This window comes from Meles meles, chromosome 7 (assembly GCF_922984935.1).
Source record: "Meles meles chromosome 7, mMelMel3.1 paternal haplotype, whole genome shotgun sequence".
Taxonomy (NCBI): Eukaryota; Metazoa; Chordata; class Mammalia; order Carnivora; family Mustelidae; genus Meles; species Meles meles.
The window spans coordinates 91,521,904-91,662,227 of NC_060072.1; the positions used below are offsets into that span (position 1 = coordinate 91,521,904).

At 47.6% G+C, this 140,324-nt stretch overlaps 4 protein-coding genes across 8 annotated transcripts; 2 read left to right on the forward strand and 2 right to left on the reverse strand.

Moving 5' to 3' along the window:
* Positions 1-2,130: 2,130 nt before the first annotated feature.
* On the reverse strand, positions 2,131-10,522 carry LOC123947478 (gametocyte-specific factor 1-like). Of its 3 annotated transcripts, XM_046013722.1 has the most exons (8): positions 10,456-10,522; positions 6,704-6,799; positions 5,300-5,411; positions 4,931-5,051; positions 4,665-4,766; positions 3,646-3,712; positions 2,989-3,059; positions 2,131-2,240 (listed from the first exon to the last, which is right to left on the reverse strand). In XM_046013722.1, exons 3-8 carry the CDS (start codon positions 5,390-5,392, stop codon positions 2,227-2,229), a joined length of 468 nt encoding a protein of 155 aa, XP_045869678.1. In that variant the 5' UTR covers positions 5,393-5,411; positions 6,704-6,799; positions 10,456-10,522; the 3' UTR covers positions 2,131-2,226. The 3 variants fall into 3 exon arrangements, with proteins under 3 accessions (XP_045869678.1, XP_045869680.1, XP_045869679.1); XM_046013724.1 differs by lacking the exon at positions 6,704-6,799 and having other exon boundaries at positions 10,456-10,508; XM_046013723.1 differs by lacking the exons at positions 6,704-6,799; positions 10,456-10,522 and adding an exon at positions 6,835-6,903.
* A 135-nt stretch (positions 10,523-10,657) lies between these two features.
* Positions 10,658-51,421, forward strand: NCKAP1L (NCK associated protein 1 like). 2 transcript variants are annotated; one of them, XM_046012966.1, is made up of 31 exons: positions 10,658-10,807; positions 11,877-11,987; positions 12,931-13,023; positions 19,574-19,630; positions 20,094-20,236; positions 21,214-21,304; positions 21,395-21,532; positions 22,336-22,384; positions 22,483-22,639; positions 25,516-25,572; positions 25,841-25,937; positions 26,523-26,632; positions 26,785-26,917; positions 27,308-27,389; positions 27,571-27,629; positions 28,093-28,238; positions 29,350-29,482; positions 29,769-29,888; positions 32,273-32,418; positions 32,748-32,879; positions 33,983-34,201; positions 36,147-36,277; positions 39,349-39,446; positions 39,568-39,661; positions 39,817-39,899; positions 40,200-40,280; positions 43,045-43,138; positions 43,997-44,113; positions 44,497-44,606; positions 46,561-46,650; positions 50,134-51,421. In XM_046012966.1, the coding sequence occupies exons 1-31, from the start codon at positions 10,706-10,708 to the stop codon at positions 50,263-50,265; spliced, it is 3,405 nt and encodes a 1,134-aa protein (XP_045868922.1). In that variant the 5' UTR covers positions 10,658-10,705; the 3' UTR covers positions 50,266-51,421. The 2 variants fall into 2 exon arrangements, with proteins under 2 accessions (XP_045868922.1, XP_045868923.1); XM_046012967.1 differs by lacking the exon at positions 19,574-19,630.
* A 5,891-nt stretch (positions 51,422-57,312) lies between these two features.
* Positions 57,313-84,630, forward strand: PDE1B (phosphodiesterase 1B). Of its 2 annotated transcripts, XM_046012041.1 has the most exons (16): positions 57,313-57,675; positions 57,765-57,887; positions 74,206-74,319; positions 75,208-75,390; positions 75,593-75,659; positions 75,995-76,111; positions 78,361-78,501; positions 78,904-79,004; positions 79,112-79,237; positions 79,372-79,473; positions 80,515-80,635; positions 80,950-81,031; positions 81,357-81,465; positions 81,940-82,070; positions 82,618-82,737; positions 83,253-84,630. In XM_046012041.1, the coding sequence occupies exons 2-15, from the start codon at positions 57,778-57,780 to the stop codon at positions 82,719-82,721; spliced, it is 1,608 nt and encodes a 535-aa protein (XP_045867997.1). In that variant the 5' UTR covers positions 57,313-57,675; positions 57,765-57,777; the 3' UTR covers positions 82,722-82,737; positions 83,253-84,630. The 2 variants fall into 2 exon arrangements, with proteins under 2 accessions (XP_045867997.1, XP_045867998.1); XM_046012042.1 differs by lacking the exons at positions 57,313-57,675; positions 57,765-57,887 and adding an exon at positions 69,485-69,621.
* Positions 84,631-85,631: 1,001 nt separating this feature from the next.
* Positions 85,632-93,848, reverse strand: PPP1R1A (protein phosphatase 1 regulatory inhibitor subunit 1A). Its single transcript, XM_046012043.1, has 7 exons — positions 93,579-93,848; positions 89,547-89,607; positions 88,493-88,530; positions 88,057-88,120; positions 87,309-87,464; positions 86,304-86,410; positions 85,632-85,763 (listed from the first exon to the last, which is right to left on the reverse strand). Exons 1-7 carry the CDS (start codon positions 93,660-93,662, stop codon positions 85,758-85,760), a joined length of 516 nt encoding a protein of 171 aa, XP_045867999.1. The 5' UTR covers positions 93,663-93,848; the 3' UTR covers positions 85,632-85,757.
* Positions 93,849-140,324: the final 46,476 nt, after the last annotated feature.

Genomic DNA, 140,324 nt, shown 5'->3' on the forward strand with positions numbered 1-140,324 from the left:
TAAAAAGATTTTATTTATTTATTTGAGAGGAGAGGGAAAGAGAGCATGAGAGGGGAGAGGTCAGAGGGAGAAGCCGACTCCCTGTCCAGCAGGGAGCCTGATGCGGGACTCCATCCTGGGACTCCAGGATCATGACCTAAGCCGAAAGCAGTTGTTTAACCAACTGAGCCACCCAGGCACCCACAGAGGTTCTTTTTACCCCATGTCTATGTAGATTCTTCACATTCAGCAGCTTTGATTTTTTTTTTTTTTTTTTTGGTAGGCACAGGACTATAACATAGTCAAGATCATGCTTCTCCTAAAACATCTTATAGTTTATTAATAGTAAATCACAATGAAGGGATGTTAAATGGAGACATAAACTACCTGTTATAGGAGTATGGGAGGAATAGTTAAGACTTTGGGGAATCTAGGCAGGCTTTGAGGCAGTAACTTTGAAACTTCGTTTTTGTTTTTTTTTAAGTATTTTCTGCAAGGTTTTTTTTTTTTTTTTTTAAGCTTTGACCAAATGTTATGTCAAAGGCCAAAAAAAAAAGTGGTATTTTAGTTACTATTGTGCCTTCTTCTAAGGGGCTCAGAACTTTTTTTTTTTCTTGATCTCACCTCCCTGAGACCAGGACCTGAGTCGAAACAAAGAGTTGGATGTTTAACCAACTACGTTCCCCAGGGACCCCTTAAAACTTCTTAAAATGAGTTATGAATAGATCTGGTACTCATATTTTGAATGACAACTGCCTAATTAGTGATGTTTTATCCCTTAAGACTAGGATGGTCAACCTGGTTTTTAGTTTTTCTCAGGATAATTATTATCCCCCCTTTCATGCTCAAGAGTATCCTGGTTTGAAGGAAAAATTATGTATTCACCCCAATTAAGACTCTTTTAGGGGAAGATTCCATATCCTGAAAATATGAGTATGGAGGACATCTTTATCTTTTTGGGCCATTTTTACTTGGACACCTTTTAATTTTCATATCGTTTGGTATTAATATACCAAAGTTAATTTAAAAAATTCAAAATATATGTAAGGCCTTAGGAGATAAAAATCTTTTTTATATTATGTAAATATAAGGGAACAAGTCAGTAGCCCTCTTTTGTAGAAGTATACTAGAATGTGTTAGATACTAAAAGTATCTAGTTTTTCTCCCTTCTGTTTTCTGCTTTAATTGAAGGGGGGAAAAATCATTTGAAAAGGATCTGGAAAATACTTAGGGATAAGACTTCTAAGGGCAGAAAATATCCATTTGGTTGTAACTTCTACTTTTAATTATAAGTCTAAATATACCTGAACCAATCAGCAAACTAGCAAAAAACCAAGGTCATTAAAATTAGCTAGCTGAAAAATAATTACAGCTAAAGTGGAACAAATTTTTGCCTGTTGTTAAGTTGGGTTTTGGTTCAGTTTAAATACCACATATGTGAATATCTACTACATGCATAGCATCGGGCTAGTGGTATATGGTATAGCAAATATGACGTAGCATGTGATTCCAGCTTCTCTTGGGAAGGTTTGTGAAATCCCTAGAAAGGGATTTTAGTGGTTGAAGGGTAAGGGATGACGTTTTTAAATGAACAGAGTGAAAAAAAAAATAAGGTGTATTTAAGATGGGAATAAACTGACAGCTGCAGAATTAAGAAGGGAGATTTGGAGACAGGCTCCAAACTCAGCTTGTCATAAAAACTATAGCTTTTGTTCTGTTTTTTTTTTTTTTTTTTTAAAGTAGGCTCCCTATCCAACGTGGGGCTGGAACTCACGACCCTGAAATCAAGAGTCACATGTTCTATTGACCAATCCAGCCAGGTGCCCCCCAAAACTGTATCTTTTAAGCATGGAAGATTTGTATAAAACTGATTGAAGAAGGTTGATCTGATGGTCACATAGTACATGACTTGGAGTAGGAGAAAAATAACTGGAGGATAAAGAACCTGATTAAGGAATAGCATAGCTTACATGATAGCTGTATTTCTTTACTAATAAGGGAAATAGGCAAATAATCCCTCTAGGCTTTTGGTTAACAAATGAGGATATGAAAACAAGGAAGAATAAAAAAAATTCCAATGAAGCTTGTCATAGGAAAAATATTCTTTATTTAAATAAATAAAAACATTTTAAGATGCCAACAATGACTGGAGTTGTTACCTAAAACATGACAGTTAAGATTTCCCCCAATTTTAAAAAAAGACAATAAATTTTCTGTCTGCTGGCTCTTTAATCCACAGCTTCTCCATCAGTTTTTCTGACCTATGGGTAGAAAAAGAACATTAAGGTAATGTCATTTTGTAAGTGTTTTATTGGAAGCCCTAAGCTTGATGAGCATTAGTTGCATTTCAAATAGAGTTCTAGATAGCTTTTTCTCCACAGTCTGACTTAAAGCCTCTGGGACTTTCCCTGCTTTCTATTATGGGGAAGAAGGACTTAGAATAGAAAATAGACTTATCTTTTTTTTATTTATTTTTAAAGATTTTATTTATTTGAGAGAGAAAGAGCATGAGAGGGGAGAAGGTGAGAGGGAGAAGTAGATTCCCCATGGAGCTGGGAGCCCAATGGGGAACTCGATCCTGGGACGCTGGGATCGTGACCTGAGCCAAAGGCAGTTGCTCAATTGACTGAGCCACCCCAGCAGCCATTAAATAGGTTTATTTTTTTATTTTTTATTTTTAAAAAATTTTTAAGAATTTTATTTTATTTATTTGACAGAGAGAGAGAGAGATCACAAGTAGGCAGAGAGGCAGGCAGAGAGAGAGGAGGAAGCAGGCTCCCCGTCAAGCAGAGAGTCCAATGTGGGGCTCAATCCCAGGACCCTGGGATCACGACCAGAGACGAAGGCAGAGGCTTAACCCACTGAGCCACCCAGGAGCCCCAGGTTTATTTTTTTAAAGAATAGAAGTTTATCTAAGAATTTTTGAAGATTTAGAATACATTAGTGGTATTAGTTAAAGCTATGTTAATATTGTAGAACTAGGATATTCATTTTAAAAAGTTACTATACCTTTTCTCCAGGACTTATAGTTGTTAGGATGTTTGCCATCCATAGACTGTTTTTTTATGTCTCTTGAGTCACTGTAGGAGATGACCAAAAAAGAAAAGTTAGTTGGAGACCAGAACTAGAGATTTAGTCTAGATAACCATTCTATTTAGGAGATTTAAATTACTTTATCAAAAATGGTTGACATTATTAAAGGTCAGAGTAAGAATTATTGATTTTGTGCAAGCTTTTGTTTTATATAGTTCCTGTCCTCCTATGTATGTGGTGGGAAACTCCACTGATGGCTTCTCTAACTCTTAGATGTACCCTTCAGTCTTGTTAGGTTATTTCATGTAGAGTGTAGTAATTATTTTCCCTTCAAAGTTTTAGGAATTGGTTTTTTTATTCCTTGAAACTCTTACATAGAATTGAGAATCTTGTGTAATCAAGTCCTTAATGGATTCAAGTCCAAAGAGAGTCTTATGGAGGGAATGGAAGTACTCAGATCCCATGAATGCAGATCTTTCAAAATTCAAGACTGAAGTTTAGGCATTTGCCACAGCTATGGCCTAGTGGCCATTTCACGTTAAGAGTCAGACTTAAAAAAAAAAAAAAAAAGAGTCAGACTTAAAGGTATTTTGCTCTCTATTCCAATAACTTCTAGAAGATGATTTATCTTACCTTTCACAGACCAGCGTTTTTGGAGCAAATGTCTTAAGAACAAATGAAGGAGAATGATGTGTGTTATCTAGAAAGAAAGAGAGATGATGGAGACGTGATACCAGTACTAAGCATTTTTATATTGCTGCAGAGAAAGCCATCGGCGGTAGAGATTTGGATCTCCCATCCATAGTTGTTGCTGGGAATTGGCTGCTTTGCTAGGACTGCATTCTTACCAACTTGACTGAGTATGGTCATATGACTGGTTTTGGCCAATGGACTGTGACTGGAAGTATTTTCTTCTGGGCCAAGATGCTTAAGGGGGACCTGGACCTCTGCTCTCTTTTTGTGGCAGTTTGGGAAGCCAAGTGTGGAAGGTGACAGTCACAGGATGAAAAAAGCCTGTGTTCTCAAGGCACAATCCCCATGGAATTCTTGCACTGGGCTTATATACAAGGAAACATCTGTTGTGTTAAACCATGATATCAACACAATTTAAACTTTGTTAAAGGAACTTGTATTACTCTAATACACATATACATCTTTATTTAATATTAATCTATCTTGTGAGGTAGGTATTATTCCTTTTATAGGTGAGGAAGAGGTGTTTAAGAAGTAACTTTCCTTAAGGACTGAGCATATAGTCAAACCTTGATCTGACAGAAGAACTATTGAATTCTCTGTTTGTTATAACATGCTACATTTTAGAGAAAAGATATCACTTGAGATAGGATAAATCCAAACCTTTCAGACTACAAGTTTCAATTTATACCAATAATTTTTTCTGTGGCAAATGGCCAGATAGTAGTAAGATAAGATTCTTTAAACTGTTATAAGTGATCTCAGGTTTAATTAGACTCCCTTTTTGCTGGGTTGCCTCTTCAGAGACAGGAAATTCTCAGATTTATTTGATTGTTCTGAAGGATTTTGTGGGAGGAGTATTAAGACTTAATTTACTCAGGACTACAGTACTTAGCTACAAAGAACTTAGGATCCAAGCCTTCATTTAAAACTGGGTTCACTGGTTCACTCGTGCTCACCTATGTTCCAGACATCAGGGTCAAGAATCTGATTGGCAGCATTAGAAAGTTTTTCATTTGGTTCCAAACTTGGAGAAATAACCTTTGGAAGATTAAATGGCTCTGAAATAAAGCAGACCAGAAGTTATAGAAACAGAGTAGAAACTTCCTTTTGTTTTTCCGTCCTCTCATTTGGCTAAGACTTCTGTATGTATGAAATATGGGGGGCAGGGGGCAATAGCACTTGATGTAACTTATCTGCCCCTCAAATTAAAAACAAAACTTACCATCATCTACAGCAGTTCTATTGACACAGTTAGCCTCATGTTCCTTGAGCCTTTTGATTGGGACCACATGGCAAGCATTATATTTGCAGTTAGCCATCTTTTTAGCTATCTTTGGATTTTTCTAAAAGAAAAAAAGCTCTTGTTAAATGCCTATTATACAATGCCTGTATTCCACCCTCCATATCCTTCTGGGAATGCTTAAGACAAAAAATTTCCAACATTAAGAACTGCTAAGTGCTACGTATAGTCAGAAGCTTATTCTTGAAAACAAATGAACAAACAAACAAAAACTTTAAATTTTATATTCTGAGCTTATTTTCTCCCTCCACTGACTTAACTTTTTTTTTTTTTTTAATCAGGAAAACTTACCTTTCTACATGATGCCAGGTGGTACTGTAACCTGCTGGCTGGCATCCTGTGGTTTGGGTCATAAGGACATATTTCTAAGTCTTCTGGCTCCATGAGGCCTAAATAGTAAGAACTATGGGTTGGAAAAGAAAATATTGACATTTAAGATCAGGTAATTTTGACATAGGCCTACTTTCTGTTCTCAGAAGAAGAGTGAGAGATGTGGGTATCTTGCTATGAAAGTTTGGGATGACTAAAGCAATAGCCTCATCAATTAGATAATAGGAGAACTTCACTGCTTACATGCCTTGGAAAACCAAAAATTAATGTTTGCACAAATATTTTACTCTTCTAGGTTGTTTTGAATAGAATCCTTTGCCCTCAAAGAGAATATTATACAGGCAGGGCTCCTTGGAAAGCTCAGAGTACTGGGGTATGATGAAGTTTAACACCATCAGCTTGAGTGTTGAGAAAGCAAGCCTGGGGCAGCTGGTTCTTTTACTCTTCAGCGCTGCTCCCTCACATCTCTTTGCCAAATCTATCTAAATTAAGCTCTTTGTTAGGCAAGGATGCTACTTGTCAGATCGGCGTAGCCACTTTGGGGGAACAGGGGTTGGAAGAATGAACAGTACCATGTTCAAGTTCAGGCTACTTTATAATTATCTGAGAATGCCAGTCTGAAATCTCTAAAGTTGTAGGTATTAACATATGAAGACTCTTAGAAGAAAACTAAGAATATACCATCTCGAATCTGCCACATTTTACTGCCAATAGGAGGCCTACTTTCCCTTATGGCTAGCTGTCTTTAGCTATCCTAGCAGACATTCACTTCAAGGACTCCCAAGTTTCCAGGCAACAGCTACAGCTGAGATTTCTGCAAAGCAGGGACAGACTAGTCTGATGGGGGTGGGGAATCAAGGCAGACGAGCAGAAGCAGTAAGGATAGAAAAGTGCCTGGAAGAGCCCATTTCATTTCTGCTTTGTATCATGCCTAGGGCATAGACAAAGGGCACAGAGATAGACTGTTAAATGTCAGATTTTCCTGAGGGCATTTAGATGATTAAGTCTAGGGATTTAGACTCAGTACCTTTCAGAAACACAAGCCAGGGTGGCTCTTTAAAGCTTACGCTGCATATTAATGATAATATTAGAGCCATGAACACTTATTGTAAAGTAAATTGGCTTTCTGGGAAATAAAGGTTGCAGTATAATCCAATATTGTGTAGTTATCTTTAGATTCTTAAAGATAGTGGAAGAAGAGCTTTAATACTGATACCTAACTATCGATAGCTGAATATCCCATGTTGGGAGGCCAAGATTATAATGGAGGCCAATTTGGTTTAATACATGTTGGACTTACAAGAGGATTCCAGCCTCGATGCTACCTTGACTGTTAAACCGAGTCTAAACGCTCTTGAGTCCTACCTTATTCTTGAAGCAGCGACTCTCAAGAATCTGAAGGGAAGTGTCTGAATCTGAAGAGGCAAACAGTCTTTCTGGAGGTCAAAACAAGGCAAACAACTGAAGTTTGGGGAGAGGGAAAGCAGAGTGAGTACCTTTGTCAAGTGATGTGAATCAACTTTCTGTTCGAGCTACTCAACTCTTCTCCCACCATATGGTTGATGGTTTCTCAGAGGTTTGGAAGTTTTTGATGTCATAGTTAAGTCTTGAAGAAGTGGTTTTCAATCTTGGTTGTGCAAGAGAATCAGAGTAGTTTTAAAGTGACAGAGCTGCCAGAACTCTTGGACCAGAATCTTCACAAATGGGGTCTGGCTAACTGTGGCTTTAAAAGAGTTCCACAGGGGATTCTGATTTGTAGCCAGGGTTACTAGGCTGTGCTCTGGGGTAATTAAGCTGTCCTCAGGAGGGTTCTTCCAGTTTCCAGGCGGAACTACTGCATGGCCTTTCCAGTGAAATTTCTCTCAGGACTACCAGTTGGAATGATTGGTCCCATCTTTAAACCTGGCCTTTTTCTTTATGGGGTGCCAAGTAGAATTTCACAGAAAGTACGTAACCTCACTATATCTTAAAAAACCTGAAGTTTGGGGCGCCTGGGTGGCTTAGTGGGTTTAAAGCCTCTGTCTTCAGCTCAGGTCATGATCCCAGGGTCTTGGGATCGAGCCCTGCATCAGGCTCCCTGCGGAGCAGAGCCTCTCTCCTCTCTCTCTGCCTGCCTCTCTGCCTGCTTCTCTGCCTAGTTGTGATTTCTCTCTGTCAGATAAATAAAATATTAAAAAAAACAAACAAACCTGAAGTTTCACTTTCTTTCTGGCCTTCTTAATCCAGTGTACCAGGTCTTGAGCCAAATGTTTACAAACACCACCATATCATATAACCACTTCTACATGTCTATGAGAGATGACAACTGTTTTACAGATCAGGAAACCAACTCAGTGGTGATAGATATCCTAAAGTTACAAAGCTAGTGCATGTTTGGTTGACATTATTAATATTATTTGAGGTAATACATGTAAAGCCCTTAAAGTACCTGGTAAAGTAAAGAATGAGGTCATCACTTCACATGTAGTAACTTCTTTAATACACACAATATCTACATGCGATATGAATGATTCTTTATATCCTCTCCACTTGGCAGGCAGGGAGACTGGATCAGAGCTGCTGAGTGGTAGAGTTGGGATGTGGACTCAAGCTTTCTGGCTCCAGACCTGGGGTCTTTGCCTCTAAGTCATAAGGCTTAGGCCACAGGACTCAACAATATTCAAGCCCAAAATTCTGTCTGATGCCAAAATGTAGGCTTTTCTCATATACCAAGTACAAGGAAATGAGTGATTTCCAGGCTCCAGCAATCTTAGAGTTAGCTGAAGTGGCAGGGTAATATGAAAAGGCATATAAAGGTGGGACCTAATTTAATTTAGATGTGAAATACACAGTAGAGACCAAGTTGGAGTTCAGCAAGGGCTCAACTTAGGACTCTTTGAGTCAGATTCAGAAGATTGACTAGGATTTGGGTCAGCAAGAGGGAAAACATACATACATAAGAGTGAAAGGTAGAAATGAACATGGCACATGCACAGTAGACTACCAGGTTGGTCCCTGCTAGGTTGGGGAGTATATAGGAGGGAACAGGAGAAAACTAGATCAACTTTCTAGGGAGAGTCTTCAACAAAATTTTCAAGAGGATAAGGCATGCAAGTAAAAAAGATCCAGTAGAATTATACTAACCTGTAAGAAGGCTGTTGCTGTCCTAGGGCTCAGCTTCCTATGCTTTGGTACCCCACAGCTGCTCTTAATCTCCCCCATCAAGGTGAAAGACCAATAGAAATCCCACAAATGACTCTAGTAGAACCTGGGTTTCTTTGATAACAGCAGGTGATTCAAATCTTCCGGGGGGTCAGTAGTACCTTATGCCAGGTCTCTAGCCTTCTAGGGACTCTAACCAGTTAATAAACTGAAAGGCAGATTCTGTTTTCCAAAAATGTAAAGTTTCCATTAGAGATGTTTGAAATTTCATGTGTTAAGCACTGCTGTCTTTTTGCTTCTTTAAAAAATATATTTTTGGGGCACCTGGGTGGCTCAGTGTATTAAGCCTCTGCCTTCAGCATAGGTCATGATCCCAGGGTCCTGGGATCGAGCCCCACATCAGGCTCTCCGCTCAGCAGGGAGCCTGCTTCCCCATCTCTCTCTCTCTGCCTGCCTCTCTGCCTACTTGTGATCTCTGTCAAATAAATAAAATCTTCAAAAAAAAATATAAGAAGTATATTTTCTTGGGAACAAACATATTAAGTTTATGTATTTAAGTTTATTTAGGTTTCTGTATATAATAACACTAATCAACTCCCCCCAACCCTCCACCCCAGGATTTATTGGGACAATGTAAGAGCCCGGGATATGGCAAATGAGAATGACTGAAAAGCGGAAAAAGGTATTGGAAAGGAGGAAGACATGATGATAACTCAATGTAGAATTTATCTGAAGACCTTCTGCTTTTTGCCTTGAAAGAAACTTGAAAGTGAGTCTATTTTCTTGAGTTAGGAAGTTAAGGCCCGATTGGAATGGCAAGAATATTTTAGTGTTAAAATTCATTCAGTCTCCTAACATTTAAAATCTGCTATTAATTTCCCCTTGTTAATCTCAGTTAATTTGGTTCTTCATGGGGCCTATTTCCCAAGTTAGTCTTAATAATTCAACAAATAAATCAGCATATTTACTGAGTGGTTACTGGGTCCAGGAGGTAAGTGTTTCTCAGCATGTATCCGATAGAACATTTGTCTCAAAACTTTCCAGGGTACTTACAAATGCAGATTTCTAGGCCCCACTGCAAACCTCCCAATTCTGAATCTCAGAGGATAGGGATTGATCTCAGTTTCTTAAGCACCTTTAAGAAGATCAGGCACCCATTTGTCATATGGGTGCCTCGGTGGTTCAGTCAGTTAAGTGTCTGCCTTCGGCTCAGGCTCAAGTAATGATGTCAGGGTCCTGGGATTGAGCCCTGCATCGGGCTTCCTGTTCAGCGGGCAGTCTGCTTCTCCCTCTCCCTCTGCGCCCCCCACCCCGACTTGTGCTCTCTCTCAAATAAAAAAAAATAAATCTAAAAAAAAAAAAAAGAACTATTGTATTAGAGCAGTGGTTCTCAAACTTGAGAATGCGTTGGAATTACCTGGCAGGCTTGTTGAAACAGAGTGCTGGACCCTACCCTAGAGTTTTGGAGTCCGTTGGTCTGGGGTGGGTCCTGAGAATGTCCATGTCTAACAAGTTTCAAGGTGATGCTGATATGACTACACTTTAAGAATCACTATACTAGAGTATTGTGAAAGATATGAAGAAGTATTAGGTACAATTCCTATCATTAAGGAGCTTATGATGTAGTAGGGGGAGATAAGATATATACTTAAGAATATAGTGAAGAATATGGTGTTCTGTATAATAATTGACACTAGATGGGGCAATGAAGAAAAGTTAGGGTTTAATCTGGGCCTTAAAAGATGGTTAGGCCTAAGGTTCAGCTGAGAATAACAGGCAATTTCAATGGGGATATATAAAAGAGGAAGTAGTATAAAGATGTATGGGCGTGGGGTGGTCGAGAGTTTTTTTGTCCAGTGTTGAGCTTTTTATAGGACACTAGTGAAGGGTTAAGGCCAAAAAGGTTTGTACCAGGCTGTGGAAGAGCCTTCAAAGCCTGTCCCTTTCCCCTGCCTCCCCCCGCTTCATAGTCTTACCAAAACTGCTGCACCGCTAGAAAGAGGAAATGTCTGCTGCTGAGTGTGCAAGAGGAAGCACAAGAAGATTCTGAAGGTCTGTGAGCCATAATGACTGCTTTTACCCATGAGCCAATTGTAGAGGCAACAGGAAGACCAGCGCACCAACCAGGCTGTGTTCCTCCGCCCAGGGGGTGTCACCACCCAAGCTGAAAGTGTTTGGGGAGATTCGACATTGCTGTCCGGATACTCCTCTCTCTCGGAGGCCATCATGTCTTTGACCTCTGCCTACCAGCATAAATTAGCTGAGAAGCTCACTATCCTGAATGATCGAGGTCAGGGGGTTCTCATCCGCATGTATAACATCAAGAAGGTAAGCATGCACAACTGGACTAGTGCTATTTATTCCAGCAATAGTAGGGCAGGGGACCCTAAGGCCGGCAGTTCCAGGGGTTAGAGACCCTCTTCTTTCCCCACGGGTTTAACTGGCCTTCAGTCACTCGGATTATGTAGGCCAGCCAGTGCTACGAAGCAGAAGGGGAGGCTTTTTCTAGGTATAATTCTTGCCCTAGTGAGAGGGTCTGCTTTCTGTTGGGTATATGGGGATCAGAAATAATTTTGTTCTGAGTCACTTAATAAAGGTTTGGGGTCTAGAAGTCTGGGTCTCATTGTTTATTGCTGATCCCCCATACTCTGAAGACATCCAAAGTTGGGTCTACGGCAAAAACTTTTCCATGGAATTTCCTACAAGGAAAAAATAGATACAATATTTCAATAAAATATGGGTCGGTGCCTTCGGAGGTACACAGTATCTGAGAGTTCATGCTGTAGTTGTGTGTGTGTGGGTGTGTGTGTGTGTGTGTGCGCGCGCGCTTAGGATAGGAATTCTGGAATTGAGAGATGCTGGGGACAGGATCAAGCTAGGGGGAAGGAGCTGGCCTAGGGAAGTAAAGAGATAAAGATGGGCAAGAATGGGCAGTTTCTGGAAGAGAAAATAGAGAGAAGGAACTTTTGTGCATTTTGTAATAAAAATCACCAGGAACTTGGTTTCTGTGACCAATGTCCCCCACAAATGCCATTTGGGATGAGATACTTACATATGGACATTGTGACACACTCACCCTTGAAGTCTAACTCCCAAGCAGCTGCTTTTCTCACTCCTTCCGGCTTCAGCTGAGAGGCGGGGAGAGAGCTTCCTCTTAGCACTGGGGCCGAGCAGACACTGAACTCCTCTTGGTAAGACAAGATACCCAGGTTGTTTAGCTCTACTGATAGTTGGCTTCATGCCCTGACACTTGTTTCTCATCTACTGTTATGCTTTTGTAATGAATTCCCAGATTCTCTTTCTGTAAGAGAGACTGTGTGAAAATGAATGCATCAGGAAGAAGTATGTTTGAAGGGGTGGGAGAAAGGTAAAAATATGGTGTGTTTTATTGGTACAGACTTGTTCAGACCCCAAATCCAAGCCACCTTTCTTACTGGAAAAGTCCATGGAATCTTCTCTCAAGTACATCAACAAGAAATTTCCCAACATAGATGTCCGAAATAGCACGGTGAGAACATGGTTCCCCCTGCCCCTTTCTCTGAAATAACTCTACACTTGGATGGCTTAAACTTGCCTCTTTTGACTGTCTTTCTTAGAAGCTGGCAAGGGATGGAGTAGCCTTCTTTCAGTTTTCTTGGGCTCAGTTACAGAGCTTCAGGTTCTTGTAGTCTTGAGAATTCTGAGATAAGTTGGGATTCTTGCAGGGTAAGCTAGAGCAAAGAATTTCCTCTTTCTCCATTGCAAGATTCATGAGAACACTTTGTTCTTATAGAAGAAGACAGTTTGATCAACCCAGCAGGGTGCATATATTTTCTGCTGTTCCTGTTTCCAACTCAGAGTTTGTTTGCTAATTATCTTAGAGTTATGCATTTCTTGATCTTCTCCTTACTTACTTCTTACATCTCCCTTATTAAAAGCTCTAGATTTCTTACCATTGTACCTGTAGCATCCTCTCACTCTGCCTCTTTTGACTTTAATATAAATGGTAAGCCTCTTTGACTGAAAGGGACCTTGAAATTTCCTCTCATTTTGCACTCTGTATCTCGTCAGGATCACATGCTTCATTCTTTCTAGAGAATCTGCCCTGTTCAAAACCTTCAGAGCATCGGATATTTTCCAACTTTGTCTGTCAGTGTATTTCAAGCCTCTTCAAGATGTTTTCTGTAGGGGCGCCTGGGTGGCTCAGTTGATTGAGCGTCTGCCTTTCGCTCAGGTCTTGATCCTGGATCCTGGGATTGAGCCCCGAATCAGGCTCCCTGCTCAGCAGGGAGTCTGCTTCTCCCTCTCCTTCTGCCATTTCCCCTGCTTGTGCTTTCTCTCTTTCTGTTGAACAAATAAATAAAATCTTTTTAAAAAAGTGTTTTAGGTATAACTCCTATTCTTCTTGGGTTACTTTGGTCAATTGTCTTTTTATTTTGTGTTTTAAAATTTTTGTTTTGTGTTTCTCTCAGCAACATTTAGGACCAGTACATCGGGAAAAAGCTGAGATAATTAGATTCCTTACCAACTACTACCAGTCATTTGTGGATGTCATGGAATTTCGGGTGAGCTCTACCACTCCAGGTCCCCAGTGTAGGCATTATCCTTCAGAGGTTACTCCTTCTTTAGTAGATGTTCATTTTTTTTTAATTAAGATTTTATTTACTTATTTGACAGAGAGTGATCACAAGTAGGCAGAGAGGCAGGCAGAGAGAGAGGAAGGGAAGCAGGCTCCCTGCTGAGCAGAGAGCCCGATGTGGGGCTCGATCCGAGGACCCTGAGATCATGACCTGAGCTGAAAGCAGAGGCTCAACCTACTGAGCCACCCAGGCGCCCCTAGATGTTCATTTTTTAGAAAAGATTTTATTTCTTTATGTATTTATAACACATGAGTAAGGCGAGGGGCAGAGGGAGAGAGAGAGAGGGACTCTTTAAGCAGGAGCCCAATGTAGGGCTCCATCTCATGACCCTGAGGTCATGACTTGAGCTGAAACCAAGAGTCGGGCACTGAACCAACTGAGACACCCAGATGCCCCTAGTAGATGTTCATTTGTGTTGCAAGTTATACAATTGTGTCTGATATAATTATACTTCATTTAAAAGGATATGCAGGCTTATATACGTAGTTTCAGATATTATGACAATTCTCTTCCTAAATACTTCCTAAATACCTAAATTCTCTTCCTAAATACTTCCTAAATACTTTAGCAGATATCTAAGAACAAGAATATTTTCTTACATAACCCTAATGCAATTCGTGCACTCAGGAAATGTAACATTGTTACAATATTATTAGTTTTAATGTATAGCCCATATTCACATTCTGCTAGTTGTCTCATGGATAGTACATTGAATTTAGCTGTCATGTCTCTGTAGTCTTTTGAATAGTTCCCAACATTTTTTTTTTTGTCTTTCATGACACTGACCTTTTTGAAGAGTCCACACTAGTTATTTTTCAGAACATCCCTCAATTGGGATTTATCTGATTTGTTAATTGTTTGGTTGTAATATTTGGTAGCAATACTATATACATGATATTTTCTTTGAGTTTTAAATAATGAGCAGTACTATTTTTGTAAATGTAAACAAACTGTAAGAATTATTTGGTATGATGTTTTCAAAGGGCAAATTGAAAATGTATTTCAAAAGTCTTAAAAACATACTTTTATTTATTTGACAGATTACAAGTCGGCAGAGAGAGAGAGGGAAGCAGCTTCCCTGAGATCATGACCCGAGCCAAAGGCAGAGGCTTAATCCACAGAGCCACCTAGGTGCCCCAAAACATACTTTTGATGTACCAATTTTACTTCTAGAAATTCTTTTTTTTCTAGAAATTATTCTTAGAGAAACAATCAAAAGTGCAAAGATATGTAAAAGAGTGTACTCTTAAAAAAAAAAGAATGTATTCTGCTACATTACAATAGGTACAAGTTGAGGGGTACCTGGGTAGCATTGTCGATTGGGCTTCTGACTCTTGATTTTGGCTCAGGTCTTGATCTCATGGGCCCTGGGATTGAGCATGGCTTTGGTTCAGTAGGGAGTTGGCTTGGGAATTCTCTCCCTCTGCCCCTCCCCCCACTTGTACATGTGCATCCATGCATACGCACACACACATTATCTCTCTCTCTCTCACTAATAAATAAATCTTAAAAAAATAATGACAAGTTAATAACTGATGTATCCAGTATATAGAGTATATGCCTACAAATGAATATACAGCTGTGTAAGATGATAATATATATTTATGTCAATTGGCATAGAAAAATGTTCTTTGTATATTTGTTTTTTATTCTTCATATGTTCTTTAATGTAAAAGCAAATTATAATACAGTAAGACATAAGATGTCCCTAATATGTATATTTACCTGGATAAACATGCATATAAAGAAAATTTGAACTTCTAATGGGTGGAATTTTGAATGGTTTTAAACATTAATTAAAATCATGCCTGTTTGTATTTTCTAATTTTTCTGCAATGAGCAGGTATTATTTCTGCATTTAATAAATGACACAAATTTTAGCCATTTGAGCAATCCAAGTTTGTGATGGTATCATAGTATTTCTTCAATGATGCAAGAGTATGGAACCCTGCTTTGGATGCCCTGTATCTACCTGAGGGGCTAATCCAAGCCACTCAATACATAATGAAAAGAGAAGTGGGGCCACAGAAAACTGTAAAACCTGAAGGAAGGTCAGTTCAGAAGTTATTTCTTTATTTCTTTATTTATTTGAAAGAGAGAGAGAGAGAGAGATCACAAGTAGGCAGAGAGAGAAGGGGAAGCAGACTCCCCGCTGAGCAGAGAGCCTGATGTGGGGCTCGATCCCAGACCCTGAGACCATGACCTGAGCCAAAGGCAGAGGCTTAACCCACTGAGCCACCCATGTACCCCAGGTCAGAGGTTATTAATCTTGGAATTGAGAGTAGTGGTTAGGAAGAAGGTAGGCACTGGTGGGGGTGGTTGAAAGAAGGCTGGATTCTTATGAAGAAGTCTCTCATTAGGAAAAGCTGGAGTCCAGAGGGGATTTTAGGACACTGCTGGCTGTTGAATTGGTAAAGTTCTGAGCCCAAAGTGTATGGTATGGTTCATTTAGGGCAAGAGGGTTAATAGAGACACTGAGGTGTCGTACATTGTAAAGTAGATAGGCTCTGAGTTACCAGACAGACCCGGTTTTGAATTTTAGCTTTAATACTTACTAGGGGGAGCCTGGGTGGCTCAGTAGGTTAAACCTTTGCCTTCAGCTCAAGTCATGATCCTGGGGTCCTGGGATCAAACTCTGTGTTGGGCTCCCTGCTGAGGGAGCCTGCTTCTCCCTCTCCCTCTGTGTGCTGCTCCCCCTGCTTGTTCTCTCTTTTTCTCTGTCAAGTAAATAAGTAAAATCTTAAAAAAAAAAAAAGTAACAAAACAAAACACTTACCAGATATATGACTTTAGACAAGAAACTCTTTGAATCTCAGTTTCTTTGTAAAATGGGAAAATAAGATTTACTATGTGAGGTATTTGTGAGAATTAAATGAGATACTGCATGGAAAACATCTAGCTCAGTATTGAGCATATAGTAAGGTTAGAGGCCAACAAATATTAATTCCATTAACATTAACTTGTGGGAATTGAGCTGCAGGAAATTGCAGAAAGGCCCTCCTAGTAATTGAGGCCACATAGTGCTAGACAGGTTCAGAAGTCATGTAGTATAGAGGGGAGATCATGGGCTCCATGTTCTAATTCTGATACTATCCCTTACTAGTTTGTGATCATGCGCAAGTATCTGAACAGCTCTTAGCTTTGGTTTCTCCATGTGTTCATTTAGATAAGGCCTTTTGGGGAAGATAATATGGAAATATTTTTTCCCCATTTTAGAAAGTTTGACAAATGAATATACCTGTGTAGCAACCACCACAATGGCATATAGAAAATTTCCATCAGGCACCTGGGTGGCTTAGGCCATTAAGCAACTGCTTTTGGCTCAGGTCATGATCTCAGGGTCCTGAGATCGAGTCCTGCATCAGGCTCCTTGCTCAGTGGGGAGCCTGCTTCTCCCTCTGCCTCCCTCTCTCTGTGTCTCATGAATAAATAGATAAAATCTTAAAAAAATTTTTTTTTCATCATCCCAAATGTTTCCTGAGCCTTTTTTACCCAGTCAGTCCCTCCCTTCCCAACCCCTGGCCCCAGGCAACCATTAATGTGCTTTCTAGATTAGAATTTTCTTCTCTTTTCTAGAGGTTCACATAATTAGAATTTATATAGTTTGTATTCCTTTATGTCTGGCTTCTTTCATTCAGTATAATGTTTTTGAGATTTATCTATGCTGTTTCATGCAACTACAATTCATTTCCTATTTTTGTTGAATACTATTCCATTGTTTGGATACAATTTATTCATTTACCTGATGGACATTTGGGTTTTGTCCATTGTACATATATTTGGCTATTATTCACAAGATGCTATATACATTTGAGTACAAATCATTTTGGGAACGTATTTTTCATTTCACTTGGGTAAATAATTTAGAAGTTGAATTGCTAAATCAAATGGTATGCATGCATTTAATTTTATAGGAAACTGCCAAACTTTTTTTCCAAAGTCATTGTTCCATTTTCTCCTCTTGTCAGCAATATACTAATGCTCCAGTTGTTCCCCATTTTCATCAGCACTTACTATTATCAGACTTAAATTTTAGCCATTCTCATGGATATATGATGGTATCTTGTTGTTTTAATTTGCATTTCCCTGATGACTAATCTTGTTGAACATCTTTTCAATTGCTTATTGGCTATTTGTGTATTTGTCATGGTAAAGTATCTGTTCAAGTCTTTGACAATGTATTTTTAAAATAAAAATATATATACTCTTAGATCTAGGAGTTCGACCTTTGTAGAAATGAAAGTACCAATATTGCAAGAATAGGGAACAAGGAATAGGCCAGGTATTGGGAACAAAGCAAATGTCCATCAGTGAGAAAGGCTGAATTAATTGGCCATGCCATGGGGTATTATGTGGCCATTAAAAAGAAGTGTGTTAGTGTTCTACCAGATGGCTTGGAGGACTGTCACCAGGTAAGGTTGAACGAGAAAAGCAAAATGGCAAGAAGAGTACAGTATTATCTCAATTTCGTAACACAAATGATCAAAAAACCTGTCTCTCTCACTCTATTTCTCCGTCCCTCTCCCGGCCGTCTGAATAGGATTATATAAATAGGGAGAAAATTAAGAAAGGCCATACTGGATTGTTAAACTTGCTTAGCTGGGGGTGGGTACTAATGTCAGGGGGAGGGAGTAAAACTGCATATTTATTTAGGTAAAATTATGTATGGAGAGAAAAAGAATCGCTATCACACTGGAATGAGGATTAAATGAAGTATATATAAATTACCTAGTAAGTACTTAGCACATGGTAGGTGGTCTGTAAATAGAAATACGTAGAGAGTTGGGCAGTAGTTCCATTTGTTAATGATTAATTTCTGAGAACAGGAGATGGAATCCAAGAAAAACTGGCTCTCATTTCTGGTATCTTAGGAAGAGCCTATCAGAGGATGGGGGGAAATGGGAACCCTCTTACCTGGCTGGTGGGAATGAAGCTGGTGCAGCCACTCTGGAAAGTAGTATGGAGGTTCCTCAAAAAGTAAAAAATAGAGCTACCCTATGACCCAATTGCACTACTATATATTTACCCTAAAGATACAAATGTAGTGATCTGAAGGGGCACCTGCACCCCAATGTTTATAGCAGCAATGTCCAAAATACCAAAATAGCCAAACTATGGAAAGAACCCAGATGTCCATTGACAGGTGAATGGATAAAGAAGGTATGATATATATATATATATATATATGTGTGTGTGTGTATATAATATATTATATATATACCATATATAATATATATATTCCATTTATAATATATATATTCTAGTATACATATATTCCATTTATATACATATAAATGGAATATTTTGCAGCCACCAAAAAAATGGAATCTTGCCACTTGCAACAATGTGGATGGAACTAGAGGGTATTATGCTAAGTGAAATAAGTCAATCAGAGAAAGACAATTATCATATGATCTCTCTGATATGTGGAATTTGAGAAACAAGGCAGAGGATTATAGCGGAAGAGAAGAAAAAATGAAACAAGACGAAACCAGAGAGGGAGACAAACCATAAGAGACTTATAATTTCAGGAAACAGACTGAGGGTTGCTGGAGGGAAGAGGGGTGGGAGGGACGGGATGGCTAGATGATGGACACTGGGGAGGGTATGTGTTGTGGAGAGCACTGTGTATTGTGTAAGACTGATGAGTCACAGGCCTGTACCCTTAAACAAATAATACATTATATATTAGTTAAAAAAAATACAACTTAAAGCACCCCCCCAAAAGATGTGGGTTATATATACACTGGAATATTACTCAACCATCAAAAATGAAATCTTGCCATTTGCAGCAATATGGATGGAACTACAGGGTATTATGTTAAGCAAAATAAGTCCATCAGAGAAAGACAGTTATCAAAGATTTCACTCATTTGTGGAATTTAAGAAACAAAACAGAGGAGCATAGAGGAAGGGAGGGAAAAATAAAACAAGATGAAATCAGAGAGGGAGACAAACCATATGTGAGTCTTAACCATAGGAAACAAACTGAGGGTTGCTGGAGAGGAGGAAGGTGGGAGGATAGGGAACCGGGTGATGAACTTTAAGGAGGGCTTGTGATGTAATGAGCACTGGGTGTTATATACAACTGATGAATCACTGATCTCTACCTCTGAAACTAAGAATACATTATATGTTAATTAATTGAATTTAAATAAAAGAGTCTATCAGATGATCTTCATTTTGTAATCCTCTTTTGTGGAGGAAGGGGACATTGGGATGAAAAAGTAAAAGTCTCCATAATCTAGTGATGAACTGTGCCTGTGGAAACATGAGCATTTGGTAGGGTAAGTTTGATAGGCATCCACTGCTAGCTTTCTGAGAAGGAGCTCCTTCTATTCAGCAATGCTTCCTTATGTTATTTGGTGGCTGTTTAGGACCTATATAAGGGAAGAAATTTTCCCTTAAAATTCTAGTATTACATGTCATCTTCTCTTTATTCTTTATTCATTTTCATCTCCAATTCTACCCCCAGGATCATGTATATGAACTTCTCAACACCATTGATGCCTGCCAGTGCCATTTTGATATTGTAAGATTCTTGTAATTCTCTCCTACCCTCAGAACCATAGAAAAGGTCTTGGTTGGGACAGTGTAGGTTGGGAAGGGACTGGAGGAATGGCTATTCCTTCAGGATTATAATATGATATACTGTATTATTCATACTAGGATTGTAATTCTTTTATATCAAGTGTTAAAGCTAAAGCATATTTGTATGTATTAAGTAAATCAGCCATATGATTTAATATAAAAATGACAAAAATGTTCTTCTTGCCCTTCTTCTAACCTCCAGATGCTACCATATCTCCTGGCCTTTTTGTATCTTGAGCTCACTTTTAATCCTTTACTATTGTTCTGATTTTCTCCTTCTCATCCTGCCAGTCCTCCTTCTAAAGAAACCCTCTCAGAATCTCTTTGGCACTATCTGGAATGGTTGGTGAATTAGGGGTTAATTGGCATTGCTGTTCTTGGGTTCCTATGTATTTTCCTTGTAGAATCTCAACTTTGACTTCACTCGGAGTTACCTGGACTTGATTGTGACTTACACCTCAGTTATTTTACTTCTGTCACGGATCGAAGACCGCCGAGTCCTCATTGGCATGTACAACTGTGCCCACGAGATGCTGCATGGGCACAGGTGAGTGAATGGGATACAGGAGATGAAGAATCTTGTACATGGTGGTATGAGGTACAAGGATGCAAAGGAAATAGAAGCCAGGTTTTTTCATTTGAGAACCTGTAATCTACATGATGACCCAGGCAAAAAAAACAAAAAAAACAAAAACAACACTTAAAATACTTTTAATGGCATACTTCAACAAGTGCACTGCCCGTTTACATATAGTTAACTCTTGAATATCTGTTAGTGGATTATCCGATTTGCATTGTCTCTGATCAGGTTTTAATCCTGGTCTGGCTTCCACCATGCTTTTCAGGTTATTGCAAAAGGAAATGAAAGTTGTTTTTTGTTGTTTTGGTTTTTTTTTTGTTTTTAGTATTGGTAGGAATAATATCAGCAAGGTAAGGCCATTAGAGGTAAGTAATATATGATAATACATTTGAAGCCAAGTATAAATGGATTTTGGATTATCTGAAATTCTGTGCCCCTCCATTAGTGCAAATAAAAGTATTTAAGGGCTGAAAAAATGAAAACCAGAGGGATCAGAGGAGGCTGTGACACACTGTTCTATGTATGATGTGTATTCCCATGTGTCTACATGAATACCTAGGCCCATGCCTTACCCATTAGCCTGAATGAATATATATCTTTTTGGGTTGTATACAAATTTGGGTCTAGGCATATCACTTGAATTACAACTAATCAACATGAATTTATAGAGTAACGCCTATCCTGTGTTCAACACCATTTTGGGTGCTTACAAGGAAGAAACTTTCATGGACCTGTCCCAAATTATATAGTTCTCTTGAATAGCTTAATGCACCTGGGCCCGGAATGGGTTATCTATATATGTAATTCACAGTTCAGTATATATATCTTTGGTGGTAGAGGGAAATGTTAGCTCAGGTGTGCATCTTTATCCTACATGCAAACACGAGAGTTTACTTCATGGTTAAAGGAGACCTGTAACTCTTCTTTCCTATGCTTTCTTCCAGTGACCCCAGTTTTGCCCGTCTGGGGCAGATGGTCTTAGAGTATGACCAACCTCTGAAGAAGCTGACAGAGGAGTTTGGGCCTCACACAAAGGCAAGTTTCCTAAGAGAGTGGGGACTTCCTCTGGTGGAAGTATATCGTCCTCATCATTGACACTACGGATTCATTGGTTTCTCCCCACAGGCTGTGAGTGAAGCCCTCCTCTCTTTGCATTTCCTTTTTGTCCGGAGGAACCAGGGGGCTGAGCAATGGCGCAGTGCCCAGCTTCTGAGTCTTATCAGCACCCCCCCAGCCATGATCAACCCAGCTAATTCAGACACGGTAGGTTCCCTTCTCCTCTTGTCAGGGATAGCATTCTTTTTGCCAAGGCCATCTCTGTAGAAGGTGCTTCTTTCAGGAAATATCACCTCTAAGAGTGCTTTAAATCTCTTCTAGGATGTGCATCTAGGTTGATCACCTCTTGTAGCTAAAAATCATGGTTGGGTTGGAGCTTTTGTTTGGATGGGGATTAGTGTGTGCTTGCCCATAGAAAGAATTTAATACCTAATCATAGACTGAATGGGTAGATGAAAGTGAGTCATTAGACACTATTCAGCCTAGCAGGAACTTGAACATAGGCATCAATTAACACATAGTTTTGTTCAATTACTATGGGCCCAACAGCCGTGCTTAAAGAACTTAGTGTCTTGTAAGGGAACATATGCCATATAGTCATAAAAAGACAAGGGATGGTACAAGATGAATGAGAAATATCAAATGAGTGATTTCTACTTGAAGTGGTAAAAGAATCCATAAGAGGGAGAAATCAGGTGAATGTTTTGAGTATTGCTTTTATGAACTGTTGAAGAGAAGTTATGTTGAACCTTTTATTTGTCCTGACTTCCAGCCCAACCTTCTCTTCTTTTTCTCAACTGTATTTGTTTTTCCTTCCGGTTGCCTCACTTCCATTATTGGGAGGTTCCCCAGCTACTGGCTTATCAAAGTACCCTGATCCAGTCTGGTAAAATAAAAGTTGGTTTTGGTACTTAAATTCTAGTTTGACTGCCCTTATCTTGACAGCCTCAGTCTTTAGGGGAAGACCAAGTTCAATAATGGCTTGACCATCTCTGCCTCTCTTCTCACAGATGGCCTGTGAGTACCTGTCTGTGGAAGTGATGGAGCGCTGGATTATCAGTAAGTTTTATGGGATGAGTTGGGAATCAATGTAGCAGCATGTTACATGGATAGAAAATTCTAAAAGTCTTCCTCTGGACTGTTTTACCCACCTGCAGTTGGGTTTCTTCTTTGTAATGGCTGCCTCAACTCCAACAGCCAGTGCCAAAAGCTGTGGAAGCTGTGTCTGCAGGGCTCCCTGTACATCACCCTCATCCGGGAGGACGTGCTCCAGGTGCACAAGGTCACCGAGGACTTGTTTAGCAGCTGGAAAGGGTGAGATGTGGGAATCAACTAATCTTATTTTAAGATTTTTTAGGGATCTTGAGAAGAGGGAAGACAGAAGTTAAGGGAAGAAAGCATTCTCAGGAGGAAGGATCAGTTATTTATGTTACATAACATTGACAGGTCAGAAAAAAAAAAGAGGGCTGAAAAATGTTCATTGGATTTGGCTATAAAGTTGGTCTTAGTGTCCCTCCTGTGGACTTCAGTTGAGTACTGAAAGTTGGGTTGTGGTGGGTTTAGAAGCAAATGGGAGATAACAAATTTAGCAAGTAACTCTTTGAAGAAGTTTGTGTAAGGAAGAATAGAGAACTATAAAGAGAGAGAGGTGTTGGATTGAGGAAGGGGTCAAATACCTTTATTGTTTTTTTACAGTTGTAAACTAAAATTCAAACGTGTACAAAATACAAAGTGGAAGTTGTCTATAGTCTCATCTCCCAGAATAGTTTGGCATATGTCCTCCAGATGCTTCTGTGCATATATAAACATGTAAAAAGCTGTGCATGTGTTTTCAACCTTATAGAAGCAATATTTAAAGAGCAGAGGATCCTTGGGTCGCCTGGGTGGCTCAGTGGATTAAGCCGCTGCCTTCGGCTCAGGTCATGATCTCAGGGTCCTGGGATCGAGCCCCGCATCGGGTTCTCTGCTCCGCAGGGAGCCTGCTTCCTCCTCTCTCTCTGCCTGCCTCTCTGCCTACTTGTGATCTCTCTCTCTGTCAAATAAATAAATAAAATCTTTAAAAAAAAAAAAAAGAGCAGAGGATCCACGCTCTATGTTACATTCTGCAGTTTGATTTTTTTCATTTACTCTATTTTGGATATCTCTGTTTATCAGTCTGTAGACAATTATCTTATTCTTTTTAACAGTTGCATAGTATTCTGTTATGAGGTTGAAGCATAATTTATTTACCTAATCCCCTATGATGCACATTTGAACTGTTTCCACTTTTCTTTCTTTTTTTTTTTTTTTTAAAGATTTTATTTATTCATTTGACAGACAGAGATCACAAGGAGGCAGAGAAGCAGGCAGAGAGAGAGGAAGGGAAGCAGGCTCCCCGCTGAGCAGAGAGCCCGATGCGGGGCTCGATCCCAGGACCCTGGGACCATGACCTGAGCTGAAGGCAGAGGATTTAACCCACTGAGCCACCCAGGCGCCCCTCTTTCTTTGTTTTTTAATTGAGACATAGTTGAGACTGTTTCCTTTTTTAAAAATATCATTACAAAAAATGCTGTAATCAACATTCTTAGACATGTATCTTTGTGAACATTTCTATTAGGTAGATTCTCAGAAGTGGAATTGCTAGGGTAAAGGGTATGCATATTTCAAATTTTATTTTATTTTTTAAAAAAGATTCCATCTATTTGAGAGAGAGAGAGAGCGTGTATAAGCAGGGGGAGGGGCAGAGGGACAAGCAGACTCCCCGCTGAGCAGGGAGTCTGGTGTGGGGCTCAATCCCAGAACCTCAACATCATGACCTGAGCTGAAGTCAGACGCTTAACTGACTGAGCCACCCAGTCATATTTCAAATTCTAATAGCTCCTACCAAATTGCCTTCCAAACAGTTGTATTATTTTCTACAGTCTGTGAGAATACTTATTCCTCATACACTCAACAGCTGGGTATTATCATTAAATAAACCATTGTCAGCGTTAAGAGAGAGTAAATCTAGGATTAATATTTAGAAGTTGCAGGAGTGGATTTGGGTCTATATTTGTATCCGTATCTACATACCTATAAAACTTTTTTTTTTTTAAGATTTATTTGACAGAGAGAGAGAGATCACAAGTAGGCAGAGAGGCAGGTAGAAAGAGAAGGGGAAACAGGCTCCCCGCTGAGCAGAGAGCCTGATGCGGGGCTCGATCCCAGGACTCTGAGATCATGACCTGAGCTGAAGGCAGAGGCTTAATCCACTGAGCCACCCAGGTGGCCCCATACCTATAAAACTTTCTAATGATTATTGCTTTTAAGGAATGGAAGACATGTGTGAAGAACAACAACTAACATGTTAAGATTTATAGCATAGGGAGTTGTTTGGCATAAATGATCCAATTTGATGTTCATGTTACTTATACTCAGGTATAAGTATTACATTTTATTTAGTAGATGAGACAGTAGAGCTCAATCTCAAATGTCACTCAGTTAATACGGAATTAGGAAATAACTCCAGATTTTTTGACTCTTAATCCTGTCGCTTTCCATCATACCATGTAGAGGTTGAAATAATTATCCCCCAGGAATGCCGTGGAGTTGAATCCTGATTTAATTAAGATACTTTCCAACCCTACATTTCTTTGATTCTGTGCCACGTTCAATAAGGGAGCGGTTTGGAAGACGGGAAAAGACAGGTTATGAAGTTTGACTAATGCAGTGGCAACAGTGATTAAAGTGACAAAGAGATCACTGATAAGGGAAAATTCTAAGAGGAGATGGGTAGGACCCAACGGAGAGCTGGAATAACTTCTCTTACTTACAGGCAGGGGCCTCTGTCATATTTATGCTGGGCCTCTTTTATTTCCCTTAAACCTGGAAGAGGACTTTGGCCTGACAATAAGGCAGGAGCACAGGACGAGAAGTCCAGTCCCAGCTTTGCCACTAAAACCCTGTGTAACTCCTGGCAAGTCATTTCTTTTTCCTAGAGATTATTTTTTTCATCTGCAAAACAGTGAAGAGAACAGGATAATCTCTAAGCTCTGTGAGTCTCTTATCAAGGGGCCGGGGGGACAGCTGGGTTTGCATAGATCCTGACAGTGAGGGCTGCCCATGCTTGCCGTACATAGGCTGTGGTTTGGAATCTCTCAGGACTGGGAAAGTGGGACAAGGCCTCTCATCAATGGTGTGGCCCATGCTGCTGTGTTTGTGTCAATCCTCAGGTATGGCAAGAGAGTGGCAGACATCAAGGAAAGCAAGGAACATGTAATTGCGAACAGGTAAAGGTGGTGAATGGGCCCTCCAAGAGGGGATGGAATAGGTATCTCTCCGGACCTTTGTTCTCACTTAAGCCACCACTGGGTTCTGTACAACTTTATTGGCTTCAACCCAAGAACATGCTGCTGCCCCATGGATTCTTATGTTTTCTTACCAAGTCTAACTGTAGCACTGAACGTTCTTCCTACCTGACCCCCCTTCCTAAATGCCTTAGGAGGATTTTTAGGATGAGAGAGGCATTAGTCTCTAGCTTCCTCTTTCTTTTCGTAGTGGCCAGTTCCACTGTCAACGACGCCAGTTTCTGCGGATGGCCGTGAAGGAGCTGGAGAGTGTGTTAACCGATGAGCCAGGACTGCTAGGTCCCAAGGCAAGAAAGAGAAATGTTTACTGGGGAATAATGGCCAATGATAAAAGTCTGTGTGTGTGGGGGGGGGGGGGGGTGGGTGGCGGTGTGGAGTGACTTGGCATTCAGGAGTTTTTGTATTTCTGAGGCTTTCGTGATCTGTTTGTATATGTATATGCAGATTCCTTTGAATCTTCTGGGAGTCCCCTCCCCCCCCCCCCCCGAAAGTTCTTAGATCTCTTTTATGGGCGCCATCAGGGGGTAGTATATCATAGCTATTTGTGTACTTGTCTTATCCTCTATTTGAATGTGAACTAATTGAAGACAGAGCTTGCTGCTTTTTTTTTTTCAAACCACATAAATGCCTAGTAAATATTTCTAAGATTTAATAGGGATGAAAAAGAATCGGCTATGAGCTAATGTCAACATATGACCATATCTGATTCTGTTTCCTATGGTTTTTTTGCGGGTCTCTGTGTTTATTATTGGACACTATTGCTGGGGTTGGCTACACAATGGTATCCATCCACGTATTGTCGTGATAGTTCTTTGTGCTTTGAAATCTGTTTTCCAGGTTGAAAATTCTCATAGTCCCTGTCCTCTCCTTAGGCCCTTTATGTTTTCATGGCCCTGTCCTTCATCCGTGATGAGGTAACCTGGCTGGTTCGCCACACAGAAAACGTCACCAAGACAAAGACCCCTGAGGACTATGCTGACTCGTTAGTACTCAACATTGTTAAGAATCTTGACCTTAGATGGCCCGGGGAAGGGGACAGGGAGACATCAAATGCCCTGGGAGGTCTCAGTGTCTGCATTGCCTTTGTCTCTGTTGATATTTCTAGTCTCCCTGTTCTCACCCTCGACTTTGTAGGAGCATTGCAGAACTGCTTTTCCTGTTGGAGGAGATCAGGGCTCTGGTCCGAAGACACATCAAAGTGATACAGCAATACCACCTTCAGTACCTGGCTAGATTTGATGCTCTTGTGCTCAGCGACATCATTCAAGTAAGTTCAGTTGCCTCTACTTTGGAAAGGTCAGGGCGAAGCCCATTCATTTCCCCTTGGGGGCCACCCTGGCTGAGTCTCATGCTCTGTAGATTGTGTGTCAAAAAGCCCGATTTTCTTCTCTACATTTGGTAAAAGAGGAAAAAAAAACAACCCACAAATAATCTCCACAGTCTTTTTTTCCCCCCTCCTACATGAAGCTACATAGAAATAGGAGAGAAAAATAAAGAGAAATTGGGTTTAGCAAGACAGGGAAGCTTCTTGCCTAGCTCTTTCTCTGTGGTGCTTAGCAGCTCTTGTATCTTCATGCACGGAGTGAGACTTCTGGTCCTTGATTCTATCCTGGTGGAAATTCTACCTGCTTGATGGTAACTCCAACTTCTCTTTTAGAACCTGTCTGTGTGTCCTGAGGAAGAGTCCATTATAATGTCCTCATTCGTCAGTACTCTCTCCTCCCTGAATCTCAAACAAGGTAACTGGAGGGTCGTGGAGGAGGAGAGGTCTATATAAGAGCAAACATCTTTTGTTCTAGAAATATTGATCCCAAGCCAGGGAATAGGACAAGATGACTTTGAAAAGGACCTACCATTCTGTGGAGTTGGATATAGGGTGCTGTTTTCTTATTTTCTTTTGAACTTCTGTTTTTCTTGCAGTTGAGAGTGGAGAGAAATTTGAATTCTCTGGTTTGAGGCTGGACTGGTTCCGTTTACAGGTAGGTCTATTCCTGTTAATGATTCTCCATTCTGAGAGTTCTCCCTCCCCAACAATCCCTTCTATTTTGTTTCCTAATCTCTCCTGTATAGAGTGATTCAACATTGAAAACTGCTGGTTGAAGGGCACCTTGGCTCAGTTGGTTAAGCATCTGCCTTTGGCTTGGGTCATGATCTTAGGGTCCCAAGATCAAGCCCTACATCAGGCTCTCGGCTCAGTGGGGAGCCTGCTTTTCCCTCTGCCTCTGCCTGCCACTACCCCTGTTTATGCTTTCCTTCACTCTCTCTCCCTCCATTTCAAATAAATAAATAAATAAAATCTTAAAAAAAAAAAAGAAAAAAAGAAAAGAAAGAAAGAAAACTGCTGATTGGCAGGACAAACCCTAGCCAAACTATAGTTCCAAGTTAGACAGTTCTTTTCATTGATCTTGTTCTTTCCCATTCTTTTCCTAACACCAACCATAGGCATATACCAGTGTGGCTAAGGCTCCCTTGCACCTGCATGAGAACGCTGACTTAGCCAAGGTGATGAACCTCATTGTCTTTCACTCCCGAATGCTGGACTCAGTAGAGAACATACTAGTGGAAACTTCTGACTTGTCTACTTTCTGGTATGTCCTTCTTCCAAGCTCTTTATCATTTGACCTGATCTCTTCCCTGGCCTCTGTGGAGAACAGCAATTCCTTCCTATAGATGGGAAAACCTTTTATCTTTGGGGCCTCCTTACAGACAGATGCTCCAACTCACTCATTCCAGCTTCTACTAAGTGATAGGAATTTGAAGATGGCTTCTTTTTGTTTTGGCTTTCCTTAGGATAATTACTTGGGATAATTCATCAGTGTGGCTTTTCCCACATTATTATCTTTGGAAACTTCTTCAGCTTCTTTTTATTCCTGGGACATTGTGATTTAAAAGAGACATGGAAAATGTGGAATTTCAGTAGAGAGAGCTGAAAATAATTGAGAGAGCTGGAGAATAGGGCCTTTGGATGATGAAACTTAGTTTGTCTTCCTAGGTATCATTCAGCATTTATCAAGTGCCCACTGTTGTACATAACTGTATCCTTTGGCAGATCAAACAAGCAGCACAATATGTTGACTCTGCTTTCTGCATTCAGTGTAGGTGGTGAGATACAACACTCACATGTGAAAAGGACATCAACATATTAATTGCAAACATAAGAAAGTATATATGAATGCATGATGTTGAGAGGATATAGGATTGAGGAAAGATTAGTATCACGGAATTAACCTGAGAAAGTTTTCTGAAGCCTGAGTGGGCAATTTTTGGGAGGGATGTGGATTAATATTACTGAGGGATTTCTAAATTAGGAAGAATGGCCCAAATTGTATAGAGGTTCTGAGGGAAGAATAGCAAATTTTTGTATAGGGGAGCGAAGATTCACTCTAAACTGCCACGGGGTCCAGAATAAAGGTCTAAACCTGTTAGGTTTCTTGGTTTCCTGTCTATGTTAAGAGTAGGGAAATGTAGGGCACCTGGCTGGCTCAGTCGGTAGAGCATATGACCCTTGTTCTCCGGTTCATGAGTTCAAGTCCTATGTTGGGCATAGACCTTACTTAGAAAAAACAAAAAAGAGTATGGAAATGAAGGAGGGAGGGGTAAAGATCAGTAAATATTTGCTGAAAGAATGAATATTCTTTCCACCTGGAAAGGATCAGCACCTAAACCCTGGTTCTAAGTCTCCTTCCCCTTTCTCTGCAGCTTCCATCTCCGCACCTTTGAGAAGATGTTTGCCATGACCCTGGAGGAGCCTACCATGTTGCGTTATGCCATTGCTTTCCCCCTGATTTGTGCTCATTTTGTCCACTGCACTCATGAGATGTGCCCAGAGGAGGTGGGTTCCCTGGACTCCAAGCTCTACCATCCCTCTAATCACATCTCATCCTTATTCCCCAAAACATAATTCCAAACGCTGGTTTTGGTCATAAGAAGGGTACATAGGTATGTGACATGTGTCTGCAAATATCTCAGCTTGATGTAGAATGTGTCCTATCTCTGGGTCTGAGTTTCTTCTTCTGTAGAAGGAGTGGTGGCTCAGGCCAGGGGATCAGAGCAGATTATGAGGAAGAAGTGGCTGTTTTGGTGATGACAATTTCTTCCTTGCTTCCCTTTTCCCAAAGTACCCCCACCTGAAGAACCATGGCCTTCATCACTGCAACTCCTTCCTGGAAGAGCTGGCCAAGCAGACCAGCAACTGTGTCCTGGAGATCTGTGCTGAACAACGAAACCTGAGCGAGCAGGTAGCCTCAGAGTTCTGTCTCTATTTCAGTTTCCCTCTGTTTCCCTTGTCTTCCTCTCAAACACCAAGTTCTCTAGCCCTGTCTCCCAAGTAGGGCTAGGGCTTTTGTGTACTTGAGTTTATGGCAGGTTTCTTTTCTTGGTATAACCCTTCAGTCTTTACTCCTTTACTCCCTCAGGACTAGATAGAGGTGTCTAAAAATACTCTTATTTGAACAGCTGCACACCAGCAAAATCTGTGCTCTCATTTGAAGACTTCTGGGACATGAGTTAACGTTCTGACTTCATTCCCCTCCTCTCTCTGCCTGTGTACACATAGTTAGGACAGTGGCCCCTGACATCACATCTTGTCTCCCCTTTCTGTCCATCTGTACCCTAATCTGGGGCCCTGTGAACATTTCCAGACCCCTCCTCTGTGTTTATCCTCAGGACTACTTTCTGGTCCTTATCTGCTTGTTTTCCCCTCTCTCCCTTCCCTTGACTGACTCATAGCACCTGGTCATGATGAACTCAATCTAAATCTCAGAAAATTTGAAAACGAGGAGCTTCTTCTGCTATTGCCCAGGAGTCTTCTAGGTTTCCTAGACTACCCACCCTTCCTGGGTTTGAGTCAGGCTTTGTAGCAACTTTTGGAGAAGGATGAGCCAGGATATGTGTGTGTGTGTGTGTGTGTGTGTATATACATATGGGCAGTTAATGTATGTGTGTGTGCACGCACATGCATGCGTGTTGTGTATACATATGGGCAGTTAATATTATTACTTACATAACCTTTCCATCTTCTCATATGTAAAATGTGCATAAAAATAGTTCCTTCATAGAGATATCCTAGAGATGAAATGAAGTCGAGCATGTTAAGTATTTAGTACACAGCTCTCAGTAGATGTTAGCTTCTATTATGTGGTACTTACTGGGCTCTAAGCTCTGTGCTGGGTTTTAGGATGGGCCCAGAAGGGAGTGACACAATTCCTGCCCTTGAAGGGGAATGGCCTGATTTAAGGGAAAAAGGAATACAAATACATATTAGAAAGAAATTTAAATAAGGAATGCAAAGAAGATAGGCAAATAAGTACGATTATGAGTATATTCATCACTCAATTTGAATACCTACTACATGCAAGGGACACACTTAAAGAGATTTGCTCAGTGCTCCATCAAGGATGACGAAAACATGATATGAATAATTGTTTCCTCACACACCAGAACTTTTGCAACCAAGTGAATGTTGCTCCCTCCATAACTATCATTTCGAATAAGTAATTGGTGATGTTGCCATTACTAATGGGGTTATGTCTTTTACTACGTTCAGAAATGACCACAGATATTTTGGCACCATTTCAGGGTTGACATATCTTTAGTGTCACATCTTTTAGTGTGACTGTGAAGTAACAAAACCAGTTTTCTCATGGCTCTTATGCTGTTCTGAGAGTAATTCTGAGTGGGGAGTTTCCAGACATGTTCTGTACATGTTCAGCAGCATTGGGTTAAATGGAGAGAGTTCTAAGATGATTACCTTGAAGAGGATACTGGAATATATAATTCTATCTTACGTTTTCTGTGCAGCTGACTGGGTATCTTGGTTAAGAGAAGCGATACAGAATTGTTGTTTAAACTACCTAGCAAGAGGGGTGCCTGGGTGGTTCAGTAGGTTAAGCCTCTGCCTTTGGCTCAGGTCATGATCTCAGGGTCCTGGGATCGAGCCCTGCATTGGGCTCTCTGCTCAGCAGGGAGCCTGTTTCCCTCTCTCTCTCTGCCTGCCTCTCTGCCTACCTGTGGTCTCTCTCTCTGTCAAATAAATAAATAAAATCTTAAAAAAAAAAAAACCAAAAACTACCTAGCAAGAAATATGCTATCTTGTTTAAAAAAAAAAAAACAAAAAAAACAAGGAAAAAGAGTTCTGGTCATGTTGTGAGCTCTGGGTCTCTAGAGAACTGTGGTAGAATGGGTAGCTGACTCCATGGGACAGAATATATGGAAATGTAGATGGTCATTCCATACAAGCAAAAAACAACTCTCTCCTCAGGTTGGAAGATCCGAGAAAGTGCAGTTGAATGGAGCTCTTAGATCCTACCCTTTTACTTGAATTTTTCCATAAGGAAGGACTCTCTCTCAGGATGTGGGTGGGGACTTGATGATCTGATCCATAAAAGACACTGCCATTTTGAGCCTTTGAGCCCAACCATGAGGGATATTTAGGAAAAACTGAAAGAAGTGAAGTGTGTGCGGTTCAAATGGGCCCCCCTTGGAGGAAGAGATGCTGGAAGCAAAGAAAGAGAAAGGCAGAAAAATGAAAAAAGAGAGATCAGTGGAGGGCCTGTTAGATGGGCTTCTTGACAGTTCTAGGAAGGAATCTCATTTCTCTACTCACTTGTGCCTGTTCCTACAGCTTCTACCTAAGCACTGTGCTACTACCATCAGCAAGGCCAAGAATAAGAAAACACTGAAGCAGAAGCAGACCCCCAGGAAAGGAGAGTCTGAGAGGGACAAGCCAGGAGCTGAGAGTCACCGGAAGAATCGCTGCATTGTCACCAAGTGAGGACCTGGGCCCTTGAGGGCCAAGGTGGTGCTCCTCAAAGAAGGGAGAACAAGGAAGAGGGAAGGTGGTACAGCAAGAGAACGTGGAGGTGGTGGTGAGGAACAACAGAGAGAGGGGAAAGCACTTACATGTGAATTTTCTCCTTTGCCTTTGAGGGCAGCATCGGTGTGTACTGGTCTAGAAGTCCTAGAAGATGGAAGGGTCTGAGGGTCACAGATCCTTCCCAGATATGAGCAGGTAGTGCCAGACCCTGGCACTCATCAGGACTGTTTTGACGGGCCTTTGATTGGTAATCAAGGCTCATTTTACTTTCTCAATTTCCCAGCATGGACAAGCTACACTTAAACTTGACAGAATTGGCACTGACAATGAATCATGTACACAGCTTCTCTGTGTTTGAACATACCATCTTCCCTTCTGAGTATCTCAGCAGCCATCTGGAGGCCAGACTCAACAGGTACCACTCTTTCCTTGTTTTCTACACTGGCCTAGTAAGATCATTCTGAAAGCTGGATTCTGTTCCATTCATCTCAGTGGTCATTCTTACGTGGCTGATCTGGCATAGGCCTCAAGTATCTTTATTAAAATCCAACTAACAAAAAGCGTCTGAGACTTTCTACAGGCGGTTTTGGGGGACAACCAGAACTGGTCACCACTGACTTAGTAGAGTGAGTGGGGGTTTTGCAGTCAGCAGACCTGTGTTGACATCCTGGCCCTCGGGTAAGACACTGGAGCAAGGATTCTGACTTGTTTGAGCCTTAGTTTCCAACCTTGTAAATAAGGATAATGATATTTATCTTATAATGAGAATTACCTTGTAATTGAGCATTGGTATAGAATTAAAGGTAATACATAATGAGTATAAATTTCCTGACATATATAGATTTTGATAAAATAGATTCCCTTCCTTCCACTGTGCCTCCCTTTTCACTGTCCCCTGAGGTAGGAGGAACATTTCTGATACTGGAATTGAGCACTACAGTTAGCAATTAGGGAAATGAGGGGAAGAACTATTTTGAATAATCCCCTAGTCGTCTATGTTTTGTTTTGAAATATGTAGTATATTCCCTCAAGTTGCTAGGGAAGGCCTGCTTGAGAAAGTGATATTTGAGTAAACTCCTGAAGGAACTGAGGAAGCCAAGTGTGTGACTGTCTGGGAAAAGAGCATAGATAGATAGAGGAACTAGCCAGTGCAAAGGCTCTGAGGTGGGAGCCTGTCTGGAATGTTCCAGGGACACAGGGAAGGCCAGTAGGCCTGGAGCAGAAGCAGCTAGGGGCAGATGGGTCGTGTGTGAGGTTAAAGAGGTTGGGAGAGTGGCACACTGTGTGGGTGTTTCTGTGTCATCGGAAGCACTTTGACTTTTATTCTGAGTGAGATGGGAGATCTGGGCAGGGTTTGAGCAGAGCAGGAATGATAAAAGTGCCTATCTTATTGGGTTGCTATGCGATTTAAAGGAGATCCTGTTTGTAGTTAAATCACAGCACCGTGCCTGGAAGCAGTAGAAATGTGCTGTTACCGTGTTTGATATTGTGACTGTGATTATGATTTTTGTCACCCAGAGCCATCGTGTGGCTGGCGGGCTACAACGCCACGACCCAGGAGATCGCAAGGCCTTCTGAGCTGCTGGCAGGAGTCAAAGCATATATCAGTTTCATACAGTCACTGGCCCAGTTTGTGGGTGTTGATGTTTCCAGAGTCATCCGCAATGCCCTCCTCCAGCAGACACAGCCACTGGATTCGTGTGGGGAACAGACGATCACCACTCTCTACACGAATTGGTGAGTGTTGCTTATCCTCTTCCACCTCCTTACCTCTTTGTTAGCACTTTTTTCATTACGTGGTCAGAACTCAGCCCAGGCATTTTAGCTCCCAGGGTCACAGACCCCCAGACATAGGCTTCTTTCTGCTTGAGGACTAGAACAATAAGCAGGAGGGCAAACCCAGATCCCCTTCTGTCCACAGGGGACCTTCCGTGTAACATCCGTTCATCTATTCTGCAGAAATTTGAACTTTTTCCTCCCCCACTCTTTTTTTAAGATTTATTTATTTATTTCAGACAGACAGAGAGAGAGAGTGAGAGAGCATGGGCACTAACACTTTGGTGCAAGTGGGGTAAGGGCAGAGGGAGAGGGGGAGAGTCCCAAGCAGCCTCCCCACTGAACATGTGGCCCAATCCAGTGTTGGATCCCATGACCTGAGATCATGACCCTGAGATCAAGACCTGAGCTGAAATCAACAGCTGGACGCTTAACTGATGGAGCCACCCAGGCACCTTTGACCTTTTTCCTCTTAAGCTCCAGTTCCTAATCTTCCTTTTCTGGATTCTCACTGTTTTAATTTCAAATGCTCTCTTCCTCTTTCTGAAGTTCTTTTATTTCTCTTTTTGTTCAGCTTCTCTCCCTGAAGACTATCTAACACCGTATCTCCAGAATACTATTGCCTCACCTCTGACATGACCATGTCAAGTCTAGCAGATTGCTTTTATTTTTTATTTATTTATTTATTTTTTTAAAAGAATTTATTTATTTATTTGACAGAGAGAGATCACAAGTAGGCAGAGAGGCAGGTAGAGAGAGAGAGGAGGAAGTAGGCTCCCTGCGGAGCAGAGAGCCCAATATGGGGCTCGATCCCAGAACCCTGAGACCATGACCTGAGCTGAAGGCAGAGGCTTAACCCACTGAGCCACCCAGGTGCCCCTAGCAGATTGCTTTTAATAGGAAGGGGGCCTCCTCTCCAAAATGAGAGGAGGTAGGAATTAGCAATATTTCCTTTGAGGTTTTAAGGATGGAAAGGAGCTGGAGTCCTACCTCCCCAAGCCACTGGGTGGCACTCTCATTCCAATATCAGCTCAGCAGGAGCCCCGGGGCTAATAACCCCCTGAGCTGGGGAAAGATTGGCAGGTGGCCATCTCCTACTTCCACCTGATCACTGCCCCACTAAAACCTTATTTATAATGTAAAATCTCCATGTTTCAAAAATTTGACAACAAATTCAAATTAAAAGAAAAAATAAACTTACCTTTGATGGCTGGGTTTGGCCCACCCATGGTTAGCTTGTGACTTCTGTAGGACCTGAGCCCAGAGCCAGTGGTTGGGTCAGTGGCGCTGGTTGGCCATGCCCTCCTTTGCTGACAGTGGCTGGAGGCCTTTCCATTTTAAGCCCAGTACCCTGGGATCATGACCCCGAGCCCCTGGAGGGTTTTCCAGCTTGCCTGGAGGTCAGGGAGAAATAACTGGAGACTGGATGTCCAGTGTTCATGAGGCTTCTGTCTGACTTAGGATCCGCTTCCAGAATCCTAGGTTCTCGGTCCAATGTTCTCACTGGGGAGGTTGAGACTAAGTATGTTTCAAAGGACCCCAATTAGTAGGAATTTTTTTCTTGTCAGTTTGGGCTTGTCTTACCTGACAGAGAAAGGCCAAGGGTGAGGGGCCAGAACAGTTGGAAAGAGAGCAGGGGCTGAGGAAGGGAGTGCCCACTGTTATATTTGACAGCGCAGTGAAATACCCTGTAGATTGGAGGAGAAGCGGAATTACATTACTGCCAGTTGTTTTTGAGCCAATAGCTTAGGGTGATAATTAGAGTGTTTTACTGTCTTCTTTGAGTCTCTTCTTCCCACCCCAGCCTTTGGCAGAGTTTCTCTTCCTGAGCCCAGTGGCAGTGGTAGGAAGCGATGGAGAAAGGATTGAATGCTAATCTTGTGTGTTTTCTTGGCCAATCCTGTAGGTACCTAGAAAGTCTGCTTCGACAGGCGAGTAGTGGGACCATCATCCTCTCCCCAGCCATGCAGGCCTTCATCAGCCTTCCCAGAGAGGGGGAGCAGAACTTCAGCGCAGAGGAGTTCTCTGACATCTCTGGTGAGTCCAGGACCTGGTCTCCTTGTCAAGGAGCTGAGCCTTTCCCCTCAGTACAGGACCTCAGCCTACAGAACTCATCTAAATTCTCCTACCTTCCCAGAGGCTCATTCTGTATGCTCCTCGGCATCTCTGTGAGATTACATGTTAGGGACAATAAAGGGAATTCTAAGTGAGACCCAGAATTGAGGAGTGGCCTGGGGGTGGCAGGTGGAGAGGGAAAATGAGGGGAGGTGTAGGAGCTAGACAAGGGCACGCAAGTCACTGAAAGGGTTTATTTTTAGAAGGGTGGTGAATATTTTCCATTTCTACACAGAATAAAGAGTGGGGCATATAATGAGGTGTAAAGGATGAATATAAGGTGGACATTCTGATATTTGGAATTATTAAATAGAGGTCTTATGTCATGGCATCTTCTATCTTAGGGTAAAATTTTAGGGCCTTACTTAGCCAGAGCTTGGATTGCTAATGTGTAACAATGATGATAAAATAATAGATGACATTCATTATGGGCTAAGTTCTGAACGGTTCCCATGTATTAGTTCCTTTAATCCTCACGATGGCTTTGAGATAGTTACTCTCATTACCATCATTTTACAGATGAGGACATGGAGACCCAGAGAGCTGAAGGAGCTTGCTTAAAGTCACCCATTCATAAATGGTAGAACTGGGATTTCAACTCAAGGCAGTCAAGTTCTAGAACCTGGGTGCTTAGTTATATGCAGTGCTGCCTTCCAATGTGTAGAAGTACTTTGGTGTCTCAAGGTCAGTGGGAAAGGATTGTGGAGTGAATGAGTTCTCTTTTTTAAAGAGGGCTGGCAACCATACAGATCCTTTTCAATGGATTTGTTTTACCGACTGATTGATGAACTATTGTACTGCTTCCACCTTCCTCTCACCTCCATATAAATCATGGATCCTGCATGGTGTCTGGGGATGTTTCCATGACCCTGCCTTCTCCATTCTTCCCTTCCTTGGTTGGGGGGAAGTGTTATGGAAGAGTACACAGCTCTGTTGTCCAGCTCCGTCCCCTTCTTACCCTCATTCGGACTCCATCAGTAAGCAGACCCTACTCTTTGCCCGTTGGAGGTTTCAGATGTCCCCTCTCATCAACTCCACCCACAAACTGTAGGCAGCATCTAAAATCAGCTTTAGGTCTTGCTGACAACTGATGAGGTAAGGCTGGTTCCCCCTTCTACCACCCCCACCCCAATTTCCCCGAGTTACCATGGTGATGGGGCAATGCTACTATAAAAATAGATAGATGGAAAGAGAAGGATGCCCCAGGGTTGCGAGCCTGGAGTTAAGAAGACTAGAGTAAGGAACATTGGTGGATCTGAGCTGGGGGATCGGTGTGTCTTCTCTCTCGAGCAGGCAGTTCTGCTCCTCTTCCTCTCTGTCAGCCATTTTAGCTTTAGCAAGTTGACCAGGTGGGAAGTCTTTTTTCTAGTTCTCAACTCAGTTCTTCCTACTATAAATAGGAGAGGCCTATGCGTAGTATTTCGTCCAGATAGGGCTCTCACCAGTTCCACTTCCTCTGTCCTTGGTAGAGCCCAAGATCAACTGGTCCTGACTTCAAGGACTAGAGGGTGAGCCTTGATGTCTTCCCCCGCTGACCTCTTATTAACTATATTAAACTCACTTTTCTGCTACTGGTCTCTTATGGTTTTCTTTCCTGGGATGGCCCATGGCCAAAGATCATCCCTGAGCTCCTTCCTGTTTGGATTTGTCTCTAGTGTTTCTTTCTTTCTTTCTTTTTTTTTTTAAGATTTTATTTATTTATTTGACAGAGATCACAAGTAGGCAGAGGGGCAGACAGAGAGAGGGGGAAGCAGGCTCTCTACTGAGCAGAAAGCCCAATGCAGGGCTCGATCCCAGGACCCTGAGATCATGACCTCAGCCAAAGGCAGAGGCTTAACCCATTGAGCCACCCAGGCGCCCCTCTAGTGTTTCTAACGGGATTTCCCCAGGTAGGTTTCATTTAATTCACAAATGGCCAGAGACCGGGTGGGTAGGGACAGATAACGCATCTGGGCAGACTAGAGGAGGAGGGATTCAGAGGAAAAAACAACTGGGATTCTGGGGATGTGTGTTGATTACAAAAAAGAAAAGGTAGCTCAAGGAGAGGAAAATTTGGACAGTGAGGGAAGCAGAGGTGGGGAACATAGAAGACCCCAGACCTTAGATAAGAAACCAGTTGTGATATCTACAGTAAGGGACAGTAGGACGTCATGGTAGGTTTCAGGTACCAGCCCTCAGCCTGGGTAAGTGACCTTGGACAAGTACTCAATTAACTCTCCCATGTCTGTTAAACCAGAATGGTGTGCCATATACCTCAGAGGGCTGTCCATAATTATCATAATGATAATCCTTTAATCATAAATATCTATAAGTTTCTTTTTTTTTAAGTTTTTATTTATTTATTTGGCAGAGAGAGAGATCACAAGTAGGCAGAGAGGCAGAGAGAGAGGAGGAAGCAGGCTCCCCGCTGAGCAGAGAGCCCAATGTGGGACTCGATCCTAGGACCCTGAGATCATGACCTGAGCCAACGGCAGCAGCTTAACCCACTGAGCCACCCAGGCACCCTATCTATAAGTTTCTAAGGTTTTTATAATGGTATCTTATTTACTCTCATATCAACTCTGTGAAATATTCAGGGCAAATACTAACTTCTTCATTTTACAGAGAAGTAAACTGAGGCTCAGATTGGGTCGGTGACTTGTTTAAGGTCTTACAACTCATAAAGTTAGTACAGCTAGCCCAGCAAGAGCAACCCAGGTACCACAGGAAGGGACTTGGAAAAGTGTAGATTCCTGGAAGAATGTAAAGTAAATATCACTTGTGGTAAATCTTTGTGTGAGTACTAGAGGGGAGAAGCTGATTCGTCTCCCAGGCAGACCAGACCTGTCACCAGAATAATTTCGCAGGACTTCAGGCCACTTTTGCTCCCCAACTTCCCACTTCCTTTCCTGGATGAAAGTCATTGTCAATGTTCAGAGTACTCTCTACTTGTGGTGTCAACACCCCAGTGTCCCCTGAAGCCCTCTTCCCAGACCTCTGTAACTCTCTTGCAGAGATGCGGGCCTTGGCTGAACTCCTGGGCCCCTATGGCATGAAGTTCCTGAGTGAAAACCTGATGTGGCATGTGACCTCTCAGATTGTGGAACTGAAGGTACTGTGGAAGCCAGGCCTGGGGCAAGGGATAGGAGTAGGAGGTGGAGGTGGGGGGTGGGTGGGAAGAGATACCAAGGTTTCATCTTTTCCTGCTTAATGTCTCTTTGTCCTGGCTGCAGAAGCTGGTGGTGGAAAACATGGATGTACTTGTTCAGATCAGATCCAACTTCAGCAAGGCCGATTTGATGGCTTCTCTGCTGCCGCAGCTGACAGGTGAGCACCTCCCTGATGGGAGATGGAACTGTGGAATGGCACTGCAGATGACAGGGGTCTGGGGAGGAGATCTGGGGGCTGGGCTGGGTCCGCACAAGCAAAGCTATCACTGTTCTCCTAAGTTCTACGTTTCCAACGCTCTCCATTCTCCTCAGGGGCTGATAACGTTCTGAAGCGCATGACCATCATTGGAGTTATCCTCACTTTTAGGGCCATGGCCCAAGAGGGACTTCGGGAGGTGAGCTGGGGAGAAGGGGCCGCCCCAGAATCACAGACGCCTCTGAGGGAGGGGTTGGTATGACAAGTCGTGGAAACGTATGGTGAGCATTGAGGAGAAAGGAGGAACTTAATTTGGTAGAGGTCCCAAAAGATCTCTGGGGATAGATGAGTGGAGAAACCTAAGGACAGACTGAGAGGGACAGTGTGGGAGGCTGGCGGGGTCCTTACCTAAGTCTCGGCCCTTTTTTTGTTTGTTTCCATCTATCTCTGAAGGTATGGGCCCTGTTCTGGGGACTCATTTATCTTCTCTCTCTTCCAGGTGTTCTCCTCACACTGCCCATTTCTTATGGGTCCCATCGAGTGCCTGAAGGAGTTTGTCACTCCAGACACAGACATCAAGGTATGGGACAGTGGTAGGTAGGATCTACTTAGGAGATTTTGTTGTTGAAAGGGATGTAGCCAGGGCTTTTGTAAGGGCGTGGGGGGGGTGCTCTGAGGAATACTGTAGGGAGACAAGGCAGCATTTGAATACAAAAGCACTGGGAGAGATTTTGTGGAGTGAGGAGCACTGGTCAGACAATATTCTTGGAGAGAGAGGGCAGAGCTGGGGACACATGAGGGGTTGATGAGATGTGGAAGCCTGGCTGACTTGTGGGAGGTGGGGAAACGTTGCTGGAGAAAGCAAGATCTAGGATAATATCTATAGGTTTCTCCCTAAAGTGTGCAAATTAGATACTGACCCCCTCTTCAGTCAGGAGCTTAGGTACTTCTTTGTAAAAAGATTTATTGCTTCCATCCCCACCCACCCTGCTTGTTCTGAGAGTTGCCTTTTTTCCTGGCCCTTCCTTTCTCTTTTCTCTAAAACCTTTTGGTTCCTCTATATCAGGGTCACCTGGCTCAGGCCCTCATTTACTACAGAGATTTAAGAAGGAAGGGCTTCTGCAGGCAGGAGAACTATTTTTCTGCGCCTTCCACACGTCTGCTGCATCTTTCTGTCTTTTGAATCACCTCAAACAAACAAGTCTGTTAGGTAGGATATATAGCCAAAGGCTGGGAACAAGGGCGTTCAAAGGCATAGAACAGGTCACTTCTCTTACAACTGATTGCTTTAACAGAGAGAGGCCTATGATTAAGAGGAAACTGGTTAGCAGAAAGAATTAAAATTAGATATTGAGGGGCGCCTGGGTGGCTCAGTGGGTTAGGCCACTGCCTTCGGCTCAGGTCATGATCTCAGGGTCCTGGGATCGAGTCCCGCATCGGGCTCTCTGCTCAGCAGCGAGCCTGCTTCCCTTCCTCTCTCTCTGCCTGCCTCTCTGCCTACTTGTGATCTCCGTCTGTCAAATAAATAAATAAAATCTTTAAAAAAAAAAATAAAAAAAAATAAAATTAGATATTGAGAGGGGTGCCTGGGTGGCTCAGTCGGTTAAGTGGCTGCCTTTGGCTCAGGTCATGATCCCAGGGTCCTGGGATTGAGCCCCACATTGGGCTCCCTGATTAGTGGAGGGCTTGCTTTTCCCTCTCCCTCTGCCTTCTGCTCTGCCTGCTTGTGCTCTCTCTCAATCTCTCTGTCAAATAAAGAAATAAAATCTTTTAAAAAAATTAGGTATTGAGGAAAAACTTCCTTACCTTGAGATCAAAAAATCTGTGAAATCTCCCCCTCTCTGTGCCCTATGTTAAGGGTGAAGCAGTCATGGGAGCCGTGTAGGTTTGGATGGGTGCCCCTTCTGACCGTTCTTTCATGGTGAACCTGGCTTTCTGGCGGCTATTGATGCTGGGGACGAATGATCTAGACTGTCAAGAGCTTGTCTACCCGTATCTCCTGGGCAGCACTGAGTTTTAGGCTCTGCCTGCTAGTGAAAATAAGCAGGTTGGAGAAGAGAAGGGGGGGGATGGTGGCCTGTCCATCAGAGATTCTGTTATGCCTGAGAGGAATGTGAAGATTAGGGAAAGAAAACAATACCCCCTTCAGTCATCCCTTTCTTTCTCAGAACATTACACAGTTGTGGATCAGATCCCTGATCTCTCCAGTCACGGTTACCATGAGCACGGTCATTTAGCTAAAGGGAATTTAAAATAAAGGGCAGTACGGAACGTGGCAAAGCTTTGCCTTCTATGTGTAGATGGAGGAAAGGAATAGGTTTATTGGTCTATTAGTGACTCTGAGTGTGTAGTTTTATACAAGTGGTCTAGTTTAATCTCTACAACAACTCTGTGAGGGATTATCATCCCAGTTTTACAGATGAGAAAATTGTGGCTCAAAGAGGTGAAGTAATGTTTAGCCAAGCTCACACATTTATGAAGTGGTCTTCCTGGGATTTGAAGCCAGAGCTTCTCACTCCAAGGCCTTTTTCTCCCCTCAGAGGCCATGAGGTTTTTTTTGTTTTTTTCTTAAAAGATTGTATTTATTTATTTGACAAATACAGATCACAAGGAGACAGAGAGGCAGGCAGAGAGAGAGAGGGAAGCAGGCTCCTTGCTGAGCAGAAAGCCCAATGTGGGGCTCGATCCCAGGACCCTGGGATCATGACCTGAGCCGAAGGCAGAGGCTTTAACCCACTGAGCCACCCAGGTGCCCCGGCCATGAGGTTTTAAAGGATTGTTTTCTAGGTGGTGAGACGAGCTATAGGTCTCTGCTCCTGTCTGAAAAACTAACTGCTCACACCAGGCCACTGTATGAGTCACGCTAAGCCAATGGTGCCACTAAAGGAGGGAGAGATGGGTTTGGGCTGAGGTGTTCGAGGAGGGCTTCACAGACCCTATGAGATTTGAGTTAAGCCTCAAAGGACGGGTGTCACCTAGCTATAAGTAGAGGACAGGAAGGGACACTGTGGAAGAGGGACGCACATGAACCAAAGTCTGGAAGTCAGGAAGTGAGGTGTAGTTTGAAGACGGTGCATTGGTGACCCGGGCCAGGTGGACTGTAGGAAGCACCCAAGGGAAAAAGAGCAAGTCAATGGGTGCTATGGGGTATCTCAATGCTGAACAAAAGCGTTTGTGCCTTTCCCCTGTAGGTTAGGGAAAGCCATGAAAGGAATACCTAGGTAAGATGATAGCACACCAGAAGTCTAGCATCTGTGATCTAGGAATCCCCAGCTCCCTCTAGCTTCTGTCAAACACTTCTCTCCTGGGAATCCTGTCCAGAATGTTGTTTTCTTCTCTACTAGGTGACCCTGAGTGTCTTTGAGCTGGCTTCTGCTGCAGGAGTGGGCTGTGACATTGACCCAGCCCTGGTGGCTGCCATTGCCAATCTAAAAGCCGGTAAGATTGGGGGAACTGGGCAAGGGAGGGCTTGGGCTGTATTTTCAGGTGGGCAAATGTCAATGTCAAAGAAGCCTTTATTTGGGATTGTGAATTCTGAGCACATAAGCTGGGAGCTAAAGAAAGACTGAAAATGTAGTCCGTAACCCCCAGAAAATACTTAGAGAGGCAATTTAGACCCCTAGCCAGGTTCCAACCAATGGACCTGTCAGTCGGCTAAAAAATATTAAATGAGGGTCTCTTTGATGCTTGGCAAGGCCTCAGAGGAACTTATAATCTAGTAGGGGAAATCAGGTTAATGAAAATGAAACCATGAGGAAGCCATCCGCAGTCACATAAGATTTCAGGCTGAGCTGTGTGATATGCGTCTAGGTTCCCCAGAGTGATCTGGTACCCTCCCTTCCCACAGAATCACCCTGACCCTACTCACTTCTTCCCCTGGTCTCCCATTGTCTCTGACATTTCATATTTCTTACGCGCACTCAGAATGGGATGAAACCAAGGGGCTGGCATTAAGCCCTTTCAAAACTTCTCTCTTGGTTTCGTGAGCCTCTTTCCTCTCCTTTCTGCCTTTCCCTCCACCCCATCCGGCAGCCAACAGTGAACTCTGACTGTCCGCAGAGCCCTTCGCTAAGAGCTCTGCTCCAGTCACCAGAGGAGGCCTCTAGGATTGGGCCCCTCATGATAAGTGGGGGGCTAATCCTGTTCCCTTCAGCAATAATGACTTGCCTGGAGTGCTTTTGAAAGTGTTTCATAGATATTTCCTTATGTGACCCCCACAGTTCTGTAAGCAGGGTCTCTGTAGAAGATAACTCCTGTTTGCTGACCTTCTCTCTTTTCTTTTTTCCATCTTACCAGATACTTCATCCCCTGAGGAAGAATATAAGGTGGCCTGCCTGCTCTTGATCTTTCTTGCGGTTTCCCTCCCACTCCTGGCCACTGACCCCTCTTCCTTCTACAGTATTGAGACGGATGGTAAGTAAGGACTACTCTGAGTAGTTTGAGCGACGAGTGCTATTTAGGTCAGTCTCCTAGGGTAGGGAGATGAAATGGAGACATTTACCTGGAGAATCCAGGCTTCTGACTCGGGTATAAAAAGTTCTGTTTCAAGACATACTTGAGAATGAACTATCTGTAAAATTCAATTCCAGTGGAAATTTTTAGGAATATCCTTCTCCTAATATCCTAACCATATCCTCATATTTCTTAGGTATATCATTCCCCACACTCCTCCTAGTGCTTTTGGTGTCAAACAGGGGTGGCCTAGCCTGGAAAACAGAGAGATGACCAGCTAGGCTCAGCCTGGGGCAGCTCACTGTATTCCCTTTTGTTTCTCTCTCCTTTCAATCATAACGTAGGTTACAACAACAATATTCACTGCTTGACCAAAGCCATCATCCAGGTGTCTGCTGCCCTCTTCACACTCTACAACAAGAACATTGAAACTCACCTCAAGGAGTTTCTGGTGGTGAGTGGCCCTAGGCTATAAGGCATGGGAGGTTCTAAAGTCTTTGGGGATGAAATAGAAGATTGCAAAGTCCAGCGGGAACTGGTGGGACTTCAGTCCCTAGACAGCCCTTGTTGAGAGGCTTTTGGAGTCTAACCTTCCACCTAATTCATTGAGTGAGCGAGTGGCCACTAGGTGAAAGGCAGGAGTTTCTTCTAAATTCCCTGAGAGCTTGTGTTTTAGCCTCTGCCGGACTACTTGGAAAGGGCATTGGACTGAGCCAGCGAATCTGAGTTTTAGTTCTGGATCTGCCGCTAAGATGCGTGTGACCTCTGAAGAACCAAACTTTTGGGATCTCATTTTGCCCATTTATTAAACAGGAAGTTTAAACTGAATCTATGATTCATTACCTTGGGGTGCCTTAGACTATACCAGGGAGCTTGTTGAAATACAGATTCCTGATCCTTATGCCAGATGTACTGAATTAGAATATCCCAGGGTAAGGAGTCCAGGCCTCTATTTAAAAAAAAAAATTAATTAATTGGTTTTTAAATAAAAATAGATAATTGTTTACTTTTATTAATAAATTCATGACCCGAGCTGAGATGAAGAGCCAAGGTGGCTTAACCGACTGAGCCACCCAGGTGCCCCAGGCCTCTGTTTTACATAAAGTCTCCCAGAGATCTACTGCACAATCAAGTTGGAGATGCTGAGTTTTAGAGCCTATAAGGCCCTTTCCAACTCTGATCTTGACAGAAAAGCCAAACTTTTTTCACATTCTCTAATTGGAGCATAATCAGAATCACTACTGAAATTCTGATTCAGTAGATTTGAGGTGGGGCTGGAAGATTTGCATTTCCAAGTTCCCAGGGGATGCTGATACTTTTCATCCTGGGATCTCACTTTGAGAACCCCTGGTCTCCATTTCTAGGACAGGAGCTTTTAACCAGGTAGCTGATTCTACAGTAGGTCACATCCAATTTATTCGAGAAAAAAGTTGTTTTAAAAAACATTTTTAGCCAAAGTTTGACTCCCTGTAGCTATCACCATTGATCTTAGTTTTGCCTCTGGAAAAACACAGAAAAAGTAATCTCTTTCCATTGTTGAAAGAGGCCCTGGAGTTTTCCATCCTAGTACTCCATGGAGGAATTCCATCCATACGCTTTTGATACATGGTCCATTATCCACTGCCGGCTTGAGCATTCTCAGAATGGGGAGCTTACTCCTTTGCAAGGTATGGGACTGACTTAAGAATGAGAGCCTCCTTTGTCTCCTTTTAGGAGCAAACACTAGATCGTATTCTCTCTGGAATCATACCATTGTGCTGGAAGCTGAGTTAGAGGGTCTCCATTTAAATGGGGCCAGCCAGCCAATCTGAATGGGTTCTGAGCCTTTTAGATATGAAGAATATTCACAGCAGATCTCTAAGATCGGGTGAGAAGGGACCCACCTCTCCCTTTTCCCATTTGCCCTGTTTGTTTGCGAAATGAGAGTAACCTGGGCCTGAGATACAGTTAATCATGTCTCTTCCTCCCTTTTTGATCTGTTGGGGGCGTGGAGGTGAATGGGGGGATGGACAGCCACTTGGGAGTTGACAGGAGGAGAATTTGAAGAGCTCTGCATCTGAATCAGAGGCCCAGCCCTGTCTCTAGTCTGGTGGGGAGTCAGCTGTAAACAGCTTGGAGACACCGCGTCTGAAGGGTGCCTAGGAAAAGAGATTAAGCTCCTACCTTTGCTCTAGGTTCTGTGCTCAGCCCTTGCAATCTCTCCCCCAGTGGCGGTGGCAATCTGCTGCTGTCTGCCGGGCCTGATTTACAGGCAATATGTGGCTCTCAAGGGGAGGGGTTTGCTCCTTTTCCACTGGGAGTCTCCAGGAACATCCCAGCACTTCTTAACTCCCTGCCTTGATCTTTTCTTAACTTCCTGTAGCCTGAGGCTGTCCTAATCTGCTTTCTTACAAATTCTTCCCCTACAGGTGGCCTCTGTCAGCCTCTTGCAGCTGGGCCAGGAGACTGACAAGCTTAAAACCCGAAATCGGGAATCCATTTCTCTGCTCATGCGCTTGGTATGTATCTGGTTTAAGTTGGTCTGGGAACAGAGAGAGCAAAGGCCAGAGGGGGACCCTTTTTGAGGGTTTCTGGGTCTCTGCCATTGTCATCACTCAAAAGCATGAACTCAGAACTGAAATCTACTTGACTCTCTGGGTCTAGGCCTTACATTCTGGTTAACATTCCAGACTTGCCCTGTACTCCCAAGGTAGAATCTTTGATGATTTCCTCTGCAGTACAGGGCCTTCCTGGCCCCTGGCTGACTGGGCCTTTTTTTCTCAAGTCTGACCTGCTGGGGCAGCTGTGTCCCTCATTGGTGACTGCCGCCGGTCCACTTCGTGTTTGATTTTACTTGACCACTCCCTACCGCTGCATGTCTTGTCCTTAAAAAGTACTGTGGAGAGAGGGTGCTGAATAACACAGAACTGAACTGGGGGAGGGGAGATGGGGGCTCAGAAGAGGGAAGGAATTTTCAATGAAGAGCTGCAAGACAGAGCCAGGTGGGCCGTGAATCAGGCAGCTCCTGCTATCTCTTTCCTCCCAAGCTGTGAGCTTTTTGCTACTTGGCAGAAAGTTCTGGGAACTCTGACTCAGTTAACTTAAAAAAATCTTTTCCTCATGACCCTGTTTTCCTCTTCAACACGCTTACTCACTCTTTCACTCTAAAAGTCTGAGTCTCCAGGTTAGTGCCGCACTGAGATAGTCAGGAGGGACTCCTGCCCTGGCCCTTGTGTTTCAGAGGCCCTCCTCCTAACTCCGGGGACAGGCTATGCCGGTCTGAATTCGGTGCTCCAACCGGAAGTCCACGCTAAAGATTTCTGGGACCTCCGAATTCTCCGCTAAGTGGCTCCAGCCTATCTGCAGGGCTTATGCAGAGTTGGTGCCGAGCTTCTTCCCCGTGTCCATCCTGCCGAGGCAGGCAGTGCTGCTGGGGCCTGTATCCTAGTGCCAAGGGACCTATGACTGGAGTTCAGAGGCACGGATGGGAATTCCGAATGTGTTTACAAAGGCCCCACAAACCGGGCTGGTCCATTCCACCCTGTTCTCAGAGAACTCCGAGGAGTCCTAAGAATTCTGAATTCACACCTGGCCTTTCATGAAATTATAAAGGGAGATTGTGAAGAAAAAGATAGAACAGACTAGTTTGTTTGATTTATTTAGTCCCATGCTATGTAGGCTTCCATTTGCACTCTCTGCCAGGCCCACAGATGTTAGGCACAGGCAAGCCTTGGCCTCCCTCTGGGTCTCCTATAAGTGCACAGACGTCAAGTAGGAGCTGTGTCTCAGCTAGACACAGCTGGAGAAAGGCCTCGATTGGGCTGACTAAGGATTATGACGGAAACAAGAGGAGAACGGACGTGAGGCCTGGGTGGCGGTGTGCGGTGAGGGGAGAGAGTGCAGTGGAGACAGATGAAGCCAAATGCCAGGAGTATGCTATATAGGGCACAATCCTTGGAGCAACATGGCCTTGGACAAGCTAATTAACCTTCCTGAGACTCTGGTTTTTTATCCATAAAAGTGGGCAATAATCCTTGTGACGAAGTGGTTAGGATTCATAAGAAAATATATGTGAAGGTGCCTAGGACGTAATAGATGCTCAATGAATGTTAGTCCCCTCTCTCTGCTGCTCGTTTTAGTTTCTGGATGATTTAGTCATGCTACTTCCTTTCCTTGGGCAGTTTTTTATCTCTGTAAGGTTGGAGGTTGCCCCTCAGGCCTGCCTCCTCCTGCTTTGTCGCTCTCCTCCCCCCTCACATGTGGGAGGGTGTCTGCCCCTGGTGGCACATGGTGAGGCTGCAGAGTATCTGGGACAGAGCTAGGACCAGGCACTTTTTGTGAGAGGGAGAGACCCAGAGACTAGCTGCTGCAAAGCAATTTAAATGCAAATGTTTTCTTACAGAAATACAGGGGAAGGAACTGTATTCTGAGTTAAGAGGCGACTCATGTAGTACCAACTCCTGGCCAGGCCCGTCTCTCCCTTGGGTCTTTCTGTTTTGGCTGTGAAGCCTGGGCAGTGCCCATGCCCCCAGGGCAGCCAGCTGCTTCCTGGCATGGTTACATTGGGAGAGGAGATGATTCTCTGAGAATCGTGGAGTCCTAGATGTCAGGATGAGATCAGATCCTCGCTGTTAGTCCAGTCCTTACAACTGGTAGGCGAAGGAACTGAGGAGAAGGAAGGAAAGACGACATTCAAGGTCTTCCCCAAAATCTGTGGGCAGATTTGGGCCGAGAACCTAAGTTGCTCAGCCTTTGCTGTAGGGCTGTTTCCACTGCCGTGAATTTCCTCCAGTTAGGAGCCTTGTGATTTTCCGTGCTTAATGGAGCAAACACTAGGAAGTCTTGGGCCTGTGGATCCTTCTTGAAGCTATCACTCATTTCCTTGTACCTGAGGGTCATATCCCAGAAAAGGGACCTTATTTCTCTCCTGGCTTAAGGTTTGAAAGTCTTGCCTGGCCAGAAATTCCTTCTGTCAACCAGCCTAAGATCCGAGCTACCCATCCTGGCAGACTTTTCCTTCAGCCTGCAGTGCCTGTTCCTTTGAGGCTGGTGTGTGTATCGTGTGTGCCTGTATTTGAGAATAGCAGAATCTCCGACATTTTAAAACTTGAAAGAGAGACAACCATGTTAGAGTCCATAGGGTAAATTCTCTTTCTTGAGTGAATTTTCAGGATTTGAAACACCAGACATTTTGGGGAGGGCCCATCTGTGTGAATTGCCAGAGGATATGGGACACTTCTCCCTAGTGTGTGTTTTTTAGTCCCACAAATGAGTGGATGAGGAGGGCACTGAGGGAAGCACACCCTGTTCCTTCCTTAGGGATGGGACCCTCTAGCACAATGCTAGGTTGTGGGGCTCTTTGCTAATATGCCTCTCGCCCCCTGCCCTCCACTGCTACCTTCAGTCTTATCCAGGCATCTTGAGCTATCTTTCTGCTTGGCTGTGGGGGCTGCTGAGATTACCACAGCACACAGGCTTCTAATTAAACTAATTAATCATGCCTGCTCCTTTATGCAGCATCCTTACTGCTCCCCAAGCACTGTACTGAGGGAGGGAGGATACTGAGACCCAGCACAAGAGGACCCATGTGGATTCCAGGCCCTTCTTTCTTGGCCTGCCATGGTGATTATTTCCTTCTCTGCAAAGCTTTGTTATTAGCACTTTAATCCAACCTTACCTGCTTCCGTGCTGCCCACCACATTTGGTTTGGCATCCAGAATGGGAGAGAATGGGAGTCTTTCTGCCAGCAGAGAAGTGATTCTTTCCTTCCTTCTGCTCCTGAGTCCTTCCTATAACCCTGATAAGGGGTCCAGGGGCCATTATAATGAAGCCGAGGAGGCCACGTTGCTTTCCTAAAGCTAAACCAAGTGTGGGAAGAAGGGAGTGTATGATTTGGAACGTTGTTCACTCATAACTCTAAGGGCCTCCAAGGGCCCAGGGAACTGAGTGAAGGAACAGGGTATCACAGAGTTATATGCTAGCTGAGATCTGTTCTCTTCCAGGTGGTGGAGGAGTCCTCCTTCCTGACCCTGGACATGTTGGAGTCCTGTTTCCCTTATGTCCTGCTTCGAAATGCCTACCGGGAAGTGTCCCGGGCCTTCCACCTGAACCGAGTGGCAGCCAGTACCCACTGAAGGACCCTTTGGACCTACCTAGACCCATGAAGCTACAGCTATTTTCTCAAGGGATGGGCTCAGGAGTCAGAGCTGATGAACAGACATATGGAGGAATAGTCCAGGGCTGAGAAATCATAGAGAAATGGGTCAGGCTGGCTGGGGGTGGGGGTGGGATTGGGGGTGAAGGACAGTTTATTGGAAAAGTGAGGGAATTGGGGACCATGTGTGTGAATTTTTACCATGAAAAGCATGAGTGGCACGCAAGTATGTTTTCTCTTATGGTGACTAGCACTTGAGCTCTGACTGGCATGGGTCTCTCGACCTTCATCACGATTCTAGGCTAATGCTGGCAGGCAGAGATGATCAATCATCATATTAAACCATAATGAGCTTATAATCCTCCCACTGGAGCTGCTATTGTCTCCTGCACATTCATTAGGACGATTATCTCCTCTCTTCCTTTTCCAAATGTGTTCAGCAAACATTCAGCTTGCTCCTACTGCAAATCAGTAGCAAAGGAACTCCCTTTTTCCTTTGTGGGGCTCTCTCAGGAGTCGTGGGTCTTGTCCTCTGCCCCCAGCTCTACTGCCTCTATGGGCAGTGAGAGGTTATCACTGGCCCCAGCCCCCCTCACCTGCTCTCCCACACCTTGTGGGGAACCAGTAAGTTCTTCCATCTGTTTCGCTGGAACCCGCCTGCTTTTTCTTTGCCATCACTACAACCCAGAGCAGAGGGTCAGTCTAGCTGATATGAGGTCACGTGACAACTAATTGGATCAGAGTCATGTGGGTCTCCCTCCCAGATCATTTGGGGGTACTCTTCCTCCTATCTGGAGCCACAAATTTAACCCAAATCCCCTTGTCATCCTGAGTACAGCTGTTGCTCCAGGCAGGGATTTCTCTTCTAGATCTTAAACTTCATAGACCTCATTAGATTATAGGGCCTTGAAAATGGGTATACTTGAGGGAGTACAAGCTGTTTCAACTTGGCCCTTTTCTGCACTAATTAGAATTTCAAGTGTCACAATGCCTGGGGCGTTCAAGATAGCACTAAAGCTGATTTAGTTAACTCCATGGTAGGAAACAGTGGCACCATCCATCATTTTGGTGCACCCATGGCCAGAGAGAACTGGAGCAACAGATCCTGTGTCACAGGTTGAGAGTTGTTGAAGTGCGCAAATATAATTAACTAACTGATTAATTAGGGTCATGTCCATATTTGCATGATAAAAAAGGAAGCAATTGTCGGTTTTCAGCAAAACCATCTGGGGTTCATTAAAGCCATTTGATAGCTGTTTTGGGACTTTGTATGCATGTTTGATCTTTATTTCTCAAGACCCAGGCTCAGTCAATACTTTTTAAACTTGGGACTCATAATCGATACTCAAGCTTTTCTTAGCAAAGATTGTCTGCTATTTAGGATAGAAGCAACAGAGCATCCAGCTTCATGACATCAGCTGGTTGGCCTTCCTTGCTATGGAAAGGCCATTATGTTCTAAAGGAGTGATTCAGGGTCAGGCCTTTTGTTTTTTTTTTTTTTTTTTTAAAGATTTTATTTACTTATTTGTCAGAGAGAGATCACAAGTAGGCAGAGAGGCAGGCAGAGAGAGTGAGAGGGAAGCAGGCTCCCTGCTGAGCAGAGAGCCCGACGCGGGACTCGATCCCAGGACCCTGAGATCATGACCCGAGCCGAAGGCAGCAGCTTAAACCACTGAGCCACCCAGGCGCCCAGGGTCAGGCCTTTTGAAACCGAGGGCAAAGTTGATGAGCAAGGGAAGGCTCAGAAGCATCTGAATGACTCCTCCTAGACCCTTCCCTCTCCCTTGGCATCTTGTTCTTGAGGAAATGGAGACCTCTGTTCCATGCATGTGAAAAGCTACTTGAGAGGAGCCTCCCAGGGGATAGCATAAGTTTCTGCAGGGGACTAGAGGGTAGACATGATACTTTTTTTTTTTTTTTAAGATTTTTATTTATTTGACAGACAGAGATCACAAATAGGCAGAGAGGCAGGTGCACAGAGAGAGAGAGAGAGAGAGAGAGAGAGAGAGGAGGAAGCAGGCTCCCCACTGAGCAGAGAGCCCGGTGTGGGATTCGAACCCAGGACCCTGAGACCATGACCTGAGCCGAAGGCAGAGGCTTTAACCCACTGAGCCACCCAGGTGCCCCAGATATTTTTTTTTTTAATTAAAATTTTTATCAAGAGGGTGCGCCTGGCTGGCTCAGTGGGTAGTGCCTGTGACTCTTGATCTCAAGGTTGTGAGTTCAAGCCCCACACTGGGCATAACGGTTACTTCAAAACATTTATTTTTTTTTATTGAGGTGGATAACCCACATGCATTTGTAAGAAATAACACAGAAACACTGTGTGTCAACCATACTTCAACTTAAAAGAAAAGAGAAAGAACACAGAGAGATCTTATGTACCTTTACCAGTTTCTCCTGTAGTTAACCTCTTGGATAACTATAGTATACTATAATATTGACTTTGATACAATTCATGATCTAATCCAGATTTTCCCAGCTTTACTTATACTCATTCCTCTGTGTGTATGTATTTAGTTCTGTACAGCTTTTTCTTCTTTTCTTTTTAAAAAGATTTTATTTATTTATTTGAGAGAGAATGAGTGAGAGAGAGCACAGAGTGAGAGGGACAGAGAGGGAGGGAGAGGTAGAGCAGGGACACTGATGTGTGGGGGATATGGGGCTTGATCATGGGGTTCGATCCCGGGACCCGGAGATCATGACCCAAGCCAAAGACAGATGCTTAACTGACTGAGCCACCCAGGCATCCCTGTGCAGCTTTTCCCATATAGGTTTGTGCATCTTTCACCAACATGGTCAAGATCCACAAGAATCCCTCATGTTGCTTTTTTACAATCACATCCCCTTCCCCTTCCCTAACCCCTGGCAGTAGAAATCTGTTCTCCTTTTCTAAGATGTTGTCATTGGACCTGATATCTTTTTACAAATATGTAATCACACACATTTCTCTGTTATGTATACTTTTTCAAAGTGCTCTCGCATCCTTTATGACAATTCTGCAAGATAGCTGGGGAAGGCTTCCCTATTTTAGGCCAGTAAATAGATTCAGAGATGTTTAATGATTTAATGAAGGTCACATGTTTAGCAGTACATCGAGAACTGGTACTCAAGCCTGATCTCAATCCTAGACATTTTCTACCTGACCAGACTGCCTCTTCATCTGGGAAGACTTGGTCGTTAGAATCCAGAGACTCTAGAATGAGCAAACAGAAGGTGAGGGCATGGTGGCTTTACTGAGTAAGGGACAGGCGGGGCTAGGCAGGGAGAGATAGGTAGCGGTCTATCTCAGGCTTACCAAAAAATCCCCCAAATGTGGAAGTTGTAAGGAAACTGAAGGGAACAAACCAGACTATCCTGTCCCAGGTGTCAGAGGTGGGGTCTTCTTATAACAGCTACTTGTGACCAACAAGGAATTACCAGACCCTAAATAGGAAGTAAGCCATTGAAGGTGTTATCACTGGTCCTTACTTGGTGCTATCAGTAGAGATGTTAAAAGAATTGAAGTTCCTGGTTTGCCTTCAATAAAAGACCAACCCTAAAAGCCCTCAGTGGCCCCTGGTCTGGACCCTTCTCACTCCTGAGAGCTCTCTGTATCCTCACTCAATAAAACCTATCACTTTACTCCCTCTCCTTGGTCAGGCGAGATTCAGTTTTCAACTCTGTGAGACAAGAACCTCAGTTCTCCTGCTTCATTGCCGCCTGAAACAAAAGGTGAATGTCTGGAGCTGAAGGGACAGATGTGGTGATGGGACCCATTGACATTTTCCATTTTCGGCAGTATGCTTCTCTGACCTCTGACCCCTGACAGCTGGGGACACAATCACCCATAAACAGGCTCTCAGATCCCCAGCTTGTTTTAGTCAGGCCTTAAAAAGAAATGAGGAATGACTGACTATCAGGGAGAAATTCTGACTCCAATTGTTTTGTCTTGCAGGCAGAGAGTAAGTTCTAGCCTCAGCATTTTCATTAGTGCAGTGTTTTCATTAAAATCTCCATTAACTTGTTTGCGGCAATGAGCTGGAATTATCCCTCCCACCAGGCCTGGGGTGAGATGCTTGCCCAGGAGCTCCCTTTCCTGCAGGCAATGCAAACACAGCTCCTCTTATGATGGTGTTCAGTTTAGTGGGCAGGTGGGGCTGGGCCAGGCCCAGGGGATCTCACCTGGTGGCCCTTTACCTGGGAGGACTAGAACAGCTTCGCTTTGAGCCCTGGGGCCCAAGAGGAAAGGAGATCCCAGCTAGGGCTAAGACTTCCTCACGTAGGTCCTTGTGCCTCTCTCTGTTCTTCTCCAACAAAGTTCGACTCCGAGAAGAAGCAGGCACATGGCTGAAATGCACTCACGAGGTTGGGGGAGGAGTGTTCTTCCAGTTCTCCCCCAACAGGGCCTCCTGCTCCTCCTAAGTACCTGTCATCAAAAGAAACGAAGATGAATCCCCCCTCAGCCCCCACACCTCAGTAAGTTGTCAAGTCCTCTCCCTCCCACCTGAATAGGAAGCCAGAGTACAGGCCAGGCTGCGGTTGAGGAAGTCAGAAGTTAACTTGAGCTGAGTTTGCAGCTCTGGAGAGATTGAGGAGCAGGCTTTTTCTCTTGTCACTTTGGAAGGAGAGGATTGTGAGGCCGCCCCTTTAAATAGCATTCCCGTGGGAGGCACATCACATCCATCCGTCACTGCTGCCAAAGCATCATTTTTGGTCCCTATCAAACTCAAAAGCTAGTTGGGAGGAATTGGGTTGGAGGAGTGAGGAGACAGGGTCTCCAAGGAGCAGGGGCAGTTTGGAAGACGAAAAGGAGACCAACAAGGCTGGCAGAAGCCGCCTGGAAGAGAAGTGGGGGCGGGGGGTGGGGGGTTGGGACCAGAGGACAGGGAGAAAAAAATCGTGGTCTTTTGAGCCTATGGATGGAGCAGACATGTCTGGTTTTTATCTGTGTAGAGGTAGGGTAAGGCAGACACAGGATTAAATTGCCGCAAGAAGGATGAGGTTGAGGTTAAACACCAGGACTGGTGACTAAAGAAGGAGAAAGAGAGCCACAGGATGGAAAAGCACAAGAAAAAGGTTAGGAGGCTTGGCTCTGGCTTTGCTGCTTATTCTCTGCAGGGACCACATCGTTTTTCTGGGCTTAGTTTTCCCACTCGTTAAATGGAGGGGGTCAGACTAGAGGGACTCCAAAGTATCTTTCATGAATAACTTTTGTTTCGGTGAATTTTCCTTCCCTTAAAATGGGTTAGGAGTTGGGGGCCCGGGAGCTTCGGGTGGGGTATGCCACCGTGTTGACAAGACCTGTCGAGATCCCTCTGGAAGTACAGCTCCCGCCTCTTTTCCACCTCTTTTTGTTTAAATGCCTGCCTAATTTGGGCAGCTCCTTTGCTCTGATTCTAATTTGCAATTCTTTTGTAGTTTCCAGCCCATTCTTTCTCAGTTGTTAAGGGAGGTGGTTGCTCTCAAGAGTTTGAGACCTGGATTGTGTAGGAGTCTGACTGGGGTCTGGCTGCAGCTTTGTCTTGGCTGGGGCTCTTCCTTAGGCATGGAGGGGAAAGGGACGCAGAAGCTAGGTGGACAGAGACAGGGAAGCCCCACCTCTTTCCGCTTTCTGTCCATCTCTGACTCTGCCGTCTCCTTCTGCCTGGGTGCTTGCTGGGAGCTGGTTCTGCTGATACCTCTCTGTCCAGCCAGGTCTCAAGGACTGACCTAACCTCATTACCTGAAAGGCCATTCTTTTATGCTGAAAGTCTCTACCCTGACACTTTCCTTCTGCTCTTTTCTCCTCCATTGCCTGGGAAGGGGGTGGGGAGACTCATCCCAATACTGAGGATGGAGTAAATACTTTCTCCTGATCATCCCTCCTTAAAACCTCCAGAATTCTTGAAATGAAAACTCACATTCTGGGATTCTGGATTAGTGGCCTGTTTGGGATCTGGCTGTTAGTGAATACAGCTCCACTTTCTGTTTACATAGGATCTCCCCACAACACTAAGGTAGGTGGTTATTAAGGAGGAGAACAATTCTAAGGGATCCTAAGGTGGTCCCTAACAGAACCCTAGGTAGGATTCAGCCGGATGGAGGAGGCTTGCCCTGTTACAAAGTCTTGAATTCAGATTTCATTTCGTTAATTCTCAAAAAAATTTTTAAAAAGATTTTATTTATTTATTTGAGAGAGAGAGAGAGAGAGAGAGAGAGAAAACACAAGCAGGGGAGGGGCAGAGTGAGAGGGTGATGCTGACTCCCCGCCCAGAAGGGAGCCTGACTGCCCTGGGCTAGATCCCAGGACCCCGGGGTTCCATCCCAGGACCGTGGTATCATGACCTGAGCCAAATCAGGTGCCCAACCCACTGAACCATCCAGGCGCCCCTCATTCTACAAACGTTTGAAGCAGCTAGACGGTGCTGTGCTGGGCCCTTAGTCATTAGATTTCTTTTACTGAAGACAAAATAAGAGGAAATAAAAAGTACCCGCTACAGGAGGGGCCGAGGTGAGACACCAGGAATGGTTTCCTGGTTCTAACGGAGTTCCGTACAGAGACGATGCAGTCCTGCCGGCTCTGGCGGATTCTGTCTGGAAAGCTTTAAGCTTGGCAGAAACTCCCACTGGCCAGGGGGATGGATAGAGGCACCAGGAGGGAAGGCCACAGCCTGGAGACAGATCAGGACCATCAAGTTAAGGGAACTGAGGGGAGGAATGGGGTCCCATGGCAACTCAGAGCAGACCTTGAACTTTCCTCCTCAAAGGCCAGAGCGCAAGGTGGGAGGCTCTTGTCCCGAGCCGGGTTCCGACGGTGGATGGCTGCCCTCAGCCACAGCGCCCAGCTCCCCAGGCGAAGTGGGGGAACTCATCCCCGACCCCTCCCTCACGCCATGGGGCACACAGGCGGCTGGGCACTCATGGATACACGAAGCCACACGCACATCCACAGAAACTCAAAGCACAGAGCCGGGAACGCCCCCGGCCGCCCACGCCGAGGGCTGCGGCCGCCGGCGCTGCGGGCACTCTGTCAACACGCACTCGCGGCCCCCGAGCGGGGCACCCGCCGCCGCTCGTCCCGGGCGCCGGGTTGCGTGCGCTCGTCCTCGGCGCCGCCGTCTGCGTGTGCCCCCCGCTCCCCGTAGCTCCGCGGGGAGGGGGAGGAGGGGCCGCGAGGAGCGAGAGCCGAGCCGGCAGGCCGAGGAAGGCGGGAGCGCAGGGAGGGGGGCCGGCCGAGGGAGGAGGAGAGAGCAGAGGAGGCGGCCCCGGCAGCGCGCGGCGGCGGCGGCGGCGGCGGCGGCGCGGAGAGCTCGGACTGGGAGCCAGAGCTCGGCTGGACAGCGCGAGAGGAGGAGCCGCAGGAACTGCAGCTCCGCCACCTTGGGCCGAGCCCAGACACACCGGCCTGGCTGCTCCGCGCCAGCCGCAGGTGGGAAGGGGCTGGGGTGGGCGGGCGAGGGGCTCCCGGCTCCCGGCTGAGGCTGAGCCGCGGGGCCGTCCCCTCCCTTCGTTCCGCAGACAGAGGGTGAGCATGGAGCTGTCCCCCCACAGCCCTCCAGAGATGCTGGAGTCGGATTGCCCGTCACCCCTGGAGCTGAAGTCAGCCCCCAGCAAGAAGATGTGGATTAAGCTTCGGTCTCTGTGAGTCCCAGGCCGGGAGTGGGGGGAAGGGATTTCAGGGAGCCTGGAAGTGGTGGTGGTGGCGGCGGGGTGGGGGGGAAGTAGCCGGAGCCCGGCCCGTGGATTGTCTCCCGTACACACGTTGGCAGGTGCGAGGAAATAAGCTGCCCTGACACACAGGGTCAGGCCACATGTGCAAGGCGTGTGCGGAGCAAGCCGGCTGGTTGGAGCGGGTTTAGGAGTTGCAAAGCTAACGCTGTGCCTGTGCCGGTGGACCCCCGAGTGACAACACGCAGCGCGGACAGGAGGCACATTATGCGCGGTGTGGCAGGGCTGCAGACGGGCAGCATTCTGGAGGTGCCGGGCTGACTCACACGCATCCGTGTGTAGGGGTGTGCAGATGTGAGACACACATGACATGTGTGTGCGCGAGTGTCCGTGGGACACACAGATGTGTGTAGAGTGATTGCACACAGTTGCAGATCTAGTGCGTGGGGATACTTGTGCCAACCTGTGGGTCATATGTATCCCTGTTGAGATTCGTGGTTTCTGCCTCCTGCATCTTTTAGGGGGTGGGGATGGGAGGGCGCTCCATACCTGAGCTGCTCAACACTGGGGGCCGGGAAACCCCCTGTGCACAGTAATGTTGGGGGCTGTAGCTGGGATCTGGGAGAGTTGGGGTGGAGCCCCTACTTGGGAGCTGGAGTGGTGGTGAAGAAAGATTGATTGACAAGGGCAAGGCACCTGTCAAATCTTTTTGTTGCTGTAGCGTCTCCCAAGGATCTCCAGGCAGATTTAGGCATCTTTTCTTGTTGTGGCAGGAGGAGGGCATCAGGGTGGGGGCTGGATAAATAGGGAAACCAGGGACTTGGGTGTCCCTACTCCAGTCCCAGGGGAGGGAAGCAACTTTTCTTTCTGTTCTTCAGAGATGGAAAGGAGTGGGTCAAAGACAAACCAGGCAGCACCTTTATCTCCCAGTCAGCCATCATCGGGCAACCTCTGCAGTCTGTTGATTCTTAATCAGAGAATGAGGGAAGGTGCCCCTCTCCCTGATATGATTCCCAGTGGTCCCAGGAAAGAGACTGTAGATGTTCAGTGAAGCAATGCAGGAACCATAGTCCCAAAACCCAGTTCTTTCCCATTATCCTCAATAATGAGCCCTGAAGCTTTCCATTTCTGGGGTCCAGTGGATGGAGAGATGGTGGTAGGAGATGGATAGATAATAGCGATTGTTTTGTTTTTTAAAATACTTCACCTGTGGTAATAAGATGACACCTTGATATTGGGTGGGTGGGTCTGATTTATACTTTAGCTGCTTGGCGAGGCCTTAGGGAGAACTGAGGCCCAATGGGCAACAAGGCTTGGCATCCAAATGTGCTTCTCAGTTCCCATCCTTTGCTGCCTCTAGCCAATGCAATTTGCTGGGCTCTGTGAAGCGCAGCCTTGGAATGAGTTCTGGGATGAAGAAATGGAAAACCGGATTGAATTGATTTTTGTTGGGAGGAGCACCGAGTGATTCTTAATAGAAAATGATGCTCTGTTAATGGTAACTAAGCTGGGTGGTGGTGGTGGTGGTGGCAGGAAAGGAAGTGATGGAAAGGCAAAGAAGGGGGCTCAGGGTTTATAAACGAGAGAATTCAAGGTGTCCCAGGACGGCTTCCCCCCACCATATATTTTTCTTGCCTCCATTTCGGGTAATGAGTGGGCCATGCAAGAGGGCAGGGTTTCTCTGTTTCAATGTCTCCCATACCTTTCTAATCAAAAGTCTTTCTTGGAAGCAAATCACTTATTTCTTCCTTTAGTATGAGAAGTGCTCAATGGTGAGAGAAGAGGATCCCCAGAGGAGGCATTGAAACCCAGGGAAAGAAGGGAGTAGAGGCAGCTGCCCCTACACAGTGCATTAGCTGAGATGTCCTTATGGGAGATCATGGTGGACAAGGAGCACTAATCTTATTGATTAAATTATTCCGGTCTTCACTTACTTCAGCAGTCTGGTCCTTAAGAGTGTTAGCTGCGTGTAATAACTTAGCCAGAAAAGGCCCATTTCCATATTGTTAACCACCAGGAGTAGATTCTCAATCTCACTTTCTCAAAGCAGAGAAAGATTTTGATATCAAGGTAGATCCCCACTTGATGGCTTACTGGATTTGGCCCTGTATGAATATTGGTGAGGCTCTAGAATGAGAATGGGGGATAGACACGATTATCTCATGGCTGTGTACCGAGCAGAAATGAAGATATATAAGCCCCCTACACAACACGTCCTATCCCCCCACCACCACTCCCCCAACTATCCTTTTAATTTCTAATCTAGGACATCTAGATTGTCTTCAGGGAGGCCGGGTCTGGTGTTTTTGCCTCCAGTTAAAAAGCCCATACTAATATAAATTTGCAGGGCAATTTCTTCTTGGGAAGGGCATCCAGGAATCCTGTTTCCCACAGCAGGACTCTGCCAAAGATTAATTCAGAATCTGGAGCATCTGAGCTGAAGAGTCTCCAGCTATGGGATTTCACCTCTACCTAGCACGAAAATTTTCCTAACTAAGCAGACTCAGAAGTGAAGGCATTTGAGAGGCTGGAATAGGGAGTCTGGAGATGATGGGCTGAGTGGGGTGAGCATTTCTGGCCCTAAGATGAAGGATTTGACTGGACTGCTTCCCTTTCTCTGAGACCAGAGGACCTTGAGAAGCCTAGGGGAGGCTCAGGAGCAAAGGGGTTTCCTGTGTCTTTTGTGAGTCAAGAAAATCTGTGAAGGGAGATTGGTTTGGCATCCTTAGCTCATTCATTCATTCAGCAACTACTAATTGAGTGCCTCCTGAGGGTCAGGTGATGTGATGGAGACCGGGGTATGGTTGTGGGCAAAGTAGACACAGTCCCTGCTCCTATGGAGTTGATAATCTGGTTCACATATCTCATAGGGAGTTGAGAGTGGGTGAGGCACCCAGTTCTTCATTTTGCTACCCCCATCCAAGTGCTAAGACTTTACTACTTTGGTTTCTGCCTGATACTTTCCTTTGGGGCGGGGGGCTATGCACACAAGAAAAGCATAGAAACGAATTCTTTCTCTTTTTCCCAGGATTGTACAAACATCACTTTCTTCTCTCTGCCCCAGTTTCTCCTGGAATTTTACAGATAGAACTTCCCTTTTCCTTTGGGATACTATAAACACAATCCCTTTCTCTTCTCCTTTCTTCACATGGGACTCAGGACTCCCAAGGTCTAGGCTCTATGCCCTAGGCTGTGGTTCAAGGTCATTACAGCTGAGCGGGAACAAGGAGCCAGCTGGGGATCCTTTTTGCTCATCTTTGTTTCATCCGAGTCTAGTGTGGTACCTGAAACATAATAGGCACTCAAGAAATGTTGTTAAATAAAGGAATGGACAAATGAATTAATGAGTATCTGTGTATATGTCATGGAGCCCAGTTCTGTCTGATTCTGTGTGCGTGTGCTCCTGTGCGTGGGCGGTGGGGGGGATGGGGGAAGGAAAGGAGGTGGTGGTGTTTTTTGAGAGGGCGATGTTTAAAAGGTACGGGATTTGAGGACCTCAGGACAGAGACCTGGAACTGAAGGAGTTACAGAAAGGCTATGGAAATGTTATTTGGACGTGTGAATGAGATGTTTCAGGATGAAATCGTGAAAGCCTGATGTGTATACATACGTGTCTGGGTGAACGTTCGCAGGCAGGCGGGGGACAGCTTGTGGAGTTCAGAGCTCCATGATGATGTCTCTTTGTTTTCATGTTTATAAATGGCACGTGTGATAATAAATATGTTCAGAAGCTTTGCATTTACTTGAATACCTGAGATTGCCTTATGTATGAACGAGATGATGCATGTGTGTGAGTGACTGTGTGTGCGGGGAGGGGGGGTAATGGGATATTATGTACCTGTGATCTTGTTTATGTGTTTGTGACACACCAACATTTTTTTATAATCCTGGGGAGATCAAATGGGCAGGAGGAGGAAGCTGAGGGACTGGATGCGGTGCCTTACCGGTTGATTTAGTCCACCTTTTGTCTTCATTTTCTATATGCCCCACGGAGTGACCTTCTGTGGTTCTCACTGGTTTTGAAAGCTGTACAGTGGTTCCCCTTTTCTGCATATGGTCATGGAGCTGCTGGTGAACATAGCAAGGTAAACTGTGGCCCCCTAGGTCTCTGGAGCAAAAAGAGCACCATTTCTCCCAGGCGTTAGCAGTGATGAGTTTTTGTGCCTCCCTCCACGGAGCAGCCCTTCCTCTTTCATTTCCAACCATGCCCAAGGGGATCTCTCCCTGGGTTTTAGATCCCCTCTCCCATCAATGCCTTCTGTCTTTACATTTCTTTCATCAGCTGTGTCTTGAATGGGGCATCTCTGGATGGGAGAGGGTAAAAAATGCTTGCGGTAAGGTGAAGGGAGCTGCAGAGAGAAGGGACATCAATTTAGACCAAAGGAAGAATTTCACAAAGCTCTGGTCAGAAGAGGGGATTAGGGTGGCAGGGTGGTGGGAGGGGAAGAACAGAGGGAATGGTGGGAGACTCGAGTTTGAGTTCACGTTCCCATGCTGCGAATTACTAGCTGCATGATCTTGAAGTCACATTGTCTCTCTGAATCTCAGTTCCTCGTTTGATATTATGCATATGAAAGTGGTTTTGAAATGATAAAGTCTGGAGTTCTTTCAGCATTGGAGAGCTTGCTGTATGAAGAGGCGGAGGGAATGGGAATGAATGGGGACCATTGGCTTGGATGGGGAGAATGATAAAGATTCAAGAGGCAGGAATATGAATTACTTAATAGGTTTAAATCCTGGTGTCTGGGACATGATTCAGAAGAGGCTTGTTGATGAATGGTTGTCTGGAGGGGGCGAGACAGGTGTCTGAGCTTAGAGACTAGAAGGTTGAGTGGGGCAGTCTTACAAAGGATGTGGGCCACTGAAGTCAAAAGAAAAGGAAAGGACTTAACTCCTATCATCTCTTTTCCCAGTGGTTAGAGCAACTGTAGTTCTAAGATGTGGTGGGTGTGGGGAGCTCCAGGACTGCCGTTGGTGAGTTCTGTAAGCGTTGGAGAAACTCTAGCATTTATCCTGCATTTCCAGGCCTTGGGGGTAATATGATCAGGTATGCCACATCTTATTTTAGAGAATCCTTAAAGTCCCTGAGAACCCAAATATCACTTTGCCCAGAAGCCCCAGGAGGCCAGTTAGAAAGACTGAGAGGAAATTTGACAGCAGAAAGTTGCATTTGTCCCTTTTGCCAGGAGGAGGGTGAGGTAGGGTGGGGATGCTCTGGTCCTGGAAGGCCAGGTGAGAGACCCAGGAGGGGAGGGGCCTGGACTTCTCTAGACCCCTTTCCACCTAACTTCTGGGAGCTTCTGAAGGCACTGAAATGCGCGGTTGTTTCCCATCTTCCCCTCTTTTTTTTGGCCATTCCCATCTGACTGAGATGGAGGAGGAGGGAACCTTTTTCCTCTCTTTTAAAGGAATCACCAAGGATTCATTTCCAACCTCTCCGCTCCCTCTGCTTTTCTCTTCTTTGATTCCTCTCGAATCCTGTCTCTCTGTCCCTTTCCTCCTTTGTTCCCATCTCTCTTTGCTGGGCTGCATTTTGCTCTTCTCTCTTGTCCCACTTCCTCTATCCCTATTCCTTTTGACTGGGCTTCTCTGGCCTTCAATGCCTTGATCCCTTTCTCACCTTGGCCGGGAGCCAGGAAATCACTGGGGGCTCCCTCCCCCGCCCCCAGGTGTTGGGGTGGTGGCTGTGCAGGGTGAGTCGGCTGCCAGAGGACCCTTCGAGATCACCTTAGGAGTCCAGCCTCAACTGCTGCTTTCTGCAAGGCCTTTCTTGTGCCTTCTCAGTGACCTCATCCTCCCAGCTCCCCTGGGGAGGAAGCCAGTAATTGCCTTCCGCTCTCAAGGGGCTAATTTTCTCAGGTACGGAAGTTGAGTAGCTATTTTCCAGCTCTCTTCAGGACAGCAGCAAAGAGGGACAAAACCAGGGCAGCAGGTGGGGTGCAGGTGAGCCCCCACCCCCCCAGGGTCTGGAAGTTGTTAGATAATGAGCTTGTTCCCTAAGGGAGGAAGACTTAATGGTCCTCCAGAACTGGTAGAGCATCCTGGGGCTATGGAGTGGGGTAAAGATGGGAACTGAGGGGGAAGGAGGGTTTCTGAGAAGGGAAAAGGAGGAGAACAAGTTGTTGTCCATTCAGTGCTGGGAAGTCCCTAATGCCAGTGCTCTCACCTCTCTGTCCTGAATATCCTGCCCCGCTCCACCCCACCACCTTCCTGCAGCTGCTCCTCTCTCCTCAGCCCCTGCTGCATCCATGTGGATCAGGGAAGGAAACATCAGGTTAGGATTCTACTTCAGCATCCCAGATGTGGCAGGAGTCCACTGAGTGATCTGGGATGGGGTTGCGGTGGAGAAGCAGGCTTGGTGGGGAAAGGGAAGGGGAGATCCAGGGATAGGCCCAGGGGCGTGGGGCTGGGAGAAGAGCTAGAAAGAGGGTGCTCCAGGGGGTGCTGTTGGACATAGTCAGATTCTTGGGTCAGTGGGTTCCACAGCTGCAAAGAGAAGTCAGATTTGCAAATAATTATTGTGGCTGCAGTAGTATGATTTGGCTGCCAGCTGGTGTTGGCACCATTTAGTTTTGGGAATGGAGCCTGGCTTCCAGGGGGCTTTGTGGTTCTTTGGCAGGCAAGACCTGGGGGCTGGAGAAGCTTCTCTCCTTGCTATTCCTTGGCTTCCCTGCTCCCCTGTTTGTCAGCTCTTGCAGATCTAATGTGGCACTATCCCCCTGGTTCTTGATGCCCACCATGTTTGGGAACTTTCTGGGGCCTGGGCTGAGGGAGCACACATGCCAGCAGTGTTGCCAAGCTCCCTAAACCCCAACGGTATCTCTATTAAGCAGTCTTAAAATTTAGAAATTCCATAAATCAGATCGTACCAGATTCACCCAAAAGACTTCTTTGTCCTGCTTCCCCTCCTCCTTTCTGTTCTTTTTTGGAATGCCAAGAAAATTTGCTGTTGTTTTGATTGCAGCAAGATGGAATAAAGATAGATATGTGGGAGAACTTCCTGGAAACTTCATGGAGGTTAGAATGTGACCTTCCTGTGATAAAGAAGAAAGCCCTCCTCCTCCTTTTAGCATCAGGTTAGGGGTGCATTGGGGAAGCAGTGAGCCAGTCAGAAAGGATGAACTTGAACCAGGGTATTAAGACCCAGGCATCCTATTTCCCTAGTGCCTCCAAGCCCCCCACTGACTGAGAACCATAAAATGGAACAGAGGAGGAAAGTGTTGCCCAGAGGTGGTTGGTAAGGTTTGGGGACAAGGGTTGGGACCAGATGCCAGTCACGCTGGTCCACACTCTTGTGCTGCTGCCATCACATCTGCATTCAGTCCCTTGCCAAGCTTCCAACTCCGTTTCCCATCCCAGGCCACCTTCCACATATGCTAGGCCCCCTGGACACAGGGCATCTGCTGGAACATCTGCTGGGATGTGATCTGGAGGGCTGGTGCGGTGGTCCATGTGGAGGTGGTTAATGAGCAGAATTAAACAGTGCTGGGGGGTTGGGGGAGAAGAGGGTTGTACAAGAGAACCAGAGAGAGAGAGTTCTTCTGGCCTGGGTCCTGGGAGCCTCCTCTTTCCTTAGCCTTCCTTGGACTTTCTTGCCCCCTGCCCCCCCTCCGCCCCAAGTTCCTCCTTCTCTTCAGGGCTGAAGTCAGGGTGAGGTGACACCGGTGCATGCTGGGCTAGGAGCTGGGGTATCTGGGGTCTTTTTAGTCTGGGCTAAGGCTCAAGCTGTTGAGAGTACTGTCTTCCACATCTGATCTGAGCTGTGCCGGGCTGTTGCTAGGAACACCTGTTAGAAACAGCTTCTGGTCAGGAGGCAGAGGGGGAGTTGTTTTCAGACACAGCATGGGTGGGAGCCAATCCCCTGTTCTAACAGTTCCCCTCCCCGTCCAACACCCCCCCATTCCCTACCTGCACCCCCCACCGCCTCTGCTGCTGTGCTTCCCAGACCCTCTTCAGCATCTTTCAAATCTCTCTTCTTTTCTTCCCTACCTCCTTCATACCTCCTGCCCCCTCCTCTCCCTCCACTTTCTTGGTTTCTGTTCTTCCTACGCTACCCAACCCCCCCATCCTCCTCCACCATCCCTCTGCCCAGCTCCTCAGTCCAGTGCCTAGCGATCTCTTAGGACCGCTGCCGTGTCCACCCGGGGCCTGCCGCCTCCCAGGATGGCACCCCAGCTCTGCCACCAGGGGGGCTATTTTTATCTCCAGAGCCACCCCCGCCACCGTACCCAGCCAGCAGCCAGAACCCAGGCTGCTCTATAGCAATGGGAAGCCAGAGGAGTGACGGGAGCACAGGGTTTGGGTAAGGTGGGGAGCTGGTTGTTCTTGGTTTCTGGAGCTCTATGCTGTGCACATTCTCCTTTCTCCTTCCACTGCCTCATGGCCTGTGGAATAAGGAGCCAGGGAGAAGCCCTGAACATCTGGAATGGTGGCGGCAGGGTGACTAGGGCTTTTCCACGCCAGAGGGCCTGGGTACAAGGGTGGGCATAGGAGACTTTGTTCATGGAAGATTTTTTTTTTTTTTTAAGATTTTATTTTTTTTATTTGACAGAGAGATCACAAGTAGGCAGGGCAGCAGGCAGAGAGAGAGGAGGAAGCAGGCTCCCTGCTGAGCAGAGAGCCTGATGTGGGGCTTGATCCCAGGACCCTGAGATCATGACCTGAGCTGAAGGCAGAGGCTTAACCCACTGAGCCACCCAGGCGCCCCTCATGGAGGATTCTTAATGAACATTTGAAGAACAAACTAAATGAAAGGTTGGGCGAAGGACTATTCTGTTGCATTCATGCATCACTTTATGGTCCCTAAGGTGCTCCCATGTGATCTCATTTGATCCTTGTGTGAATTCTGTGAAGCACATACTACTTATCCATTTTATAGACAAGGAAAAGACCTCAGGGTGTCCTGCGCAAGGTCATGCCTAGTGGTAAATTCTAGGCAAAAGTCTCCTGATTTCTTTTCAGTTAAAGATTTTAGATTTTATTTATTTATTTGACAGAGAGAGACATAGGGAGAGAGGGAACACAAGGAGGGGGAGTAGGGGAAGGAGAGGGAGGCTTCCTACCAAGCAGGGAGCCGGATGTGGGGCTTGATCCCAGGACCCTGGGCTCATGACCTGAGGCCAAACGAAGACACTTAACGACTGAGCCACCCAGGCAATCTTAGAAAGTCTCCTGATTTTAATTCATACCCTCTTTCCACTGGATTTAGGTGATTTCTTTGGTTTTTTCAATTTCTGAGATTTTGGAGCCTTGAGATCAGCTTCCCTAACACCCCCTACCTCCACCCCCACTCCTACCCACTCCCCCATCCCCACGCCCTCTCTGCTCCAGCCAGAGTCAGGGTTTCTTATCCTTTGTTCATCCCCTATCCCAACTCCTATTCTTCAGAAAGGTGGTGAATGCTGGGAATCAGCTTGGGAGGGAGGCGTTATGGTTGTGCTCCTTGCTATTTTTAAACTAAATTTAAAGACTAGAGGATGATCTATGATGGACTTTGCTAGGGCCATCATCTGTCTGCCCTGCCCCCCATTCAGGGAAGTCTCCCCAGCTCGGATAGAGGTGTGGTGTGTGTATATGCATGGGTGAGTGGATATGTGTGAGATCCCCAGGAAGGGCTGGTGGCTGGCCAATATCCTTTCTTATTAGGAACAGTTAATCATAATACTAGACTGGGATGAGCAGGTGTGGGCTGCATGCTGGGACTGTGCAGCAGGTATGGGTGTGTCAGGAGGTGGTGAGCAGTCATTCGTCCAACCAGCTTTTGGATCTGTTGGGCGAGAGAGCAGAGGGATGGACAAGATATCCTCCTCAATGCTTTCCTAGTCTAAGAAATCTCCACCTTTTGGTAGGAGGGCTGAGGTGAGTTTCAGCTTGAGGTGGCAGGGCCTAGAGTGAGGGGTGGGAGCTGTCCTGGCTTGGGGTTTGTTGGGGTTTCAGGCTGTATGCAGCCAGCGTTCCTCCACTCCTGCCCTATCCTGGTCCCTCCAAGCAGGCATGGCCACGGAACCGGGGAATCTTGTCCTTCATCCCCTGGGTGTCAGTTCTGGGTTTCTGATTCAGACTCTAGTCCTTTTTTTCCTAAAAACACGAACCTCTGTGTGTGTGTGTGCGTGCGTGTGTGTGCGCGCGCGTGTGCCGGGAGCGCAGAGAGAATGAGATGGACCCAGAGAGGGAGGGTTTCCTTTCTTCCAAAATCTGCGGCAGCCCTGCTTCATGGCTACCAGGAGTTCACTGGAAAACAACTTGTAGATGTTTAACTTCATCCCTCTCGTTGCTGTTGAAGCCCACTTCCACTTGTCCCAGCGCTCAGTGAAGCTGAGAAACAGCAGGTTCCCAAACTTCATTTGTTTATAATCCTTCAAGGCTTTGGCACAGTGACAAGCTTTTTAAATTTCTCTCTGCTTTTGTGGGATAGAGGCGGGAGGAAGGCTTCCCGTCATAAAATTCTGGTGCTTGGTCTGTTTCTTCTCTTTTACCTTTCTCCTGTCATACTCATCCCCACGGGTCCCCTTTCCTCATTTCCACATCATCCCCAGCCCTAGACTCTAGATAAAGGAGAAGGCGGTGGCGCGGAACTCTCCACTGGATGCATTCTTCTTCACCCCGGGCTCTCCTCATTAGCCCCGCCCAGCCTCTCAGCTGACCAATCGCGGCCCCGATGCGCTTGTATTGGTGACGTCATATCACAGCCAATCCGGAGACGGGCAGGGGCTGTATGCGCACGTCCAGTTAGCGCCGCAGAGGCTGGCTTCTGTCCCCCAACCTGAGCGAGGGCAAAGCCTGGAGGCGGAAGAGGGGGGTCCTGGTCCCCAGGCCCGCCCGAGGCTGTCCCATCAATTCTCTTCCTCTGGGCTGGGTTGGCCTCTCCCCAGTTAATGCCCAGTTATCCCTAGTGCTCGTTTTCCAGATGAGAAAACGGAGGCTGGGAGTGGGAAAGTAACTTGCCCAACGTCTTGGTTTTTCCAATCGAGCCCTCCCGACTTTCATTCACTGTTTGGGCGGGGCCTTCCCTCCCCTTGAGCTGGTGTCTGGGTGAGGAGCCCCGGACCCCCAGCTTCAGTGAGCCCCTCCCATGTTGTTTGGGGTTCTTTTCCCCTCTTGGCTTCGGTCCTTTCAGGTGGGCTAAAGCTCCTTTTGAAAAATGGCCCCTGAAGAAGACTGTGGGAGGGAGCTGAATCTGCCTTAGTCCCTCCAGGGGGCTCTTGCGGGCCCCTTCCCCTTCAAGAGTGGACCACCTGTCCACAGCAGATTCGGGGTGGTTTCCTGTCCCTGCACCCTTAAGCCTTCTGCTAACCCCTTCTCCCCTAAGAGGAGCCCCACCTACTCAGAGCAAGGGGCTGGACTGTGCTATTTCTGTCCTTTCTGGGATTCTTCTGAGAACAGATTCTTGTTTTCCGTCTGATTCAGATGTGAAACTTTTCCCGTGGCCTCTCACCCAGTTGCTGTGGGCTGCTGCTCGGTCTCATCACTCCCTTCTTCCTCCAGCCAGGCCCCTCCTGTTCCCCTCCCCAAAGCTCTTCTCTCTGGTCAGTAGCTCAGTTCTCCGGAGACCTGGAGGAGGAAGTTGGGCCCGAGAGGGAGTCATTCCCCGCGGGGGGCCCTGAGGGCCCTGGGCGTGGCATTTTGATACTCTGAAGTAGGACACTGGGATTCCCATGGCAAAGCCTGTTCCTGTGCAGAGAAGTCACCTGCAGGGCCCCATCCTCAGGTAGGCACCAGGGGGAGGCACGGAGAGGGGAGGAGGAGGACAAGTTGCTGTGGGTCCACCACTAGTAGTTTGGTGGAGGGGAGGGATCAAGGCTTGACAGTCCCCGTATGTTGTGTGTGTATGTGTGTCCACATGTGTGCCCACTTCTCCACCTTTCCCCCTGCCTATCTTGCCCTTTCTCTTATTCTCCTCCCATTCCCATCTCCCTTTCCTTTGTATTGCTTCCTCTTGCCTGTGGCAGGTGACTTAGCTGTGATTCCCGTCCTTTCTCTCCTTCCTCACACCAGCATCCTTAGGACCTCTGAAATCTCCCCATCTGATCTTAAGAACCTGAAAGGGAAATCCCATCCTTCTCCCAACTCCTAGCCCCTTGGCTTTTGGCTGCCCTGCACTAAGCCCCCTACTTATGGTGATCTTTTAGGGTGCTGGAAGTAGGACAGGGGCTTTGGAAATTGCCAGATCATCAGCCATGATGGCCCAAAGAAACGAACTGGTGGGGAAGTTGAACTCTTCTGGGTTGTTGGGATTATTACTACCCTGAGCCTTCTCTTTCAGTGGGCTGCCTAGAGCTAGGAGAGACTAGTGCTTTCCAGGGGTCAGGGTCTGAGGCTTTTCCTGGGGTGCAGGGGCCAAGGGTAGAGGAGAAAGCAGTGGGTGTGGTGAAACAGGACTAGGGAAGGATTGTTGTTGAAGATTCCAGTTTTCCTTAGGCCTAGATAGGGACCTGTCGGTGGTGGTGGTGGTGGTGGTGGTGGTGGGGTGGGTGGGTAGGACTTCCTGCAGGAGAATGCTGAGGGGAGGGCTGTGGGTGGGCCTGGGGGGGATGGGGGATCCTAACTCTGATCCCAAGACTCCAGCCACAGATTCTAAAGTCTGAAGGACTTTAGAATCAGAGAGGCCAGTGCTGGGTTGGAGCGGCTGTGGGGGAGTTAGAGGATTTCAGGAGGGCGATGTTCACTCAGCACCTGGATCCTTCTGGCTGCCTGAGTCCAGGTCCCCATCTTACACTCCCCATTTATCAAATTCATTCTTTAATATTTCTTCCCCTTGCTCGGTACTTCTTCTGGTGTCTGGATCATGATCACTTCAGATTTCAGTAGAAACTCTCAAAGAGCAGGGTCTAGAGGTGGAGTCAGGAGGAACTTGGAGGAAAGGTTGTGTGGAAGGCCAGCTATAGCCTCCTTCTCCGCAGGCTCTCCATTAGAGTTTCTGAAACCCTGCCTCAGAGATCTCCATTGTGAGCTTTGGCAGATAGTCTCCCACCAATTAGTCTGCCCCCTTTCCCTTTTGTTTGTTTATTTATTTATTCATTTACTTATTTTTAAAGGTTTTATTTATTGAGAGAGTGAGAGCATGTGAGAGAGAGAGAGAGGAAGAGAGAGAGTGTGAGCAGAGGGAGGGGAGGAGGAGGAGTGAGAAGCAGACTTCCCACTGAGCAGGGAGCCTGATGTGGAGCTTGATTCCAGGGCCACCAAGACTTGAGCAGAAGGCAGATGCTTAACAGACTGAGCCAGCCAGGCTCCCCTCCCTTTTGTTTAAGGAACATTTGCTGAGCACATACTGAGTGCTCCGAGTACAGCAGCAAGATAAACAAGTCACTGTCAGTCCTATCAAGATGCTCACAGTCTGCTATGGGCTGCCAGACACCAGCACTTCAGACCACAGATTGAGGAGCTGTGATAGAGCAGGCCCCAGCCTCCCTCCAAGTGAATTACACGATTGAGCCCCTTCTGCCCAACACCTTTGGTGTACAGGGCACAGTTAGGCCCCAGCAGTGTGAGTCGTAGGTTTGCCTGCCTGACTGAGATGGACAAGTTGTGTGACCTTGGGCCAGTTGCTTAACCTCCCTCCTCAGGTGGTTGTGTGGCCCAAACGAGGTTTGTCATTATGAAGGAAGAGATCATGGCCACTTTTTCTCTGTTAGGGGGCTTCCCAGTCACCAGTCTCCGTGCAAACTAGACTAACTCTTTTCTACCTGGACTTGGGAGGGAGAAGGCAGGCACTTGTTGGTCTGGAGGCCACGAGGTGTGAGCTGGGTGGGGCCGGGATGTTGTTGGTCAGTTCACTCGAATTCCCATCACATTTATATAGCCCCACTCTGTGTGTCAGGCCTTTTGCATGCATTATTTCATTTATTAAATAAATTATAAAATAAATAATAATTCTGATAAACAGGTCCTTTGCAGGTGGTTTGTCATCTTCACTATTTTACAGAGGAAGGAACAGAGGCTCTAAAAGAAATGTCCTGAAAGCTTCATGTGCAGGAGAATCATCCTGAGTATTTGTTAAACATGTTTGCAGATCCTTGAATCCTACCCTCAGAAATTTTGTTTTAGTAGTAGGTGTGCCACGAGGCCTAGAATCTTGAATCTTAGTTTTTTGCCAGCATCCCAGGTAATACAGGTGCCACTGGTCTACAGGCCACCTTTTGAGAGGTTCTGATTGAGAATTAGTGACTTGCCCAAGGGCTCAGGGCCAGGAAGAGATACTTTTGAATCCAGGATTCCTGCCTCCCAGAACTGTGGCCGGAGCCTTGGTTTCTGCACTGAAAATAGGGGTGGCAATTTCTTCCCAACTCCCTCCTCTAGGCCCATTGTGAGGATAATCTGAGATAACGTAGGAGAAATCCCTTTTTAAAATGCAGAGCTGGCAGCCTTGTTAACGATTATGTGAATACATGCAAATGAACACCCGTGGGCTTGGCTGTTCACTTTGGGAGCCCGTGCTGGGATGTGTGTTTCAAGATGTGGGTCGAGAGAGAATGTGGAAGAACTTTGGCGAATTTAGGTTTGGGTTTTATAAAGGGCTGACCAATGTGGAAGATGAGGGCCAGGGTAGGAATCTGGGAGATGCATGGGACCAGAGGCTTTTCTTTCTTTTTGGGTTGTGTGTTCCCTATATCCAAGGGTCCCTGGTCACAGGGACCGACCAGGAGAGGGAAGCCCTGGTTTGTGCCTGGGCCCCAAAGGTGGAGCTAACCTCTTTGTTCTGTGACCTCTGGGTCAGCACCCTGGGAGATGTTGGCTCGGTTCCGCTTCCCAGCTCATTGGCTGGGAAGCCTTTTATGTTGTCTGGCCTCTGTTCCACCTCCGTAATGAAGCCCTTGCTGGGCAGAGATTTACTGAAGTCGGCTTCTTTCTTGATGAACAACCACTGTTTGCACTTGCTGCCAGTGCAGCAGGAAGGCCAGAAGTGGGGTTTGAAGATCACCCACTGAGGAGGCTGCAGGGTCCCCCTCAGCTGTTTCCTCCCATTTTCCCCTTTGCCCTTCTGCCCCATTTGCATTCAGACCGTTCTGGGCAGGACTGTTGGCCCTGAGGTGAGAGCTGGCCTACAACGCTTCCTGAGGCTGGCTCTTTCCTGCACCCCCATTCCAAAGCTGCTGAGACCCCGGGACTCTGGAGCTGCTTCTGTTCAGGAGTGCCATTGTTCTCCTTCCCCAGCATCCCTGGGAACTGATGCTAATTTCAGCCTCTGGTTCCTGACTCATTCTTTTTTCCTCCCTGACTCATAGGGTGACCTTGGATTTCTGAAGCCCCTCTCAGTGGGGAATTGTCCTGGCTGCCACTTCACCCCTACCCGGGTGTTAGGTGGGGCAGGGCAGGGCTAGGGGAAAGAGGGAGCAGGGAATGTTTAATTGCTTTCTTTAAAATCACCATCTAAAGTCAAGAGAGTTTGTTTGCTTAGTGACTGCCTGGGCCAGACTCGCCAGACTTCTAAGAAGTCTCCGGCTTCATCCCTGACACACAGCATTCCTGAGTGCAAAGGATGAGGGGCTGTCCCCTCAGGCAGAGCGTCCTGGATGTGAGACCCCCTGGCCCCACCCCCACCACTTGGGCGGCGGGAAGCCGCTGAGGGAAGCCGCTGAGGGGAAGAGGTAGGGGATGGGTAGAGACACACATTGACAGAGGTTCTCTTGGGCACCGCATCAGGGAGGCAGGGGTTAATCCTGCTTCGTCCTGGTTGATGGATTCTGGAATCATAATCCATTAGCTCTGCCTGAATGGAGTGAGGCCAGGCGAAGAGCATTCAGTCAGATTGGTCTTTGTTCTGTATCTTCAACATCCCTGCCAGGGACAGAGAGGCTGTGGACATGTACCTCCCCCCACCCCGCCCCCTTCCTGGCCACCAGATATAATGGAAGCATCTTAGGCGCTCTTTTGATTGCTGTTGACCCCACAGCTCACTCTGCTGGGGGAAATTGGCAGTCTCAGCTCTTGGTTATTCAGGCTATGAAACAGATCATTCCCAGAAAACCAACCCAGGGGCTTGTACCTGCCTCATTCTGCTGGGCCCCGGGCAGTGTAACAGGGTTTTCAGGGAACTGACCGAAGGGAGGTGTGGGGAGGTCAGAGGTAGGTCTCGATGGTGGTGTCAGAAAAAAGCCTGGGATTAAACTTTGGGGGTATGTAAATTTAATACAGGCAGTGGCAAGAGCCGGGGATGAAACACCCTAGCTGCTATCCCACCCCCTGTTGGAGAGAGCACCTATCTGTGGAAGACTGAGGCACCTTATCCGAGGGTGTCCTGCTCTTGTGACCAGGTAGGGGTGCCTAAGCAGACCGTCTGTGCCCACTCCCACAGGTTGCGCTACATGGTGAAGCAACTGGAGAATGGGGAGGTAAACATTGAGGAGCTGAAGAAAAACTTGGAGTACACAGCTTCTCTGCTGGAGGCCGTCTACATAGACGAGACACGGTGAGAGACCCGCTCCTGCAGTAAGACACGTGGCAGACACAGTGATGGGGGTGGGTGGGAATAAGACAGAAGGCTGGAGATAGAGACCCGAGACAGGGCCAGAGCAGGGAGGAAGAGCTGTAATGGAAATACCACAGAGATAAAGGGGCAGAGAAACAGATAGGGGGTTGCAGAGACAGAGACAAACACAGGCGTCAAGGAGAGAAGACTGTTTCGGAGCTGGAAGAGACCAGGGAGGAAGGCTCAGGTAGTCCTAACCCTCTGGCCAGTGGGAAATCCTCGAGACCTGTGTGGCCCAGCATGGAAGCCACTGGTCTCATGTGGCTGCTGAGCCCGAGGATGAACTGAGACGTGGATGTGTGGGTGACACGCACGCTGGATTTCAAAACCGAGAGAAAGGAATGTAAAATATCCCTCTGTATTTTGTATTGACTTCACATTGAAATGATACTATTTTGGGTGTATTTGGTTAAAGAAAACTTATCATTAAAATGAATTTCACCCATCTGTTTTTACTTTTTTAATATGGCTCCTAACCAATTTAGAATTACTTCTACGTGGCTTGCATTTTATTTCTGTGGGACAGTGCTGCTAGTCTCAGCCTCCCTGACAGGTGGCATCTCTTCCATTTGCTGCCTGAGCGCTTCTAGAGTTGGGTTACTCACTACCTCACATAGTGGCCTGTTTCATTATGGGAGGCATCAGAGAGACAGAAATTAAAAACAACAACAACAACAACATGTAATGAGAGAAAGGAAGGGGAAGGTCAGAGAAGGGAGAGACCTGGCCTGAGTGTTCCTGAGCTGTGGGGTGTGGCTGGGCCCAGCGTCCCTAGGTTGTGGAAGTACCTGCTGACTTTCTTCTGTGACTCCCCTTCTGGGACCTCAGGCAAATCTTGGACACGGAGGATGAGCTGCAGGAGCTGCGGTCAGATGCCGTGCCTTCCGAGGTGCGGGACTGGCTGGCCTCGACCTTCACCCAGCAGGCCCGGGCCAAAGGCCGCCGCGCGGAGGAGAAGCCCAAGTTCCGGAGCATCGTGCATGCAGTGCAGGCTGGGATCTTCGTGGAACGGTGAGGCTTGCCCTTGCTCAGCCTCCGTCTGCCTCTAGTTGTGTCCTCCTTTCCCAGATACTCTGGGCTTCCAGGACCCCACCAGAGCCCCAGTGGTGTTCCCCCCACCCCCGTCCCCCAGAGCTCATCCCCACGGCCCCACCTGATCAGACCCCACTTCCCAGACCTTCACTGTGGGCTGCTTCTCGTTGTTTGCCCTTAGGATGTTCCGGAGAACATATACCTCTGTGAGCCCCACCTATTCCACTGTGGTTCTCAACTGTCTCAAGGTGAGCACTGGGTGTTCAGGAAAGAGGAGAAGGTTGGGGGAAGGAATGGTCACTGGGACTTTCAGATTCTTTGTGGGGTGGTTTTTGCCTTCCCTTTTAACTGTCATCCCCCTATTCCTCAAAACAACATTTTGCCCCCTCCAGAGGCTAACTTCTGTCTTTTTGTCTCCCCTGTGCTGGGAAGAAAAAGGCCCACTCCAGCATGTCTTTGTTTTCCTTTTTCCCAGGTCTCTGTAAACACTGGGAAGTCCCCCTTGAAGTCTAACTGTAACCCTTGCTGCTGCTGGGAAGCCCCCCTTGGGAGTCTCCCTGCCTACTCTGTTGTTTCTCCGCAGAACCTGGACCTCTGGTGCTTTGATGTCTTTTGCTTGAACCGGGCAGCAGATGACCACGCCCTGAGGACCATTGTTTTTGAGTTACTGACTCGGCATAACCTCATCAGCCGCTTTAAGGTTAGGCAGCATCCTACCCCTGTTCCTGGGTAGGGCTCTCCACTCTCATCACTCCTGTTCTACAAGATTGCCAGCAAGCAGGTTCCACAGGCTCCTTCACTCAGTCTCACTGTCGGGGAAGTTTCCCCGTGCCCACCCGCCTAGTCTTTCTGTTACTTGTGCACCCCCAGCTTCTGACTTCATTTATTGCTTTCCAGAAGATTCTGGGTCTGTAACCCTCCAGCCTAGGATTCTGCTCTGTCCTGCTTTGCTTCTTCCCCATAACTTGTCCTCTTCAGGCTGGCTTGAAGTTCGCCTCCCAATTTCAGCTGTCCTGCCTCCCGCCTGTGGACACCCAAGGCCTAGAGTCCACATGCTGTCAGTCTGTGCCCTTGGGACTAGAATCTCTCCATTTGTTCTCGGGTGGTGGGGGGGCGGGAGCGGGGAGGAAGGGATAAAACTGGTCACTCTCCCCCTCCCCCTCCCTAGTGTCTGTCTGAGGAGTTTTATGGAGAGGATGGGCTCTTGGCAAGGCTGGATAGGACCGTATGAGGGGAGGGAGGGTGTGCAAACTCCATTTGCTCTTCAGCTTGGCTGGCCATGAATATGGGATTAAAGTCCTCTCCAGATTCTGTGCCAGGAGGGAGTGTCTTTTGGGAATAGGGACTGGAAAAAACCACTTCCATGTGGAAAAACCACACTTGGAAGTGGAGGGTGAAGGGGTTGAAGAGTCGCAGTGGGAATATTTGGTCAGCACTTAGGTGGGGGGTGGACATAGATATTAGAGTAGAGGAAAACATGTCTGTTCTGAGGGGGCCGTGGGGGAGGTCAAGGGAGTCCTGTTGGAGGACCCTTTCGCAGAGGGCTTTGGAAGATCATCCAGCCATCCTCAGCCTCTACTTTATCACAATAGACTATTGGTGCCTGTGAACCTTTCCCCAACCCTTGACTCCCCGTTTTACACCAACTCCTGAGAAGGTTTCCAGAACTTTCCCGAGATGCTCAGTTGTGGTTTTTTCCCTCAGTGCCTTCCTGAGGCCTCTCCTTCTGCAGCTTCATTATCATCTTTCCAGTCCTGCCCTTTCCAGGACAGAGAACAGCGGCATCCTCCCTTTCTCAAGACTTTTCCAGCTCATATTTCTCCAAAGTGGTTCTCAGACATTCTCCAGACACCAGCTTCTCTTAAACTCTGCTTCCTTACCCGGAAGGACTGGTTTTGGAGGACCCCGAGAGTAAAAGTGTCAGGTTGGGTTTGGCCCCGTCCCAGTTGGCCCTGCTCTGAGGCAGTTAGAGAGAGGGGGGCACTTCTTGCTTTGGTGTTTACTCATGGCAGGGATTCCCGTTGGAGCCACCCTTCTCAAGCTCCACATTCCCTTCTTGGGCTCCCAGCCCCTCCCTTGTGTCCCTTCCCTTCCCTTCCCTCCGGGGACACCATGGCAACGCAGAAGCAAGGGCAGTTGTCATGGAAACAGTCCTTTAAAATTCCCTGAATTTGGGGCACAGCCCTTCGAGGTGGGGGTGGGAGATGTTAGGGTCTGACTGATCAGTGGTGTATCTTCTGTGTCTCATCACTACTGCTCATCTCTACAGAAGCTTCCCCAAGTCCTGCACCTCGCTCTCCTCACAGCCTCAGGAGATCCAGGGACTGGTGCAGACACCAGCCCTGCCCTCTGGGAGCCTGAGCCTTTGAAGGAGGCAGCCAGACTGCAAGGGGATAGACGGAGACAACTGACAGGAGCTGGACAGAGCTCTGGCTCTTGGTGTCCCTCCGTGTGTGTTGGTGTGGGTACAGGGAAAGCCTTCTTGGAGGAGGGGATGACCCATGTCTTCCTGGAAGGATCCTCTCTAGGTTATCTTGCTCTTTCCCCTGCTTCTGAACCCCTTTCCATGGTACTGGATTGGGGATGGGATGGGGTGGTTGGAAGAAGGGAGGGAAGTTTGCTTTTCTTAAAAAACTCCAGGGAAATAATTATAGCTACTCTTTGGAGAGCACTTACTAAGTGTGTTGTACTTATCTCATTAAATTCAAGAAGGTGGTGTTATCTTCATCCTGAGATTAAGTATCAGAGGCATAAGATTTAACCCAAGGTCACACAGCCAGCAGGTGGTGGAGCCAGGATGTGAGCCCAGGTCCATCTGACTGTAGCCGGTGCTTTCTCCCCACGCCATTCTACCTTCTAAAGAAAGGTGGCATCACTGATCTCAGTCCTCGGCTGCCTGCCTTTCCTGCACATCCCCCCTGTATCTCGATTTTCTCCCTCCCACTTCAGATTCCCACTGTGTTTTTGATGACTTTCCTGGAGGCCCTGGAGACAGGCTATGGGAAGTACAAGAACCCTTACCACAACCAGATCCATGCAGCTGATGTGACCCAGACAGTCCATTGCTTCTTGCTCCGCACTGGGATGGTGGTAGGTGCCCAGAGATCATTCTGTGATTTAGGGTCTTCTGGCTGCAGGACTGGGAAGTCTAGACTCTCCTCCCATTTCCCTTTGTCTCTCTTTGGTTCCTCTCCTTTGGTATTCCAGAGTCTTTACAGAGTCAAATTTTACTTACTCCAGAGAATTCCTGGGTGGACCATAATGTCATGGGCAGTGCTGGGGGCGTGTGCTGGGATATAGTGGGAATGTTTCAGGTTGGGGTAAAGGGGCGTATTTCACCATTCTGGGAGCCGAGAAACCTGGCCATCTTAGCCCAAGAGCTGGCCTTGAAGAGCAGAAGGGATGGGCTGAGTTATATAGCCTGGGGCGGAGTTCTTTGGACAGTGATGGGCAGGGTGAGGCCCTTCTCTTCCCCTCCTCTCTCTCTGCCAGCATTGCCTATCGGAGATCGAGGTCTTAGCCATCATCTTCGCCGCAGCCATCCATGACTATGAGCACACAGGCACTACCAACAGCTTCCACATCCAGACCAAGTGAGGGGTGCCAGTGTGGCAGGGGCAGGAGGGGCCCAGCGGGGGTGGGGAGGCTGCCAGAGCCCCCACTTGCAGGGGGCTGGACGCAATGACCCTTGGCTCTGCAGGTCAGAGTGTGCCATCCTGTACAATGACCGCTCAGTGCTGGAGAATCACCACATCAGCTCTGTCTTCCGAATGATGCAGGATGACGAGATGAACATCTTCATCAACCTCACCAAGGATGAGTTTGTGTGAGCTCAAGGCGGGAGTGGGCCTCCCGAAGAGACCTCCCTCCACCCCCACGACTCTCTCTTCCCATGCGCTGGACCTCTGGCCCATCAGCGCTGTGGTGGGGGCTGATTGCTGTCTGGTTCTGTCCATCCAGAGAGCTCCGGGCCCTGGTCATCGAGATGGTATTGGCCACCGACATGTCCTGCCATTTCCAGCAAGTGAAGTGCATGAAGACAGCCTTGCAGCAGCTGGAGAGGTGGCATCTGGGGGGATGTGGCTGGGTCATGGCCAGAGTGGGGGCTGTGAGAATCGGGGGCATGTACGTGGGTAGCTGGTGTGCCAGGCCTTTACCTGGGTGGAGAAACTGTCCTGGTTCCAGGTGCCTGAGCCCATCTCCACAATGTGTGTGTGTGTGCGTGCGCACGCAAACAGGCAGAGGTTTGCATCTGGGGCACTGTGGGAGGGCACATTGTGGATCTGTGTGAGGGCACATCGGGCCGGAAGTCTGAAATGGGCGGTCTTGCTAGGGGACAGCCTGACCCTGCAATGTTGGGAAAACTTTGCAACGTTTTTGGATTCGGTTCCTTATTGTGCCATGTGAGAATGAGAGGCCTCCTGCCACAGCTCGCCGCCACTTCCAACGCCAGTAGGGCTAGCCAGAGAGTCATGTGAGGCTAGAGGAAAAAAGCACAGAGCAAATGCCTCGATGACATTGAATGTGGCTTAGAAATAGGCGGGAGAATATAACTGTGTGTAAGAGAGAGGAGACTGTGTGGGGGTCCCCAGGGTGTGTGTTCATGTCCAGTGTCTCTGGGGGACAGTATGCAGTGTGGCTCTGTTGGGGAATAATGACAATACTTACGATGATGAGGAGGATGATGGAGATTATAGATAACATCTACTCTCAGCACCGTGGGCCGGACACTACTAAATACTTTTGTGTTGTGTGTCATTGAATTTTCAGAACAACCGTATGTGGCAGATTCTGTTCCTATTTCCTGTTAGGATCGAGGAAAGTGGAATATGAACATTTTAAATAACTTGCTCTGTGTCACACAGCTAGTGTGTGATACGTACAGTGGGGATTTGAACCTGTGCCCCCTGATTCTCAGAGCTTGGCCTGGTTCCACCTATTAGGCGTGTGTGTGTGTTTGCGTGTGTGTGTGCATATTGCCCCAGAGGGTGCCTGAAATTCCCTACAAGGATCCCAGGGCTTGTGATGGGAAGTTAGGAATTGTCCAGTTTTTCTTCTCCTAAAAAGATGAGTCTCCCTTCCCTTGCCACCCACTCTGACTAGGATTGACAAGTCCAAGGCCCTTTCTCTGCTGCTCCATGCTGCCGACATCAGCCACCCAACCAAGCAGTGGTCGGTCCACAGCCGCTGGACCAAGGCCCTCATGGAGGAGTTCTTCCGTCAGGTAGCGGGGCTTCTTCACCCACGCCTGCTCCCCTTCCCCTTGTTCTCCAGGCTCCCACTCCACTTCCAGATTTCATTCAGCTCGCTGTAGCTTCTGACCTGATCCCAAAGCCCTGGGAACAGAGGTCATTTTCCTAAAAGCTTAACTGTGGTTGCATTGCATTTGCATATCGTCCATTTCCAGGTCAAAGGCACCGAGATGCCTCTTCTCCCACAACAATACCTGACCTCCCCCAGCTGCACCCCAGAGTGGGGGTAGTCTGAGGCAAGCCTCAGAGGAAAGCCTCCAGCTTTCCCGCCCTGTCTTCTCCCCAGGGTGACAAAGAGGCAGAGCTGGGGCTGCCCTTTTCTCCACTGTGTGATCGCACTTCTACTCTGGTGGCACAGTCACAGATTGGTGAGTGGCTTCTCCCGTGGGGAGGAGAGTCCTGGCAAGGGGACAGGATGCTTTCTGGGCTGGGGCCAGGCCTCTCCGAGTTGCCATCCCTTAAAACCAGTCCTCCTGTGGAGTAAGCTTGTGCTGGGGCCTGGGGTCCTGGGTGGAAGGCCTGGGGGTGCAAAAGTGGGGTCACAAAGACATCGTTGCAAAGGCTGCCCCCTCTGGGAATTTTTCAGCCTGGGTCACCCTGTCTTACCCGCAGCCGGGGGTTCCAGCCACACAGGTGCCTCTGCCCTCTGTGCGTGTGGGGGGAACTCTCCATCGTGTTCCCCCTTTACTGCAGGTTTCATCGACTTCATCGTGGAGCCAACCTTCTCTGTGCTGACTGATGTGGCCGAGAAGAGCGTCCAGCCCCTGGCGGATGAGGACTCCAAGTCTAAGAGCCAGCCCAGGTGAGGGTGGCTGGGGCAGCTGTGTCTCCTGGTTCTGGGGGAGGGAAGAGGGACTCTCAGAGAGCACCGATTGTAGGGAGGAGGTACAGCCATGGTGGGCTGGTGGAGAAACTTGGCTACCCAAAACTTGGGAGTCTCTGCTGCCTGTCACACAAAGGGGTGGGAGGATGGGCCAGAAGGCTGTGACCTACACCTGTGGTCCCCTCCAGCCATTTTCTTTAGCTCTGTCTTTACTGCCGTTTTGCTAATGTTGTTTTTATTTTCCTTCTAGTAGCAGGGAAGGTGTGGAGAGGAAGGGGTGAAACTCTAGGAAAAGGGGCAGGGAATGGGGGGTACCCAGCAGTGGGAAAGGGGGAGGATAAGTCTCCCTAAGCTTCCTCCTGGTCTTCCGTCCCTGCCGCTCTGAGGGCTGTGAAAGCAGTTCTGGAGTGGGCTGGGTCTCACCTCTGGAGTCGGGGTGGGGGGCTGCTTTAGTTTCCAGTGGCGCCAACCCTCTCTGGATGTGGAAGTAGGAGACCCCAACCCTGATGTGGTCAGCTTCCGCTCTACCTGGACCAAATACATTCAGGAGAACAAGCAGAAATGGAAGGAACGGGCAGCAAGTGGTGGGTGCCATTGGACCCAGGGGGTGGGGTGGGGTGGGGTGAGGATGAGGCCTTGTGGGGAGGGAGGCTGATGGAGCCAGAGCAGGTCTACTTTCTTTAAACCCCTGGAGCAACTCTTTGTTTGACTCCTGGAGTTGAGAATGGAGCTGATTGGACTAAAGTAAGATGATAGGAAAGAGTGTCTAGCTCATTGGCCTGGACTGTTCTAGAACAGGGACAGGAGAGAAGATAGGAACAGCCATATTCCACAGCCCAAAGGACCCCATGCATGTTGTGATCTGTAAATGGTGCCCCAGTAGATCTGGGTGACTTGGTGGCCTTGGCTGGGAAATCTCTTTTCTTTAGGTGTGAGTTGACGGTTGTGAATTTTAGCAAAGCTGGGGAAGAATGCTGGGGAGGTTCTCCCTAAGTTGGCATGTGTTGAATGTAGCTCATCTTGAAGGCAGGAGGATGCATGAGAACCCTTTACTTTTCTCTATGTGCTCCTGGCATTTTGGGGAAAAATATTTCTTGTCCGGGTCCCAACTTCCTAAATGCCCCCCTGCAGGTGTCACCAACCAGATGTCCATTGATGAACTGTCCCCCTGTGAGGAAGAGGCCCTGCCCTCCCCTGCTGAGGATGAACACAACCAGAACGGGAATCTGGACTAGCCTGGGGCTGGCCCATGTGAGCCTGTGTGCTGGAGGCGGGAGGGTCTGGAGAGTCTGTAGGGAGTAGAGAGAGCTGGGTGTCCAACATGGAGTCTCTGAAGGGTCATGTCTGGGGTTCTGGGGATGCGAGGTTCTTCCTAGCTCTTCTGAGGGAGAAAAATGGAGGAAGTGAACACATACTTGAGCCAGGGCCTGAGTGGGAAGCAGGGAAATCTTTCCACCCCTTCTGTCCAGTCCCTGCAGCTAGGAGGTAGCTCCTCAGAACAGGGAGGGCCTGAGCAAGGCTACAGCACCTTTGTGAGGGTTTGGGAACAGGGCCCAGCCAGGGCGCAGGACTCCGCGAGGTCAGTTGGGCGTGGCTTCGAGAACAGCCCCCTGCTCAAACGCTTGGCTGGGCACCCTGTGCAGGCATTGTTGGCACAACTGTGTGTGGGACTGGGCTGGGGGTTGGGTCTGGCAGGCCTTGGAGAAGGTAAATCAGGCTGAGATAAGGCAGAGATCTGAGCACTGAGGCCTCTCCCTCTTTCCCAGGTCCTCAATGCGTCCAAAGTGTTTGATGTCATCAGCACCATTCATCGGGACCGGCTCCCCCATCAGCTCCAAGGGAGCACGGAGGTTGAGGAACAGACAACCCACCTGAAGGCCAAATGCCAGAGATTGTGGGGTTGGGGGAAGGGCCCCTCCCCACCTGACACCCACTGGAGCGCACTTTAATTTCCCAGCAGCAAGTCTGGGAAACTTCAGGCTCCCAATGGTCACTGTGCCCATCCCCCTGCCTCTGGACTCCCCCCCTCCCCCCAATAGCCAGATGGCTGGCTGGGAGAGGGGAGCTTCTTGGAGACCTCCCAGGGCCCAAGGGGGAGGGTCAGAGATGCCAGCCCCTGGGCCCTCCCGCATCCTTTTTTGCCTCCAAGTTTCTAAGCAATACATTTTAGGGGGTTCCCTCAGTCCCCCAGATCTTAGCTGGCAGGTCTGGGTCCCCCTTTTCCTCCCCGGGAGGAGCTGGAATAGGATAGAAAGCCGGGGGTTTTCAAGCCCTGTGTGTGGAGAGGGGAGTGGGCTCCTTCAGGGCATGGGATCTTTCTAGGGCCTGGGAATGCAGGGGGTGTTCTCTTTACCCCAGACCTACACTGCTTCAGCACCATCCCCAGACCCCCTCCGCATCCCAATCTTCCTTCCCTCCCATTCTGAAATGTGGACTGGGGGAAGACAGGAGGCCTTCCCTGGGGTCCACAAGAACTTGGGATTGGTCTAGGCCCCTGGGGCTTGTCACCTACCCTGACTGTGCTGAGCCCTTCGCCTCCTTCCTCTCCCCTTGGGCTGGGAGGCTCCCATCCGACCAATGTCTGTAAAGTGCTCTGAGGTCTCCCGAGCAAAGCACCTTCAGGATGCATTTTATGAGCACAGGCAGGAGAGACCAGCTGGGTTGGGGCCAAGGGTGCATGGGGGAGGGTGAGGTGTAATCCAGGAAGCCTGCAGTGTTCTCAGAGGGTCACTCCCCTCCCTCCCCCTTCCAGCACCTACCCAGCCAAGAGGCCCCTCCCCTGGGACAAGTTCGGAGTGGTGGGTAGAAGGCAGATGGAAGGGACTCAGGGCTGCTACTGTTGTGCTTCCTGAAGAGAGCCCGACAGGCCCTGTGCCCCTTCTCAGGCTCCCTGAGCAGCCTTGTCCCAGGAAAGGCCTAAGTCCAGGTGACTGCCCTCCTCTTATCTTGTAAATACCAACCATGCATTTGTATAGTGGGCCCTGTTCCTGTGAAGTCCATATCCATGGTCTCTTAGACCTACCACCTTGACACTTGTCCCTCCTCCCCCACCCCAAGTGGGGCAGAGACGCATGTGACTCACCCCTGCCCTTGGTCTCCCAGAACCCTGCTATAGCCAGAGATCAATAAAGAAGGGAGACCAGGCCTGGTTGTGTTTTGTGTTCACTGGATGGAAGCATCTTCATGTATACGGTCTCTGAAGCTCGAAAAAATCCTGGTGTGGTGTTCTCCCTATTGTGTATGTGGGTGGGGATGCTGGGGCCCCAAGAGGTGAGGTCTTGCCTGGGGGCACACAGTAGGGACTCCTGAGGCTCTTGCTGCCAAAGTGCTTCTTCTGTTAAGGAAGGGCGATTCTTGCCTTTCCTCCTCCCCTCCCCACTCCACCACCTGGAAAAATCAAAAGCAGTGGGCAGGAGAGGCCTGGCTGGCCAGGGAAGTTTCTTCCCCTGTTCTGGGTTTTTGTCTTTTGCCCTGGCTCCTCCGTGTTTTAGACCAGGGAGAAAGAGGCTCCCAGCCAGGGCTTCTTCGTTAACAGCCACTGTGTTCTCAACCCAGCTTTGCTCTCGGGTTGGAACAGGGGTGGTGGTCTCCTCATCGCTGGAGGAGGGACCACATCCTGAAGCCTGGGAATCACTGAGGCTTGGAGGGCAGGCAAGGAGGCATCCACACAACACAACAACCCCTTTTCCTTGGGCCAAGGGCCAGGATGCAGTTCCCCCTTTCGCCCAGCAGACGGCGGCCACAGCACAGGCACAGCTGGACGGGCTGTAGAACTCCAAGTCTCTCAGCTTTGGGACAATCCTGCCGGGGGGGGGGGGGGGGGGGGGGGGGGGGGGGGGGGGGGCTGGGCTGGTATCTTTTCCTCAATTAAGAGAAGAGAACCCCCAGAACCCAGGCCTTTCCTTCCTTCTTGGTGCCCTGGAAGTTAGTCCTTACACCTGTCTGACCCCCCATCTCTCTTGCCACAGCAAGTAGGAGCAGCGTTGGGGGAAGAATTCTCCCCCCTCCCCCAAGGCTCCTGCCCAGCTTCTCTATTTCCTCTTTTCCAGAGGAGCTGGGCAGAAGGAGAGGGGGCTGCAGAGAGGGCAGGACAAGAAGGGAGGGAGAGAGGATTCTCCATGCCGGGAAAGAAGGAAAATGCCAAGGACCTAACACCAAATTTATCACTTTTTAAAAACAAGAGATTTTCCCCAAAAGTGAAGAGTAAGAAAGAGATCCAGTGTCCATGCATTCCCAACCGCAGTCTCCATTGCAGGATACCTCCTCCACTCTCAGACCTGTTGTGGGGGAGGGGCAGAAAGAGAGGGCGAGTGAGAGACCAGAGGGCCTACTGTCCCCACCCTTGCTGCTCTGCCCATCGTCAAGCGTCTAACCTTGATGTCTGACACCAGTCCCCCCAACTTGTCCAGCTTCACGCAGGGGAGGGGGGACTGGAAAAATCAAAGCCCACAAGGCTCTCTCATCAATGCCTTCACTCCAGGCAGGACTATTGCTCACACAGCCTGGACATGAGGCTCTTCCTTTGGGTTCCAAATACCTTTTCTCAGAAAGCCGATGGCAGACTTCCATCACCCATTCTAGGAGCCAGACACCCTAGTACTGAGCCTAACCTCACTCCTTCGCCCTGTAGCCTAATCCCATTTCTCTTTGTCCATGGATACATAATACCCCCCAATCTTCTTGCCTGAGACAAGAGCTTTTCAGTGACTGAAGCTGGTCCTTTGTTCCCCCTTTTCCTGATTCCAGATCTTCATCCTTGCCCTTATCTACGCAGCTTGCTCTCCTGCAGACGGGGGCGCCCAGCCCTGGGCTCTTACCGAGTTGGCTCCCTGGGAATCCAATGGTGGTATATGGGTTGTGGGTTCCTCTTTGCTGGGTTTCTCACTGCCCCTCTCCTGAGCTTTAGGGATGGGTTCTGCAGGCTCTAAGGAGGGAAAATGGGCGGTGGGAGGGAAAGGCAGTATTCATGAATTCTGGTAGAGGCTGCTGCTCCTCTTACCCCATCTGATACTCCAGTGACCCCTGGGAGGGGCCCAAGACCAGGATGGGGGCAATCAGATAAGACCCGTGGTGTGTTCTCTGATCACAGCTATGACTACAGGACCATTTTTTTTTTATTTGCCATCAGAAATTAAAAAAAAAAAAAAAAAAAACCAAAGGAAAGTTAAAACAAGTTTGGGTACAATTTGGCTAAACCTGACCTTGTATGGGACTAATGATGGTCTTCACTGATGTCATTTAGTGGGACCATTCAGTTCACTGCACAACTATTACCGTGTTTGATTACAGGGTGCTCCGCTGGGTAGTATGTAATACACAGTACATGTACGATGTCACCTTCGTGTAACTGGAAGAACTCTGGATTCTGGAATCCACGTGGGATAAGGGACTGCGGACACGTGTTAACAGCACTTCCATTTACTGCAAGCTTTGTATGTGTCAGCTGCTGGGCTAAGAACGGTCTCACTCCATTTTCACAAACAACCCAAGGCCAGAGGCATTGTCATTATCATTTTACAGACCGAGGGCAGTGAAAAAAAAAACAAAACTGCCGGTGTAATGAAAGAGCCCAGGTTCCAGCCTGTGAGTGTGGGTCCCTTGTTGGTGGGCTCACACCACCCAGCAGGGAGCGCCCCCCCACCCCGTCCAAGCAGGGAGGGGCTGGGATCATTCAGTGAGGCAAGGTGAACAGAGGCAAACATGTGGGGTCCATGAAAATGGATCCATATTCTCAGGGCAGTTTCTGGCTATGATGAGACCCCTCCCTACGATGGGTAAGGTCTGCCTCCTTCTGGGCCAGTCCCTCCCCAGCCTGAACGTACTTTGTGCTCTCCCAGATGAGCCCAGCCTTAACTCCGCTTCTGTGTCTTTGATCCCAGGCGGGCAGGGCTCCTGGGCCCCTGTGCTCTCAGCTGCTCCCTCGGGTTCCTCTCCCTGCTGCTGTTGCCCCAGGTGATGTTCAACCATCATCTGGAGCTCTGGGGGCACAGAGAAAGGGAGGGATGTGACCGCTCAGAGTCTCCTCTGTGGACTGTCCTATTCCACAGCCCCACTTGAGGGCCGGTGGATCCTGTGTGACTTTTCCACCCTCTGAGACCTGAATGGGGTGGGGGTAGGGGATATTTGCTGGACACCAGGGAGGGCCTAAAGGTACAAAATAAAACATTTCCTTCGAAAGTAAGGGAGGGGAGGGGCAGGGCCTTCAGGAACCAGAGATCTTCCTAACTGGCTGAGATACTTGATCTTCCATGGGGGGAAAGAGGAAAGACTCCATTTAGATTCAAGAAATACTTGAGAACCTTCCGTGTGGTGAGCACTCATAGTCTCTTTAGCTGCCATAGTGAGGTGGTGCTCAGGGCTCAGTGGGTGAAGCAGGTTCTCCCAGGCCTCCCAGCTAGTCGGAGGCAGAGCTGGAACCCAGCCCAGACTGTCTAGCAGCAATTCGATTATAATAAAGGCGGGTTTAAGGACTTCCCAAGGATTCCCTCCAAAAAGGGGTCATTAGGTCTACTGCTCAGTCTCAGGCACAGAGGGAAAGAAAGGGATGGGAAGGTGGGGGGTCTTCCTAACCTTTCATTGTGGGTGTGGTCCTTGTCACCTTCTTCCGTTGTCGTGGAGACATGGCCAACGTGGACTGTGAAGGACACAGAGCATAGGTGGGGGGGCCAGCCCTTCTCCCCTGCCTTCTGTGCCTTGCCATGCTTTCGGATTGGAGATTGGGGGTCAGCTATGGTCTTCAGAAAGTGAGGGGAGAAATATCCTGCTTCCCAGGGTGCTCCCCTCCCCCACACAGTGGAGAGCAAGGAGACTAGGTATGGGGGAATATGGTGTGTGTGTATGTGTGTGTGTGTGTGTGTGTGTGTGTGTGTGTGTCCGCTCATATTCATTTGGAGGAGAGGAGAGGGAGTCAAAAGGCCTTACAGATTGGGGGGGCGGGTCTGAGGAATAATCCTCTGAAGAAACTCTGGGTTCTCTGGGCTGGGCTGAGTGAGAGGGACCGGCTCACCTTGAGAAGCGGGTTGGGGATCCGGTCTTCATCTATCTCTGAGGGGAACAGGGAAAGGAGAATGTGAAGAGGACTGAAAACCCAGGGGTCCCTATGGAGCTGACTTCCCAAGGGGAGGAGCCTCGGCAGTCACCGGCTTTCTGATCTGTCCCTCACTTCTGCCCTAGGAAGCTGGCCCTGATGGCTGCCCCAGGTCCGCTCCCTTTGGCTCCCTCCTGCCCTGCTTTCTTTCCTGCACGGAGTCCTGTTCTTGACTTTGGGGTCAGTCTGTGTCTACATCCTTGCCTTGGACCTGGAGGTTCCTGAAGTAGAATCTGTGGTCTTTTGGCTCTTTTCCTCCATCTCCTCCCAACCATTGCCCCCCTGCCCCAGGTCCAGAACTGAATCCTGCACGGGAGGGAAGACCGGATAAAGGAGAGCAAGTTTCTCCTGTGCAGGGAGGTACTACAATCCTTTTTGGTAGTTGGGTGCTGGCTGGAGACTCCAGCCTCTTGAACTCCAGGCTCACTTATGAGCACGACCGCCTCTCTGCCACTGTCCTGGCAAGCTCCCCTGATATTCTCAAACACCTGGTTCTCTCCCCAGACCTTGCTGGGCACATGGGTGACCGGAATGCCAGCTGCTCCCTGAGCTGTGTCTAACCTTCCCCTTACCCTCTGGGGGCCGGGAAGATGGCTGATGGAGGCGGTCCCTCCCCCTCACAGCTGTCACTGCCTCTGGGGGTGGGGGGCCTGCAGTATCTCAGTTGCTGGAGAAATCTGGAAGGCTGTTGCCACAGCAACCAGCACTCAGTTGACCACCCCAATTCCTGGGGGGCTTAGGAGCCAGGTGCTTTCCCTCCTCTTCCCCAGAACTGCTCCATCTTGCCAAAGCAAAGGAAATGCTCCTTCTAATGCAACCACCACTTTCCCCACTCTGATCCCCGGGGGGCTGCGGGGCTAGCTCTCTGAATCCTTGGATCTGCCCTTGTTCTTGCTAGTGCCCGCCTGCTCTCACTGGACCTGGTTGTCTGCAGCAGCCCCCATGCCCTTCAACGACCCATCCCTGGGGTTACCTGGGGAGGACTGGTCACTGGTCAGCACGAGGGTGGCAGGGGTGGGGCGGCGCCTCCGAATCTGAGGGAAGAGGTCAAGTGCACGTGGAAGCATCGAAGCCCCACCCAGTACCACTCAGCAACATAATCCAGGCTCCTGGCTTAATACATCTCAAAAAAATGCCACATTACACTGAACCTACCATCCCAAGATGGACATTCTTGGGCCCATCCCTCTCCCTTGGGGACCCAAAAGACCCCCGACCCCTTTCTGTTTTTGCATCTCCCTTGTTTTTTTATTTAATTTAATTTATTTATTTGACAGAGAGAGAGGTCAAAGTAGGCAGAGAGGCAGGCAGAGAGAGAGGGAGAAACAGGCTCCTCACTGAGCAGAGAGCCCGATGCGGGGCTCGATCCCAGGACCCTGAGATCATGACCTGAGCCGAAGGCAGAGGTTTAAACTACTAAGCCACCCAGGCGCCCCTGCATCTCCCTTGTAATCCATCTCAGCAGCTGTATCTGCTCTCATGCATTGATCTCTGGCTGGCTGTCCTTCCGTCCATCCTGATCAATGGTCAGAAATAACCCTGGAGGGCCAAGGCTCTTCCCTCAGTGTTCCAGCCCACAGCCCCAAACAGACATTAACCTTCAGTGCGCTGGCATCAGTGGAGAGGGACCCTTGGTCCCTGCCCAGGCTGGGGGAATGGCAAAGGGAAGGTAGGAAGGTGCCTTCTCCTGGCCCACGCCTTGGCTCATTCTCCAAAGTCCTCCCTATCCTTGGACACACTGCCTTTCTAATTTGTCAGGAAATTCAGTCTGGGGAAATCCTTGTCATGGTAAATAAAATACTAGCAGGAGCCATAGGCAGGAGTCTAATCAGGGCCTAAAGTTACCCGAAAAATCTTATCCTGGGCTCCAGGGTCCCATTCTAAGAAATTAACATATAAAAGCAGAGTGCCGACAGGGTGGCTGCTGTTCCTTTGCCGAGCTGCCAATAAAGTTGATTGTTTTAGTATATGTGCTGCCGAAGCGAGCACAATAAAGTTGATTGTTGTTGAAGTCAGTCCAAGGACTCCTGGGACGTATGGGTTTTTTTCCCCTTTCTCTGGAGGGTTTAGAGGCTTAGAAGCGAGGGGTCTCATGGGGCTGGAGTCCCCGTAGCTCCCTCCAGGGCAGGAGAGAGGAGGGAAGTCTAAAGGGGCTGGGAAAGGGGCTAAAATTATCCAGAGCTGAGGCCAGTAGGGTGAGGATACTGAAGGATCAACTTCTATCTTTTCTGTGTCCATTATGTAGCATCACTACCATTGGGGGTGGGGTAAGACGCCTGCCTTTCTCTATGCCCAGAAATGGACTGCGGCCCTCGCAAGAGGTTAGTCTGAGAGGGGGACTCTCCCCAAAGAAATGGGATGCGTTCAATGGGGGCATGTGGGGGTAGGTCACTGTTTCTTTGGAGATTCCAGCGACATCTGTTTGGGGTGACATTTCAAGGTCCCTGGCAGTACCAGTCCTCTGTGTGTGTGTGTGTGTGTGTGTGTGTGTGTGCGCACGCGCGTGCACACACAGGCATATACACATAGGCACTACACAAGCATCAGCCGTGAATCCGACTGGCTGTTCCTGAGGCAAAGGGGCTGGGCGCCAGCGGCCGACATGTGGGCTTCACATCTGTCTGTGGGGTGAGGGGAATCCCTTCCCCAGGGGAGGACTCTTCTTTATGTCTTTCCTGTTGTTGGTGGAGGGGGGATGCTGGCTGTGGAGGAGTCAGAGACACAGGGAGAGGATGGGGATGTTAGTGGAACTTGAGAGGCTGAGAAGGAATCACAAGGAGGACGGAAAGGGCCTTTGAGAGGGCAGCAGGGCTCTGCGATGTTGGATAGGCCCCTTCCTTAGCCCATTTCCTTGCCTTGGACAAGATTTCTAGGCACTCAGAGTCTTTGAGAATTTTGATATCATATAGCTGAAGGGAGTCAAGTCAGCCTTCGCAAAGCACCTTCCAGGCACCTGAACTACTGGGTAACAAATAGATGGTCTCTCTTCTTTCTCTTGCACCTATCTTCAATCCCAGTGTTCAAGGACACCTGGTGCCTTTGCCTCCGATTTGCTGCCAAACCAGTCATGCCAAACACCTGGTAGCTGTGGGCACCCCTCCACCGGCTGCCGTTCTGTGCTCCATAACTCACAGCTTCTAACCTCTTTTGCTCTCCCATGTCAGTCTGGATTAGGAGCTCCTGCCACGCCTGGAGCTTCTGGATTGGGTAACACACTTGGGTGACCCAGCTAGAGGGGCCGAGTTAGACTGCAGGTAGAATTTCAGGTCTAGTGGACACCAGTTTCGGAATATTAGAGAAAAGTAGGCGGAAGTCCCAGTTCTTTTTTCCCTCTGGCTCTTTACCACTGTCTTCTCCTCCTCCTCTGTCTCCCGACCCCTGAACAAGCTGGCCTACCCCCTCCTCCTCCCAACACACACTGACACCTGCCTTCTCCAACACCAAACAGATGCAGGTGTCAGGCAGTGAGACCTGTCCATGCTGGTGGAAGGCAGTCCTTCTTGGCACCTCACCCCAAACCCCACCAGCCCACAGTCATGGGCCCTTTTTTGAGTCTGAGGTTATCTTAGCGAGCCCCCTGCCTCCAGGTGTAACAGCCTTGCTCTTGACTCTGGGGGAACACTCCCCAAGCTCAGGCTCTCCACCCTCCTCATCCTCACCAGGCCTGAGGTCTCCCCACAGTCCCTCCTACTGTCACCCCTTCCAGGTCTGGAGAAGCGGCTCCCCCCAGGTCAGGGAGAGGGGGGAGGTGCACGTTCTCACCCCTACCCACACTTCGGGAAGCTGAAGTCACAGGGAGAGAGTGTGTACTGACCCTTCCCTTCATACCCTGACCTTATTCCACCAAACAGCTGGAGCAAGCCAGAGGACACTCTCTCCATCCTATCCCAAGAGGCCACAGAGTTTTTTCAGGTGGGGAGGCCCAGCCAGAGCCCTGGGAGCCATTTGGGGGAAATGGAGAACTGACCTTGTGGCCAATGGATATTCCTTAGGAACGGGGATGTCCAGGGAAATGGACAGAGAACACAAAAAGAGATGGAGCAATGAGCAAATGAACAAATATTTCGTAAACAGGCGGTAGTAGTGACCACGGGGGGTCACCGTCTCCACACAAATGCTTACTCTCCCTGAGACACACACTTGCTCACACACTCTCATCCACTGCCGCCTCTGCCAGGCGGCTCGGAGCTAAAAATAGACCAGGCCCTGGGCTGGGCCAGGGCCTTGGACTCCCACCCCTTGAACCAAGGCCAGCACAGGACTGCTCCCCTGCGCATGGGGTTCCTTGCACCCAGCCCCCAGAAAGCCCCTGCCTCTGGCTTCCCTGGGCCCATCTCTCCATGCCATCCCCACTCCCTGTGCTCCAAAGGGCAGGAGTTGGGAATAGGGACCCACGTGTCCAGACTTGCAGAAGAGGGGACCCTCAGCCTGTGGACCCGACCACCCTTTCCCAAAAGCCCCAGCCCTTTCAGTTTTCCTCAGCTCCTTGTTCTCACTCTCTGGATCAGTCAAGGTAGCCTTTGGTTAGGGGAGGACGCGGAGGGCTATTTCTCTTCTTTCAACTCCTTTCGACAGCATCAGGCTCCCCTCCATTACCTACCTTTTCCCCGAACCCCTCTCGCAAGGCTGTCCGTACCCTTCGGCGCCCCCCCCCCCCCCCCCCGAGCTCAGAAACTCTGGCGGGGGCTGACTGGGTGGGGGATGCAAGACTGGCGACGGGGGGGAGGGGTCATGTCCTCATGCAGGCCCCCTCCCCCGGAGCTGGGGAGGCAGAGAGCAACCCTCTGCAGGGACAGGCTTTGAGGGGAGGCGCTTACCCTAGCATAGACAGGGAGATGTGGCTCCAGCAGTGGGGGAGGGGAAAGAAGACCCCCAAACTGAGCGCGGTCGCCCTCACAGGGACGCACTGCCAAGGGCAGACTAAGAAGGTTTCTCAGATCCCACAGCCCAGGGGTCCCTCGTCCTTTGCTGGGCGAGTCCCCGGCCACCCCGCCCTGCTCCGCACCTGCTCCGCCGCCTCGGGGTCAAGGTGCGGCTCCAGCAGCGGGACGGTGAACTGGATCTTCCGCGGGCTGTTGTCTTGCTCCATAGCTGGGGCGGCGGCCGCTGGGCTGGCGCTGCGGCTGGAGGGCAGGCGGCGGGACTCGGGGCTGGGGCGGGCGCGCTCCCTCTCTGCTCCGCTCCGCTCGGGCCCCGGCCCCAGCCCGGCGCGCTCAGCTCCAGGATCCCGGCACAGCTCTCCCTGCTCCCGGCCCCGGGGACTCTGCGGCCGCCGATTGGCTCCGCACCCGCCCCTCCCGGCCCCCTCCCCCTCCCCCAGTCCGGAACCTTAACCCCGTCGTGGCTGCTCCGCCGGCTGCTGGGGTCTCCACCCCGCGGGCGGGCGAGCAGGGTGTGGCCGGGTCCGGGTCGTGGTCGGCGGCCCCTGCCCGCATCCAGGTGTCCTCAGAGATCCGGGCAGGGAGTGGAGGTGGAGAGCGGGACGGAGAACTTCTCCAGGCTGGGACAGGTTTTATGAGTGGGAAGGTAGAGGGCCGCTGCCAAGAGGAGGCGGCAAACGCGAGAGGAAGATTTCATTTATGATCTTAAAACGGGTTGTCTCATGGAGCGAGGAAGGAAAGGGGATTTAGGCATGCAGCAGGAGGGATGAAGGCTAGACACGGAGAGGGACTTTCCCTGGAGAGGAAAACACTAGGACGAAGGTGAAAACTTGGAGGGGAGGGGTGCGGTCCGGGCGCTGGCAGTTCCCTCGGCCCACCCGGGAGGGAGAATTGAAGACCTTAAAGGGTCTCCAGAGGCCAGAGCCTCTCTCTCTTGAAGTGCCGATAGGAGTGGGTGGAGGGCTCTGGGAGAGAGGACCATCTGGGAATCAGCAGACGGAGCGTTGGGGGTGGGGAGCCGATAATGCTTGTGAAATAGATTTCTCTTTCTGCTTGCTAAACTGTGGGGCTGGGAAAGCAGGTGAAAGGCCTGCAAGGGGAGAAGGCTGGGGGATGGAGGGGGAAACTCCTGGGGGGTGGCTTGTTTACAGCTGGGGTTGGTTTCCGATTCCGCCACTTGGCAGGGTGATGAAAATGATCTGCTGTAACTGAAGGGATGGAGGTTAGACTCCATGAAGAACTTACCACGTTGGTATATGACCAGAAGTCAGTCAATACCTGTGAGTGAGGCAGATAGGCTATTCCTAGGAGCTGGTGGGTACCATGCCAGGGTCTGGGGGCAATTGGATAGAGGGAGGAGAGGTGCTGTGGCCCTGGGGCTGGGCAGGGTGGGGTGCATCACTGGGGGAGGAGGAGGACTGGAGGTAGGGAGAGGGGACAGGGAGTTCTGGGGGAGGGGCTGGGCCAGGGCCAGGGCCAGAGATCTGTTTCTTTAGCCTTAAGACCAGCAACTGGCAAGCTCCACACAGATTAATGCTTGGTTCTCTGGGGTCCCTATGATCACCCTCTCCCCCTGAGGGCTCAGCCTTACTTCCTAGTTGCCTCCTCTCTTGGGCAGCCCTTCCCTGACCTGGATATCAAGGCCCCTTCCCCTTTTACCTCCCAAAATAACCTCCCCTGTCCTCCCCCCTAGCCATATCTCTTTACACACGTCAGGCCCAGCTCGGTTTTCTCAGGGCAGGCCTGGGGTTATAGGGACTTAGTGGGCTAGCCAGACCTTCATTTGCATGTTAACCGACCCCATTTTGCTGTCACCTGGACTCTAGAAATGAACCTCTACACTCAGTCTGCACTTGTAGGGTCCCTCTGATTCTTTTAAAAACTTTTCCTTTCCAGTTTTATTGAAAAACAGCAACACACATCACTGTATAAATTGAAGGCACACAGCACCACAGTTTGACTGACATATATTGTGACATGAAGACCACAGTAAGTTCAGCAACACTCATCTTCTCATAAGATACAGTAACAAAGAAAAAGAAAGAAAGAAGAGAAAAAAGGGGGGGGGGAATTCTTTGGGATGAGAACTCAGGAGTTAACTCTGTTAGCAACTTTCCTGTGTAACACACATTGGTGTTAGTTTCCGTCATTGTGCTGTACAGTACACCCCAGCACCCATTCATCTTAGATCTGGAGTTTGTACCTTTTGACTACCTTCCTTCATTTTCCCCTCCTCCTCCCCTCCGCCTCTGATAACTGCAAATCTGATCTCCTTTTCCAGCAGTTTGGCTTTTGCTTTAGATCTCACATATAAATGAGATCATACAGGATTTGTCTTTATCTGGTTTATTTTGCTTAGCATAATGCTTTCAAGGTCCACCCACATTGTAGGATTTCCTCATTTTTTAAGGCCAAATAATATTCCATTGTATATACACATACATCTCTATAGCTATATCTATATCTGTGTCTATCACAACTGTCTCCATTCATCTGTTCATCCCTCAGCGGACACTCAGGTTGTTTCCACACCTTGGCTATTGTCAAGAATGCTGCCAGGAGCGTGGGGGTGCAGATAAGTTATCTTTTTGCCTTTACTCTTTCTTTGATGTAGCAAGGGCAGGCAGGAAAACAACTAGTTGTATTTCCCAGCCGCTCCCCTGAAGCTGCTCCCCAGCAGTGGCCTCCAGCCAGAAGTGACCGAGGAGGGAGGGGGTATGAAGATACTGAAGCCAAGAGGAGGAAGATGGAGAGGGGAACGCAGAGCCCATTAGCATGCGAGCACTTGCTCTGGCTTCCGCCCCACTTGCCCACCTCCTAACCACACATACACAGAACAGGGTCCCAAATATCCTCCAAATAGGTGACTGGTACATCCCTTATCCCATTCCACCAGGACCCTGGAGCTTAAAGTTAGGATTCTCACACCCCTGGATCTCTGGGGCCTCAGAATTCCCTCACTGAGCCTCATTTGTAAAATGGGAGAAGAGACCCTGCCTGATAGGGTTGAGTCTCATATGAGGTAAGGTACCTGGCCCATAGAAGACCCTTGATTAATCCGTGCCTGCTATTGTTACTGTCTTGTCATCTCCTAGCAGGGCAGCCATGAGGGAAGTCGTCTCTCTAGGCTCTCATCAGGAGAACCTTCCCCCACCCCCATCAGCCAGTTTGCCTGGGCCTCTTTCATATTCCTTTTTTCCCCCTCAGACTTTGGTCTGGCCATGGAGATGCCTCTCAAAGTCCTACACCCACCCTTCATGTTGCTTCCTTAAGCTCCAGGTTCTCCGAGCCCCTTTCCCCAAAAGCTACAGGAAAGGAGAGGGGCCCAGGTTGCTCAGGCATTGGAGAGAGATGGCTGATGAGGGCTGCGTGGTGAGAAGGGTCCCAGGAGCAGCCGGTGCTGGGGTGGAGGCAGAGGAGGAGAGAGCAGGGAGAGGGAGGAGACAGCTCTGGGTATGGGCTTGGCTTCAAGAGACAGAGGCTGGGTGCAGGTGGGGGAAATGTTTGTGGGTAGTGGGGAGGTGGAGTGTGGCTGGCTGCCGCCTCTGGGGCTAGGGTCTCAGCATGGGCTAGAATGGGGCTGTCTGGGTATCCTGTTTTGACCTTCATTCATGCCCAGGGCTGGGCGGTGGCTGTGAGTGTGTGTTGAGCTCGTGGGTGGAAGAAGGCACGGGTTGCTCACACACAGGGCTAGGGAGGCGTGGAGGGCCCACTACTTGCTCTTGGAGCCCCCTGGTTGGAGGTGAAGCCTGCCCTGCCGGAGTCCCTTCCCCGGCTTGCAGGTGCCTGTGGGAGGTGGGCGCGCAGGTGCAAACGTTGCCATCGCTGCCGCAGTCACAGCCCTGGCTGGAGGAGCAGCAGCTGTTCCACGCAGGGCACTTCTGGTTCCATGAAATATTTAAGGCCGCGGGGATGTGACTTGGTGACGCAGTCACTTCATCTCAGCTCTCCCCCTCCCCCCCAGCCCTGTCTTAGAGCTGGACTCCGGGTTGATGGGTCTGTTCTTTTCGTTCTCAGCATGTCCTGCTTTTATTTAGTTGTCCTCCTTGCCTCCACGAACCTTCTCATGCATTAATTCACTAAAACTCACAACCGACCGGGAGGGAGGCATGTGTTAGGATCTTGATTTTACTTCTCATGGGTGGGATCATGGAGTGAGCTGATGCTGGGATGGGTCGCTTGGGTTAGCTCTTGGGAGGTTAGAGGGTCAATTCCTGCCCCTGCTTACCAACTCTCTGGGCCACAGTGGTGGGGCAGTCACCTCCTCCCTACACCGAACACACCCTGGCCTCTGTTTTCTCATCTGTTAAATGAGGGCGACTAGGCGGTGGCGTGGGTTTCTTTCCATTCTAAAATGTTGTCATCCTGAGTTAGGGGTGCTCCAGCCACATCCTGGGAAGTCTCAGACCCAAGCTTGGAATCAGAGGCAGGGATCGTACGTCTGTCTTTGCATTTCTCCCCACCTGGCTGTTGTGGTGGGGGTGAACTTCTGCTTGTTGGATACATGATGCACTCATACTTTTTCACACACTTGGCTCTGACGAGGTGAGGCTTGAGACTGATTTACACACCCAAAGGAGCAACGACCCCATCCAAGTGGTCCCCCCAGGAAGCCATATGTTCACACCAATTTGCTGTAGTTTCTCAAACATTTCTGGAAACTCTTTTGGAAGCATCTCAGAGCCTGTGGCATATGCTCTGAAAATCCTCACTGTGGAGTGACTCTTTGTCCTTTGGAGTGGCTTTGCTCTGGTGGAAACAACTGGGGGTCATGCCTTGTGACGAAGGAGGGAAGCCAGATGGGGAGCAGAACTTGACCAGGAATTGAGGTGTGGGTACCCTGTAGTGAGGCCATGTGTCCCTTGCAGCTCCGACACCCATCTAGAAGACCTCTCCGCAAGAGAAGTTTCCAGAGTTTCTTGTGGGCACGGGCAGCACCACTGGAGTGGATGTTGGCCTCTCAGGGGATGACTTGAAAGCCTCCACCACCCTTTACTGTGTATGTCCTGGTTTGCCTGTGAAAAAGCCCATCGTTGCCACTCTGCCAGGCGTGGGGACACACCCCCCTGCAGCTGGCACTCTTGGGAACGGGGCCAACACTGGTGATTCAAACACAGGGGCTGCTCATTTCCAAAGTGCTTTGTGTCTTCTGAAACCACACACTGGCAGGGGTGGAAAAAACTTGAAGATCAATCCATCCCCCTTGAGCTAGAGAGGAGAAACTGAGGCCCAGAGAGAGGAAGCAGCTCTTCTGAGGACTAGAACCCATGCCAGCACTTTTCCCCGAGAAGCCAGATTTGGTGGTTTTGGCAGGGTGATGGCTGAGCCTGAAACAGGAATGTGGACCAGATGAGCTCTTGAGATGCATTTTAATCCTATGATCATCATCGGTCCAGAAGAGCCAACCCTTAGTTAGCCCCTTCTACCACAACTCTAATAGTTGGGTTGGATTCATTCTTCCAATCAGTATCTGTTGGGGGCCAGACATTATGCTAAGTGCTGGGGATATAGCAGAAATAAAAACAGGTAGTCTCTGTCCATGGGCATAGCAAGGGTCATGGTGGTGGTGGGCTGACCCAGGAATCACAGACGATGACTATTACAAAGGGGGAGGTACAGGAATGAGGTGCATCAAGAAATGAAGAAGGTCAACATAATCTCTGACTGCTCAGAGCCCCCACCTCCACATATGAGCTCTTCCAGCATGGTGGTTAGACACCCAGCTTCTGGAGCAATCCGCCTGGGTGCAAGTTCTGCCACCTGATAGCTCTGTGACCTTGGGCAAGCTGTATGACCTCTCCGAGGCTCAGTTTTCCCACCTGTAAATCACAGCAATCCCTATTGTTATAGAGATAAAGAGCCTAGCTTGGTGCCTGGCGCCCATCAGGCACTTGAGAAATGGACAAGAGTAGGTAGGAGTTCATCTCAGCAAATGTTTTCTCCATTGGCTCTGGAAAAACAGGGAAGAAAAAAATGGGGATTTCAAAGCTTTCAGAATTAGGGGTTGGGTATCTGTGGGCTATCCCTTGCCTCTTTTCAGCCAGATCCTACTCCTGCCTACCTTTGTCTGATCCGATGTCCTGCTGTGTCCTCAGCCGCATGGGTGATTACCATGCCCTGCTAATTAACACCAGCCCTGTTAATGATTAAATCTAATGACTTTGACTTGGGGATGTGATGGAAAATTCCCCAGCCATAGGACAGGATGAAGGTAGGTTACCAAGAGTAGGAGTTAAGGGCCCCCTGAGATCTGGACATGTTGTTGAGGGTTGGTGGCTGGGGATGGGTGTGGCTGTGGAACAGATGCCTGGGTATTTTCTCGGGGCTGCTCAGCAAGGGAGCGTGGATGGAGGGGGTCATTTGAAAGTTATAGCCAGCCCTCCTCCCCCATTCCTCCCAGGCTTGGCAGAGCATGCTGGGCCCCAGCCCAAGCCTTGGCATTCCTCTTGCTAGGGGTTGGTTGGTTGCAGCTAGAGCAAGGACAGGCAGGAGATGGTGGATCATTGTCCCAGGGCTGCTGGAACAAAGGGCCACTAAGTGGCAGGAACTTACTCTGTCCCAGTTCTGGAGGCTAGGAGGGCGAGGTCAAGGTGTCAGCAGGGCCAGGCTCCCTCTGAGGGCTCTAGGGAAGAATCCCTCCTTGTCTCTCTCAGCTTCTGATGGCCCCCAGTGTCCTCTGGCTTGTGGCAGTGTCACCTCGATGTCTGTGGCTGTCTTCACGTGGCCACCTTCCCGCAGCACCTCTCTGTGTGGTGTCCTCTTCTTGCAAAGACTTCAATCCTTGGATTGGGGCTCCACCCTAAATTCAGGATAATTTCGTCACAAGCTCCTTAATTAATTACATCTGCAAGGACGCTGTTACCAAATAAGGTTGCATCTGAGGTTCCCGGTGGACCTGAGGTTTTTGGAGACGTTCTTCGCCCCACAGCAGATAGTGAGAGTGCCTGGTAGGCAGGAAGCCTGTCCTTATCGCCCCCACCCCCTCAACTGCCCTGTGCTGGGGCCCCCACCTGCCTCTCCCTCTCCCCAAATTGAGTGAATGCTCAGGAACTCTGGGAGGCCTAGAAAGGGGGGCTATTAGTGGAAAGAGGTGAAGGGATGGGAGCAGGGGTTTTCTAGATTGGAGAAAAGAAGACTGCAGGGACTTTGAAGGGAAAATCCTGGGTCCCTAGAGTTTAGTACTGTTGGAGGGGAGAGTGTAATCCACATTATATTGTATATTGCACAAATTATGTGCTATCTATTATACATATTATATATTGTATATCATATTCTATGGTATTTGACAACCACAACATGTCATGTGATTAAAAAAATAAAGTTGCAGTTTGATTTCCTGATGAGTTTGATTCATGACACAATCCTTTATATTTTATTGGGCTACTGGGCAGCCTTGCTCTTGGGTAAAAACCCAGGAATGGCTCTTAAGGTTTTTGCTTGTGCTCAAGTAAGAGACAGGCATTGAACATTGATCAGAAACTAGAACAGCCAGGCCAGTACACGATTCAAGACTCAGAACTATTTACTGTCACTCCTGGACAGCCTGTTGGGCCCTGCTTTAGTTGTACCCAGGGAAAGGGGCGGGTGGCTAGCTTTTGCCTGTCTCTCTGTCATGTTTTCTCTCGCCCCTTCCAGGCCAGCCCCCCGCCCCCTGACACCACTATCACTGTATGCCATTTCTGAGTGAGAGTGAGGTGTGCTGGGGAGGATTTGGGGGTAGTGTGGGGCAGACTGGAAGGGGTGATTCTCAGCCTCCTCCTCCATCAGCTGGTACTGTCCTGGCGCCTTTCTCTCTGGTCTTTTGCGGTGACTGTTCTTTTTTGGTCCCTTTCCTGGCCCCTCAGAGCTTTGCTGTCAGACCCATTCACCTGTGTTCCCTTACTCCAGGAACGTGAGCCTCCTTCCTCAGCTGTTGGCAGCCTTCTGTCCCTTGAGGGGGCACTACTGGACAGCACCCAAAAGGGATGCATGGGGTTATGTTTGCTTCTCTCCCAGGACCCAGAGCCGATCAATTCTTTGTCAGGCAAATGAACCCAGGGCATCCCAGAGCACCAGCCCTGTCAGCCCGCCCATATGGGAGTTCCTTGTCTCCTTCTAAACTTCTGGGGGGCACCCAGGCTCCAGGACACTTTGCCCTCAGCTCTAGGGGTCACATACTCAGCTCTTGGGGTAACCCACTTAGCATCCACTGGGTTTGCTCTAAGGTAGGCAGCTCCTTTCCCCTTCCTTGAGAGAGGGGAGAAGGGGCTCATAGCATAGCTTTAATCCATACATTGCCTCCCCAAAAGATCCTCCCTTCTCTTTATACTATGATTTTTTTTTTTTTAATCTTTGATCTGGCCGAGGCAGTCAGAAACTAATTCTTAAAATTTTCCTTTGAAATGTGTCATATGATGATTTGGCCTTCACTTTAAAATGTCATCTATTGGGGTGCGTGGGTGGCTCAGTAGATTAAGCGGCTGCCTTAGCTCAAGTCATGATCCCAAGGTCCTGGGATTGAGCCCTGTGTCGGGCTCCCTGCTCAGAGGAACGCCTGCTTCTTCCTCTCTGCCTACTTGTGTTCTCTATCTCTCTGTCAAATAAATGAAAACCTTAAAAAAAAAAAAAAGATATCATCTATTGGGGGCTCCTGGTGGCTCATAGGTTAAGCGTCCCGGCTCTTGATTCCAGCTCAGGTCATGATCTCATGAGTGGGGGGCTGGAGATCCCCGCCCCCACCTCAACTCCCTGGTCAGGTCAGGCTCTGTGCTTGAGTCAGCTTGAGGATTCTCTCCCTCTGACACCTCAACCCCCCACCCATGCGCGCGCTCTCTCTCTCTCAAATAAATAAATATTTCATCTATTGTATCTTGGTGCTTACTTGAAATTCAAATTTTAACATCTTGCTGCAAAAGCACCTGGGACAGTTAAGATTGTCCCAGGAGAGGGGGCATCAGTTCCTAAATCCACAGGGGCAACTTCTCTATATCAGGCAAGGGGGGAAGGTGAGCACACGGAACAAATGGCCTAGAGACCGAATGGCCACCAGAGGGCAGCAGATCCAACTCGGTCTCTTCCTCCTACTGGTCGGAATTACTTTCTCCTTCAGTTACTGGAGGCCAGGTAGTGCCCAGTGGTCTGCCACGTGGAGGGGCTCAGCTCTCCTGGTATCTCGACTGGTTCTCCAGAGGTGGCCCTGCCTTCTGACTTTCTGCCATCTAACCACTCTTCTTCTGCTTGAAGTATCAAAAATGTCAGTCGGCGCTGAGCAGGAACAGCCATTCACTAAACACCTGCATTGTAATGGACCTGAAGATTGGACCATACTCTCTGCCCCGGAGAAGCTCAGCCAGGGAGGGAGAACCCTGAACAGGCACGATGAGCTGCAGAACAGCAAATGTTGTTGGGGAGGCAGAATTGAGGGCTTTGTACTGAACACAGATGCGGAGAGCAGTGTGGGCGTTGCCAGGGACAGGGCTGGGGGGAATGGGGACGGGTGGTCAAAGTACAAGCTTTCCATTATGAAGGATGAATAAGTTCTGGGGATATTGTATATTTGGAAGTAGCTAAGAGGGTAGATCTTTTTTTTTTTTTTTTAAAAGATTTTGTTCATTTATTTGGTGGAGAGAGAGACAGAAGGAACACAAGCAGGGCGAGTGGGAGAGGGAGAAGCAGGCCTCCTGTTGAGCAGGGAGCCTGATGTGGATCCTAGGACCCCGGGATCATGACCCGAGCCAAAGGCAGATGCTTAATGACTGAGCCATCCAGGCACCCCTAAGAGGGTGAATCTTAAAGTTCTTATCACACACACACAGGCACACACACACACAGAGTTGTAACTGTGAGGTAATGGGTGTGCTAACTACATTAACTGTGGGGACTGGTTCCCAGTGCATGCTTATATCAAATCATCATACTGTACACCTTGAACATACATAATGCTAAATGTCGATTGTATATCAATAAAGCCAGGAGGACAAGAAATAAGGGTTTTGGGAGCACTGAGGAAGGACCAGGAGCGGGAGAAGGCTTCTTGGAGGAGGGGAATTGGGGTTGGGTTTGGGTCCCCCCCCAAGGATGAATAGGACTTTGGGGAAGAAGAGGTGAGAATAGGGAGAGGTAGCTAGACAAATCTTGGGGGACAAGTGAGTTGAGAGGTGACAAGGGAGGTGGAGGATAGCAGAAGGTGGTGGGGCTGTCTGGAGTATAGTGGGGACTTTTGGGAAAATTCCATTTCTGATACTGGCAGAAGCAGACCTTCTTTTCCCGCTCCCCAGTCTCCAGGAAGCCGGCCTGAGGCTGGATAGTGGCAGGATTTTATTGAACATGGAGGACTGGAGAAAAAGGGGAGGATGGGTGCTTTGAGTTTCTCAGAGAGAAAAATGCTTGAAGGAATTCATGTGGTTTAGCTGCGATTAAAGAAGACTCAGGGGTGTGGTGATTTTGCCATAACGGGGGAGGTGAGGGCATGGGCTTGGGAAGGAGTCAGATGGGTGCTGGAACGAATCCTGGTTCTCCCAATACCCGAGTGACCCTGGGCTGATTGCTTTACTTCTCAGGCTTATATCCTAGTCTGTGGAATGGGAATAATAACCCCTGCATGCTAGGGGTACTGCAAGTGTGGATTGAGATAATATACATAAAATGCTTAGCACAGTGCCCGGTAAGCATTGGCTAAATGGAAGCATTTATTACTGGGGTGGTAATTACCTTCAGTTGTCACATGGAAACAAGCAACTTATTTGTGCCGTTCCAGCAGGCTGAACTAGCCAAGCAAGCGAAAGGGAGACAGACTTGGGCTGGCTGGGAGGAAGGGTGTTCTCGCCATCAGAGCCATTCAAGCCTGGAAGGGGCTGTGTGTAAGGAGATACGCATGGCTGGAGGCACCCAAGAGACTGTCCGGGGTATCCTTCCTTTGGGGCCAAAGCCTGACAAGTATGGGCTCTTTCCAATTCGATTCTTTGGGATTATAGGTTGTTCTGAAACTGTGCATTGGAGGCTATGAATTGAAGATTCTGTGATTCACTCTGAAGGGCCCCAGGGACAAGGGACATGGAGCTGGCAGTGGAGAGAATCAGTGACTCTCCTGTGCTGGGGCCAGATTACCCAAGGCCCTAGCTATCCTTTCTCCTCAGGTGAGGGGAGGGCATGTGGGAGGCTCTGTGAAGGTTGTCCAGTCCCTCATCCTCCCTCCATGTGATAGAACTCCATTTTCTGTATTGGAAGTTTGGGAGTGGGGAAAACATTTTTTTTAAGACCCTTCCCCGACTTCCAGTAAAAAAGTCCCCATTCCGGAGTTCCCCTGCCTGGACATGCATTGAGAAGCCCTTCCTGTGACATAATCTCATGCTTCCTCATGGCAGTGTCCAGACCTCTGATATGTACCAGGTTCTCTGTGAAGGTGGTCTTCTCCTTGCCTCTGCATTAATCCCACAGATGCTGGGGAAGGGATCCCTGGGCCTTTGAACAAGAGCTGCCCAGGACTTCTTGTTCCCAACTACTCTGAGCGCTGGAGCCCCTTATCTGCCACCACTTCCCCATGCCCCTGTCCATTGGAGGAGAGGACTTTGTTTCCTTCTTCACAAGGGGTGAATGTGGCAGTGAATGCTTCGAGACTCTCTGTTCCTAACTTGTTCCTCCTAGGAAATGAGTAGCTAATTTCCTTCGTTCCTTCCTTCGTTCGTTCGTTCCTTCCTTCCTTCTGTTCACTCACAATTTCAATTCGGATTTATTCACTGAATTCCACTTGCCCAGTAATTACTGTTCAGGATACTAGAGAGAAATGATGAATACTAATAATTGATGCATTCCCAGGTTTCATAGAGTTTACATTTTTGTGACATAGAAAGTATATAAATAGGTCAACAAATATGTAAATAAGATACTTTCAGGACGTGGTAAGTGCAGTGAGGGAATAAACAGGGTGAAGTGGCAGGAGTGACTGAGGAGGGTAGATGGGATGGGTGTTGAGTGGGTGGCCAGGGGAATGCTCTCTTAGAAGGTGCCATTTCCGCAGAGTCCGGAAGGATAAAAGGAAGTCACCTAAGCAAAGAGCAAGAAGAGTCAGGTTCTAAGGAGAGGGAACAGCAAGGATGAACGTCCTGAGCTGGGAAATGTTGGTGTGTCCCAGGATCATGGGGGATGCCTGCATGGCCACGAGGTATTGAGCGGGAGAGTGGAATGAGATGAGCTTGGAGGAATAGGTGGGAAGCAGACCAAACCAGACCTTTAGGCCTTGGTAAAGAGTTAAGATTTTATTTGAAGTGCAACTGAAAAACACCTGAGACTTTTTCAGCAGCAAACGGACCAACCCGATTTGATATACTTTAAAAAGATCACTTGTCTAAGTGCTGAATGGAGGATGGGTTTGGAGGCGTGAGGGTGGAAGCAGAGAGGTTAGTCTGGAGGCCATTACAGAGGTCTAAGTGATAGATTGTTCTGGTGAAACTTGGGTGGTGGTATGGAGATGGAGAGAGGGGGATGAAGTCATGATATATTTTGGAGAGAGAATCTAAGACTCTGTTGATGTGGGGACTGAGGGAAAGGCAGAAATCAAGATTGATTTTTAATTGAGTATATGAGGTTATACTTAATGAAATAGGAAGATGAGATGGATGAATATATTAAGATACCGGTTCAGGTGCCAGTAATAAGATCTTGATACCATGACTTAAATGGAAGTTAAACAGTGGTGTTATGGTGGCTTCACAATATTCAAGACTCAGGTTCTTTCTATCTTGTAACTCTTTCTTTTCAAGATGGGGCTTCCATTTAGTAGCCTATGATGGCTGTTCCAGCTCCCACCTCTTCATCTCATTCTAGTTGGTTGGGAGGAGGGAGAAGAGCAGGGGAGGACATACTCTTTTTCTGTCAAGGACACCACCCATAATTTGCCCTTGTAGTATTGGCTCATATCCTACTGGCCACTACCTAGTCACATGGCTGCATCTAGCTGCAAAGAAGCCTGGGAAATGTAGTCATTGACTTCATGGGAAAAAATGCTGGTGTAGATTAGAGGTTTGGGTATGGTCAAAGCATTGTTACCACTGGACTTTTAGAGTAAAGGAGATGGGAGGTCATGAGGTTGTAGACAAGAAGGGATTCTTGAATTGGAGATTTTGGCGGTTACTGTGGCAAAGTCTAAGTGGAGGTACAAAGGTCAAGGACTGAGAAGCCAGGGTGTTGGAGAGATCATCTGTGTGGATGTGGAACATTCTCAGGAATGTTGTGGGGTGGGGGGAGCAGGAGCTGAGGTTACCAGTGAATAGGGGGAGGGCTGAGAGGAGGGGTAGCCTGTGTTCAGAGCTTCCAAGGAGCGGAGGTTTAGAAGTTAAAAGGAGGAGCAGTGGTGCAGAAGCAACCTCCTCTTCCCACGTTCTGGCTCTGAGGTAATTGGTGGTAAGAGGGAAAGCAGCTCCCACTTGAGAGCCTTGTAGAGGTTGTGGGATTCTCAGGAAATCTCTAAATTTAAGACTAGCCAATAGAGAGAACACTCAAAACAAGACATTGTCACTACTAAGGAGTTTGCTGATCATATGCCAGGAATTCTAGAAGGCACATTAAAGGTTCTGGAGAGAGGCTGAGCAGAGAATTGGTTTGGGTTAGGGAGATGGGAGTCTGGATAACTGGGTCCTGGAGGCTTTGGCTTGGCCTTGGCGATGATTGAGGAAGACAGACCAGGTGTGGCAGGAGGGATTTGGTTGCCCATCTTCTTCTGAGAACAGTGGGGACAGAGTATAGACCTTAGTACCTAACTGGGTGGTTTGGGGTCTCTGGCAACCGATTCCTGTGATACCAAGGCCTAAGGGGGTATGGGTGGTGGCTGATCCCCTGGGAGTAGGATATGTACATTAGCAAAATAAAAGCCCCAATGATGTCCATGTCCCAGTCCCCAGAACCTGTGAATATGTTGGGTTTCATGGCAAAGGAGAAATAAGGTTTGGGGTGGGATTAAGGTTGCTAATCAGCTTTAGAATAGGGAGCTTATCCTAGATTCTCTGGGTGGGTCTAGTGTAATCATAAGGAATCTTAAATATGGAAGAGGGATTCAGGAGAGAGTACCAGATGGATGGCAAAGTGAGAAGAGCTTGGCTGGATGTGGCTAGTTCTGAAAACAGGGGAATGGGACCGAGAGCCACAGAATGTGGATGGCCTCTAGAAGCTGGAAGGAGCACAGAAATGGGTTCTCCTCCGAGCTTCCACAAAAGAATATGGCCCTCTGGACACCTCATGGCCTCATGAGACCCATCTCAGATTTCTGACCTCTAGAACTATAAGATGATAAATCTGTGTTGTTTTCAGTCAGAAAATTTGGGTAATTTGTATTTAGAAATTATAATCTGGAAACTACTACAAGTTGAGAGGGTCTCCTCTTCCAGGCAGCCCGTCCCTCCTGCATGGTGGGGTGGTATGGCAGCTGGGGAGACAGAACACTTATTGGACGCATTTCACCAGGTAGTGCTATTCATGTGTTAATGGGAATGTTCCTGAATAGCGTCGCTCCTGTCTCTGCCGTCCTCCCATGATGCAAACACACACATTCTTACAAGGCTTTCCTGCACTCCCCTCCCCTGGGGCATGTCTGTTCTTTCCCTGTCTGTTTAGTGGCTCAGGCGGAGAGGAAGTAGCGGGTGCCTCTTGTGGACTTGTGTCTCAATTGCATTCTTTAGTTCGGTTTGCCAGAGAGGTGAGAGTGCTGTGGGTTGTTTGGCACTTGTCTGGCCAGTAATAACATTGGTATCTGCTCTCCTTTTTGCCCCTGTTCTTGGGGCACCTTCTACGTTGGCCTGATTCAGAGGGGCAAAGGGTTGACATGCTAGTGGGCCTTGGCACTGAAATCAAGGCCTGGCCTAGGGGCATTCCAGTGCAGTGGGTTTTAACAGGCAAAAGGTTTGAAGGTAACTTTGACCTGCAGCTTTATAGGTGCAGCTGAGTGGGAATGAAATTGCTCCGATTTCATGGGGGCACAGAACATGAGACAGTCAAATTTTGGTTTCAGATTATTTGTGCTAATCTTTGGTGAGCAATGCTCACTTGGCTGTCCCACATCCTGATTGTCTACTTTGTTTTAAACTATGGTTGAGACCACAGAGGGAAGTGTGGAGCGATTTTATTTATGGCCTGCCCACAAGCTCCTGAAATTATTTCCTACCACACAGTCTCAAGTTGGCTCTGAGTTTATACGTTTGTTAAGTCGACCTTGACCTATGACCTCAGAGGCCCACCGTGGGATTAACCACATGGATGTGGTGGACTTCATGCAGATAAAAAGGACGAGAACCCCTTATGTGGAGGAAACACCAATGTGGATGAAAAAAAATCTATGAAATTATTACAAACTGGAAGGACAGGAGAAAAATGAGCAAATCTTGTACCTGGAACACTGTGTCTCTAGACATCAGACTTAGGGAATTAAGGAGTCATGGGGTGCATGTGAGATACAAGTTTTAGTTTGAGAGTGAGAAAAATCAGGAAGAAAGGGAAAGAAAAGAGAAGGATGTTCTGTTGACTGAGCTGGAGAAAAAGATAGGATTTTCTTGGGAAAGAGGTTGAGTTCGTAGGGGCCATACCTGAGGTATATTAAAATAAAAAGGAAACGTCTCCCCGTCTAAGTGCTTTTAAAAACCGAACTAGAACAGACAGAGTATTTATTCATTTCTGTATCAGGGAGGATGACTGGGGGTGAGTTGGATTTAATAAGGATGCAAAGCGGAGTGCGACCGCTAGAGGGCGCGCCGATCTGGAAACCAGCGCGAAGAGCGGCTGGCTCGGGTGGGGGGTGTGTGTGTTGGGGGGGAGTGTGTGTTTTAGTGGCGAGCCCTGCGACGATTGTTAGTTTAGTTTCAAAGCGGCACAGTTATTCAGGGGTGAGGACTGAGGTACTGCCCATGCTCTGAAGGTACATGCCCAGGAATCTGTGATCAGGACTCTCCTCCCCCACACGTAGTTACTGAAAAGATAAAAACACACTCTAAGGGGAGTTCATGCAGGAAAGCAATCCATCTCGCTACATCTGAGTCAAATTAGGATGACTGGGAGCACTGTTTTAAATTTTTAAATATCACAAGATGACAGAAGTATTAACCACACCGCTTTGACAGAAGAAGCAGTAGTCATGCTCCCTACCGTCTAGAAAACAATGTATGAATTAACTTCTCCATGGGATGGGACAAGTCAGTCGTGGGAGGCTGCTGGGGCTGAGGCCCCCCCTTCCATAGTGTCTTTCTCTTGAACTTTGAATCCTCATTAAAGGTCCCTCCCCCTGCCCCCAAAAACTCACAGGGTTTTTGTGCACTAGGTTCTGGGCACATAATTGCCCTGGGGCCTGAGAATATGCTTGTGTTTTAAGTTTTGTTGGTGTGGAGCTGGTGTCATAGTATTAGTCTGTGTCCCCGTCACTCTGACTTTGGAGCTGCTAGAGGAACTGTTTATGGATCAGGGGGACCAGGCTAGTCCCCTGCCTCCACACATAAGAGCCTTGCCCTTGACTCTGGGGGAACACTCCCCAAGCTCAGGCTCTCCACCCTCCTCATCCTCACCAGGCCTGAGGTCTCTCCACAGTCCCTCCTACCGTCACCCCTTCCAGGTCTGGAGAAGCAGCTCCCCCCAAGGCCAGAGAGAGGGGGGAGGTGCAGGTTCTCACCCCTACCCACACTTCGGGAAGCTGAAGTCACAGGGAGAGAGTGTGTACTGACCCTTCCCTTCATGCCCTGACCTTATTCCACCAAACAGCTGGAGCAAGCCAGAGGACACTCTCTCCATCCTATCCCAAGAGGCCACAGAGTTTTTTCAGGTGGGGAGGCCCAGCCAGAGCCCTGGGAGCCATTTGGGGGAAATGGAGAACTGACCTTGTGGCCAGTTGAAGATGGCCTGGCAAATGAACAAAGCTAAGTTACTTTGGGATGAGACCTCCTGGCTAAGAATGAGCAGAATAGGACACTGGAAAGGGAAAAATTTGGACTTTTCATTTTCTTGCATTTTCATGTAAAAGAAAGTGTATTTAAATTTTGCTCTTTGTTACTTTTTATATTAGGATGGGGAATAGGTTCAAATTTAGTGCAGTTTTTGTCTGCTGGAATTGAATTATTTGATATTTTATGGTGCCAGCTCATGTTTAGTCTTCTGCAGGCGGCCAGAGGGAGGAAATGGAGTTTTAGGGCACAGAACGGTCCTGGAGTCCATCTCTGACCTTTCTGGATCCCATTGAGAGGCCTTGAGGGGCAAGAGTATTCTGGTCACCCCACTGATTCCAGGACGATATACAAAGAATAGCGGTGAGAAACTGTTACTTGATTTCTTCATCTGAAAATGTAGATAACATTTTTTCTTTTTGTTTTGTCTTTTACAAGGATTAAGTGGGTAGGTTTGCGGGAAGCACTTAGAAACTTATTTCTTCATTTCCTGTTTGGAAGTGTATTTCCTGCCACAGTAGGGGCTATAAGAATCAGTGGATTATATGATGTGGCCATTTGGTAGGTCACAAATGGCCAAATATCTGTGATTGGGAGACTGCTCTGATGCACAGCTGGTCTGACCCAATCCCCCACCCCCTGCCTCCCACTCCTCCAGACACACATGTGTTTGGTTGCAGACTATAGGCCCACTTGTTAAACCTCAAAGGTTGAGAGAAGAGATGGCTACTCCGTGTTGAGGGCTTTCCCTCTTAGATGTCCTCTCTCCACAAGAGGAGCAAGTTGGAGGGAATACTTCCCAGCCTATTTTCTCATTTGTTGCTTACTCTCCTTTGGTGATAGAGTAGATGATTTTATGGGTGAGAACCCCAGAATAGCTTCTCCAGCTCTGCCTCTTGTTTGGTCTGTGAATTGGGAGTGGGGTGAGGTGGGATGGGGTGAGAGTGGGAGGATGGGGCAGAGTAGAAGGCCCCTTTGGCCTGGTATCTTCGATCTAGTTTTAGCAGAGAGCCCTGCGTTATGGGTTTATAGAACATCTGTCCAGCCATTAGTAAGGGGGATACTTTCTTTGATCCCCATTACATTATGACCTTCATTTCATTTTTTGTATTGGTCTGAGGCTGAAGGGTCAGAAGGATGAGTCTGGGGCTTTTAATCTCCAATACACTTCCATTTTCCTAATCTAATCTTCTCAGGAAACTTCTCCTCCCAATTCCTTTCTAAATATCATATTCTCTCATCACCCTCTCCTCTGTCATTTTGGCAAGAATTTATGTCTTATCTCAAGTTACAGCTTGTGAGAGACCCATCATAGAACTTTCCATCTAAGTTGGGAGATGTTTTTGGTGGAGCCGTGAGTGTGTCTTTATGCAGGAGGGGAGGGTGGGTAAACTAGGGAAAACAGGCAGGTGGAAACTTTCTAGACCAGAAGAAAGCAAAGGAAGGAAGGAGATAATTTTATTTACTTCCAGGTCTGAACACACTTTCAGATTCCCCTGGACTGGGGCAGCCTCAGGCACTGCAATTTATCAGTCACTCTTTTGGTCTTCGGAGTACGCCTTTCTCTGTGCTCTGGGGATAGGACAATAGACATCAGAGGTGGCTCTGGAATTGGAAAAACTCAGTCATCCACCTGTCTTTCTTTATTCACACTCAGGGTTCTGAAGCTTTGTGCCAGGAAGGGGGAGCAGAGACCATTATATCTATATTCTGTTATCTCCCAGTTTCCTTTCTGCCACCCTGTCTCCTCTTGAACAGGCAGTCTTCCTTCCATTTGTAAGATGGGAAGATATTCTTTTCCCATTCTCTTTTCTCCCCATTGAGTCCTCTATGCCTTTACAGTGAACACTGACCAGGGTTGGGGGGAGTTTGGCACATATTGGGTAGACGATGATAGCATGTGGTAGACACTTGGTGGATGTTTGGTCAGTGGGTCAGTGGGTCAGTGGGAGCCATGCACTGACAGATGGGGATGGGGTTGATGGGGATATAGAGGAAGAAAGGCGGAGAGAAGACAAGAGGGCACAGGATAGGAGCATAGAGCACACAGTCAGGAAATGTGCCAGAAAGGAATGTGAGGGGGCTCAGAGAACCAATCAAGTGTAGCACATTGGAAGTCAGCAAGGAGAAAATTTCTAGAAAGCGTAATGGTGTCTAGTTCTGCAGAGATAGCCAGGAGAGTAGGGACCGGAAGTAGCCACCGGGCTTGTTGCTGTCGGTGATTTGGGGCTGGCAGGTGTGAAAAGGGAGATGGCAGGGGGACAAGGAGGGCAGGGGGGTGAGGGAGCATGGAGGCGTGAGCATGGGGAGAAGGAGGGGCAGCTTGAGGGCAGTCAAGACCTCACGGAGGATATTTTGGGATGTGAAGACCTGAACGGGTTTGTAAGCTGAGGAGAGGTTTAAAATTAGAGTGGCGGGGTAACTCAGGAAGAATCCTAGGAGAGTGCGAGCCTCCAGCCTTGCTTCCTGCCCAACAGAGCCACCACAGAGCCAAGCTTGGGATGCAACGCTTTAATGAGGAGTGTGAGGGGCTGAGAGCTGGCAGTCGGGGTGAGCGGAGTGTGGGTGCTGCAGACACTGGCTTTCGCCCAGCCTGGGATCGAGCCTCCTTATCACTAGGGCCTCATGACTTCATAGGAATGAGAGAGTAGGCTTTTCAGGTAGTTTATGGTCTCTTTCATGGTTTTGGCCAGGTTCTTCCCAATATTATGGCTGAGCTTGGCCAGTTTTCCCTCTGGGGTGGTTGCTGGGAAATATTGGGACAGAAATGTCAAGGTGAGGCCAGTGACCCTGTGTCTCCTCCACACACCAGCCACGGCCTTCCATCATGCCATCATAGGCCGTCAGTGGATCTTTTGAGTCTCATTTACCTTTAATTCTTGTTCCCCTGAAGCTTCCTTATTCTTCCTAACCCCAACTCCCCCCCCCCCCCCAAGGTAGTGTTGGGCCCGGGCCTTTTCCTGTTAAATGGCCTCCCTCCCAGCTTCTTCTCTCCGCCCTGGCTCCTACCAGCCCTCAGAGTGAGTTCCGTAGTTTCTTCTGACTGAGGGGCAGCATTTCTGAAACTGGCCTCCTGGGGGTTGGGGTGAAGCAGCTCGAGATTTTGATTTGTTGGTCTCCTTGTAGATCTGATCACACCTTCCCCTTTAACACCCAGCTCTTCGCTGGAGATGGGAGTTTCCTTAGAAGAGTTTTCAATGGAGACATGGTCCCTTTCAGGGATCAGCTGAGCAGCTGGGACCGAGGAGATAGAGGGAGTGAGGGGCAGAGAAAGAGCTCATGGTAAGGAACAGCCAGCTGGCACTGTGCCATATCCCTTAACACACAGAGCAGGACACGATAGAGCCATTGCCCAGTCAGTAGAGACCAGAATTGATGTCCCACGCCTGCATCCAAATCTATGAGCACCTGAAAGGCACATCCCTGATTTTGAATGGCATTGAATAGGAATTCCACTTCTAGCAAATTCACCAGCCTCCTCATCTCAGGGTGAGCTGACACTCTCCACCTGCTAACATTTGAGTATGAGTGGTTCCTACACCCATCTTCAATGACTACCCAGCATGAAATGCTGTTCAAATTGTTCCTGGCCCCTAGATGCAGTGGAAAGGATAAAGATCCAGCACTAGGAGGGAGAATTCATTATTTTCTGGAGAGCATTTTACTACCACCAACTTACTGTAAAGGTTGCCAACATGAGACTTAAAGGCATCCATGGGCTGAGCCTCCAAGTGGATTTCGTTTCTGGCTTTGAAAAAGAAGAGGTTAAAGTCTCCAGGGGTCTTAAGACATTTAACATGGGAGATGCTTCTATGTACCCCCTCCTGCCCCAGCATGTCCACTTTCCTCATCCTGGTCTAAGTCTTAACATTCTCTAATGCACTATGCAACCTAATACGCTAATTATCTGTTTCTTTCTCCTGGAAGAAAATCTCAATGATGACCGAGGTCTCTGAGTTTTGTTTGTGTAGCCCAAGTGCCTAGAGCTGTGTGTCTGCCATGTAGTATGTGTTCAATAAATAGCAGTTAAATGAATGTGTGCATATGTCTTGCCCTCATTGTTACAGAGGGAGGCAGGGAGGCCCAAAGAAGGACAGTGATTCTGCCTGAGGTGTCCAGCATCCTCAGAGGTTGGATCTAATCTGAATCTCTGTTGACACATAGTCCACCTTGATTTGGGTCCAGGTGGTTCCTTGGGCCCCAGCCCCAGGCTTTCTAGGGTACAGCTTTCTGGGGTCATGTGTCCTAGTTCCCGGCCTTCCTATGTTAGTCATCCCAGATGTAAACTTTTTTTTTTTTTTTTTTTAAAGATCTTATTTATTTATTTGAGAGAGAGAGAGAGAAGAAAGAGAGAACGCAGGAGGGAGAAGCAGACTCCATGCTGAACAGGGAGCCCAATGCAGGGCTCGATCCCAGGACCCCAAGATCATGACGTGAGCCAAAGGCAGACGTCCCACCCACTGGGCCGCCCAGGAGTGCACTTTTGGTTATGCATCTCCAAACCTCTCCACACAACACATTACAAGGATTAAGGAGAGCTCGCCCTAGAGCTGAGAGTGCTCCAGCTGATAGCTCGATGACCTCTGAGGGACAAAGAAGAGTGTGACTGGAGCCAGACTCACCATTAAGGATGGCAAGAGAGGTGGGGACTAAGCTGGCCAGCAGCAGGAATTCGAAGCAGTTCATGGTGGAGCAGGGTCCGTCTGCCCTGGGGAGACGTTGTGGAGGGGAGTAGCCTAGTGGTTCTTTATTTATCTTGGGGGTGGGGAGAGGCTTTGGGGAGCCTGGTTCAGGATTGGATCTGGAGGCATTCCAGGTTTCCCCTCCCAAGTTCCCTATACTGAATACATTTGTTTTTGGGAACTGGGGCTTCTGGGAAACTAGTTAACAGGAAAGTGAGGCCCCTAACCCCCCCTGGCTTGGGCCACGCCGAAGGTGTGCTAGCCTCAGGCTCCATCTTGGGAAGTCCTTGGAGTAACTAAATGGGTGTGAGTTTCTCTCCTTCATGGTACTCATTATTGGCATAATTTTATTTTTATTTCTGTGATCACTTAATGAATATCTACCTACCCCAGGAGAATGGAACTTCCATGATGGGATTAGGTTTTTGCTTGCCACTGTTTTCCCAGCACCTAGAAAGGAGCCCACACATAGTAGGTGCTCAGAATATAGTAGCAGGGCGAATGAACAAAGAAAGGGCTAGGCAGTTTCAGGCATGCTGACTACATGCCAGGTGCTGTCCTGAGTTCGCTCATGTGGGATATTTTATTTAACTCATCACGGTCATGAGGTATGTGTTATTTACCAAGCCAAGAAAGTGTATTCACAAAGGTGAGGTGCCTCGCACAGGATCACATATCTGGGTGGATTCGAACCTAGGTTAGTCTGACTCCAAACTCTACGCCTAGCAGAAGCAGGGTCTGGTGGCTCTGGAAGTGGGGGAGATGGAGCAGCGAGTTGCCCACAGGGGCATAAGGGAGGCAGTGGGGGATGTAACCCAGGACTTGGGGCTGGTCCCAGACCTCCGGCTGAAGTAATTGATCTCCTGTGCCCCCATCAGTTTGGGTTTTTGTTATTTTTTAGTTTTTATTTAAGTTCCAGTTAGTTATCTTACTGTGTAATATGTGTTTCAAGTGTACAGTATAGTGATTCAATACTTCCATATGTCTCCTGGTGCTCATCACAAGTGCCCTCCTTAATTCCCATCCCCTATTTCACCCATCCCCCACTCTCCTCCACTCTGGTAACCCGGCAGTTTGTTCTCTGTAGTTCAGAGGTGGTTTCTGGGGGAGCATCTGGGTGGCTTATTTGGGTAAGCACTGGACTCCTGACTTGGGCTCAGGTCATGATCTCAGCCCAGCCTCAGGCTCCGTACTCAGGTGGGGGTCTGCTTTTCTCCTTCTCCCTCTCCCACTACCAATCCTCCAGCTCGCAGGCAAGCTCTCTCTCTCAAATAAATAAATAAAATACATTAAAAAAAATTAAGTCTTTCTTGGTTTGCCTCTCTCTCTCTTCCCCCGTTGTTTGTTTTGTTTCTTAAATTCCGCATATGAGTAAAATCATGTGGTATTTGTCTTTCTCTGACTGACTTATTTCACGTAGCATAATACACTCTAGCTCCATCCAGGTTGTTGCAAACGGCGAGATTTCATTCCTTTCGGTGGCTGGGTAATATTCCATGGTAGATATACACCACATCTGCTTCATCCATTCATTAGTGGAGGGACACTCAGGTTGTTTCCATAACTGGGGTGTTGTTGATAATGCTGTTGTAAACACCGGGGTGCACGTCTCCCTTTAAATTAGTATTTTTGTATTCTTTGGGTTAATACTGGGTTGGAATTTTTGATGATCTCCCTGGGACATACTTTGGGATCATCTCCAGGAAGGAGGGGGCTGCTGCACCCCGAGACTGAACCTCCTGTCCTCAGCAGGGAGCACAACTTGCTGGGCATGGCAGCGGGGTGGGGGGCCCCACTGAAGGTGAGAGCCCACCTGTAGTCCACAGACAGCTCCGCACTCTGTCAGCCAAGGGAAGCCTTCTCCCTCAGGCCGCATCCGGAGGGAAGAGCCTAGGGGCTCCCTACTCTCTCCTTAGACAAGCCTTTGCAGGGAAGAAAGTTTGTTTTGGGCTGCCTCCCACCTCCCCTTCCTCTCCAATTCCCCCTCTCAGTGGCAGCCTCCCCTCCCACGGCCCAGGGCACTTAGGAACAGGATGGGGGACAGATGGGGACATTCACAGCGAGTCCTTGAGGATGTGGTCTAGCCCTGCAGGCTTATTTCACAATACCCTCAATAACCCACAAGTTCCGGCCTCTGCTCATTTGCATATGAGGCTCCTTCAGTAGTTCTGCACTGGACTCAGCCTTCGGTCTGTCTCCACCGCTGTCCACCCTCCACGCTAATGCTGGGGGATCTCCTGACATGCAGGCCATGGCTCTCCTCGAAAAATCTTTATGGACCGTCCTTTACCCCCAGAATAAAGCTCAACCCCCTTGGCCATGTGTTCCAGGCCTTCCACCTTTCTGACCTCATCTCTAGCCCTGTGAGTGATTCCCTGCTCCCCGAAGTATTCTGTGTGTTCATGCTGTTCCTGGCTCAGGAAGGCTCTTCCCTTTCTGCTGTCTTCCGGAAACGTCACATCTGCTCTTACCCCCTCCCTGGAGTGAACCCAACCTGCTCACCATTGCGCCTCCCTCAGTGGCCACCACTCCTCTGTGGCCCCGCAGTACACTGTTCCCGTATCCACCTTTTCATTTTTCCATTCTGCTACTATTTATCGAGGGCCTGCCAGGATGCAGGTTTTGAAGATAAAATGGTGAGCCAAGTCACCTGGCACAGGCCTTCCACTGTCATTGTCCAGCATGTATCATATTCTGTGTAATTCTCTGTTCAGGTCTGTTGCTCCTACTGGTTGATTACCATTTTGAGGACAAGACCGATAGGTTATTTATCTCTGTATTCCTAATTTATTTAGCACAGATCTTAATGCTAGCTAATTGTTCCAGTCTAGTAAATTGAATGAGTCAATTTACGTGTTCAAAGCTGGCCCCTGAGGGATATATTTACCTTGAGTGGGGAGGGAGGGACCTCTGAGAAGCCTTCTTCAGCAATGAAATATTTCAAAAGAATATATTGAGTGTCTACCAAATGCCAGGCATGAACCAGGTCCTGGAGCTGGGCAAAACACTGGGCAAAACAGACTTCATCCCTGCTCTCGCAGGTGGGGTTGTCAGATAGAAATGTAAGCCACTCAGTTACACGTGATTTTCAGATAAGCAGTGAATATTTTTTTTAGCGTAAGTATGTCTCAAATATCGCATGGTACATACTTATACCAATTGCTTCCTGTTTATCTGAAATTCATGTTTAACTGGTGTTCTGTATTTTATTTGCTAGATGAGGCAATCCTACTCCAGGGCTCCAGACCAGCCTCCAGCCTCTACCATCGGTCCCTCCAAAAGCCCAGCCTCATCCTCTGTTCTCAGTTAAGAATTCTGGCTTAGGGGAAAGACGGATGACAGAGGTGTGCAAAGGCCGTGCGTGTAGCTCCCTTCTGAGAAAGAGAGGTCACAGTGGTTCTCTGCACTCAAGTTCCAGACTTTGGTCAGATTACTCCTGTTACTCTGGCCTCTCCTTGTTTGGTGAGGAAGTTGAGGGCTTATCTGGAGGTAATTCACCAAGAGGCTGGGCATGGAAAGTGCAGTGGTTTCTGTGGAGGCCTGGGTGAGAGATCTATTCATTTCTGGTCCTCCCTGTTGGATGGTTCCAAACAAGTCAATGAGATTCCTCTCAGTGAATTCTGAATGTGAGACCGAGAGAAGGGAAACTCACCAAGATGTAAAAACATAGAGGAGGAGAGGAGGACAGAGATGCCAGAGACAGAGATGTCACCGCTCATGCTGAGGGCCTGAAGTTATGGCAAGATGGCTGCTGCTGGAGCAGCTGGAGGAGCTCGAAGCCCAGGTCGTCCCCTGCTGAGCACCCCATGAGGCCAGCTGAGTTGCTTTCCTGATCTTTGTTTCTCCCCGCACACCCCCCCCCCCCCCCCGGCCCCTGTCACTGGATGCAACCTGAATGACTCTTAAAAACCTGAAAAAACCCATTTCATTAAAAAACCATTACTTTTTAGTGAGAACACCTACACCCAAGTTCCAATCTGCCATCACCTGACTGTGTGGGTCTTGACCGCTGCTCCACTCTCTGGGCCTCATTCTCCTTCTTGACAAAGAGAGGAAAGGCCCACAGGGATGTCTGAGGACCGCTAGGATTCCTGTTAACAGGATCTAACAGGTGTAGAAGATCCCTTGGAGATTATCGTTAAAAGAGGGAGTACAGCACAGGGTGGTTAGTCTTGAACCTCAGGGTACCCCAGAAGCTGCTGGGGAAACTCCATCCCTCTCCACTTAGCAGGTCTGGGATGCAGCCGGGAATCTGCATTTTGGAACCAGCGTCCAGGGCAATTCTGGTGCAGACATGTGGAGGGACAAACACTCCCTTTGGCTAAGAGAATGGCTTCTAGACAAAGGCGCAATTTTTTTTTTTTTTTTCCGGAGAGGGATTGTGGGAGGCGGAGTCTTGTTTTGAGTGTGTGTGTGTGTGTGTGTGATTACTATGGTGGTTGCTGGGTGGAATGTTGTGGGTTGGTGAGAAGGAGGAGGAGAATCACATTCTGTGAGATCTGACCTTGAACCAGCGGGTAATGAATTTAATTCTCCCACTGATGCGTAGGGTGGTATTGATGGCAGACTGGGAACCTGAGGCTCAGAGAGGTTAAGTAGATTAGCAAGGCGATACAGAAGGCACGTGGCATGACCGTCTGGCTCTGCTGTCCGAGCTCTTCCCACCATGGCTCACCGCCCCCACAAAGCATCACAGGACAGCAACCACCAACCCTTGCTTTCCCAGTGGGGTTCCATTTTATGTATTCTGTGCTGTTTCTCACACAGCCATGACTGTCCTGGAAAATCAATGTTTCTTGCCCGTAAGCACCTCCCAGGCTGCATCTCATCCCCAGGGCAGCAGGGGTCTGTTACTAGAACAGAGAGGAAAATAAGGCCATTGCCAGGGTTGCTCAGAGGGTAACAGAGCTGGAGGGGGTAGGGGGGGGGGGTCTACAATGGAGGTAGAGAAGGAGGGTCAGGAGGGAATCAGGCTGTGCCTGGGTGGCTCAGTCATTAAGCGGCTGCCTTCGGCTCTGGTCATGATCCCAAAGTCCTGGGATCGAGCCCTGCCTTGGGCTCCCTGCTCTGCGGCGAGCCTGCTTCTCCCTCTCCCACTGCCCCCTGCTTGTGTTCCATCTCTCGCTGCGTCTCTTTCTGTCAAATAAATAAATAAAATCTTAAAAAAAAAAAAAAGGAGAGAGAGAATCAGCAAGGGGCAGCTAAGTGCAGAAAGATCCCACTTCCAGGGGCCCCTGGAGCACACGGGGAGGGAGAGCAGTGTCTGTCTGCTTCTCAGTCAGGCTCCAGCTTCTTCCTGAGAGAGTCCGTTGTTCCCTTCTTCAGGATCCAGTTTCTCTGCAGGAAGGTCTGCAGGAAGGTCTGAGACTGCCTGGGCAGTCTGTGGAAAACCTTTCCATCTGGGAGATTGGGACTTGAGAATGTTGCCCCCATGCACTGGTTGCTCAATGCTCCCCTACCCCCAGAAGGCGTGGCGTGCTGGGCTGGGGGTCTGGGAGAGCAGGAGGATTGGCTACCCTGAAAACGGCAGTTACCGGGATGTCTCCTGGGCATCGGTGGGGGATCTGGGCGCCCTTACCCACCTCCCTCCAACTACCCACACAATATCTACTATACTCTTGATGACTTATTGCCGTCTGATTCACAGGCCCCCTTTCAATGTTGCCAGTTGTCCCAGTAATGTCCCAGTAATGACCCCAGGATCCAATCCAAGACTATGTATAGAATGTCATTGTCACAGTTCCTTAGTTTTCCTTGACTTTCATGGCTTTTCCACTTCTCCATGTTAGAGGTCCCTTGTGTAGAATGTCCCCTACTTCGGGTTCATTTGCTCTTTCCTCACAATTAGATTGAGCTTCTGCGTTTTTAGCAAGAATATCAGGAATCCATACCATATTTTCCATGTTATATGCTATCAGGTGGTTCATAATTTTGATTCGTCCCATTTTTGTGATGTTAGCTTTGCTTGATCATCACTGATTAATGGGACGTCTGTCAGTTTTCTTCACTGTGAATTACTCTTTTCCCTCTTTTTTTTTTTAAACGATTTCATTTATTTATTTGAGAGAGAGATAGAGAGAGCATGAGCAGTGGGGAAAGGCAGAAGGAGAGGGAGAAGCAGATGCCCCACCAAGCTGGGTGCCCGACACAGAGCTCATTCCTGGGACCCCAGGATCATGACCTGAGCAGAAGGCAGATGCCTAACCAAAGAACCACCTACACTTTTCCCTCTTTATAATCAATATATATTTTGTTGGAAGGTACTTTGAGGCTATGTAAATATCCTGTTCTTCATCAAACTTTTACCAATGAATTTTAGCCCTCACTCACGCTTCCTGGCTGAATTATTGATTCCTATCATGGCTGCCTAATAGTGATTTTCTAGTTCAGTCATTCCCTCTATGTTCATTAGCTGTCATTCTGCTGTTAGGAAAATCTTTCTTACTTCCCCATTTATTCATTCATTTATTTCTATCAATATGGACTCATGGCTTCCTCTTTATTTTTAAAATTTTTTTATAAACATATAATGTATTATTAGCCCCAGGGGTACAGGTCCATGGCTTCCTCTTTAGTCAATGAATTATAATTTTGTTATTATCATTACTATTATTATTATAATCATTTATAATTTCTTTTTTTGTCTCCACGGAACGTGGTAAGTCTGAGACAAGCTGGCAGTAGTGGGAGTAAGCTAGGCTTCTGGTTAGCTCCTGTAGTCTTTCGTCGTGTCTCTGTCATTCTTGGAGTGCTTTTCCCCTTTCTGGCACAACAAGGCATTCCAGACGCATCATGTACTTTGCTCCAGCCCTGCCTGGTATCAGCCATTTCTCCAATGACCTCTGTTGTCTTACTGGTATTTAGAAACAAAGCTATGTGCTCACTGTTCTTGAGATGTCACCGTTTCCAGGCCCTTCCATGGTCACAGCTGGCAGTGTACGTATGTGTATATGTACACATGTATGTGCATTTGTACAAATAAAAACATGCGCATTTACATCTAGATGTAATTCTACCTCTATTTATATATACTGAAAACCGAGAGCTATTTATTTTTATTTATTTGTTTTTAAAGATTTTATTAATTTGACAGAGAGAGACACAGTGAGAGATGGAACACAAGCAGGGGGAGTGGGAGAGGGAAAAGCAGGCTCCCTGCAGAGCAGAGAGCCCGATGCGGGGCTCAATCCCAGCACCCTGGGATCACGACCCGGGCCGAAGGCAGACGCTTAATGACTGAGCCACCCAGGCGCCCCCTGAGAGTTCTTTAAAAAAAAAAAAAAGATTTTATTTATTTATTTGTCAGAGAGAAAGAGAGAGCACAAGCAGGCAGAATGGCAGGCAGAGACAGAAAAGAGAAGCAGGCTCCCCCCTGAGCAAGGAGTCTGATGATGCGGGACTCAATTCCAGGACCCTAGGATCATGACCTGAGCCAAAGGCTGCAGCTTAACTGACTGAGCCACCAAGGCGTCCCTCAAGAGTTCTTTTTTATTAGAAGATTTATTTGAGAAAGAGAGAGAGAGAGCATGCACATGAGTGGGAGGAGGGGCAGAAGGAGGGAATCCCAAGCAGTCTTGCCACTGAGCGTGGAGCCTGCTGCGGTGCTCCATCTCATGACCCAGCAGATCGTGACCTGTGCCAAAACTAAGTCCGAGGTTCAGCTAACTGAGCCACCCAGGCGCCCCTGAAAACCAGAAGTCCTTATTGTTACATCCCATTTCAAGGTCTGGCACCACAGAGTTCAGGCCCACTCATCCTGCAATGTGTAGACCCCCTCCCCACCCTGCTTGGGCTCTGACACCCCATGCCAGGTACTACTTTCCCCCTTGCCCCCGCTTCCCCTGGGCCGGCACCCTCCTCATCTCTCTACACTTCCAATACTCTGCTCCAGCTTTCCATCAATCCCTCATCCCATGCCCTGACCCTGCAGACACCTGCCCTGCTGGCTTCTGCCTACTGGCTTTCCTATTCAGTTATTCAGGGAGGAAGTCAGCATTGGGGGCAGGCTGAGAGGAAGACAAAATGAAGCAATTACTTTGTTATTGATCTATCTTTTTAATTCACTGTTTATGGTTTAGTTTTGCTTTGTGGTCTAATCTGAGAATCTTTTCCTTTTAATGCATGAATTTATGCTATTTTTATTTATTCACATGATAGGTGTGTTTGGTACCAGTTTTATCTTCTTCATGCTGTCCTTCCATCCTACAATTTTTTATCATTTATATTTTGTTATGTGATCTGTGTTTCTTTTTTATCTTTGATGTGTAGTACTTCTGATAACATAAAAGGTTCATGGTTTGTTTATAGTCCTGTTGATTATCTTGATAACCATTATTTCAAATGATGCACTCAATTCTGTATTACATAGAGTTGATTGCCTCTGCTAGAAATAATTAAAATAGCATAAAATGGCATACTTCTACTTCTCTCCTTCCACTTGACTGATTTTCACTAGAATTTTCATAGAATTCCTATTACTTCTTCTGGTAATTTCCTTTATACTTTGTTACTTGCTTTAGCAGGTTAAAAATAGTTTTTGATACTCCAACTACAAAAGTTGCACATGTCAGCTTGTTTACATTAACTCCCACTTGCTTTCCTGTCCCCATCATACCCATGCTGATCTTTGGTTACATTCTCATAGTTCATAACACTTACCTTCTTCCCTGTAATCATGCCTGCAACAACTTTAGCTTTTTTCTTGCACTGAAATGGATTTAGCACTCACAGATAATCCTTTTACCTCATTTTCTCCGTTTATCTCTTGACTGGCTAGAGTTTATGTCTAATAGTGTTTTTGAAAAGCATTCACAGGAATGAAATTCCCTGAATTTGGCATGCTGGAAATATTTGTCTGTTGCCTTTGGTCTGGTAAAATAGCTTGATTTAGTACAAAATATTGGGGTCTCACTTTTCTTCTCCCAGAGGACTTTAGGGATTTCTTCACTGTCTTTTGGTGGTGTAGTCTGGAGGCAACATCAGTATCTTCTCCCCTTCAGTTAAATGTGTTGATAGTTTTGCCTGAATACCCAATGACCCTTCCACTATCTTTGAAGATAAGGAATTTTATTAGGCCAGTTCTCAGCATTGGTCTTTTAATTTAATTTATTTGAGAGGAGAGTATGTGTGTGTGAGAGAGACAGAGAATGAGCACCAGCAGAGGGTGGTTGCAGAGGGAGAAGGAGAAGCAGGTTGCCCGCTGAGCAGGGTGCCTGATGCAGGGCTCAATCCCAGGATCCTGAGATTACTATCTGAGCTGAAGGCAGCCGCTTAACTGACTGACCCACCCAGGCGCCCCAGCACTGATATTTCTGAATCACTTTTTCCTTTCAACCTACAGATTAAAGTTTTCTATTTTTTTAAAGATTTTATTCATTTATTTGACAGACAGAAATTACATGTAGGCAGAGAGGCAGGTGGAGAGAGAGAGAGAGGAAGAAGCAGGTTCCCTGCCGAGGAGACAGCGGGATGCGGGGCTCAATCCCAGGACCCTGAGACCATGACCTGAGCCAAAGGCAGAGGCTTTAACCCACTGAGCCACCCAGGCACCCCTAAAGTTTTCTATTTTTTTTTAAAATATTTTATTTATTTGACAGAGAGAAATCACAACTAGGCAGAGAGGCAGGCAGAGAGAGAGGAGGAAGCAGGCTCCCTGCCAAGCAGAGAGCCCGATGCGGGGCTCGATCCCAGGACCCTGGAACCATGACCTGAGCTGAAGGCAGAGGCTTTAACCCACTGAGCCACCCAGGCGCCCCAAACAAGGTGTTCTTGATTTGGCTCCTCTGAGTATATCATGTCCCTTAGAGAAGTGCCTTGTCAGCCCTGCCCATGAGCTGTCACTATGGGACACACTGTGTCAGCATCCTCCCTCGATTGGGTTCTAGTTTCAGGGGACTTGGCAGAAGTTCTTCATAGAAAGTCTTATTTGGGGTTGTAAGTGCTTTCTATTTTTATCCCAAATGGAATTGACATGTCTGTGCCTATTGTTTTTGTTGTAATCAATTCAGTTGCTTTTAGAAATAAGAAATTGGTAGGTATGTCTTGATTCTCCCTCTTTGCATTTAGAATTATAGGGGGTCCCCCCCATGAGTTTGTATATAATTTATTTATATAATCCCTATCTGAGCATAAAATATCCATAACCCCAGGAAACAGGAACACAACCACAAACCCAGAAATAAGCCTATTTTAATTAAAAAACTACTCTTATTTTTTTGTCATTTCATGAGGCCAGTTCTCCCATCCAAGTACTAACCAGGCCCGACCCTGCTTAGCTTCCGAGATCAGACGAGATCGGGCGCGTTCAGGGTGGTATGGCCGTAGACTCATGAGGCCAGTTCTTAGCATCGGGAAGGGAGGTAGAAAGCTGCGGCTAGCCCTGCATCTGGACACAGATGTGTTTGTATGAACCCTGAGTGGTTTGCCCCACAGAACCTCGTTCTTCTCACCCCCACCTCCCCACTAAAGTAACGGTGCTGGAGTGGACAGGCCCCTACCACAAGGGGGAGCTGTCTGCCTCTTTTATTCCCTCCGCCGCCGTCTTCTTAGGTCCTCCCACGGTGGCCAGTGTTTCTGGCATTGAGATTTCATCCTGGCTGGCGAGTTCCTCTGAAACAGTATCTGGGGACGCTGTTCCCCTTCATCAGGCTTTGTCATGATCACTGTGCCTCAGAAGGCACCTATTTTCGGAAGCGCGGTGGTTGAAGTTTTTCTCCCGCGAGGCTGGCGGACCTGAGCTGTGTCGGGGCGCTGGGAGGGAGATGCCCACCCCCTCCCCGGAACCTGGGTGGGTCTTATTGGCCGGAAAGGTGGGAGAAGTGTTGTGTGCAGGTATGGGCCTCAGTGCCCGGTGCCTACAGCAATGCCCTTTCAGAACACATACCACATCTTAAGCATCTGTTACCTACTGTTAGAGGTGCTGAGATCGATCCCACACAGACTGGCTTCTTCCTGTCTGATGAAGAGGTAGCGCAGCCCAAAAACATGTTCAAAGAACAGAGGGGTATAGTGTCAACCCCCTGATGTGGGGTTTTCTCTTTCTCCTAATGCAAGTGCCTGAAGTAAGCTTTGATTGCCACAGCGTCCACTTCCAAGAGGCATCTGCTTCTAAGAGTTTTGTCTGGAATAAACGCATTGCAGGCTGCAGGGCTAGACACCAAGACAGGCTGCCTCCCCACACTGGAGGCTCCTTTGTTTTCGAGCTTTTGCCTGGTTTCCATAACTGACAATTTGTGCTGCTTGTGTTTTCTCTTCCAGCTCTATAAATTCCTGCCCTGACGTTTTAAATTCACCAACAAAGAGTGAACCTGTGAAACCCTAGGTCCTCAACTTTGACCCCAGGCCCGAGTGCTCTTTCCTCACCACAACCTTGCTGCGTGGCCCCTGGCATGCTCTGTCATTTTCAGATCTTAAAAGTAATAACCACCCCCCCCCCCCTTTTTTCCTTCAAAGTTTCATGATGGTTATTGCTGAAGGGTATCTTGCAATCATAATACAAAACACAAGGGCCACCACATTGGTTATTGATAGACTGAGACCAGCACAAAAAATAAGAGTATGAAGTGATTCATTTCACAGGATGAGAAAGGAGAGGCAGGTGAAAGTAATCATTCATTCAATTTTCGACTAGTATTTACTGAGTGCCTGCTATGTTCTGGAAACTGTTTTAGGCACTGGGGATACATCAGTGAAAAGAACAGAAACTCCTGCCCTCCTGGTGCTCACATTCTAGTGAAGAAAACAGACAGACAAGCAAATTCTATAGTATACTAGATGGTGAGAGATGCTACAAGGTGAGCAGGTTCATGAGATCTGCATTGTAACATGATGCCTGTAGTTAGCAATATAGTGTCATGCACTTAAAGTCTTGTTAGGAGGGTAGAGGCCATGATATGATGCTAAGTGATCTTAATATACACATGTGCACTCACACACACATACACACAGCAAGGAACACAAGAAATCTTTTGGAGGTGATAGTTATGTTTATTTTTTAAATTTTTAAAATTTAAAAAATTAAAAAAAAAGATTTTATTTATTTGCACAGAGAGAGAGAGAACACAAGTAGGCAGAGCAGCAGAGAGAGGGAGAGAGGGAAGCAGCCTCCTTGCTGGACAGAGAGCCCAATGCAGGCTTGATCCCAGGACTCTGAGATCATGACCTGAGCCAAAGGCAGAGGCTTAACCCACTGAGCCACTCAGGCACCCCGATAGTTATGTTTATTACCTTGATTGTGGGGATGGTGTTGTGGGTGTATGCATAAGTCCAAACTTGCCAAAATGTATACATTGAGTATGTGCCATTTCTTTGGGTATTTTAAATATACCTTAAAAAAAAAAGCTGAAAAAAAAAAAGAAAAAGAAATGCTAAGGACAAAAATAAAGTAGAGAGTGTATGGGAGGAAAGTGGCAATTTTAGATGGGCTGGTCAGGAAAGGCCTCTCTGAAAAAGTGTTATTTGAATAAAGATCTGAAATAAGTGAGGTAGTGAACCATGTGGATTACATGATACATGTTAATATATATCTTTTGCAACTATTTAAACTTTGAATAGAAAGTTCTAGATGCTGAACTCATTGTATGAGGTCAGCATCACCTTGATTCCAAAACCAGACAAAGGCCTCACTAAAAAGGAGAATTAAAGACCAGTATCCCTGAAGAACATGTATGCAAAAATCCTCAAAAAGATATTAGCTCATTGGATCCAACACTACATTAAAAGGATTATTCACCATGATCAAGTGGGGCTTATTCCTGGGCTGCAGGGGTAGTTCAACATCCACAAATCAGTCAATATGATACATCACATTAATAAAAGAAAAGATAAGAATCATATGATTCTCTCAATAGATGCAGAAAAAGTATTTGACAACATACAGCATCCTTTCTTGATTAAAAACCTCAGGAAAGTAGGGATAGAAGGAATATACCTCAACGTCATAAATGCCATGTACAAAAACCCACAGCTATCATCCTCTTCAATGGGGAAAACTGAGAACTTTTCCTTTAAGATTAGGAACATGGCGGGGAGGTCTGCTCTCACCACTGTTGGTCAACAGAGTACTGGAAGTTGTAGCCTCAGCAATCCGACAACAAACAGAAAAAAGGCATCCAGATGGGCAAGAAAGAAGTCAAACTTTCACTACTTGCAGATACTCTATGTAGAAATCCCCAAAGAGTCCACCAAAACCTGCTAGAACTGATACATGAATTCAGCAAAGTCGCAGTATATAAAATCAATGTACAGAAATCTGTTGCATTCCTATATGCCAATAGTGAAGCAGCAGAAAGAGAAATCAAGAAATCAATCCCATTTACGATTGCACTAAAAACTGTAAGATACCTAGGAATAATCCTAACCAAAGAGGTAAAAGTTCTGTATTAAAAACTATAGAACACTTAATGAGGGGTTCCTGGGTGGCTCAGTGGGTTAAGCCTCTGCCTTTGGCTCAGGTCATGATCTCAGAGTTCTGGGATCGAGCCCCGCATCGGGCTTTGCTCAGAAGGAAGGCTGCCTCCCCCCCACCCCACCCACCTGCCTCTCTGCTTACTTTTGATCTCTGTCTGTCAAATAAATAAATAAAATCTTTTTTAAAAAACCTATAGAACACTTAATGAAAGAAATTGAAGAAGACACAAAGAAATGGAAAAACCCAAGCTCATGGACTAGGAGAACAAGTATTGTTAAAATGTTTATGCTATGGAGCACTGGGTGTGATGCCAAAACAATGAACACTGTTATGCTGTAAATAAACAAATAAAAACAAAAACAAAAATAAAAAAAATGTCTATGCTACCCAAAGCAGTCTACACATTCAATGCAATCCCTATCAGAATAACATGAGCATTTACAACAGAGCTAGCACAACCATCCCTAAAATTTGTATGGCGCCAGAAAAGACCCCGGATAACCAAAGGAATGTTGAAAAAAGAAAAGCAAAGCAGAAGGCATCACAATTTTGGATTTTAAGCTTCATTACCAAGCTGTAATTGTCAAGACAGTATGGTACTATCACAAAAACAGAGATATAGATCATTGGAACAGAATAGAGAACCCAGAAATGGATCCCCAACTCTAAGGTCAACTAATCTTCAACAAAGTAGGAAAGAATAGCCAATGGAAAAAAGGCAATCTCTTCAACAAATGGTGTTGGGAAAACTGGGAAAACTGGACAGCCACATGGAGAAAGTGGAACTGGGCCACTTTCTTATACCATATACAAAAGTAAATTCAAAATGGATGAAAGATCTAAATGTAAGAAAGGAAAACATCAAAACCCTAGAAGAGAACACAGGCAGCAACCTCTCTGACCTCGATCTCAACAGCTTCTTTTTAGACATGTCTCTGGAGACAAGGGAAACAAAAACAAACTATATGAACTATTGGTACTTCATCAAGAAAAAAAAAAACTTCTGCACAGAGAGGGAAAATAGTAAGACTAAAAGACAACTTAAGGAATGAGAGAAGATATTTACAAATGACATTGGATAAAGGGCTAGTGTCCAAAATCTATAAAGAACTTATTAAGCTCAACACCCAAAGAACAAATAATCCAGTTAAGAAATGGACTGAAGACATGAATAGATCCTTTCCCAAAGAACACGTCCAGATGGCCAACAGACGCATGTAAAGGTGCTCAACCTCTCTCATCATCAGGGAAAAGCAAATCAAAACCACAATGACATACCACCTCACACCAGTCAGAATGGCTAAAATTAACAACTCAGGAAACAACAGGTGTTGGCCAGGATGTGGAGAAAAGGGACCCCTTTTGCACTGTTAGTGGAAATGTAAAATGATGCAGCCACTCTGGAAAACAGTATGGAAGTTCCTCAAAAAGTTAAAAATTGAACTACCCTGTTACCCAGTAGTTACACTACAAGAGGTATTATCAAAGGATACAAAAATGCGGATTTGAAGGGGCAGATGCACCACAATGTTTATAGCAACACTATCAACAATAGCCAAATTATGGAAGGAGGCCAAATGTTCATCAAAGACAGAAAGGAGACTCTAAATTATAGGAACAAACTGAGGGCTGCTGGAGGGAAGGTGGGTGGGGGGGGATGGGCTAAATGGGTGATGGGCATCATTTGGAATGAGCACTGGGTATTTTATGTGGGTGATGAATCACTGGATTCTGATCCTGAACCCAGTGTTGCACTCTATGTTAAATAACTTGAAGTTAAATAAAAAAATTATATATTTGGGGTGCCTGGCTGGCTCAGGTGGTGGAGCTTGTCACTCTGATATTGTGGTTGTGAGTTTGAGCCCCATATTGGGTGTAGAACCTACTTAAAAGATAAAATAAAATAAATTAAAATAAAAAAATTCTAGATGCCTACTTTAAAATGTGTGAAAGGTCAATTGGTTTAAAAAAAATTTTTTAGAACAAACTATCAGAAAGAGAAATTATGAAAACAGTTCCATTTACAATAGCATCACAAAGAATAAAGATACATAGGAAAACATGTAACCAAGGCAGTAAAAGATATGTACAGTGAAAACTCTAGGACATACATATCAATATAATGGAACATTATTCAGCCACAAGGAAAAAGGAAATCTTGCCATTTGCCTCAGTGTGGGTAGATCTTGAGGGCAAATAAATCAAACAGAGAAAGACAAATACTGTATGAATTCATTTATGTGGGGTCTAGGAAAAACCCGAACTTGTAGAAACAGAGAGTAGATTGGAGACTGCCAGAGGCTGGGGAGTGGGGGACATGAGTGATGGGGGTCAAAGGGTGTGTACTTCTGGTTATAAGATGAAGCCTGTAGCCTGACGAGAGGGTGAGTTTGGGGATGGGAGTGTGTATTTGTTTCCTAGGGCTTCCCCATAATAAAGTAAAATGGATGATTCTAAATCATGCTATCTCTGAAACTGGTAGGGAAGAATCCTTACATGCCTCTTCAAGCTTCTGTGTTTGTAGGAAGTCCTTGGCATTCCTTGTCTTAGAGGGTCTCTGGGTCCCTGACTCCATTGTCACCAGTCCTTCTACCCTTGTGTATGACGCTTCATGTGCGACTCTGTGTCCAAAGGTCTCTCTTCTTAGAAGGATGATATTCATACTGGATTAGGGGCTCACTGTTCAGTATGACTCACTAATTATATCAGCAATGATCCAATTTCCAAATAAGGTCACCTTCTGAGGTATCAGGGGTTAGGACTTCCACAAATCATTTTGGGGGACACAATTCAACACACGGAAGGGTGGCAGTTTACGTGAGTGTGAAGGGACCTGTGTACCCACTATTGATTATAATGGACACTTCAAGTGGGCTTGCTGCTAGAGGGCCCCCTGTGCCTCCTGGCAGCATTCTCAGATATGGAGGATGTGTGGTCATGGAGGGAGGAGGGAGAAGGAAGATGTGTTTCTTCGTTCACTTAAGACAGGGTCTGAGTCGAATGCTCTCACCCCCAGGATAGAGGGAGTGGGTGTCAGGTAAGTTGGAGGAAGGACCATCTAAAATCAAGGAATCAGGGAGTGTTAGAAAGCAGACCGGTCATCTGTCAGGCTCCGGAAGAGTTTTCTTTCCCTGCTCACCTGTGTGCAGAATGTGAAGTGTGGTCCCGGATTATGGTGGAGGAAAGCAGGGGATATAGGATGATCACACGGAGCATTGTAATGGGTTCAGTTGGGCTTTTGAGTCAAGTGCCAGCTGTCACTGCAGTGGCTCATTATTTTACCGATCTGATCTAATTAGCCATTGCCATTCACTTTGGCCCAGTGTAGAAAGTGAGAATGGAAGGCCAGAGGGATGTATTTTTAATAAGGGCACCAGAAAATGGCTTTCATAGAATGATTCAGTCTTTGACTCTTTTCAGCATGACAAATCTGGGTTCTTTGGAGGTTGATTTAATTTTTGGAAATGCTAAAATGTCACTAGGCACAGTACGTGAAAAATTAGACCAGAACGGGAGTGGCATTTGCGGTAGAAGGAGGCCCAGCATGAGGGGCAGTGGCTCAGTGTGAATACAAGTGCTTGTTAGAGGCTGTGTCCTCCAGGCAGGCTGGGACTGGCCACAGGCCTGGGTCAGGTCACCCAGGGCCTCTTGGCTTTCTAGCTAGGGCTTTGCTCTCTGTCTCCTCCAGGCTTCTCCCCTGCTGTCCCCCGCCCCATCCCCCACAGAGCACAGACACACAGCAAGTTGAATGCTTCAGTTTAATCATGCTGGGCTGCAAGCATGGTTAAGGCTTTGACCCCATTCTTTTAACTTCTCAGACTCCAACTACATTCAGTTTTGCACCCCAGTTTCTCAGATTTCGTCCCCATTCAACTCCACCTAGAAGAAAGCAGAGGTGAGAATGAGGCTCATGGGGCCCAGGCACCAGCTCCACCCTGGCCATCCCAGTCAGCTTCTGCTTTCCAAGTTCGCCCAGACCTTGGAGGGCCTGGCACAGAAACTGGATGGATGGAGAGAGGTTGGATTCACCAAGGGCTGAGGGACCTGCCCCTTCCCCACCTGGACAGGCTCGGTAGTGGGAAGGCTGAGGCTTAGACCCCAGAGGCAATCTGGTATCAGGCAACCATGTGGTTTCAGTGTGGTTATGAGAAATCGGAGATATTTAAAGGCACAAATGGAGACATTTGAAGGAGGGGCGTTTCAGAGGGAGGGGAGGGGCTGGGGTGGTTCCAGGTCTCCCATCTGGGGTGGAGTTGGGTGTTCCTGCCCACTTCCTGCCTCTGGATGATGGAGGGTGAGTATTCCTGTTCCCACAAGGCTTTGCCTTGGGACGCACTCACCATCATAAAGACGTCTTCCAAACTCAACTCCTTTATGCAGTGTTTTTTTTGCTCCTTCTAAGCCATGTCCTGGTACCAAGAGATTTTTGTTTGCCAGGAATTCTAATTTTGGAGCAGAAGAATCACACTAGCAGAAAAGTCATCATTCTCGAGAAAACTCCCACCTTCCCCTCCCACCCCTCACCAGACATTGTCCCTATACAAATTCCTAAACTAAGGAAGTTTTGCTGAGGGGCCCAGCTTTTTTCTTATAGGAAGTTGGGAAGGCAAGGGAGGGAACCATGCAGGTAGCAAAATCTACCATTGTGGAAGCTCCATGTGTGTGCACGGTGTGTGCATCCCCGTTTGTGCCTTTGCGCTCAGGTGAAGCAATATGTCTGTTTCTCCCTGGGCTCATCTCCCTGGGTGATGGTGTCATGGGGGCCTGCCACAAGAGACTTCTCTAGCTTGTTATCTGGCATTGAGACCAAGACTTACTCAATGGATTTAGTTCTTCTTTACTTGGGGCAGCACTTTGTGGTTCCTGGGCGGGCTCTTGGGGTAAAGCAGGTTTTGCTGCAGATATAGTTCCTTCCAGTTCAGCTACAAACATACCCATTGGTTGATTTGAGCAGAGTCAAAGTGTTTTTTATTTTTGGAATGAGAAGCAGGGCTCAGGGCTTCCTAATATGTGCTGGGTGCTGGGATATGGAAGTGCTAAGACTTCTACTCACAGAGATTGAATGTTCTCCCCCTCCAAATTCATATATTGAAATCCTAACCCTCCATTTGACCCCTCAGGGGTGGGGCCTAGATGGTAAATAGGTTTTGAGGGTGGAGTTCTCATGAATGGGGTTAGCGCCCTTATAAAAAGAGATTCCATGGCTCTTTTGGCCATGTGAGGAAATAATGGGAAGGTAGCAGCCTGTCACCTGGAAGAGGGTTCTTACTTAAAAACTCAAGTGTAGTGGCACCTTGACCTTGGACTTCCAGCTTCCAGAACTGTGAGAAATAAACTTCTGTTGTTTAAGCCACCCAGTCTGTGGTGATTTGTTGTACATCCCAGATGGATTAAGACTAAGACTAAGCCTCTTGGAAGGTGAGCAGGGTTGAGCACTTCTAATGGGTAGGATTGGGGAGGGATTTGGGGTAAGATATGGGGATGATCAGAGAGCATGTCAGAGAGAAGCTGCATCTTGAAGGCAGGATTTTGGCAGGGGGATATTCTAAAGGGGCTTCCTTGGGGGCAGGAGATCAGTCAGCCAGAACTCAGGGCAAAGAATGTATGGGACAGGTGTGGGAATGCAAACCAGTTCAGTTTAGCTGATGTGAGGGGTACATGAAGGAGAAGCATGGAAAACAGGGTCGGAAATGATGTCTGAGGTTGGATAGTGGGGACCTTGCTAAGGAGTTGGGAGCATCCGGTGAAGGTATTCATACCACATGAGACATTTCCCTTATCATTTAACCTCATTTTTCTCTCCCTTTTATTCCCAACTTCCCCATTCTTCCTACTGATTTTGCCTGCCTGGGTTGTCCCACTTCATCCTTAGGCTTCTCCCACCCCAATCCATGTTCCTCCCATTATCACAAGAGCAGGACACAACCGCCACCTCCCATTCCTCTCCTGGCCTCCATCCACATCCCCAGCTGTTAGCCTCTCCCCTTGAAGGCAGGGACAGGAAGGAGGGAAGGACTCACCGGCCGCAGCAGCCTCTGGGGTGGGGTCAGAGGAGGCACCTTCTGGAGCAGAAGAAAGAGGCGACAGTGACGACTGAACTTGACCCACGTGAGCCCTCCCACCCTTCCCCCCCATCCTCAGCTGGCAGGGGCATTAGTAGACCCAGGGAGACACATTTCCCTATTGGTTAAATGTCCCTTCTGCCTCATTGGTAGATCTACCACGGTGGTCTGTCTGGTATGTAACCCCTCCTACAGTTGTCTGAAGCAGGTTCTCCTGGGAGTAGTGTAATATTCTCGGAGAACTGCCGCCGTTCCCATTGCCTCCAGCCTGTGAGGGTGCCCTGAGATCCCTGCTGGGGACCCAACTGCGGTTGGAGGCACTCAGGCTCCTCTGTGGCAGAAGGGGACAGTGCATGGGCCATGGGCTGTGCCTGAGTGATTTCTGGGATGGGACCCCAGTTTTCATGCTCTTGATTCTTTCAACACGATGTTTAGATCTCTGCCTAGTGGAGGGGATTCAGTGCTGAGGAAGTGGAAAGACCCCGCCCTGACCCAGCTTCCATTCCAGTACATAATTCTCGAGTCACAGTGTGATGATGCAGGAAGGGCAAGTCCAGTGTGGGGTGAAAAGGGGGTCTAATTTTTCCTCCATGTTCATGGGAGGCTTTTTTGAGGCATTGATATCTAAACTGAGATTTGACAGATGGGAAAGCATTGGATGGGTGACATTCAGGGCTGGCTGAGGGAAGGGGCCAGGGAGAGGAAATGAGTCCCAGGCAGAGGGAAGAGCAAGAAAGAAGGTCACAGTGTTTGTGGTACAGCAGGGGTGTCCTGGCCTGAATAGTGCCTTTTGGCTCTTCTCAGGGAGAGACATACTGAGAGACAAGGCCACTGGCAAGGCACACTGCTTGGCAAGTGGAGTGTGAGCTAGATTTTAACCTCCACTACTCCCTGCCTGTCCCTTGTGCTAGGGACAACCTGTCCAGCTATATTCGGTGGCCCAGAAGCCCTGCAAGAGGGTCAATGTGGTTTGAGCATAGTGGGTGAAGGATGGTGTGTGAGGGGATGAGCTGGGAGACCAGGCATAGTCAGGGGGTTCCTGGCTCCCCAGCCAGCAGGGTAAAGGGGCTACGTGTGGAGATCTGGGGGCAGGAGTCCCTTGCAGAGGCAGGAGGATCCAGGACAGCACTGGGAGAGGAAGAGAGGACTAAAGATTGGAGATAAGCCCAGGATGGTCAGGGCTCTTGTGGGGTGCAGAGGGAGAGCCATACTCACCGGCATAGACCAGGACCCCAGCTAGAGCTGCCAGGAAGAGGAGAGCTGAGAATCTCATGCTGTGAGATGAGAAGTGACTAAAACCACAGAATCCTCAGGGGGGTCCGGGAATACCAGTGCTGATACTGCTGGGCCCTTTTAAGGATACCATGGGCCAATGGGAACCAAGTTTGGAGGGGTGTGACTTCTGTGTCTTCCTCCTCTTCGTCCCCAAACTGTCACTTGCTAAGTCAACAAGAGCTACCTGGGGCTGGCTGATGCCTGGGAGGTCCTTTCGTGACTGACTCCCAACCATCCCTTTCCTCCTTCCTTCTTTATCCCACTTTCCCTGTGGTTTCAGTCTCTCGGATCCCAGGGACAACACGCAGAGCAACTTGGGGAGATTCTGGAATGTGTCTGTTGAGGGTATTGGTAGGACTGGCATCTCCCCAGGAGGAGGTTGGGGTTTTGGAAGGTCATGTTGTCTACCCCTTGCCTCCATCCGCACAGGACTTAGTGCAGAGGCTTGAAGGTTTCCCCACGATAAGTGAATTTCCTTCCCCTGGAGGCCACACTCAGAACATTTGGGGACTGAATTCATGGCTTTTTTCTTCTCTTGAGGGGATGGTTTTGGAGGCATGAATGACTTCTCTACAGTTGCATCCTGCTCTTGAAATTGTTATCTGTCCCCTAGGAGGAACTCCCCAAACTCCACATGGGCCCCTGTCAACCTCTATCTTCAGATCCAAGCAATGGGAGTCCACATTTCTGAGAGGATCTTCTGATTACAGGACCATGGAGGTTCACTAAAGTTGGAACTTGGTTCTTCCTTCAAGTAGGGAGCTGATCCATGGTGTGAACAATCTGGAAAAGCCGATAATTCTCTTTGACTTGGAATTTCTTCCTTCCTTGAGCTTGGATTTAAGAGACCTGGATCTTGAGTTCTGCCTTTGTCATATACATAGGGCAGGACGTTGTTATATACTGAAAGACTTCAGGATTTTCCTTTGTCATCTAGGAGTTACAGCTCCTATATAGAGGACAGTGATGGAAATTGAGTAAGATAATATACAGCAAAGCATTTTTTGGACAATAAATTTCTATGCAGACGTGTGGGATACTTGTAGTTTGCAGGGGGCTCATTTTCCTGGCTAGGTTTGGCTCAGGCTGGTGCTAAATGCTCAATAGAATGGGATCAAGGAGAAAGAGGATCCAGTTGAGGAGCTGGTGAGTGAAGAATAGGGTCCTGGATACCAGTTTGTGATTCTCCATTTGCTTGGTGTTAGCTTTCACCAGGCCCCAGGTGGTTCTGCAGGCTTTTCTGCCTCAAGGATTCTCTGGAGATTGGTGTGTGGAAAGGGCGTATCAGGAAGTTTATAACTTGAGGGTGCGTGGATGCCTGGGTTCAGAGTATTAGTCTCCTCATGAGATAAAGGAAGAGAAAACTGATAGGGTGGGACATTACAGGAATGAGGAGTGGGTCCTTTTGGGATATCCTTTTTTGGGGGGGCTATCCTTATAAGACCCACATTTCACCCATCCTTAACATCCAGGTAAGATGAAGGTCACATTTAGGCAGCTGATCTGCTCCAGATATAGTGAGTGGAAACTGGGTTAAAGTAACTGCTTGCCCACTACCTCTCTGTGTGATTTGGTATTTAAGTTTTTTTTTTTTTTTTAAATATCATTTATTTATTTGACACAGAAAAAGAGACAGGGAGAGAGGGAACACAAATAGGGGGCATGGGAAAGGGAGAAACAGGCCTTCCGCTGAGTGAGGAGCCCAATGTGGGAGTCGATCCCAGGACCCTGGGATCATGACCTGAGCTGAAGGCAGATGCTTAACGACTGAGCCACCCAGGCGCCCTGATAGTTAAGATTTATGTGACATCTAACGAGGGCCAGTTGATGAAGAAGAGGGCTGCATTGTTTTAATGTAGTGATGGGACTTGGGATTGACTGCCTGCCTAGGGATCCAGGCCTGGGATCCTTGAAGAGGGTGGTGGCCTTAACTTGAGGGTCAGGAGAGAGTTTTGACTACATCAGTGTCCTGGGATATGTGTGCATATGTGTGTGCATGTGTGTGTGTGTCTGTGTATACACTATAGTAAGAGAGGCTCTGACTCTAGATCCCAAATAATCTCTGTGAGCACATCAAAAAATTCAACAGGAGCGAACCATGATATTTACACAAGTTTTTCTAAGAGGAAATTAGAACTTTGGCATGAACACTAGAGCTGTCACAGAGCGGGGTCTTTCCAAATGTCACTGCTCAGTCCTTTTCCTCTCCTAATCCTCTCCTTGGCCTCATGAATTAAAGAGGCAGGTATTAACATAAATGGGGGTGAGATGGAAGGTAGGAACATTTGTTCTATAGAAAATTTTTGGTATTTTATAACAGGGCCCAGGTGAAATATTACCCCAAGTTATAGGGGCTGAAAAAGAATTGGATATGGATAATAAAGAAAAGAGATACACGTCCCGTATATGGGTGAAGAGCTGTCTTCTGTGATGTCCCGTCTTCTAGGGTATCTGACTGCCATGATGACCCTGTCAGTTGTCAATGTGTTTTTTCTCATGTCCTGGTTATTCTCTATTCATTGTTCTTTGCTCCACTCCCTGCAGCAGATTTATTCTCTGCACTGGTCTGGAAGGATAACCTTTTTGGGATGCATCATCTGGGCTCCCTTGGCCTCTACTGTCTAGTTGAGTTTGGCTAATGAGAGACACTAGTGGGAGGTCAGAATGGGAAGAGAGAGAGCTTGAGGCCATTTGTTCCTCCTGTTCTCTCCCTGCTTTCACAAGTGTGGCAGGTAGGTACCTTGGCAGGTAGACTTCTAAGATGGTTCCCAAAGATCCCCACGTCTTGGTATTCATGCCCTTGTGTAATACTCTCTTTCCAAGCATGGGCTGGATCTAGCGATTCACTTCTGACACATAGAAAATGGCAAAAGTTATAGGATGTCATTTCTGAGATCAGGTTATAAAAGACCATGACTTCTGTCTTGCTTATACACACACACACATGCACATACACACACACACTCTCTCTGGGTCTTCTCAGCTTGCTCGCCCTGATGAAGTGAACTGCCATGGCATGAGCTGCTCTGCAGCAAGGCCCATGTGGCAAGGAACTGGAGGGCCACCATAGCCTGCACAGGAGAAACAGAAGCCCTCAATCTAACAGCCTATGAGAAACTGAATCCTGCCAATGATCATGTGATTGAGTTTGGAAGTGGATCCGTCTGTAGTCGAGTCTTGAGGTGCCTGCAGTCTCAACGATACCTTCATCGTGCCTTGTCAGAGACCCTGAGCAGAGGGCCCAGCTAAGTAAGCTACAGCTGGACTTCTGGTCCACAGCAGTTGGGAGGTAAGAAGTGATATTATTTGAAGCTGCTAGGTTTTGGAATAATATGTTAGGAAGCCACAGATAATTAATACAACATGGAATAGCAATGGCTGTTTTCCTCTATGACAATAGCTTCTGTCTGGTGATACTGGTTCCATAGCTCCATCTCCTAACTGGTGTCAGGGAATGCCATTTTCTTTCCCTGCTGTGACAGTGGCAGGAATGGTAATGGCTTTTTGTTGTCGTGAGTGCTTACTTGCATGTCTGTAAATAATTTTTTTTTCATTAAAAAGTCTCTTAAAAAGGCCTTTTTATGAGTGTGTCGTATGTTTTCTTCCAGGACCCTGAGTGACATGTCTCACCCTGTCTGACCCAGGCGGAATGTCTTTTCCTTGTTCCCCTCTTCTAGTGTGTTAAAACCTGTCCTGGGGTTCGAGGGTTAGCAGACACTCCAAGGGCGGAAGTGACACAGACAATTGGGGTAGATAACTCACATATTCAAGACACAGATGTAAGCTGTATTTATGAGGGGTATATTACCCTGACTGCTGTGGTTCATGTGGCTGGTCTTATCTGCCAAGTTCTTATGTGCTTGCCCAAACTGCCATACTCCCCTGATGCCCTTGATCATTGATCTTACCAATGCGGGAGGTAAGAAGACAAAGCAATAAAGTGGAAATTTTTTTAAGACTCTTATTCTACTTACTTAACAAACATACAGCATGTCATATGTGCCAAGCAAGCATTATTCTCAGAGCTTTATAACTTTTAATCTCATTTAATCCTCAGAACAGGTTGTTCTGAGGATTAAATGAGATAGGTACTATTGATACTCTCACTTTATAGATAATGAAGCTAAGACAAAGGCAGGGTAAGGGGGCACCTGGGTGGCTCAGTGGGTTAAGCTGCTGCCTTTGGCTCAGGACATGATCTCGGGATCCTGGGATCGAGTCTGCATCAGGCTCTCTGCTCAGCAGGGAGCCTGCTTCCCTCTCTCTCTCTCTCTGCCTGCCTCTCTATCTACTTGTGATCTCTCTCTGTCAAATAAATAAATAAAATCTTTAAAAAAAAAAATGCAGGGTAAGGGACTGGCCCATGATCACACAGCTGGTATGAGGCACAGGTGATTTCAAACATGGGCTTTCTATCTACAGAGTCTGTACTATCAACCACAAGTCCATGCCTGAATATTAAATTCCATTTCATATTAAACATTAGGCATCTGAAACATTAAGTTTCTCTAGTCTTAACTAACCAGTACCTGTGTTAATCAGGGTTCTCTAGGGA

Bases quoted from the DNA above. Each gene is read 5' to 3' on its own strand.
- NCKAP1L (XM_046012966.1), top strand. From the start codon at position 10,706: ATGTCTTTGACCTCTGCCTACCAGCATAAATTAGCTGAGAAGCTCACT. The intron at 39,447-39,567 runs GTACTGTGGAAG...TCCTGGCTGCAG, and splicing joins CTCAGATTGTGGAACTGAAG to AAGCTGGTGGTGGAAAACAT. The intron at 44,114-44,496 runs GTAAGTAAGGAC...ATCATAACGTAG, and splicing joins CTACAGTATTGAGACGGATG to GTTACAACAACAATATTCAC.
- PPP1R1A (XM_046012043.1), bottom strand. From the start codon at position 93,662: ATGGAGCAAGACAACAGCCCGCGGAAGATCCAGTTCACCGTCCCGCTG. The intron at 88,531-89,546 runs GTAACCCCAGGG...TGTTCCCCTCAG, and splicing joins CAGTGACCAGTCCTCCCCAG to AGATAGATGAAGACCGGATC. The intron at 87,465-88,056 runs GTTAGGAAGACC...CTGTGCCCCCAG, and splicing joins GACCACACCCACAATGAAAG to AGCTCCAGATGATGGTTGAA.
- PDE1B (XM_046012041.1), top strand. From the start codon at position 57,778: ATGGAGCTGTCCCCCCACAGCCCTCCAGAGATGCTGGAGTCGGATTGC. The intron at 75,391-75,592 runs GTGAGGCTTGCC...GTTTGCCCTTAG, and splicing joins GCTGGGATCTTCGTGGAACG to GATGTTCCGGAGAACATATA. The intron at 78,502-78,903 runs GTAGGTGCCCAG...TCTCTCTGCCAG, and splicing joins TGCTCCGCACTGGGATGGTG to CATTGCCTATCGGAGATCGA.
- LOC123947478 (XM_046013722.1), bottom strand. From the start codon at position 5,392: ATGGAGCCAGAAGACTTAGAAATATGTCCTTATGACCCAAACCACAGG. The intron at 4,767-4,930 runs GTAAGTTTTGTT...GCTTTATTTCAG, and splicing joins TAGAACTGCTGTAGATGATG to AGCCATTTAATCTTCCAAAG. The intron at 3,713-4,664 runs GTGAGCACGAGT...CTTTCTTTCTAG, and splicing joins CCCTGATGTCTGGAACATAG to ATAACACACATCATTCTCCT.